At 36.5% G+C, this 144,179-nt stretch overlaps 1 protein-coding gene and 3 pseudogenes across 1 annotated transcript; 3 read left to right on the forward strand and 1 right to left on the reverse strand.

The window, feature by feature from the left end:
- Positions 1–21,731: 21,731 nt before the first annotated feature.
- LOC124080343 (thyroid receptor-interacting protein 11-like) lies at positions 21,732–25,075 on the forward strand (annotated as a pseudogene).
- Positions 25,076–46,397: 21,322 nt separating this feature from the next.
- LOC124080324 (uncharacterized) lies at positions 46,398–59,739 on the forward strand. Its single transcript, XM_046426222.2, has 4 exons — positions 46,398–46,404; positions 56,028–56,234; positions 56,523–57,223; positions 59,597–59,739. The coding sequence occupies exons 1-4, from the start codon at positions 46,398–46,400 to the stop codon at positions 59,621–59,623; spliced, it is 942 nt and encodes a 313-aa protein (XP_046282178.1). The 3' UTR covers positions 59,624–59,739.
- On the forward strand, positions 59,626–60,200 carry LOC124080337 (large ribosomal subunit protein eL19-like; annotated as a pseudogene).
- A 5,854-nt stretch (positions 60,201–66,054) lies between these two features.
- Positions 66,055–107,140, reverse strand: LOC124080329 (SH3 and PX domain-containing protein 2A-like; annotated as a pseudogene).
- Positions 107,141–144,179: the final 37,039 nt, after the last annotated feature.

The raw sequence follows: 144,179 nt of genomic DNA on the forward strand, positions 1-144,179 counted from the left end.
GGTAAGATGTGCCCCTCCCAGGAAAGAGGCCAGTGTGGCTGGAATGTGTCTGAAGGGGACAATAAAGGAGGGCAGAAGATAATGGGGAGCATGTAGCAGCCTAGGAAACCTGGGCCACTGGTTGATTCCAAAGGCAGCAGGGTGCATGGAACCTGTCATGAGCTAGAAGTACTGCCTGGTGGGCAGGCAGAGGGACCAGAGAGGCAGCTCCAAGCATGAGTGGAGCCGGGAGGCCAGTCGGAGGCTATGGTCACCTTCCTAAGGGGACAAGGAGGTGGCTGCATGTGTGCTGGAGGCGGACAGGGTGCAGCAATGGGGTTCTGGGCATATTTTGGAGGTTAGAGCTTCCAGGAGTTGCTGTTGGCCTAGAGACACCAGATGGCCATGCAGAGGCTACAGGGCAATTCCTAGATTTTTATTCCCAGCCACTGGGATGAAGGTGGAACCCTTTGCTAGTAGAGGAGGGACTGACACGAAGATTCTCTCTGTCCACATGATGAGCATGACTCTAAGAACCTCTGAACTCTGGAATCACCAAAAGCTGGGTACACCCTTCCCAGAGCAGTTTCCAATCCAAATGCCACAGGCAGAGTTAACTTCACTCCATGCATTACCAGTGACAACTCTGAGCTGGGACACCATCAGAATGGAGACACCAGCCATGGATTCAGAGCAGAAAGCCTAATCCACTGGCAGTGGAATAAGAGTAAATTCCTGGTGCAAACATAAGTGACCTCCATCCCCGTGAACAGCAGCTCACTTGAGCCGCACTTGCTGGTCTGCCTCTAAGGAAGCACTATGACCTCTCTGTGTGAACACAGGGATGACCACCCAACAGAAGCTGTGGCTGGGCACAGGAGACCCTCCCAAGGCTGTTCCTTGTCACAGGCAAGGGGAAGGTGGGCTCTTGGGTCAGTTCAGCCCCTATCTGACTAGGGGTCATAAGCAAGTTCTCCCTGAACCAAGGTAAAGCGATCTCACAGGCCTCAATTTTCTTCAGAGATTACCATAACTAGATGATCTCCAAAGTCTCATTCCAATCAAATGCAGTCTGGAATGTTCTATATTGAAACACAGCTGGCCAAAACTGGAATACAATCTCCAGAGTCCACAAGAGCCATATGTGCATATGTGTGACATGGGACAGGCTGGGGACCAGACAGCAGTCAAGCCTATGCACATATTGTCACCCACTTAGAAGATGGACACAGAGGCTCAAAGACAACCAGACACTTGCCTAAGTCATAGCCAGGAAGTGGGATCAGGAACTGGGACCCACATCAGCTAGACTCCTGCTCCTCCTGCCTCACCTTCCCCATCTGCTCCCACCACTGTGCTTTCAGAAAATAAACACCATCTTTATTGGGATTTTTTAAATGTATAAACATCTTTTGAAAGGTATTACATGTTCTTGCTTTAAAAAAAAATAAGTCCCATCTTGGTAATACTGTATTTCTCAAGCTGGGTTTTGAGGAATGTGCGTTCACACCACAGTGGTTCTCCCAGGATAATCCCCCACCTCACGTCCTTATCTTATTGAGAGTTGCAAAGCCCCTTTGTCCAGGTACACAAACACCCACAGGTGCTGGGGATCAGGGAGTGGTCATCTTTTGGGGCCATCACTCTGCTCACCAGTGGACATGTGGTTTTGCCCTTGGTGAGGTGTAGTTATTCCAGATGATTCCTTAGGTAGACAACCCGTCCCTGGACAATGGTGGTCAGGATGAAGAAGGAGCACCAACTGGGCTTCCAAGTGCCAGGTGACCATTCAGCACTGGCACACCTGACCCATTATATCCTCTCTGGGTTGTGCAAGGCAGGAACCTTCGGGGTCCATACTACAGATGAGACACATGGCCTGATATCAGAGATGTTTTGGTGCAGCAGCTGGATTCTCATTTGGGCTATGAGGAAGCAGAATCTGTCTCACCCATGCTGGATCAAGAGGACAGCCCACCTGGACATAGCTGTCCACTGGTCACAACAGTGGGGTCCAGATGGAAGGACTCAGCCAGAGACCCCGAGTGGGACACTGTGGTGCACTCTCCCAGATCCTAACAGAGATGCCTTGGCATGAGGGTGGAAGAGGCAAGAAAATCTGCACCTGGGCAAATAAGGAAGCTCAACAGAGGCAGGTCGACTGGGCTCAGGGCAGTCATGGTGGAAAGAAAAGAAAGTAGATGGATATCCATAAAAATCCACATTTCTAGTTTCCTTCAGAGAAAGAAAAATCCAAACAGCTGCCACAGGGAGAACAGGATCTTCCAAGGCAGCTGCTGTCCCGCGTGGATGGCGAGGGCTTCAACCACGCAGCCCAGGCCACCAACTCCTGGTGCCCCATCAGCCACTCAGCCACGCCTGGCTCCTGTGTGCTTTTAAGTCACAACTGTGTAACACAAAATATTTCATTCTAAACAGTAATGCAAAGCAGTATAGATTGCTCCAAAGGTGCCCAAAAGTTACCATGGCAACATTCTCTACGAAATAAGTGTGAGGCATCAAGAAATTCACTATTTCTGGTTTATTTCATTTAAAAGAAAAACAAAGTCCATACCAACACTCATTTATAAATCTGAGCAACCACATTATTCACAAGAGCCACCATATTGGATAGTGCAGATGCTACACTACAATTAAATGGCACATCTTACAGAGTGGACACAGCTGTCATGGTATTAGTGATGTTAGTAACAGTAACAAAGTAATGGCTCCAATCACTAACCTGTTTTTACCATAAAATCATCTGCCTAATCACGGCGAGGTGTTTTAAAACCAGTATATTTTGGTGGTTGATGGTTTTTGAAATACAGGATCTCATATTAGATTTCTTGCCTCCTCTTAAGTAGAAATGAATGGGGCACTTGACATCTCTTTAAATCCTAGCATGTAGAGCAGGAACTCACAGCTACAAGGTGTAATGTCCATGCCCATCTCTTTGTCCAGCCAGCGTTCTCTGCATAGCGTTGACTTAGATGAGCTATTTGGAACAGGGGTCATACTGGGCATGCGGGGATTTTGATTTATCCATATGTTGCTTAAAATTTTTATAATGAGCACCAATCATTAGAAATAAAAATAGTAAAGACTTTTGAGGGGAAAAGTCCACTGGGCGTCCATCTAGCCATGGGGTCTGCAGTGGTGTGGAGAAGGGAAGTGGTGCCTTTTCTACCTGCCAGGTGCCAGGTGCTAGCTGGGCCAGGTGAGTGACAGAAGGCAGCCTTTTGCTCACTCTCAGGGAGACTAGGCAAAGCCAGTCTGCCTGAGGTGTTCTGGAGCCCTCTAGGAGAGGGGAGAAGGGCACACCTGTGGCCACAACATGGTCTTTCAGCGCCGTCTAGTGGTTACATTAGAAATAGTCACCCATAATTCCCTCCTGGGAAAAGAAAAATCAAGCAGAAAAAAAAAAATCTTCTTGAATACTGAAATTTAGAAATTTGTTCTCTGGGCTCTGTCATAAGCCAGGCAAGCATGAGGCATGAGGGCACTTGCTGTGTGCTTCGAAGCTGGTAGACCAGGGAAAGGGCAGGGCCATCATAGATGTAGATATCAATCAAATTATAGGAACAAAATAAATGAATGTTTGCACAATATAGGAAGATTTCTAAACCTCAATGTGGAAAGCAAGAAGGCAAAGGTAGTTACGAATGCATGTTTTGTATGTATATGGAGGTGTATGTGTGTGTGTACATGTACACACATACACCAGCACACATTACTCTTGTACTTTGGTGGTGTTAAAATAAATCTTTGAAATAATCAAATTCATATAGACAGGAAGTAGAACGGTGGTTACTGGGATGAGGTACAGGGATAATTGGTAATATATTGAATGAGGACAGGGTGAATTCATGAATAGAAAAGTCCTGGGGATGGTCAAATGATTGTGATGGCTGTATCATAATGGGATTCTCTTTGGTGCCATAGAACAATACTCCTTTTTAAAAAGTTAACATGTTAATTGTCTCATATCATGAACATGTACAACTACAGTTGTGTTAACTTTTTTTTAAAGCGCCATCTATATTCTTTTCTTAATTTTTTTTTTTTTGGTTGTGGATAGATCTTTATTTTATGCATTTATAAATGGTGCTGAGAATGGAACACAGGGCCTCGGACATGCAAAGCAAATGTGCTATGGCTGAGCTACAGTTCCAGCCCATGCGGTAACTTTTTTAAAAGTGTGTCTGAGATATAATTCTATAGGAATATGTATACAGATATGTAAAAGTATTTTTAAGAAACAAAACACTAGAGAGACTGGGGTTGTAGCTCAATGGTAGAGTGCTCAGCTGGCATAGAAGAGGCCTTGGGTTTGATCTTCAGCACCACATAAAAATAAATCAATAAACTAAAAACATTGTGTACAAATACACCCCCCCCCCAAAATCCTAGTAAAATATATTTTATATATACATGTAAAATGATTACAGTGGACAACTTCAGGGTCAAAGTAAAAAATTAGCCACAGTAACAATGGATGACTTATTTAAATTGAAATTCTTGAGCTAAATGTAGGCATGCACTTTAAATTTTGGCATATTTTCTAAAACTTCTCTGCAGAAGAGGTATGACAATTTTGTATTGCAGTTATCAGAGCTTGAGAATTGAATTTTCCAACACTGTTAACATTAGATTTTCTCACTCTCTTTATTCTTTGTATTTGATAGGCAAACACATGTACTTTATATTTCCTTTGGATTACTCTAATATGATTTGGATTACTTAATTTTTGGTATGTCATCTTTTATAAACAGCCGATACTGGGTTTTCCTATTTTTGTAGGCTGTTTGTTTCTCCTTATTGATTTGTAGGAGCATGGTATGTGATTAAGCTCTCGTAAGTGATGCAGACACCCACAGGAACATCACCAAAATACTGTTTTCTAGCAACTGATTTGCCTCTTACAGAGAGCCCTTTGCCAGCTTGAGAATTCTGGTTCTTCTTCTCAATATGCAATTGAATTCAAGAATTTTACAAGGCTCCAGCGGGTGTCTGCCCATGGACAGAAGTGGTCCTGGGCAGAGCCTGGACTCAGGCTGGGTTCCATGGTGACAGGATGCACCCAGGCCTATACTGGGCCCCGGCTCCATTGCAGGTTGGCAAGACATATCTGGGCCAAGCCTGAGCTCTGGCAGTGGTTGGTCTGTAAGGGGACAGACCTGTGGCTATCTTGTGCCTGAGCTTCCACCACAGGATATCCTGGCAGATATGGATGGATCCTAACCTCCCAAGGTTGTCTGCTGATGACTGATGGTATTCCTGGGCCAAGCTTAAGTACCTACAGACTTCAGTAGGTGGCTGGTAACCTGGGGCTCGGCTCTTGGGCAGAGCTTCAGTTGCAGCAGGGGTCAGCAGGTGGCAGCATGGAACAGGGTGTACCCTGGGCATGGTTGCCAGGCAGTTTGGTGAGGCAATCATGAGCCAAACAGAAGCTACAGTGGCAATCTGGTGGGGGCAGGATGAACTCTGACCTACCCTGGGCCCAGACTCCCATGCACTTCTGACCAAGTGAATCTGGGCGGAGTCTTAGCTCCTGCTGGCATAGGTGGTGGCGGAAAGGACTAAGGTCTACCCTAGGTAAGGACTCCTGCACAGGTGGAATAGGCTGATAAGGGCAGAGCCTGAGCTCCAGTGGAGGTCAGCCAGTGGTAGGATGGAACAAGGATTACCCTGAGAATGAGCTCCCATGCAGTTCAGCAGGGCAGATAAGGCCTGGGTCTGACCTCCACAGGGGTCTGCAGGTGGCAAGATGTGACCCAAAGGCAGACCTCCTCCAGCTACACCCCATTGGACTTCAGTTACCAGTCAAGTGATACAAGCAGGTGAGGAGTTCACAGATTAGGTGAGGGCTATTGACACCCAATGAACTTCTACTATCCAAAGACTCAAAGAAATATTGACAAGAAGAGAAAACAGCCTCCTCCACCCAACACTACACAGCATGGTTGCAAAATATCCAACAAAACCACCAAAGACTATAAAAATGTATCCAAAGAGTTGGGACTAGATTAATAGAGTACAAAACAGCCTCCTTTGTCATTACCTGCCATTGCTGCTCAGTCAGATGAGAACAAGTAAGATATTCCTGCACCATCTCTTCCTCATTTTATCAAAGAAACATCAAAAGGTACAAAAGCTAAATAGAGGAAAGAGAGAAAAGGCAGTACCAAGGACCAGCTCTCTTTTGTCATTGCCTATTTGTTGCTGAGTGCACATGTAATTGGATTTCCAAGCTGACAACTAGTATTAGACAACCTAATTTTATATACAGCCAAAGAGCCTGCCTCAGAAAGGTACTACAGAACAAACACTGGTAGCACCAGACCTAGTGGCTGAATGAAGGTGAAGGGCAGGTGGGTGGGCCCCTTGCTTTCTTGGGAGGGCAGCAGGGAGTTCCTGAACATGGGTGACAGAGGGAAAGAGCAAGAGAGCAAGGGAGCTTCCTGTTGTGAACACTCTGCACCAGACAGGCCCCACTTTGGGGAGAGCAGCTGAGGTGGCAGAGATTGCTGCTGCTGCTGCTGCTGCTGCTGCTGCTGCTGCTACTGCTGCCCTGCATCAGGTGCAGTTCAGAAATTGTTTGGGCCCAAATGTCCAACAATCCCTTCCATTGACCTGCAGAGGCAGAAATATCTAGCCAGTCGGGCTGAATTTGACTTCCCTGCTGAACAACTAGTGTTAGGCCACCTAATTTGACATAGAGCCAGAAATCATGCCTCAGAAAGGTACTAAAAGGTACTAAATCCCGGTGATTTCACGCCCTGGAATAATTGGGAGCATCCTTTCTCCTTCAAGAAGAGGCAGAGTAACACCCCACACTCAGTGGACAGCTAACCCTGGATACGATGTGTGGTACCAGAAAAAATAAAAGAAAAGAAGAACAACAAGAAGGCTCACTGAACCATGATCCCTCCAGGTGATCTGATCCGATTTTCTGCAACCCATATAAGGGATCATGCCAAGGACATGAGTTTGCAGACATTCACTTTCCTCAAACATCTCAACATGCACTCCACTCAAAATCCTCTCAGGTTGGTTTGTATTCTTCTCTAGAAAATGCCTGAGTGTTTTAACCATGCTCCTAAGAAATGACTGCAGAGCAGGGGAGTGTTCGGCATTCAGAGTGGAAGCGTCCCGCATCCATCCATATCCAAGTCAGAGGCCTGGAGATTCTAGGCTCTGGCAGGAGAGTGCACTTGTTTGTGTCCCCTGTGGGTCTCCCTGGGCCTTGTGTGCCAAGGGACCCGCTTGGTGGCTGCTATGCCATCCTGGCGGCTGTACAGATATCTGCTGGTGTCATGGACAGGCAGACTGACAGCATCATGACGTCACCGTGGGCCAGCCAGCAGAGGAGCTTTCCCTCCTGGTGGCATCCCAGGAAGATCCAAGCCCAGCAGCAGCTCTGTGGTCATGTCAGGAGGGGAGACCTTTGGACTGAATCCCATGAGGGCATGTTCTTTTCAACACATGCGGCCCCAACTTCTTCAGCCCCTGGAAGTGGAGCGTGGTGCTGCTGGTGGCCTGTCCAATGTGCCCTCTAGGCACTCCTGCTCCTTCCAGGGCCCTGGACCCAGCAGCTGCCACTTGCCTGCCAGCACCAACCTGCAGTACCACTAGGCGGCGCCATCCGCGGTTGGTGGTACCAGACAGGCAGAGCGCCCAGCAATCCCTTATCCCAGATCCAGCACTGGAGGCTCTGCAGGTGCAGTGAACCTGGGAGGGCTTGAGGGCTTGTGTGCATATGGACGATGTTAAGATCACCACAGCTGCCTTTCAGTCCTGCTTCTCCTGGTCATGGCTCTTCTGAGAGTTGGGCAAGTCAGCGAACTTGCCTAGGTTCCTTGCATCTCCAGGGAGCAGCCCCTGTGGACATCTAAAAAGCAGCTCACAGCTCAGCCTGTTATGGGAACTTTAAGCTGGACAATGTCCCAGGAACTCAGGCGGGCTGCTCCTCCATTCCTAGAAAGCCAATCAAGGAGATTTCTGTGGTCAGGGCAGAAGGAAATCTAGGGCATGTGGGTCGTCCCATTGCCTTCTAGTGAGGGCAGCTGTGAGGGAGTCACTCAACATGGGTGACAGAGGGAAGGAGCAAGAGAGCAAGGGAGCTTCTAGATCAGTGCCCCCTCTGCACCAGCCATGCTCCACATTGGCAGCAGCTGCTGCTCCTTCTGCTGCTACTGATGCCACCTCTATTCACCAGGTCTAGTCCAGAAATCTCTGGGCCCAGTAGTCCAACAGTCCCTTCCATTGACCTGCTGGTGCAGAACTATCTAGCCGGTCAGGCTGAATCTGATGGTTCCTCCTCTTGGCCTGACTCTAGGCTCTCAGACAGAAAACCCTCTGCAACAATGCCTGGGGTTCTTGGGCAAACTCTGGAGGAAGAGATTTCACTGGAGTATCACAGCCCCTGCCACAAAGGTGGTCCAAAAAAGGCCTGTTGGATGAGTGAAACCAGTGCCTGATAGTGTCCTGATTATCAGGTTCAACCAGTGCTTTCTGTCAATTTCACACATCAGCTTTGATATAGGAGTGGAAATGTAGAATTTTGTAAAGATGGATATTAAATAACGGGAAGAGCTCAGAATTTTTCTGTGGAACACTAAATCCGGACAAGAGTTGGGAATGAGAGGATATTTTACAGATACTGAAAAAAATTGTAGTTGGTATTTGTTAGCCTCTGAGAAATACCAGTAGCATCACCAGGTTCAAGATACAATAAGCAAGAAGTACAGGCAGAAGATTCTGAGGCAAAAATCAGAATGGACAAGAATTCAACTTCCATAGAACATAAGGCTCTTTCAGGTTTGGAGCCATTTCTTGTTGATTGCAGTGGATAGCAGATGATACAATTGCTAATTTTGTTTTTCTGGCAGAAGACATAAGAGAGAAGACTTTCCTGGCATAACAGAACCTTCACCCAATTTTAAAATAAGAAATCGTCCATTCTATGAGTCAGGTGTCCATTGCTTTAATGAGATACCCGAGATAACTGATGTATAAAGACAAAATATTCATTTTTCTTAGGATTCTGGATGTTCTAATGTAAGAACTAAGAACCCCTTGTTTTTCTCCTCTGGAACAGGAAGCACAGCATGATGTAAGCACATGGCAGAACAAGCTGCTCACCTCATAAGTTAGGAAGCACAATGGCACAGGACAGGCCTACAATCTAACCTTAAAACATCTATGGAAAATCTGTGAGCATTATACAGTAAACCTGGGATGGTAAATTCTTTAAATTTCAGTAGATGTCTCATTGGTCATCCATTCCCAACCTATCCTCCTCTGGATATAAAATATGTTCCCTTTTAAGTATGTAGAGTGTATGTTTTTGTCAGTATAAGAATTGTAATATTCAGATAAATGTACTGCTGTTTAGAGCCAATGTGATTATGTACTTACCCACACATGTGCATACATGTAACACACTTCTTCCTAAATCAAAACTCCCAAGTTTCTAAGAAGGCAAATGGAGCTCAAGCTTCAAGTTGTTCCATGAACAGAAGAGGGGCACTTGTATATTGTTAAACTTTATTCATTGATAAAGGGAAGAGAAAGTTAATCTGACATCTTCACATGTGTAGCCCTGCAGAAAGTTTAGATGAGAGGTGGGAATGTAAGTTAGTATAAACATTATAAAAAAATTTTATGAATGTTCCCCAAAAAACTAAAAATAGATCTACCACATGATAGAGAAATCCCACTTCTGGTTACACACTCATAGGGAATAAAATTTATATGAAGAAATATCTGCTTTTGTTGATTGTGACCTTATTCACAACATCCAAGACATGACAATAATCTGTGTCTATCAATAGATGAACAGAAAAATAAAATGTGATATATATCTATAATGAAACATTATTCAACCATAAAAGCTGGAAATAGTGACATCATGACAATGTGGATAAATGCCTAGGGCATTATGTTAAGTGACATAAGCCAGACATAGAAAAATAAATATGACTATATCTCATTTATGGAATCTAAAGCAACCCAACTCAAATAAGCAGAGAATGGAATGGTGATTACAGAGACTAGAGGACAGAGATGTGGAGGTATGAAGGTCAAAGTGTTCAGAATCTCAGACAGGAGGGATATAGAGTTTTTATATAACTCTATTATGTAGCATGATAAAAATAGTAAATAATTTTGAGATAAACAATATTAAGAGTAAGTTTCCAATGTTTCATCAAAATAATAAGTATTTGAGGTAATGTATATGTGAGGTAATTTATATTCCTTATTGTGTTCATAAGCCATATTGTAGCCCATAAATATGTACAATGTAAATTTTCAATTTATAATACTTTTTTTGTATTAAGTATTTATCCCTGGGACATTTACCACTGAACCACATTCTCAGTCTTTTTTTTTTAATTTTATTTTGAGACAGGATCTTGCTAAGTTGCTTAGGGCCTTGCTAAGTAGATGAGGTTGGCTTTCAACTTATTATCCTCCTACCTCAGCCTCCTGAGCTGTTGGGATTACAAGTGTACACCACTGTGCCATTACAATAAATTTGAAAACAGAAAAGAGTGGTGAGATGGGCAAGATGTGGGGCTATCTGAATTCCCTGAGCTCACAGGAGAAGGGGCTGCTGCTGTAAGCTGAGGGAGACAAGGAGCTCATTTCAAAATCAAGTCTTTGAGAAGAAAAGTTTGGAGGGTCACTAGGCTGGTCTGAATGACAGATGGATGCAAGGTGGAAAGAGGAACATCTCCCTTCCTCTGGTTTAGATGAGTTTGAAATTAAGCACAGGGAGAAGGTCTGAGAACACACTAGTCTGATTTTACTGTAAAATTCAGGAATACTGGTTGTTAGCTGAAGGAAGGTGTAACATAGTGTCAACCCTCATCTGGGGATGTAGCAGCTTGTCTTTGATGGAGTTTGGCACAGTGAGATTGGCTGAATTTGTATTAATGTGACTTTTAAATAAATAATAATTTTACTTCTTTTAGAGAAGATTGAAATTTATTGTCTAGAATATGGGTTTTAAAACCATGTGGACTGCCAGGCATGGTAGCACTTGACAGAAATCCCAGCAATGTGGGAGTCTGAGGCAAGATGATGGTAGGTTTGAGGTCAGCCTCAACAACTTGGTTTGAACCTGTATTGTAATAAATAAAATTAAAAAAAAGTAAATAAGCAAATGGTGGGGAGGGAAGTTCAGTGGTAAAGTTCTCCCAGGTGCTGCTGGGTCAGATTAGACACAGAGAATAAAAGTTGCTTTCCTGACTTCAGAAAGCTCAGTCACAGTCCTGTTGTGGGGATTGGGGCTTAACTAGAGAGAATTTCAATGTGTCACCATGGGCAGATGAACTAACAGTAGCTACTCATAAAATTTAACTTGGAGCAATGAGAGCAGGGTGTGTGTGGAGCTTCCTTTGAGTCACAGACTTTCCAGGGCAGAATTCCAAAGGAGCTTCTCCATTTCCAGCAGGCAGGGGCCAATTGAAGTGTGTGTTACTATGGAAAGGTTTTTCTTCCCAAATGATGTCACTTGTTCCCACCTGACTTAGGGTGAGGAAGAGCCCAGGTGAGAAAAAGACCTTAGAATATCCTCCTTCAGATAATTTCAGTTCAATAATCACCAAAATGGACAGAGAAGAATTTATTTCCCTGAAACATAACTTATAAAAGTAGGTTTTTCTATATATTCTACCAAAAATGTTTACAATATTAAGCTTACCAAAACTATTTAAAATATTTTGAGTTTCTGATGTGGCATCAGAAACTATTAATTATAAAACTGAACATGCAGATGACACCATGGTTAATAGGTTGGATTCAACAAAGGGCTTCTCCACACTTCTGGCATTTGGGGCAATTTAACCTTTCCAAGACTTACTGAATTCTAGTACCCATTCATTTAGGACAACAATAAGATTTGCCTTTTTCTGATTAGTATACAAGGAAAAATCATGTAAATCCTTTAGCACGGAGCTCAGTATTAAGTCATGCTTTTTCTCAAACCCCAGATTGATTGCCAGCTTGGGATTTCTTTCATGGGGAAGGTGAAAACATTGGATAATGGTTGCTCTGGTAAAGGATTTCTTAGGTAAAGGACAGTTTCCAGCTTGGTGAATAAATGCACTGTCATGGGGTATCACTTCCAGACAGGTCTTTTGACAATGAAGTTTGTCATATCATATACTCCCCACCTGTCACACTGGAAAATTTTTCTTTTTGGGTCTATGCTCAGCTGAACAGTCTCTTTTTCTTCACCCTCTTTCTCTTTTGTTAACAGAAAAGGCAATTCTTTGCTTCCTGTTTGCTTTTCTGAAAACTCCAAGGTAAATTTTCATCCCTCATGCTAACCTAGTAGCAGATACTTTCTGTTGTGACTTCATGTTGTTTCCCCATTTTTAAATAATCACCTTGTCTTGATTTTTTTTTATCAAATAATATTAAAATAGATATTTCTCTAAGACTCTTCAAATTCTTTTTTTGTAATGAGAGAGTATATTGAAGAACAAGTTTTCTGTGTGGAACATTTTTGTCATTGTTAATGGTTGTGGGGATGCTGGAGCTCTGGCCTACTTTTTTTTCTTTTATTGTTAGATATAAATTTTAATTCTTACAACTTTGGGGATTTTTTTGAGCTGTTTCCTATCTACTCTCCAGTTCATTTATAAGAAAGGCTTGTTTGGTCAACCACTGAGTGAGCAACAGTGAAGGGGCTGAGTGTCAAGGTTTTCTTGTTTCTCTTAAATTGTTGGGTAAATAATATATTTTCATGAAGGCTTCCATTGTTAATTCACTCTGATGTCTTCCATAGTCAAGATGCTCTGGTGACATATCTCAGAATCTTCCTGGCACGGTTGATCATTAGTTTTAATCATTATTCTGTGCAATAAGACTAGGGTTCTTTCCTGATAATAATACTGGGATGGGATGCTAAGAAACAAACAAGCATGTACACAATACTGTAGATGAAGGGAAGTCAATTTAGTGTGAAGCAGACACTGAAAATCGAACCCTTCTTCAGACAGTAATCTGGTCACACCCTCCTCAACTGCCTGAACCAGAACATCAATGTGGATCTTATCTCTTACACTGGGGGTTCTCAACCTCTGAATTACTGCTTCCACTCTGTAGGGTGCTTCCAGGTTTTGAACAATGGCTATTTTTCATTCTAACTTCTACTTTTACACACACATGTCTTTTCTGGAATGGAATCTAAATAATGAGACCACATCACTTGTTGAGTTGGACACTGGGATCAATACCATATCCACAGAGACTTTTCTTTGTGTTAAATTTCTCCTGATTGTAACTAAAGAAGGATTCAACCATCAAATCAAAGGTCATAAATGTCAAATTATGAGGTGCTTTGGGTAAGAGTTGACACAAAATTTTTCTTGATGAATTGTCATAGGGAAAAGATGCATAATTCTGATTTTTGTTTGACTATAGGCAACTTAGTGGACCTCTGCTACTCCTTTAAAATTGATTATAAGATGAAATACTTTATGACTATTTATTAAGAACTTGACAATGCTAATTAAAGTTGACTTCTATCCAAGATGTTACCAAGATACAAAATCTCCACTGTGCAAATCTACATGCAGAATGTTGACTTGCCTAAAATGAATTATAGAACATTCATTTTAAAATGGCTGATCAATGCATCTTCATAGACATCATTTTAAATTGCTGTTATTCTTAATTTCTCATATTTAATATTCAAATGTGTGCAATTTAACTTCAACATAATCAATTTTGTTGAGAATTGTTTAGTTAATCCCAGAATGCATGGTAATGCACAATTGCTTCAATGGGAGTATATATAATAACTATTCTGAATAGATTTGAAGCCATATGACATATCCTTTAGACTTTGAATGTAATTGTCCCACCTAACTTATTTGGTAAGTTTTCATTATATAGTCTGCTTGAGAAAATATGCTATTGAAGGCAATTTTCAGTATCAGAACAATTTGAATAATATAGTTTTAAATTTTATATGAGATTTATAAAAGCACATTATGTAGAATGAATATTTAATATTCAGAAAAGCAGGAAGATTTAATAAGCCTCATGATTTTAAGATTAGAAATGACATTAAAATCTGACCTTTCTGTTGGAGTCAGAAATACCTGAGTCCTGGAGACATCATATGATTGACAGGGTTAGTGATGAAGGATCATGGATCCTGGCTGTTGGATGCAAATGCTGCTCAGCAGAGCCAGAGGTGGTAGAGTACACCTGCTTGCACACCACTCCTCTTTGTTCTCAGTCCTTCTAAATAACCATCATTAGTGCTCATAATTACTGGTTGGTTATGTATAGATTTGTCTTCTCCCTGGAAGCAAGTAGCATTGTCAGCAGTTGGAGATAGACTGTCAGAGGCTGGAATCTGCTGTCAGAGTCCAAATCCTGAGGCTTGAACCCCAGCAATGCAAGGGAAGGCCCCTTTTGAACCATTTCTCTGGATCTTCTTTCCTGTCCCTTCCTCTTTTCCTCTGGATTATCACAGCACCTCCTGCAGGCCCCAGGTAGGCTAGGGTGAGAGCAGATCCTGGAGAACCCAAAGGGAAAGGGCATGTGAGTAAGAGACCAAGAAGGGAAAGAAAGAGGGGAAATGTGATTTACAAGTGAGTTCAACAATAAATCATAATTGAAAGCATACATATATATATATGGATTTTATTCAGAGAAAGACAAAAAAAGAGAAAGACAAAAGAGATCAACACACTCAGAGCTCTATCTACTTGGGGAGTAGTTTGGTTAGCAATACAAACATTTCTGTAATTTTGTTAACGTGTAAAGACTTTTCACCTACCCTTCATTGAATGTTCCCTGTGGTTTGTGATTACCCAGTTCATTTAGCAGACAAAGCATAGACAGATTCCTTCCCATCATATAGCAACAACTGAAGAGGGGAAGGCCAGTGTGCATTGTGGGCAGTGCCAAACAAGGAAACCATATGAGGTCCAAACACTAAGTTAATCTTTATTACTCGTGTGTGCAGGCAAAACACAAATACATATGTTTTCTCCTTTACTACTTTTGAGCATTTCTTAACTGCCTAGGATTCATCAAAGCTTAGAGTTTGAACCAGATTTTGTGGTCACTTGTTTTAATATCTTACATGCACAAAAGCACTCTTGCTTTTGACATGACTTTTTTCAGAGTATTTCAATTTTCAGAATGCCAATATAGGTGCAATTGTTTCAGGCCTTATTTATTTTTCTCAATTTAGGAAACTTGCTATGGTTTTCCCCAGGATGCAAAAAATTCTACCCCCAGAAAACCCATAATGATGCACTTTGGTGGGGGGGGGGGAACCAGCACAGGAAAGAAAGTATGGTTTTGTAAGTAAGTACTTAAGGAATGGATAAGTCAGTTGGAGTCCTTTATCTTAATGGAGCCATGAAGCAAAGGGTATTCTTTGTCCTCAGAGCTCAGGTTTTCATCATAATAGATCCCAACAAAGTTCATTTTGTCCTCCATTTTTTTTTTTTTTTTTTTTTGAGTACCTGAAGATAATTTCAATTTAGAGGCTAGGTTGTTAGCTGTTTCCATGTTTCTGCTATGTTGGAAATCCTCTTGGGTGATGTTTGCTTGATTGATTGTCCTTATCTTTAATTGTTTAAAAAAATAAGGATGGCTGATTTTTCTCATGAACATGAGGCCTAACATGGTACAGCAAGGCTGTCTTTATTCTCTCTGTGTGGATGTATCAGACAGTGGCTGGGGCCAGATCTTCTTAAAGTCTCCTTTGCTCCCAAGTCTCATCCTGGACTAAGAAGGATCAGAGTGACTGGAAGCTTGGTGTCTTTTTTCTCTCTCTGGTCTCCCTATGTGACCTCTTCACAATGTGAACTCAGAGAAGGGGATTTTTGCAGGGCTGAAAATGGAGAAAGCCCAAAGAAGCTGGCAGAACCTCAGCCTTCTCAAACCAACATCAGACATCACTCAGAATTGCTTCCACACCAGAGCAGTCACACAGGCCATCCAGGGCCCCAAGATGGGACAGAGACCATGTATCAATGAGAGGGATGTTAAATATGGGGATGGACTATGAAACCATCAGGAGTCAGATCTCCAGCCACAAAACATGTACATTTTTCCTGCTTGAAAATGATATTCACCTTCCCAAGCCTCCAGAGCCTCACTGTCATCTGAGTGATTTATGGATGCAGATGAGGTTTCTTGGTAAGGTTCTTCCTCATTTGAAGACCTGGGGACAAAGGTCTTGCCCCTCCCTTGCCCACTTACAACCATAGGGCAGAAATAGGACAACCCCCACAGAGTCTCTTACAGGAAAGGATTGAAGTGGGGAAACCATGACTGTCCCTGGTCTGCATCACCTCAAAACCCATCAAATGATTGTGCAGCCCACACAGTAGATCCAGGCCACTGCCTAGAAATGTTTCTTCATGGTTTCTGGTTTAGTCATCTGGAGCTCTGAGTAATCCTTCTTTGTCCCATGGAGAATGATGGGTTTTTGACTGAGTATTTTCTCAGTCTGATTGCCCTGTGTAACTACCAGAAATTAGTGGCTTAAAACATCACCAGTTTATTGTGTCCATGGTTTCCAAGTCCAGGCCCAGCATAACTGTGTTTCCTGCTTTGGACCTCCTTGGGATGCAGTGAAGGTGTTGGTCAGTATAAGGATCTCAACCCCGATCAAGATCATTTTGCAAGTCCATTGGCTGCTAATAATTTATTGCTGTGTTCTCCTGCCACATCTGCACTGCTGGAGGCTGCCTGTAGGTCTTTCTCCATGGAAAAAGGATAGTTTACAGTCCCTGACTTACACCACCACCTAGAGAGCAATTTTAAGAAGCCCACCTGATTGCATAAGGCCCACCTGGCCAATCTTCCCACATTAAGGTCAGTCGATTGAGGACCATAATCACATCTGTGAAATACCTTCAAAGGGGCAGCAACATTACTGTTGAATCATAGAGCTGGAGGTAGGTGCAAGTTCTCTAGGGGCTGAGGATCTGAGAGCATCTTAGAATTTTTCCCCTCACATAACAACTAGCAGTTTGGGATCCAAAAATCATTGTTCCCTTGTGTATTATTTTTGCTCACTTTAACTCAAAGAGTGCTGTTTTTATATAGAAATTACATTAAAGATTGATGTCCCACAAGTTCTAAGTGTATTCCGCATAGCAGGTACCCAACCACAAATGTCTCTGAGATGATTCTCCCTACTCTGGGTTCCTGACTGATCATGGTAGGAGGGCCAGATCCTTTAAACTTCTTAGAAGACTATTTTTTAAAATACTTTTTTAGTTGTTGATGGACATTTATTTCATTCATTTATTTATGTGTGGTGCTGAGAATTGAACCCAGTGTCTCACACATGTGAGGCAAGTGCTCTACCACTGAGCCACAACCCTATCCCTAGAGGACTTAATTTTAACAGATAGAATCTGAGAGGCCCAAACTTTAGAACTTTATCAGTTCTCTTTCTCTGAAAGAATCAGTGAGGCACCTACTCCTGTTTTTATAAGGTCTTAATGAATGATCTTACATTGACCTTCAATTTAAGGTTCTTTCTTCATTTTGGCTTTGGTTGCCATTTGCATGTATTAAGAATTGTTCATAAGTTTGAGCCCTTGCTTTTCCTACTTGAATCATTTAATTTCTTCTTTCTTTCTTCCTTTTTTTGCTTAATGCTCTGGGTAGGGTTTCAAGGACATTTGTTGAATAGAAGTGGTGAGAGAGGGCATCCCTGATTTATTCCATTTTTTAGAAGGAATGGTTTCAATTTTCTCCTATTTAGGATGATACTAGCCTTAGGTTTAACATATATAGCTTTTATAATGTTGAAGTATTTTCCTACAATAAGTGTTTTTTCCTACAATAAGTATACTTCCTACAACAAGTATTTTTCCTAGTGTCTTGGATACTATGTTTTGTCAAATGCTTATTCTACATTTACTGAGATATTATTAGAACCCAAAATCTCCACCAGAAATGTTATAAAACTAATAAATTCAGAAAATTATCAGGATATAAAAATAACACCATAAATCAATTGCATCCATATACACCAATTATGAATCAACTGAAAGAGAAATTAGGACAACTATACCATTCACAATAGCTTCAAAAAAGAAACAAACAAACAAACAAACTTGGAAATCAATCAAACAACAACAGTAAAAGACCTCACAAATGAAAAGTACAAAACATTAATAAAGAAGTTGAAAAAAATCTTAGAAGTTAGAAAGATCTCCTATCTTCTTGGGTAGCAGAATTAATATTGTCAAAATGACCATACTACAGAAAGCACTATACAGGTTCAATACCATCCCAATCAAAATCCCAATGATGTTCCACAAAAATAAAAAATGCAGACATGAAATTCATATAGAAAAATAAGAGACCCAGAATAGTCAAAGCAATCCTTAGCAACAAAAATGAAGCTGGTGGCATTACTATTCCAAAACTTAAAGTATACTACAGAGCAATACTAACAAAAAGAGCATGATATTGGCACAAAAATAGACCTGTAGACCAATGATAAATAACAGAGAATAACCCAAATAATTACAGTAATCTTACATTAGAGAAAGGCACCAAAACATACATTGGAGAAAAGATAGCCTCTTCAACAAACAGTGCTGGGAAAACTGGAAATCCATATGGAACAAAATGAAATTAAACCACTATCTCTCACCATGCACAGAACTCAACTCAAAGTGTATCAAGGACTTAGGAATTAAACCAGAGACCTTGTGCCTAATGGAAGAAAAAGTAGGCCAAAATCTCCATCATGTAGGATTAGGCCCCAACTTCCTGAATAAGAATACTATACCACAATATTTTTTAAAGTATCAGTAAATGAGATGGATTCAACTCAAAAAGTTTCTTCTCAGCAAAAATAACAATTACTGAGGTGAATACAGAGCCTACAAAATGAGCACAACTCTTTACCACAAGCACATCAGATAGAGCACTAATCTCTAGGGTATATAAAGCACTCAAAAACCTTAACACCAAAAAATCAAATAACCCAAACAATAAGTGGGCCAAGAAACTAAACAGACACTTCTCAGAAGAGGATATATAATCAATCAACAATATATATATATATATATATATATATATATATATATATATATATATATATATATTCACACACACAAATATATAACATCTCTAGCAATTAGAGAAATGCAAATCAAAATTAAGATACCATTTCACTGCAATCAGAATGGCAGCTATCAAGAATACAAACAACAATAAGTGTTGGAAAAGATATGGGGGGAAAGTCAAACTCTTACTTTGCTGGTGGGACTGCAAATTGGTGCAGCAAATATGGAAAGCAATATGGAGACTCCTTGGAAAACTTGGAATGGAACAACCATTTGACCCAGGTATCCCACTCCTCAGTCTATACCCAAAGGGCTTAAAATCAGCATACTAAAGAAACACAACCACATTAATGTTGATAGTAGCTCAATTAACAATAACTAAACTGTGGAACCAATACAGACACTCTTGGATAGATGAATGGGTGAAGACACAGTGGTGTATACGCACAATGAAATATTACTCAGCATTAAAAGAGAATAAAATTATGGCAATTGCAGGTAAATGGATGGAGTTGGACAATATCATGCTAAGCAAAGTAAGCCAATTCTGAAAAATCCAAAGGTCTTATGTGCTCTCTGATAAGTGGATGCTGATCCATGAAGGGGGTTGGGGGGTGAGAATGGAGGTACTTTGATTGGGCAAAGGGGGAGGAAGAGAAAGGAAGAAGAGATGCAGTTAGGAAAGATGGTGGAATGGGATGTACATCATTACCCTAGGTACATGTATGACTGCACACGTAGTGCAACTCCACATAAAGTGCAACCGGAAAACATAAAGTTGTGCTCCACTCATGTACAATGAATCAAAAAGCTTTCTTCTGTCATGTATAACTGAATAGAATTAATAAAAAATCAACTAAGAAAACACTTCTTTTCTTTATAAATTACCCAGCCTGTGGTCTTCTGTTGTAGCAATAAAAACCAGAGAAGGACAGGGCTCCTGAGGGAAGCAGAGATCAGAAGCTCAGGGTTGAGCACCAGAGCCAGACACTCTATCTCCCATGGAGAGCTTGCTTCTCTCCAGCTCCACAAAGAGAACAAACAGAGGCAATTCCTCCTGATGGCTGTTGGAAAGGAGGTCACTGGGAGGAACTACTGCTGGTACACTGTCCTCTGGCTAACAGGTTCATTATCTCCCATCTAGTTCCTTTCATTCCTTTGTTATTAATAATCATATCTTACTTTTCAAACCCAAACCTAGCACAAAATGTTATTCCAATAGAAGCTGTATTTAAGATGCAATATGAAGAAATCCATGGCCTGACTCACTAGAGCAGTTGAGGAGGATCCAGGCTGTCCTGCCCAGGCTTCAGGTACTCCCCAGGGGGACCAAGGTAAGGCCAGACCCCCAGCAAGGAAAGGTATGTTTGGAAAAATAATTACTTATTGCCCCTATGTTTCAACTCTGGATGAAGCAGCTCTATATACCAGGACAGTGCCATGCCACTAGACACCAGAGTACACACTATATGCTGCCTGTAATCACAGGATGCAATCAAAAAGACAGTACAGAGCAGAGAGCATCAGCACTCCACAGGCTTTCCTAAATTAGCAGGTAAAGCAGACAGCCTGATATTTCAGAAAAAAAATATAGAAGGAAAGCAACATTTCCTGTATATATCTGCTTTAAAATTATAGCTTAAAAGCCACACTTCAAGAGTAAGTAAATAAATAAGATTAGGACTTATTTATAAGAAAAAAATTAGAAGTCCCACTCTCATACATAATTCTGGGTCATATAAGTCCTAATCTTATAAATAAGTCTATATTACAGCAAGAACATCTCATTATACAATTCACAAAAGTACGTTAGATTTAGAAGGCATGCATGTGGAAAAGGAGTCTCTGATCTTCAGTATCGCTCTCCTCAGCCCAAAAGTAATGAGCCCTTCCCCTGGTAATTGGTGATGGCTTGATTTGGGAACCTGAATTCACCTTCTTGCCTTCAGTGTGATTAATAGTATACAATACATTTAATAATTTATGTATAATCTATATATAATGGCTGATACTATCAGTGTAAAGTCATTCTTTCTAAAAAAATCATCTTGTTTGGTGTTGGGGAGTAAACCTAGGACTGCATACCTGGTAGGCGAATGCTATACCACGGAGATGAATGCCTAACCCATTAAGAAAGCATCAGTTTTTTGGTTGGGGCTGGGGCTCAGTGGTAGGACACTTACCTCACATACGAGAGGCATTAGCTAAGAAGTCAGTAAGATGTTACAAAAGGGTAGTAGGAGAGGATACCCTTGATTGTTCCTGATCTTAATGGGAAAGTTTCAAGTTTATTATCATTAAGAATGAGGTAGGTAGGGGTGATATGGCCACCAGCGCCCAGGTGGCAGGAGCAGACCGCAAGCTGGGACAAGTTGCCAACACTGAGGGAGAACTCACCCAAGCCCGAGGGCAGAAAGTTGAGGGAAGGAGCTAAGGCCCAGGGGGTGACTGGGCCACTAGTGGGGAGTCACTGGTACAAGCCCAGGCCAGTCCTCTGTGTTTCCAGGCAGAACACAATGGTTGGCAGAGCCCACCCTTCATGGAATTCTGAGTGCTTGGGTCATAATTGACTCCTTGGTGTTCCAGGAGGTTCAGAGCAGAGGTGGGTAGAGACTGAGGTGGTTTTCAGAGCAGCTCTGATGGCACACTGAAATTGTGACAATATTGTCCTGGTTTAGAGGCCTAGGCTCTGGCTTGGGCCACTCATTGGGTCAGGAGGGGGGCAGCTTGGCTTCCCTCATCAGCTGTATCTCCAAAGTCACTGACGATGAGGTTCTTGATGATTTAGAGGATGTAGAAGCAGGTTTACCTAATTATTGGAGAAAGAACCTTGAAGATACCAAATGGATGATCAGATATGACAATGAAAGACTTAAAAACTATTGTACTGAGCTGGAAGAAAGGTATGCAGCATCAGAGCTACAGATCCAACATCAATCTGCAAATTACGGGAATGAACTGGAAAAGAAAGTAGAAATCAGGCCACTTAAAGCAAGACAGTTTGCACTAGAAGATGAGCGTCCACACTGCAGTCAGTAGATTCAGGAGCGGGTGGTGTACCAGCAACACTGCCTCATCTTCATTCGGTAATGAGATCAGTCATTTTTCAGCTTTTCCCAGTGATGACATGGACTTCAGTGACATCATTTCATCCCAACAAGAAATCAACAGACTGTCAATTGAAGCTTCAAGACTTGAATCTCAAGTTAGCCATTGGAGGGATATAGCTCAGGCAAAGGGAACACATGACTTTGATCAAAGTGAAATCTGCAAACTACAAAATACTATTAAGGTACTTGAACAAAACCAAAGTCAAGACCTTGATCATCATCAAGAGGAAATGTCAGTTTTGCAGAATGCACATCAAAAGAAACTGGCAGAGATAAGTTGCCAGTATCGGGAGAAATTAAATGACTATGTGGAATGGATTGAAAAACTTGAAAATCAGTTTAAGGTGACTCAGGAGTTACAGTAACTGATGAGTCTAAAATCAGTGAAATGGAAAAAAAAAACTATTCAGGTTCTACAAACTGAAAAAGTAGAGTCTGCGACAAAAATGGGAGAACATAAGGATCAAATAAAAGACATAATTTAAAAAATTATCTTTGGCAGAAAATGACAGAGATGCCTGGAAGAGGGAAAAAGAGCAGCTTGGTTTGGAAATGTGACAAATAATTGAGCAGTGTGAAAACTTGAAGCTGGAATGTAGTCAATTGCAGCCTTCTGTGATGGAACAGAAAGATGAGGAATTTAAGAATTTGCAGAAAACCATTGAATAAATAAAAGCCCAGTTGCAAGGAGACACACACAGTACTCCAGCAGACAATTCTGATAGTTTTCAAGAAACAAAATTTAAAAGCCTTCCTATAGGAAATGGAAGTGAAGAACACAACCTGTGTAACTATGAAACTGAAAAATAAATGAAAGGAATCCAAGAACGAGAACTTGATATTCAACTTCTAAATGAAAAGAATATATCTTTAACCAAACAGACTGATCAGCTGTCCAAAGATGAAGTTGGCAAACTCACTCAAGTTATCCAGCAGAAAGATATGGAGATACAAGCTCCTCAGGCTAAAATTTATTCAGGAAAACTTGATATGAGTACACCCCAGCTCTTGTCTGCATCATAACTTACCTCCCAGTCCTCAGAAGACAAAGAGCTGAGACAATTGCTGCAAGAAAAAGATGCCACCATTAGGATGCTCCAGGAAAGTAACCACAGGTTGTCTGATGCAACTGCTGCCACCTCCAAGAGAAAAAAGAAAGAACATGAACAATCAGATTCCAAAATTAAACAGCTCAAGGAAAAACAAGATCTGTTACGAAATTTACTGAGAGAAAAAAACCTCTTTATCCAAGCCAAAAGTGATCAGTTACTTTCTTCAAATGCAAAGTTCAGTAACAAAGTGAATGAAAATGAGTTGTTGAGGCAAGCAATAACTAACCTCAAGGAGAGAATATTAATTTTATAAATGGACATTTCTCAACTAAAAGGGGAAACTTAAAAAAATAATAGAAACATCCAAAGAAAAGGAAATGGAGAACAAGCATTACAAGAGATGAACATGAAGTTCTCTGTGATGCTGCAAGAACAACAGTTGGAGTACCATTCAATGAAGGGGCAACTTTTACAAGAAAAAGAACAGGGCAAGCCTGGGGAATTAAATTGGCTTTTAAATGCAGTTGAATCCACACAGGAGAAGACCATTCTATGTCAGCAGGAGACAGACCAACTCACCTTGTCCCTAAAGAACCAACAGATGGAAAAGAGTACCCTCCAGCAAGAGGTTCAACACCTACATGACAAAGAATTACTCTTAAATCAAGAGGTACAAAGACTGGGGAGCCATCTTTAGAATCAGAAGATTCTTACACCCGGGAAATTTAGGCTGCAGAGAAGAGAGAGATGAACCTGAGAGAAAAATACACACTATTGGAGGAAAAGCTACTTTCCTCTTCTAATGCAACTCATCAAGCCAGTGTGCAGGCAGAGTCCCTGCAGAAACAGGTGCATTTACTCTCCCAAGAGAGGGATGAGAATGCACTGCAGCTTTTTCTCTACCAAGAACAAGTAAAGCAGTATGCCATGTCATTAACTAACCTGCCAATGGTTCTAGAGCACTGCCAACAAGAAGAAAAACCTATGTATTTGGCTGAATTAGAAAAGGAAAGACAATATATAACCAAATGGAAGGAAAAGGCAGAAAATCTAGAGAGGTATTATTATTACAGGAACATTTGGATGAAGTCAACGGTGTGTTGGATTCAGCAACCAGACTTACACAACAGTTACATCTAAAGGAAGAACAGATTGAAGGACTTAAAAAGCACAATGAACTCCAACAAGAAATGTTGAATAATGCACAAAAGAAAATGATGAACGTGGAAAATGGCACAGAAGAAAAAGTGGACAAAGCTCTAATGAGAAACCTGTTCATTGGGCATTTCCATACATCGAAAAGTAAGTGTCATGAAGAGTTACAGTTATTGCGAAGCATCCTGGACATTCAAAAGGAGAAAATGGAGGAGTTGTTGAATGGAGATGATGGTGACGTTACTAAGTGGATGACGGGTTGGCTTGGAGAAGGATAAAAAATGTCCCCAGCACATCTTTGAGACCAAATGAGTAATCTCTGCTTAATAGTTCTTTTCTAGAACTTTTTTTTAAATATCTGGAAACAAAATCTCCTTTATCTGTTCCACCACCAAAACTTTCTACTCATGCCATGAGATGTCTAGACTCCAGAGGAAGGAGAAAGGAAGGTGAGAATGTACCAAGAAGTTTGAAAGATGCAGAATTCAGAGCTGGTAAAAGAGTGGCTGTGAATCTGTTCTTGGCACCACATTCTGCAGCAGTGCCACTGATTAGCCTAGCTGGAGTTGGACCTGGTGGACCTGGGAATCCCCATTTGAATCCCATCACAGACTTCATGCCCACTTTTACACCATTGCCAGTGTCCCCTGACAACAGCGCCAGGGTTGTACCAAAGGACTTTTTAAAGCAATAGGTGATTCTCAAGCCAGAGATGATTTAGCAGTTTAAAGAAGCCATAAACAATTTGAACTATTTACAGAGTGGCCTTTTTGAAAAGAACTTGTGTATTTGCAAAGAAAAAGAAAAAGAAAAAAGTTGATATATAGAGCTACCAGGTGTTTTGACTCCCCTCCTCCCCCTTTTTTTTTTTTTTTTTGCTGTAGCACTTATTAAAATTTTATTTGTGTTTGTTTGCTGTAGCTTTTTTATATAAAATTTTGTTCCTGTGCTATCAGGTAATCAACAGCAAAAATAACTATAGCTTCAACCTTTTTATAATTATATTTGTTAAATTTAATTATATTAATATAAAAAAAATGATTCATTTATATTACTGAAAAGAAGAAAAATCCAACCCATATGAAAAAGATATATACCTCAGAATTTGGGCTATATGCAAACAAAATATGATGTAGTAAAGGTGTGAATTCTTTAGTTTATAAAAAAAACACTGTATAACTACTAAAAGAAAATTACAGTGGGAGGGCTTGAACATGAAGTTTAGTGCATAAATTCTAAGATTCTTTTAATTCAAATGCTATGACACCTATCCATTTTACTTATCTTCATTCTATTAAAAAAGTCACTTGACATTCATTTCCTTTCCTAGATGTTAAATATGTCCAGAAGGAAGATGACTTTTGTCAGTGAAACCAAAAGTATAATCACATGCATCCTTTTTAATTTGTAAGAATGTGTCATTAAATGTCTGGAGTGTTTACATACTTTTTTGGGACCTACAGTAATGCTTATAAACACATTTTTTTTAAAAAAACATTTGATCAAAAAAAAGTGGGGAAGGTAAAATAATACAAAGTTTTGAAAGATGAAAAAGTTAAAAATGGAGTAGTTAAAATCTTTTTTTATTTTTATAAATTAAGATAAAAGATAAACCAAAATTTTCTAGCTTATGTCAGGTGATATCAAAGAACTGAAAAAGCAGATTATACAGCAAATGCTTCTCTGACACTTGAAGTTTCTAAAACCATTGAGAATATTTTATTAAAATTAATTAAAATTTAATATAAATTAAATTATTTAAAATAAGTCAAATTATAAATTTATGAATTAATTTCATTAATTTAAATTATTTTATTAATTTTACTGATTATTTAATTTTATTAATTTTATCTCTAAATTTAATAAATTAATTTACATTAAATTTTGATTTATATTTAAAATTTTATTGGATTTTTAAAAAATTAGTTTAGTAAAGTTAATTTATTTATTTATTTATTTATTTTTGAAACTGTAAAAATAAGGTTTATTGAACAGATTAGAAAGATGACAAGAGACTTTACAGCCATCAAAACACACAAGGGAAATTTACTGAGTAATAAATGCTAGGAAACGTGAAACTTATATTTACCCGCAGGACAATCAGCTACATATATATAATTGACTGCAGTTCAAACTTTGAATAAGAAAATATTTTTTGTAAAAAAAGAACTTATCAAGAATCAATTTCATCAATATCAACCAAATAATTTTTCAAATAAACAGTTCTAAATTGGCAGGCACACATTTCCCAAAAAATTGGAAGTGGTTTTTTTTTTTTTTTTTTTTTTTAATTTTTTATTGTTGGTTGTTCAAAACATTACAAATTTCTTGATATATAATATTTCACACTTTGATTCAAGTGGGTTATGAACTCCCATTTTTACCCCATATAGAGATTGCAGAATTACATCAGTTACACATCCATTGATTTACATATTGCCATACTAGTGTCTGTTGTGTTCTGCTGCCTTTCCTATCCTCTACTATCCCCCCTCCCCTCCCCTCCCCTCCCCTCTTCTCTCTCTATCCCCTCTACTGTCATTCATTTCTCCCCCTTGTATTATTTTTCCCTTTACCCTCACTTCCTCTTGTATGTAATTTTGTATAACCCTGAGGGTCTCCTTCCATTTCCATGCAATTTCCCTTCTCTCTCCCTTTCCCTCCCACATCTCATCCCTGTTTAATGTTAATCTTCTTCTCCTGCTCTTCATCCCTACTCTGTTCTTGGTTACTCTCCTTATATCAAAGAAGACATTTGGCATTTGTTTTTTAGGGATTGGCTAGCTTCACTTAGCATGACCTGCTCTAATGCCATCCATTTCCCTGCAAATTCTATGATTTTGTAATTTTTTAATGCCGAGTAATACTCCATTGTGTATAAATGCCACATTTTTTTTATCCATTTGTCTATTGAAGGGTATCTAGATTGGTTCCACAGTCTTGCTATTGTGAATTGTGCTGCTATGAACATCGATGTAGCAGTGTCCCTGTAGCATGCTCTTTTTAGGTATTTAGGGAATAGACCAAGAAGGGGAATAGCTGGGTCAAATGGTGGATCCATTCCCAGCTTTCCAAGAAATCTCCATACGGCTTTCCAAATTGGCCGCACCAATTTGCAGTCCCACCAGCAATGTACAAGTGTACCCTTTTCCCCATATCCTCACCAGCACTTGTTGTTGTTTGACTTCATAATGGCTGCCAATCTTGCTGGAGTGAGATGGTATCTTAGGGTGGTTTTGATTTGCATTTCTCTGACAGCTGGAGATGGTGAGCATTTTTTCATGTACTTGTTGATTGACTGTATGTCCTCCTCTGAGAAGTGTCTCTTCAGGTCCTTGGCCCATTTGTTGATTGGGTGGCTTGTTTTCTTATTGTCTAATTTTTTTGAGTTCTTTGTATACTCTGGATATTAGGGCTCTATCTGAAGTGTGAGGAGTAAAGATTTGTTCCCAGGGTGTAGGCTCCCTATTTACCTCTCTTATTGTTTCTTTTGCTGAGAAAAAACTTTTTAGTTTGAGTAAGTCCCATTTGTTGATTCTAGTTATTAACTTTTGTGCTATGGGTGTCCTATTGAGGAATTTGGAGCCCGACCCCACCATATGTAGATCGTAGCCAACTTTTTTTTCTATCAGATGGCGTGTCTCTGATTTGATATCAAGCTCTTTGATCCATTTTGAATTAACTTTTGTGCATGACTAGAGAAAGGGATTCAGTTTCATTTTGTTGCATATGGATTTCCAGTTTTCCCAGCACCATTTATTGAAGATGCTATCCTTCCTCCATTGCATGCTTTTAGCCCCTTTATCAAATATAAGATAGTTGTAGTTTTGTGGATTGGTTTCTGTGTCCTCTATTCTGTACCATTGGTTCACCTGCCTGTTTTGGTACCAGTACCATGCTGTTTTTGTTACTATTGCTCTGTAGTATAGTTTGAAGTCTGGTATCACTATACCGCCTGATTCACACTTCCTGCTTAGCATTGTTTTAGCTATTCTGGGTCTTTTATTTTTCCATATGAATTTCATGATTGCTTTCTCTATTTCTACAAGAAATGCCATTGGGATTTTGATTGGCATTGCATTAAACCTATAGAGAACTTTTGGTAATATCGCCATTTTGATGATGTTAGTTCTGCCTATCCATGAACAGGGTATATTTTTCCATCTTCTAAGATCTTCTTCTATTTCTCTCTTTAGGGTTCTGTAGTTTTCATTGTATAAGTCTTTCACCTCTTTTGTTAGGTTGATTCCCAAGTATTTTATTTTTTTTTTTTGAGGGTATTGTGAATGGAGTGGTTGTCCTCATTTCCATTTTAGAGGATTTGTCGCTGATATACAGGAATGCCTTTGATTTATGCATGTTGATTTTATATCCTGCCACTTTGCTGAATTCATTTATTAGCTCTAATAGTTTCTTTGTAGACCCTTTGGGGTCTGCTAGGTATAGAATCATGTCAACTGGAAATAGTGATAATTTAAGTTCTTCTTTTCCTATTTTTATGCCTTTAATTTCTTTCGTCTGTCTAATTGCTCTGGCCAGTGTTTCAAGAATTATGTTGAACAGAAGTGGAGAGAGAGGGCATCCCTGTCTTGTTCCAGATTTTAGAGGGAATGCCTTCAATTTTTCTCCATTCAGAATGATGCTAGCCTGAGGCTTAGCATAAATTGCTTTTACAATATTGAGGTATGTTCCTGTTATCCCTAGTTTTTCTAGAGTTTTGAACATAAAGGGATGCTGTACTTTGTTGAATGTTTTTTCCGCATCTATCGAGATGATCATATGGTTCTTATTTTTAAGTCTGTTGATGTGGTGAATACCATTTATTGATTTCCATATATTGAACCAGCCTTGCATCCCAGGGATGAATCCTACTTGATCATGGTGCACAATTTTTTTGATATGTTTTTGTATCCGATTCGCCAGAATTTTATTGAGGATTTTTGCATCTAGGTTCATTAGAGATATTGGTCTGTAGTTTTCTTTCTTTGAAGTGTCTTTGTCTGGTTTAGGTATCAGGGCGATGTTGGCCTCATAGAATGAATTTGGAAGTTCTCCCTCTTTTTCTATTTCCTGAAGTAGCTTGAAAAGTATTGGTATTAGTTCCTCTTTAAAGGTTTTGTAAAACTCTGCTGTATACCCATCCGGTCCTGGGCTTTTCATAGTTGGTAGTCTTTTGATGGTTTCTTCTATTTCCTCGATTGATATTGGTCTGTTTAGGTTGTCTATATCCTCCTGACTCAATCTGGGCAGATCATATGACTTAAGAAATTTACCTATGCCTTCACCATCTTCTAATTTATTGGAGTGTAAGGATTCAAAATAATTTTTGATTATCTTCTGTATTTCTGAAGTGTCCATTGTGATATTGCCTTTTTCATCCCGTATGCTAGTAATTTGAGTTCTCTCTCTTCTTCTCTTTGCTAGCATGGCTAAGGGTCTGTTGATTTTGTTTATTTTTTCAAAGAACCAACTTTTAGTTTTGTCAATTTTTTCAATTGTTTCTTTTGTTTCGATTTCATTAATTTCAGCTCTGATTTTAATTATTTCTTGCCTTCTACTTCTTTTGCTGTTGTTTTGCTCTTCTTTTTCTAGGATTTTGAGTTACACTTTTTTCTCAGCAGCACATGGATCCTTCTCAAAAATAGATCATATATTATGTCACAGGGAAACTCTTAGACAATATAAAGGAGTAGAGATAATACCATGCATCTTATCTGATCATAATGGAATGAAACTGAAAATCAACGATAAAAGAAGGAATGAAAAAGCATGCATCACTTGGAGAATGAACAATAGGTTACTTAATGATCAATGGGTTATAGAAGACATCAAGGAGGAAATTAAAAAATTCTTAGAGATAAACGAAAACACAGACACAACATATTGGAATCTATGGGACACATTGAAAGCAGTTCTAAGAGGAAAATTCATTGCTTGGAGTTCATTCCTTAAAAAAAGAAAAAACCAACAAATAAATTATCTCAGACTTGTATCTCTTAACAACATAAAAATAATACTTCAAAATGTATGAAAATAACTTTTACAGAAAATTTCAACCTGGGGAAGAAGTACATCACAAGAAACTTGAACATGAGACATAATACCACAGTGGTCCTTGACAAACATTGCTCAGAGAGGTTGATTGCCCACCAGGAGCTCTGTTACAAAGGAACTTTTCATGTACACTACAATCTGCTGGAAAAGGTCAGTGGAAAAGTCAAACCCTTAAAGATCTGGAGTTTTATATCTTAAGTATTCTTTGAAATGTTAATCACTAAACTGGAGTTAATATACTGAAGATTATATATAAATAACTGGGAAGGAACAAAAAAATATATTAAAGTGGGGACTGGGGTTATGGCTTAGCAGTAGAGCACTTGCCTAGCATGTGCAGAGCACTGGGTTTGATCCTCAGCACTACATAAAATAAAATAAAGGTAGTGTGTCCAACTAAAACAATTTTTTTAAAAAAGTATCAAAGTGGGAAGAGATGGATGTGAGTTCCTGTCTCCATTTACTAGGTATCTTGCTTTGAATAATACAAAACAACATTTTTTCAATGAAATTTTCTCATTTTAAAAGTGAGGGTACACTATACAAATACAAGGAAATGTTGAAGGTGCAGTCTCTGAGAAGTGGACCCGTAACAACTCACTATATCTACTAATGTCTTAGACTGTACTTCTCAGCTTTCAGAACCATGACAAATATATTTCTGTTATTTATAAGTCTCCCACTCCATGTTATCTTGTAATAGCCTCAATCACTTAAGACAAGTTGTCTGATTCCTCTGGACTATACGACTGTGAAGAGGTACTTCTAGGTTTGAAGAATGATTATATTTTGTATGATTATATTATATATTATATATAAAGTATATTCTATTTGATTTTAATTAATCTGAAATTACAATGTATTTTCTCTATCCATATGCACTGCACTATTGACATTTAAATCCTACTTTTAGGCAGTGCTACTTTGTTTTCTAATTTTTAATTTACGTGTTGCCCACTGGGTATAAATCTTATACATAATTTTAATCCCCTCTCCCAATTGATGACATCAATACAATTTGTTCATGTGGTATTTGAGTTATTTGCTATCAATCCTTTACTTTTCAACTTGCTCAACCAATCAACTTTAATAGTGTTACTCACCTCCAAATAATATTTCTGATTTTCTAAACTTTGAATTTTCATTTGCATTTAATGGTTTTGATTCCCTGTCCTATTACAGACATTTTATGTACTGATATATTTTTAAAAATTTCTTACATTTTGACTTATTTCCCATTTAACATATACATAATAGGTTCTTCATACTGGGATTTTTAATTTTTTTTTTTTTTAATGAGCGGTATTTACCGTGGGATTCAAGACCATATTTGAAATTTGAGAAACAACTATATTTGAAATTTGAGAAACAACTATTTATGCTTGTAATTTAGATGTTGGTATGTTGTTTCTCTCAATAGTTTTTTGACACAAAGGCAAATCAGATGTTGAATAGCATGAGGAAAGTAACTGGAAAAATGATAAAAGCTAATTATGATACTAGGTAGCTGCTTTCCTCCTTCTCCATTACTATTCAAGTTGGTCATAAAAGTTAAACAAAATATTATGCAGGAGGCTGAGGCAGGAGAATCACAGGTTCAAAGCAATCCTTATGCAATTTAGTGATACTTTGATTCAAAAAAAAATGTAAAAGGGGATGTCACTCACTAGCTAAATGTCCCTAAGTTCAATCCCTTGTAACAAAGAGAAAAGAGGAAAGTCCCAAATAACCTATTGATATACTCCAAGGAACAATACAAAAATAATTGACAAATATCAGAGTAGAAACTAATGATAAAAACTAGAAAAAAATAAATAATGTAAATGAAATTGAAATTATTTTGTAAAAATTGACAAAGTTTTGGCAAAATCTACAAAAGAAAGGCCATAAATAAATGAAATTATAAGGGAAAAGGGAGACTTTACAACCAATACTACAGACATAAAAAAGAACCAGAAGATACTTCTATGAATATTATACACAAACTGACTTGAACACCAAGAACAAATTGATAAATGCCCTAACACATATAATCTAACAGAATTGAGTTTATAAATAAATAAAATCATGAGTAGGCCAATAATTAGTGAGGAAATTGCTTCAGTAATAGATATTGTCCCATAAAAAAAGCCCAAGGTATTACTGCCATTGCTCACCTCTACTAAATACTCTGGGAAGAAATAATTTTAATGATTGCAAACTCTTTCAATAACTGAAGAAAAGAACAGATTTCAAAACTCATTTGAAGAAGCTAGAATTACCCTGATACCAAAGACAATGACAAAACCAGAAATAAAAATTAAAGTTCAATATCCCTCCCAAACACAGACAAAAATTTTTAACAAGATATTATCAAACCAAATTAGACACCATATTGATAGAATCATTCTTCATGATCATGAGGGATTTTTTCCCCAGGAATATGAGAAGGGATCAACATATGCAAATCAAAAAATGTAATATATCAGGTTAAAATAATGACTGGCAAATCTGTGCAATCACATCTCGATAAACACAGAAATAGCATTAAACAACATTTAATATCATTTCTTTAGAAAAGTTGATATAATAAGTGTAAAGAAAAGCGTCTCCACATGATAAAAGCCATATATGAAAAATCCATAGCAAATATCAAATTTTAAGTTGGGAGGGATTGAATTTTTCTAAGGTTAGAAACAAAATAAAATATATCCATTCTCACCACTTCTATTTAATTACAATAAATCTGAGTCAAGTAACAATTCAAGAGAAAGAAATAAAGGAGACCTACATCAAAAAGGAAGGAAGAAGACAAATTGTCCCTTGGTGGAAAACATCATCTTGTATAGACAAAACACAAACTTTACCAACAAAACAGATAGAAATATTAAATGAACTCAGTAAAGCTGTAATATATAATAATTGATAGCATTTCTACATCCTAAAAAATATCATAAAAAATCAAAAAACAACCCAACTTAGAATACCAAAATAATAGTAATAGTCATTAGCAATAAAATTAATCAAGGTGGTGAAATGTCTGTGCACTGAAAAGTTTGAAACATTTAGAAAGTAATTATAAGAAGATACAAAAATGGAAAACATCTTGTGGGCAAGAATTATAAGAATTGGTAATATTTATAAAGAGCTACACTTCATAAAGTGCTCTAAAGAGTCAATGCGGGGGCTGGGGTTGTGGCTCAGTGGTTAGAGTGCTTGCCTAGCACCTGTAAGGCACTGAGAAAATTTCTTTGCACCACACACTCAAAAATAAACAAATTAAAGTTATTGTATTCATCTACAATTAAAAATACTTAAAAAAAGAGTCAATGCAATTTCTGCCAAAAGTCAAATGACAATTTTTAGAAAAACAGAAAATTCAATCTTAAAATGTATATGAAACGTGACCACAAGTAACCTAACTGTCTTGAACAAAAAGAACAAGGCTGTAGGCATCATACTGCCTGACTTCAAAATGAACTGCAGTGATATAGTAACCAGAACAGCATAGTATTTGCCTAAAAACAGATACAAACACAAATGGAACAGAAAGCCCAGGAATACATCCAGTTATTTACTGTCATTTGATTTTCAGTAAAAGTACCAAAAATACAATGGGGAAAGAACAGTCTCTTCAATAAATGGTGTTGGGATAATTAGATAGCAACATAGAGACGAATGAATTTAGGCCTTGTCTATCAAAATATACCAAAAGATTTCACGATAGTTTAGAAATTTAAATAAAGTATATGAAACTACTGAAAGATAACACAGTGGAAATTTTCCACGATGTTGATTTTGGCAATAACTTTTTTAAAAGAGAGAGAGAGAGAGAGAGAGAGAGAGAATTTTTTAATATTTATTTTTTAGTTTTCGGCGGACACAACATCTTTGTTTGTATGTGGTGCTGAGGATTGAACCCAGGCCACACACATGCCAGGCGAGTGCGTTACCACTTGAGCCACATCCCCAGCCCCTGGCAATAACTTTTTGACAAGACCTAGAACTATGATACTACTAGAAGAAAACATAGGGGAAACACTTCAGGATATTGAAGTGCATGGAAGCAGATGTAAAAGTAGTTAAATGAGATTATATAAAACTAAAAAGCTTCTGCTCTGGCATGAAAATAACTAACAGAGTGAAGAGAAACCCAATAGAATAGAAGAAAATGTCTGAAGCAAATATGTCTGATAAGGTGCTAATAAATAAAATACATAAGAAAATCTAACAACTCAATTTTATTAAAACAAATTATTTAAAATAGGGCAAATAATTTGAACAGATGCTTCTCCAAAGAAGGAATAAAAATGTAAAATTTTCTGTGAAAAAAATGATCAATATCCCTAATCACAAAAGTAATGACAATAAAAACTACAAGACATCTACTTATCCAATTAAAAACATTGTTATAAAAAAGATAAAAGATAACAATTTTCAGAGAGGAAATAGAAAAAAGTGAACTCTTACATGCTATTTTTTGGGACATAAGTACAGCCATATGAAAAACACTATGGAGACTCCTTGTAAAATTAATAATAAAGAATCTATATGATCATATATGATCCAGCGATACTCCATGGAATGAATGAATCAATCTACTTACCTATCTATCTACCTAGAGCTCATGTATTTTAAAGAGATAATGTGTATTTCCATATTTACTGCAGCATAATGCAAAATACTCAAAACTGGGACAAAATTAAATTATCCACCAATTGAAAAATGAATTAAGAAAACGTGGTACATATACAGAAGATATTTCTACTTGACTTTTTAAATTTTATACAAGTCTTGTCATTTGTGACAACCTGGATGGATCAGGAAGCCATTTCTGATGTGAAGCAAGGCTTGCACAGAAAGACATATTTATAATCTTATTTACATGTGAAAACTAAAAAAATGAATTTAGAAGAAGAAAACAGAATGGTAGTTCCCAAGGCCTGGGAATACAGAGTGGAAAAATTAGCTAGTTGTTGGTGAAAGGACACAATTTCTAATTATATAGGAGGAATAATTTGAAGAGGTAGGTATATTCTACAACATGGTAACTAAATAAAATGTATTAAAGTCTTAGAAATTGCTATCAGCAGATTTTCCTGAAAACTGGGCTTTGTTAACTCCATGGTTCATGTGCCTCTTTTATACAATTAATTTATTCATTGTGTTACAGACCGTCTTCTTTACCAGATTATAAACCCCATATGATAGTGATAATTTTAATTTCCCCCCACTTTTGTATTCACAAGACTAGAACAGTATATGACACAGAACAGGTACTCCTAAATGTTAGGTGGAATGAAGAATGAAGGTAGAAATCAATGAAAAGTCTGTCTAGGAAGAGAAAGAACCCAATGGGAGAAGAGATTAGCATAATTCAGGATTTTGTATCCGAATATCATACAGAAACTCATTTTACTTTTTAAAAGTTCTTTGATTATTTCATTTCACCTTCTGAGCCTTATCTTTCACTTTTGTAAAAATAAGGGAATTGCGCTGATTTGTAAGCTCTCTTTTAGTACTATATATCATTTCTCAATTCTTTGTTCTACCACCTTGCAGTTATTATTCTGCATTTGGTGAAATGATTCTCCACTGGAAAAAATGGTTTTAAAACACTCAAATATTTTTAGGGAATTGCAGTAAAATTTGAAGATATTTATGTAATTAAGTGTATCTAAAACAGCAGCATTAAATGCCTAGAACTTGTGGAGTCTTCCGCAATTGGTAGTGAATTGCTAATGTTACTGCCTGAACACGAGTCAAGTACCTTCAAGCAGTGTTTGATGCTAATTTCAAAATGAAGATTCAATACAGTGGTAGATCCCATCCATAAAAATAGATTTGCAGTAAGGTTTTCCTAAAAGATAGGGAAGAAATAAGAGGAAGAATGTAAGCTTGCTTCCATTTCGATAACTCATTTCATTTCCTGAAGGAGAGAATTAAAGAGGAAGAGTTAATTTCATACACTGATTTATACTCAGGCAGGAAGACTCAACTCTTATTGACAGGAAGAGAAAAAAATTGTCAGACCAACTTATTTTTCCTTTCTTCCAGAATAATGGAGTTTTCAGAAACATGCTAGCATTTTGTTGTCTTTGTTTGCATATGAAATACTTTGGAAAAGACCTAGGCATAGGGAAAATGCAGGAAATTTTCAGTATGAGATTTACTGCAATATGACATTAGTGCTGACCACAAATTAAGCACTGTATTGAAGTGACACAATATCCTATTGATTCAGAAGATGGGTAAAAATAATATGTTACATTAGGAGATGAAGTCTAATTAAAACCATCATTCACGAATTTCATTCAGACATTTAGTTCTAAATAATGTCAACTAGTAAAAGTTTTTCTTAATGGGCTAGGTTAACATTTCTATGATAAATTCAATGATTTTTGTGACTTGATTTATATAGTAATGATTAGTTTAAAAACTCTCAAGTATAAAGTTGAGCTACTCTCTTATTTATGTAATATTCTTATATCTAATGAATGGAGAGATCAATACCTTCCTTTTGGGCTCCATAAATCTGTTGATAAAAATCAAGGTACTGGCATAAATTGAGACTATATAAAGAGTATTAGGACTAGATATACTGTTCATAAGCGAAACATAAAGATAGACATTTTATAAATCTATCCCAGACTCTTATTGATATTCCTATATTGCCCACAATCACCTCTCAAACAATAGTAGCTTTTGAGTTTGTTTTGTTTTAAACAATGTTACTTTTTTCTTTGTTTTCAGTGCTAGGAATCAAACTCTGGACTCAGGCAAGTTAAGTAGGAACACCTTACATGGGCAACATCCCCAGCCTCAATTTAAATAAAACATTGTGACTAAAGAATAGCATTATATATGATGGGATTATTCACTAAGCAGAGAAAAAGTAATGCTTAACAAATACCTGATGAATGGTAATTTAGTGTATATATATATATATATATATATATATATATATATATATATATATTGTCCCTCATTCATTCATCCACTCAGTCATTAACATGCCATTTTTACTGTCTATTTTTTTTTTTTTTGCTAACTTTTGTTTAGTACTCCAATTAAATGTGTACTATTCTGTTTAATTCTGTCTTCTCCATCTCTCAACCATACTTCTCAACCCATGTACATTAATTCATACTTAAGTGGTATTTAAATTTAAGATAAAACTTACCTCTGACACCAAAAATGTTTTAACTACCTTTTGGCTAGATACAGCATTTCCATTTAGGCTTTTTTTATTATTTTAAGTTTGCAATCATTCTAAAAATATACATTTTACTTTTTAAAGTATATTTTTAAAAATCTATAAAATGTGTCTTAGAACCCAATAACTCTAGGATTGCTTATTTTTCTACTTTTTCTATTGGTTTTCCAATAATGATTTATATCCTACATGTCTTGGTTCTGTGTTTTGTGTGTGTACATGTCTGTTTGAGTGTGCAAGTGAATGCAGGAGCTTGTGAGTGCTAAGTATAGGAATTATTGCACACACAGCTAGTTCACAATTTCCCTTAAAAACATATATATTTTATTATGTCATTGTGACTTGGAGTTCTGGATTTGAAAATACAACACTCAAATTTCAAAGGATGAAAAGATTACAATCTTAATTACAGCTTCTGTAAGGGCCTATCAATTTCTGATTGCCCACTTTCTTTAGCTTATAGCCATTTGGGTCTCAACCAACAGCTTAGCAATGATTTTTTAAACTTTATCTGCCGAAAGTAAAGTGCTTTCTCTGTTTTTAAATACCTTTCTCCAGAGTCAACATGTGTCCCTAAGTGAAAAGCAACTCCATGGTGGCTCACCTCCCTAAGCCTTCCTGCAACCTTGATATTTTTCTTAAAATACTTTTATAAGAGCAGGGGTTGTGGCTCAGTGGTAGAGTGCTTGCCTTGCACCTGTGAGGCACTAGGTTTGATTCTCAGCACCACATATAAATGAATAAATAAAAGTAATGGCCCATCAACAACTAAAAATATATTTTAAAATTTTGTTTGTTCTCTCCCTTCAAAAATCTAGTTTTCACATTTTTACTACTTTTAGTTTCTTTTTTTCTCAGTTAAAATTTTGTTCTTGGTATAAAGTACGTTCTAGAACTCTCCTTTCTCTTTAATGAATGAATGGAAGAGTTTGTGTGTATACTATATAGGTAAATTTTCAAAGATTTAGAGAAAAATTGAAAAGGCAGAACAAAATTTTACTCCAACAGTGAGAAACATGACTGCAATCTTCTTTCATCTATTTGACTTTCAAATTCCAATATACCTGCATAATCTTTTGATTTATTTTTAAATTGTGTTAGCTTAACAATATAGCATTATCCTTTTTACTACTATATTCATCTTAAATAGCAGATTGTTAGCATTCACAAACAAATGTAAAAATCATAAATTTTTATTTTAACACTTAATTTTAAAACATTCTTCATTCCTGACACATTTGCTTCACTGTATGTCAATTAGCAAAATACAGAAAGGCAAATTTAATGTCAGCATGATTGGACATCAGGAGAAAAATTTTGCTCGAATAAGATTTGAAATGTTTACATCTACAGACAATTCACACTGTATTAAAAAGCATAGTCATAAATATTAATACTGTATTTACAGAATTCAAAATTAAAAAGTTATAAAATATTTTCCATGATACTGTAGGACAAAATAAAACCTCCTACATTAAGGATATTTCGGTATCGGCAGGCATTTAATTAAAATCATTTATCGTCTTTTGAGCAATGGGAAGAAAATCTGTATTATGAAATCACTAACCCAAAGAATGCTCAAGTAAATATAATAAGATAAAAAAAAAACTAGTATGTGAGATAGAAGGCACATTACCTGATGAAGAGAACAATTCCATAAGTCTTAAAATCCTAAATTTGCATGTTCTCCCAAAAAGTTTTAAAGTATGTGAACCCATTAAATGATAGACTTATAAGCAACATATTTAAACCCAATGACAAAGATGGAGATTCCATTAGTGCTAGTTCAACAATTAGTAAAAAATTTACACAAAAAATTCAACATTTCATAGATGATCTTTATGAAATCATCAGAGAACTAGTACTAATTGACATTTACAGAACAAAATCCCACCACCAAGAAAAAGGGCACTTCTCAAATGCACAAAGAATATTTAACAATCCATGCACAGGTAAAACAAACATTAAAATGTGTCATTATTGATATCATACAAAGTATGTGTTTAGTAATAATGGGGCTGGGGTAAACAGTTGAATGGTACAGGACTCACATTGCATACTTAAAGCACTGCATCCATTCCTGGGCAACATGTATACACACTGAAACACATTCACACACACACACACACACAAAAAAAAAAAAATAATAATAAAGACAGAAAATGTATAACATACCTAATATTTGGCAATCAAAGAGCATAAATCTCAGTAATCCATGAATCAAAGATACAAATAAAAATTTTTAAAAACTTAAGACTATATTGAAGATGTAAGTAAACTCTACAGAGTGCATTTATATAAGGTTGACAGGAACATGTGTAGCATTAAAGGTTTCTATTAAAAATAAGATAGTTTTAAAATAATTAACCTGAGTATTCACATTAAAAAATAAAATTTTCAATCCATGGCACAATATAACAAATATGAAACTCGGAATCAGTAAAACAGATAAAAGAAAATGAGTAAATAAAATTAAATACGAACCTGAATATTAAAAGAAAACGTAAAATTGATAAATTCTAAATCATACTGATTTAAGAGGGGAGTAAAACTTTTCAATTATCAGGAATTAAAGAAGAGGCACCTTGAATGACCCATACATATTATCAGGAAAATGGTATGATACAATGTAACTCTTGATCTTAAAATTTAACAATTTATGTAAAACAGACAATTCCTGGAAACAGATTTTCTATTAGTCATTTAAAATGAAAAGGAAACTTGAACTAGAAACCCTTCTTCTTCAGTCTCCTAATAACTGGGATTACAGGTATGTACCAGCATGTATTGCCTGTGTCTAATTTTTAAACCAATTTCTTATATTGAATAAATAATGTGTGAAATAATGTATGTAAAGAAAATGTAATCTCATTTGTATTAATGTATATGAATAAGTACACATACCTTCCTAAAAATGGTCCCTGTGGTGAAAGAAGATTTTCCTGCTTGTAGTGGCTGGTAGGTTCCTCTTAAGTGGCAAGCCTCTGCAGCTAAGCAGCTCTTGATAGCAGGCTCTGCTCACCCAACTTCCAGTATACGGCAAAAGCTCACCACAAACCTTCTTTTGCAGGTTTCAAGGGTTCCCAATCCCAAGGAAGAAGTCCAACCTTCAAGAAACCACAGCACCTTGCACTGGTGCGTGCAGCTAGTGGTATATATACCTCTTGGGTCAATCCCATTGGTTCAATTTTATGCTAATAAGGGTTCGGAAAAAGTATCCACACTATTGGTCCAAATTTATAAAAGGTCTCTGCCAGTAAGCCCCCAGCGGAAACCAGAGGTGAGGGTGGAGCACCTGAGCTAACCAATAGTGTGTGTCCATTCCCAAACCATCATTAGCACAGAAGCCTTCACCTCCAGCGCACCGTCAGGAACATAGCAGCAGCCACAGAAGCAGGAGCCAAGGTCTACCTTGCCTTGCTGCTACCACCGGAGCCTTAGAAGCCGCCACAGCCATCAACGCTGGAGCTGCCACCAAGCCCAATGCCCCCAGTGGAGCACTGCTGCTGCAGGAGTCACTAAGGCCCATGCCCTAGGAGCCACCACAGGAACGGGAGACACCATGGCTACCAACGACAATCTGGGATCCCAGCTAACGCTGTCACAGGAGCTACCAACACCGCTGCTGTGGGAGCTGTCTCTGCTTCAGGAGTCCCTGTCACCCCCTCCAAGGCCAATGCAGTAGGACTGTTGTGGGGGTAATGTTGAAATTCCTCCTTTCTTTGGCTACATATTATTCCTCAGAAGTCTAATTATTGATATTTGAACACTTCTTTTCTACTGGGAGTTGGCATCTTTACTCTCTTCGAATTCCCAATAGAAAGGAAGTGTCCAGCTGGTCCCCAGATGGACAGTTCCTACTTAGATGTTCCCCTTGGGCCAATCAGCTGGGGATGAGTCAGGAGAGAGTGGATAGCAATGTGGTCCTGTTGTCTACACCACACTGTCTACAGCCTGGTGTTTGGAGACCTAAATAATAGAGGGGTCTCATTCTTGCATGTCAGCTGTGAATTTGCTCCTCACTCTGCTTCTTAAATCTCTGTTTCAAGTTCTTCCTTTATCTGCTCCCCTTGGTGGTAGATCTCCTACTGACTTGTCTATTGGGTTTCAAGTGATCCTTTCAGGTCTGATGTGTTCCGTGACATGCTCTCTCCCATCCCCATTCTTGAGTCTCATTTAACCATATCCATTTGGCATCTTTTCCCTACTACTTCTACTGCTATTTTTGCTGCTACTTGTGATAGCTACCAATTTGGAGATTTTATAAAATGATAGACCCTGCTCTATTCTTTTTTCTGCATTATCCCATTTAGTCTTTGTAAAATCTTATATGGTGCTAATATCATTATTTTCTTTTTATAGATAATAATATGAAGTTTATTATAATGAGAGCAACACACAACCCAAGGTATCAGTGTGTCCTAAGTGAGCTTGGCTCTGCAGGTCAATTTTCCCAAGTATTCTGTTACATTTATAAATGACTGAACACTGTTAATGCTTTATGATGATTGACTCTTCTGCTCAGGAGGAACCACCTTTTGTGGTCCCTGTGTGATATCTCTCTAATTATATTTTTTATGTTTTTTATTGGTACATCATACTTATACATAATGGTTGGTTATCTTGTTTCATATTTGTACATGCCAATCATATAACAGCATAATTTGACCAATATCATTCACTACAATTTCCCCTTTCCCTTTCCGCCTCTCTCCCATGTCCCTTTCATCTGCTCTACTGGTCTCTCTTCATTTTCATGAAATCCACCTTCTACCCTTTTTCCTTTTTCTCCCTAGCTTCCACTTATAAGAGAAATATATGATGCTTGTCTATCTTTGAGTTTGGCTTATTTTTCTTAAGATAATGTTCTTGAATTTCATTCATTTCCCTGCAGTGTCATAATTCTATCTTCTTTGTGCCAAAATAAACCTGCACTGTGTACATATGCACATTTTCTTTATCCATGTATTAATTGATGCACATCTCTACAGTCTTCATAATGTGGCTCTTACGAATTGTGAGGCTAAAATTATGGTTATGTATGTGTCATTATACTATGAAAACTCTAATTCTTTAGGATGAAGGCTGAGGAGTGGGAAAGCTTGAGCAAATGGAGGTTCCATTACTACTCTTTTGAGGAACCTCTATACTAATTTCTATAGTGTTCATACTAATTTACAATGCCACAAATAGAGTAGAAGTGTTTGTTTTTCTCCACACCCTCTCCAGTGTCTATTATTGTTCATATTCTTTACAGCTGCCCCTCCAGCTAGAGATTAACTCTTAGTGTAGATATAATTTACATTTCCCTAGTTGCTAAATATTTTGAACATTTTTTTTTTCATTTTTTTGGTCATTTGTATTTTTTTCCTTTCAAAAAGTATTTGTTTAGATCATTTGCCCGTTTATTGATTGGGTAATTTTTGGTATTAATTTTTTGAGTTTTTTTACATATTCTGGATGTTAATTCTTCATCAGAAGAGTAATTAGCAAAGATTTTCTCAAATTCTATAGATTCTTTCTTCTCGTCCTTAATTGTTTTCTTTGCTGTGCAGTTAAACAGTTTAATTTGATTAAATTGTTTGTTTCTCCAATTTATTAATTCTTGGTATTTTTACTGAGCTTTAAGTGTCCTATTGAGAAAATTTTTGCCTTCACCTATATCTTGGAGTGTTGACCCTACATTTCCTTCTAGGAATTGCACAGTTTCTGGTCTAATCCCTAGATCTTTAATCCATTTTGTGTTGACTTCTGCTTAGGGTAAGAGATAAGTATCTAGTCTCATCATCCTACTTATGGATAATCAGTTTTCCCATCAACATTTGTTAAAAGTTTTATCTCTTTTCCAGTATAGGTTTTTGGGCATCTTTGTCAAGGATCAGATGACTATAGATGTGTGGGTTTGTTTCCTTGTCTTCTATATGTCTGTCTGTTTTTTTATGACAGTGACATGCAATTGCTGTTACTATCACTCTGCAGTATAAATTGAAGTCGTCAGGTATTATGATACCTCCAGCATTACTTGCTTATTTGTTTGTTTGTTTTTTATTTAGAATTCCTCTGGCTGTTCTGGTCTTTTACTCTTCCAGATGAATTTTAAGACTATTGTATCTCATTCTATGAAGAATGTCATTGACATTTTGTTGGGTATTTCACTGTATCTATATATTGATGTTGGTAGTATGGCCATTTTAACAGTTTTAATTCTTCCTGTCCATGAACATGGGAGGCTTTTCATAGTCTTCTGTCTTTTGTAACTTCTTCAGTTTTATATAGTCTTCATTGTAGAGGTTTTTGCCTCTTTTATTGTTTTTATTCCTTTTTTGTTTATTTTTGTTTTAGGTGATGTGAATGGGATTCTTTTCCTGTTTTTTTTTTTTTTTTCTCAGCAGAGTCATTATTGGTATATAGGAAAGCTCTTGATTTTCATATGTTGATTTTATAATCTGCTACTTTGCTAAATTTGTTTATTATATCTAGCAATCTTCTGGTGGAGCCTTTTGGATCTTCTAAGTATAGGATATATCATCTGTAAAAAGTGATGACTTGATGTTGTTTTTAATATTTTTATCCCTTTTATTTTTTCCTTGCCTAATTCTTGGCTAGAATCTCTAGTACTATACTGAATAGGAGTGGTGAGAGGGACATTCTCTGTTGTTTCAGAATTTAAAGTAAATACTTTAAAGTAAATACCCATTTACTATGATGTTGGTTTTGGCTTTCTCATAGATAGCCTTTATTATGTTGAGACAAGTTTCTTTAATTCCTAATTTCCTCAGTGTTTCTATCATGAATGACTGGTGGAGTTTTTCAATGACTTCCTCTTCATCTACTGAGATGATTAAGGGTTTTTTCCCCCCTCAATTCAGGGGTGAATTCCATTTATTGATTCATGTATGTTAAACCATTCTTGAAACCTAGAAATAAAACCAACTTGTTCATGATATACAATCTTCTTAATACATTATTGAATATGATTTGCTAATAATTCATTAAAGATTTTTGCATCTGAGTTTATCAGGATTACTGGTCTGTAGTTTTCTTTCCTTGATTTTGATTTGTTTAGATTTTCTAGCACAATGGGCAAGAAAAATAGAACACATGTATTTAGTGTTTTCTTAGTTGGAAGCACAAATAAAGCTATTATATACTTATTCTGTTGGCACTTACTATTTTTCAACCTTCAGTTCCATCTAAAATATGGCTATGTATGAGAAATGTCTTTGAGAATCAGTTGATGCACTCTGATGCACAGACATATACCTACCTCTTATTCTAAAGCAATAAGAACAGAAAATGGTACAAAGTAGTATCAGTGTTGAGGACTTCACCAACCTGCCCTCTGAGAACTTTACTCTGCATTTGAACTAGTTCCTGAATTTCAACAAAGAGACATTTGGAACTGTATACTTTTAATTATCAATCAGGTGTGACTAAGTAATAGTTCTTTCTTCTCACTTTTTAAAAATTAGTTTTCTCACTAGAGAATGAGGTTAATAATCTCCATCCTACTTTTTCACTTAGCTGTATTGTGAGGATAATAAACACTAAAGCACTGTATAACATTGTAAAACCCAAGTAAGTGCTATTGTAACAAGAATTTAGAGGTTGCCTTTGTTAAAAGTACTCTTTCCTTGGGATTACAAATGTCCAATGGGTTAAAATGAGATAACAATATTGACATATCTGTCTCTTTCGCTCTGAGTCACCTTGCATTCCAGGAACATTATGTCTAATCCTAAATGTCTTGTGATGAGAGGAAATTACCCCTCAGTCAACAGCAGCTTTATTTCAGGAAAGACCCTGTCTGACTGAGATAATGATCAACCAGACCACTCTGATCAAAATGGCTTGAGTATGCATATTTCTGGTCCCCTTATCTATATAATCTGGAAGTCTGGGATATGTCAGTATCCTGAAGACAGGGCAGAGATGCTTCATCTCGCTTGTCTTCCCAATCTGGTCATATTGATTAAAATTCCTTTATTTGGCTAAGGTTATGGCTCAGCAGTAGACCACTCACCTAGCACATGCAAGTCCCTGGCTTCAATCCTCAGCACCACATAAAAATAAATAAACAAAATATATGTGTACAACTAAAAATAAATATTGAAAATTTCTTTATTTTTTATCATCATTCTTCTTTCTATTTTTGGTTTTTTTGGGGGGGAACTTGGCCAGAACTTGTTTCTTGGTACCTCCCAAGTAGGGCCCCTGGTTTTCAACTCCGATAACACTATTATTATGTCATTTTACTATTCCAATCCATAGTGTAGGCTACTAAATGAGTTAGGAATAAAGAAATATTTTTTCTGCATTTAAAATTGATGCAGCTTGACTTTTATCCCTAAAGAATCTATTTTCCTCCCAAAAGAAATAGAAAAAATACCTAGAAACATTCTCCCTTCATTATTCTGACATCTCTGTCAAGAACAAGAAATCTGGATTTCTTCCCTGCTATGTTGTTTTTATCCTATCTTCATTTCCAAAGCTGAATAGGATGCCTCTCTTGATAGATTCTACCTCCTACACATATTCCCCTATATACAAAATAATTTGATTTTAAAATATGCCATTTCCTCTGACAGAAACAAATCTGGCCCATGGGAAATGTGTGGAAAAGTTCTGGAATAGGTGAAGGATGACCCCTAGTCTTACTAATAGATAGGGATTCATCTTTCTTGTGCCCAAGAAATAAATCAGGTCATCATATTTCTCTGTTCTCCATTAACCTGAGTTTGTTTGAAGAGTAATCATAGGTTATGACATGACAGGTAAGTCATCTACTTCATTTAAAAGCTGGATTTCAATTCTAGCACCATTAATCCATATCCATGTAGCTTTATGTAAATAGTTCTGACTTTTGGGGCCGAATTTTCCTTATCCACCTAAAAATATAATGTTAGTTCATGCTTAGTGAAATAAGCCAGAATCAGAGAGTCAGAGGTTGAATGTTTTCCTTCATGTGTGGAAGCTAGAAAGAAATTAGGAATTAAAAATAAAAGAAGATCTCATAAAAATAGAAGGGAGAATGATGGGGTAAAGGAAATGAATCTAGGGAAGGGAGGAGGAATGGGAAGGGGAAAGAACTGCAGATTGAAATTGACCAAGTTGTGCTAAGTGCATGTATGAATAAATCACTATCAATTCTGCTTTTTTATATATAATGCCTCAATTATAAAAACAGTAAATGAATAGAAGGAAGATCAATAGAATTGAGAAAGGTGATCCAGAGAGTGAAGGTGGGAGGGAAAAAAGAGGTACTGGGGATTTAAATGGAAAAAATGTTATATGTATTTATAAAATGTTGAACTCCACTTCTATGTATAACTAATAAAAACATTGAAATGACGTTAATGGTAATAAAATTTATTTCACAGAGTGGTTGTGAATGATAAATTAGGTTTAGCACTTGGTACAATGCCTGGTGCATAGCACATCCTCATGAGTTGTAGCTGTTGTCATTTCATCACTGCCATTTTATTAGGGGTAGTGGGAAACACAATGTTGACCTGAAATGGTGAAAATCTTTGTCTCTTCAGGACACCCAGGTGGCTCCCATCATGTATTCAGCTCCTTAGGACCTTTGCCCTGCTCTAGTTTTCCCCAGGACTCTGCACTGAAATGGAACTACAAAGCCAGAAGGAATTTCTCTAGCAGCTTCTGAGTGTTAGAGCCTATTCTGTGACAAGCTGTCCTCATTGAGTCAGGATGAGCCCAAGGTATTGAGATTTCTTTAGATTGGAGCCTGGATCACAAAAGCCCCTAACTCATAAAGTTGTCCTTACAGAGTGAGCAGCCTGGCTGATATCTGGCAAGAGAGAGACAATGAGAAATTCTAATTTTCTTCAAGCCTTGAGTCATTTATAGTTGATAAACTATAAGGACATCTTCATCCTACACCATGCTAAATTAATAAAATATCTTTTTAACTAAAACTGTCATGCCTGAAACATCTTTTGATTCTAAAGGCTTTCTTTGTGGACCAAGTACTATGTTACTATTAGTTAAAGAAGCCAGATCTTAACATTTTAAGCCATGCAAATGAGCTTTGTATGAGAAAAATGGGCAGCTGACAAAGCTGATGGCTTCTTGCTTGAACCTACAGCCTCCATCTATATGCAGACTTAATCTCTTTCATTCAGTATAGAAAAGGAAAGCTAGAGTTTAATTACCTGTTGTTAGTCATTTACTTGAAAGAGTTCTTAAAACATCTGGGTGATATAAAGATATGACTGTTTCAGTAGGCACTTAGCCAGTAAAATGGAGACAAGATTTGTGTGAATGCTGTTTGATAGTGATATTCTTCTGTTCACCTTCTACCATGTGTGTTAAATTCTCTTTCATCTTGCAGTTCTTCGTTCCTCTCCTTCCTTCCTCTCTTCTCAATCCAAGATTTATAATGTTTGCTTTTTGTGTTTTTTTTAGAAGAGATAATGCTATTTGCTGTTCAGGAATGATGGATTTGTTTTTTTCATGGGATCATACATTGAAATGATGTATTTTAATTTATGTCTGAATATACATAGGAAGACTTTCTGGCAGTCTTTCCTTTAATTCCCAGGCAAAGAAAAGCCACCTCCATGATCTTTCCCATCATTTTCCAACCAATTAGCTGCTACTTCCATTTGCTTTCTAGGCACTGTTTTCTTTTAACATGATGGAAAGCTAATGTCATTGTGCCAAATAGAGGTGGTTTGTACAATGCTGTTTCTCTAAATTGAAACACTTAAAGGCAGAGATGATTGTGAATTTCTGTTTCCTCGGTATGCAGCTAGGTTCTAATCCAATGCCCAAAAGACTATTCGTTCAGGAAACACCAAGTGAGTCATGCATGCCTACTTAGGACTAGGATGAAGAGGGTCATGTGAAGATGCTAATGTTTTGATAGGTGTAGTGCTAGAATGGAACTACACACAGCTACCCAGAGGAAGGAGATCTGACTAGACTGAACAGTGTGTGTGTGTGTGTGTGTGTGTGTGTGTGTGGTGGGGGGCAGCTGGGGGGTAAGGGCATTGCAGCTACAGCTGTGCTCCCAGCTACAGTGGTATTTTCCAAGAGTACAGCATGTACCCAGTGGTATAGATCAGATGGAAGGGGAAATTGTGTTACCAACTTCAGATCAGAAGATCATCCCACAGGAAACTCAATGTCTCAGAGCTGAGTGCTGGGGAGAAAGAAAGACTTTATTGAGTGGTGGAAGAAAGAAGAGGGAGCTTAGCTTACCAGTCAGCAGGAGGTTGATGAGTTACAGATACAGGACAGGAGTGATGAGAGAGATGGATAGGATAATGAAGGAAAGGAGAGGAATAATCAAGTCTTCTCTGGGAATTGGCAGAGAGCTTGCAGGAATTCCTATGCCACCTTTTTTCAGTCCTTCATGGTTTGTTTTTTTGTGTTCATCATGGCTGGTAGTTGAGGGAGGAGTGAGAGAGAGACAGACACAGAACCCTGTGCAGTCTGGGTCATGTTAACTATATTAATTTTAGGCAAAACATTTCCAAAATGATCCATGTGTCTAGATGCGGAACTTGGTAGAGTCTGGCAAAAGGTTAAGGTAACAAAGGAGACAGACACAGAATAAAGACTGAGATTTTCAGACTTTTCATCCTATTGCAGTTACTGATTAGATATCTGTAGGCCCAGGTGAAGACTCAGTGGTGTAATCAGGAAAAGTGGCCTTTAGGTCCCTGAAGAGTAGCCCAGGTAATCATTATCATAACCCACTCATCAAGGTGTGAGCTAGGCAAAGCCAGTAAAGACCAATAATGCATGTGACCAGCCATGTGACCCCCCAAATTAGTGCCTTTTAAATCAACTAATAGCAATTGAAGCTATAGTGTTTATTTAGGGTTTTAATTTAGAAAAAAGTTTTATACATTAGAAACATTTTAGGGGATAATTTTGAGTCAGAAATGACAATATTTGTTACCTAAGAGGGCACAGATTTATCCAACTTGTGATCTGTTTTTCTAATAGATGTTCATCCCACAAGAAGAATATTAGTAAAAGTAGTTTAGGTTCATTCACAACTACTGTCCATGAAAAAAAAAATTATTTGGTGCCAAATTAGGCAAGAATCAGGCAGCAAGCCAATCATATCTTAATTACAATATCATATTAAAACAAGGCAATTTATTGCAATCAGTGCTAACACAACTTATTTATAAACTGTTATTATATGCATTAGTGTCCTACAATATATTTTATTCCAGGCTGGGACTATAAGTGTTTCGTTATATTCTAAAGTGAAAGGCCATTAACCTACAATTTTTCATGCCATCTTGCCCCTACATGGGATTCTTTTCTATTCAGAACAGAATTTTTAAGCTCTTTTAGGTTATTTATCTGTTACTATTTAGTTTCTCTGTGGATCTTAATAGGCTACAATCACAGATTGTTCAACCCGTGTGACCTGTATTGTGGGCAACTGGCCTTTTAAAAAAATATCTGGAATGGGTCCTGAATGGGGTCAGGCCTCTTTATTTGTCTCTCCTTCCTGGGTGTTAGTGATTATAGAAGCCAATATGTATTTCCTAGTTCTGAACCCTTGCAGGTCTTGGCAACTCTACAAAGAATACTTAGAACATAGTGAAACAAGTTGTGGGACAGCTCCACCAGCAAGATGACCTCCTATTTTCAAAGCCAGCACATGGCTTAGTGTTGGGAGGTCTTGTTCTGCAAGCTGAGTGTGGATAGTGTTTAAGCCTAAGCCTAGAGTTCTGAAGGAACAATCTCCATGTTGGCAGTTTCTCCCAGAGAAAGCTCATTAATTGATGCAGTGAACATAGAGACTGAGTGGAGGGCAGTTGTCACTGGATAAACTTGTGCTTAAATACCTGGATGAATCAACTCTAATCTGCCTCCACTGCTCAGAGAGTGACAGAATCTTCATATGAAGAAGAGGAAACTATTTATAGTTTCTGCTATCAATGTGCCAGAAACTGCTGAGTTGAGCATGTTTAATTATGTTTCTCAATATAGTTTCCTGACTCTTCCAAACTAGGTATTAATACCAAGCTCATTTTATATACAAAGAAACTGAGGCTCCATTCCCTCTATATTGCATCATGCTGTAGTTGTCTTTTTTACATTATGCAACATTTACCAAGGGTGAGTTGTCCTTTCTGAAGATTAATTCTATAAATTTTCTTTTCTGGTACTTAGGCCTGTACTCACTATATTACTACAGTCTTTTACACAGGAGGCAGTAGAAGGAAGGGGGATGTTTGTGGAATGATCGTGACATGATTGTGGACCCTTCTTGTATGTGTGCATGAATTTGGGGCCAGAGAATAAGGTAGGTTGTGTCCTGGCAGTGCAGACCATGGCCCACCCAGCAAGAATATGGCCCTTGATGGAAGCTTCTACACCCTGGGTCAGAGCTGATTGATATTTTGCATACTAGTCTAGTTTAAAAAATAGGATAGCAAATGTGGCCACATGCATGTTGATTATTTGTCTCTGAAAGAAAAGAAATATTTTAAGGGCAGTTCACATTTCTAAATATAGATGTTTTTTTCTTTGTTTTCTTAAGAAGCCTTCATAAAAGGAGGACAGGTTTCCCAACAACTGATAGTTTTTGTATTGGTGTGCATTTTGGAATCAAACAGTACACTTCCACCAAATCACTTCTCTAATCCCCCTGCTGCTATACCAAGTCTCTTGGTGGAGTTTGTGCCAATCTCTAGTGCCTGCTTTATGGGGCCTGGGCTAGGGGTTCTTTTGTCACCTGGTGGTGGGAGAGCCCCAGGAAGGCAGGCTGGCTCCCTCCCTGAGGGTCACTCCCTGGGCTTGCCTTTGGGATGGAAGGACAGTGAGCATATCGTCCACCATTCTGGTGGTCAGCTTTCCCAAATGCCAAGGCTGTGTGGAGGACAGGGAACACCAAGGAGATGTCCTCTAGGATCCTGGACACCAACATTTAGCCATAAGAATTCATTTTGAAAAAAAATAATTCATTTCAAAATTTTTAAAAAGTAATTTCCAATTAGTGAGAGCATGGCTTCCATTCTCTTCAAGATAATAAAATATAAATAAATAAATAAATGTTAAAAATAAAAATAAAAATTAGTCACACTCACCTGGTGTTGAAACTCTATTCTACTGCTTATTAGGTGCAGATCCTGGGAAAGATTTTAAAAATTCTCTTTTGATCAAACTCATCATCTGAAAAATGGGAATAACACTAACTGTTGCACAGAGTTGTGGATAATGGCTACTGAGAACTCTTACATCATTGGGGCTGTGATTAAATGAGATGATGAGATGATATAAAAAGAAGATATTATCACTGTGCTAAGTTTAAAGGAAGCATCAAAGGATAGCTTCTATATTATTAGGACTTTGATAAGAAATATCTACTGTTGATGTCTTTCTCCTTATACCTTAAAATCAATGAAGACACAATTGAACTTTTAAAATGTAGGTCCATCTTCATACATATAAAAATATACCTGTGAGATCAGTTATATCCAAACATTTTACTATTTCCATCCACATTCTCTCTCTTGCCTCCTTTATATACCAAATAATCTCCAAATACTTTCACAGCAACAAAAATTATTTTTTTTCACACAAGGGATTGAACCCCAGGGGCGCTTAAACACTTAGACATAACCCTAGTGTGCTATCTCTCTCTCTCTCTCTCTCTCTCTCTCTCTCTCTCTCTCTCTCTTATTTTTATTTTGAGACAAAGTCTCACTAAGTTACTTAGGAGGCTGAAGCTGGCCTCAAACATCTGATCCTCCTGCCTCAGCCTCCTGAAGCACTGGGATTTCAAGTGTGTGCTGCTGCATCCAGATTCATGTTTCTATATGCTTAAAATGTGCACTAACTCAGGTACAATAACTCACCTGTCCTTCACACCTGTCCTGTGTTGAAGGTGCTAGTCTCATTTCACAGTTGGGGAAACACTCTCAAAAAGGGTGGGTAATCTGCCAAGGTGGCACAGTCTGTTAGTAGAAAAGTTGAAATGGAAACAGCCCTTCTCATTCTTTCCCACCACACAAGTCTCTGACAAAGAAGAAAATGCATGGTTGAATCTCCCTTCAACTTCTATTTTTCCCTTCCTGGTATGCAATATCTTAAGCTTCTGCAGAGAGCTCTCCAAGGCCTCAGAGAGTAGAGAAGCAACCCAATTGACATTGCCACCAGTACAGGAAGCATGGTGAACTCCCCCTCCTGTTCAGTCATGGTTATATCCCCTTTATTTAAGCAGGGAAATCAGGCAGCTGGAATGAAGCATTTTCTATAGGGGAAAACTGAGTCACTTGCATTTTGGGGATTTCCACTCTAACCTCCCTCTATGCTGATAGATGGCAAATAGCTCCCAGGCTTTGGTGGCTCATCTGCATATTGGCAGCTTGTCTGCAGTTCCATTCAGTTCCAGGAGTCATACTCTTTTATTTCCTTCCTGTTTCAGAAATTACCATTAGACTTTATGAGCATCCAAAGTGAGGAAAAGATTATGTGGGTTTCCTCTTTCAATTCTGAAGATGGGACTTTTGAACTGGAGTCTATGGCCAGTGTATCTGGTGCTGTCTTTGTTAAAGGTGAAATAGCACCTTCAAAATGACACAGATTTTATTCACTTGTTTGAGAAAAAGCAAGGGAAAGGAAAAGGGGAGAAGAAGGGTGAAAAGAGGGGAAATGCTAGAAAAGATAAAGGCTGACAGGAGTGAAAGGTTAGAACCCTGACAGCATAAAGTGCAGTATTAAAAGTTCTTCTCATCTCTTAGATATGTGTTAGAATTACGTGTTAGGTTTTTAAGAAATACTGAGTATGGGCCTCACCCCACACTTACCGAGTTAGAGTCTTGGGATTAGCACCCAGGTTGAATTTGTAAAGTCTCTCAGGTGTTCAAAATGAGAGTCAAGTTGAAAAACAACTGAGTTCAATCCTATAGAGTCCTCCACCTCAGAGTTTCAGACTCAAATAGATAATCTTAATGCAAACACATCTGCATGAGGACATGTAGTAAGAGAAGGTTCTAGACCAAACACAATAGCCATAGATAACATCAAGTATGACATGAGAAACAAATGCAAAGATGAAAAAATAAACATAAATTGTCAGGGATGAGAAAAGGCATCTTGGTTTTATTACATCTGGTTGATAGGAGAATAGATTCTGCTGTTCATTTTTTAAAGTTGTAAAACAGGTAATGTTTTAACTCTTTCATTATTGTGATGTATTTAAAACCATATAAAATTATACAAAGAAATTATCTAGAAGGCATGCAATTTATTTTAAAGCTATACAACATTTCATTCTTATCCCAGAGTTGTGAATAACAAAGTCCTACATAAGACTGCATATGTTGTCCAGGAAAAATGGAAGTATAAGTAATATGCTCTGAACATGTATGAGCGTATATTCACAGTCATATTTAAATGAATTCCAAGTGGTCACATATCAAGTGAAAAGAAGTCAAAGATTTACGGTCTGGTAAGGAGAGGTTCTCTGAGGAGTACTCTGTGGAATGCATTTCTCTTAACAGTAGCTCTGGTGGACTCAATTCAATTCTAAGCATATTTCTTTAATCCTGGCCTCTCACTGGGTCAGAACCATTATTGTAGGAGACCCTGGGACAATGATTATTGAAAGGTCTGTGACAAACTTTCTCTGGAAATTTTTTTTTTTTTTTTTAAATCTTTTGATCATGCTCAGAAACCCTGATTCACCTTGGTTGAAAAGTCCCAGGACTACCACTATTTCAGCATAGGGGACAAACTGAGTGCAGCTGGTGGTCTTCAAATTGTAAATATGCCAAAAACTCTGTTGAGGGATTTGGGGGTTTTTGTTTGTTTGTTTGTTTTTTAAATCGGCTGCTTAGGAAAGTGCTTAATCAGCTTTGAATATTCTTTGTATCACTTCAGGAAGATTCATCTGGGTAATTTAAGGACATGGTCTGGAAGAGAATTTTCAGAATTGGTAGGATAAACATTTTGAAATCAGATGGTCGAAAGGATCCTGTGGTTAGCCTTCACCTGAGACAATTCTCAACAGGTGGCCCAGTGACAATGATTCAAGGCAGCTCTTAGGTGCTGCCTGTTAACTTAGGATCATTTTGGTATTTGCCAGCAGCTTACCAGATTCTTTTGTTGTTTGTAGTTTGGGTGTTTACATTTACAATTATATTTCATAGTGATATTTATTTGATCTCTTTCTTCCAAGGTTTTTACATCCTTTCTGGTCTATTTTTGATTTATTTTTAGATTTTAATTTTTTGGTGCAAGCGATCAAACCCGTGGCATTGGTTTCAATGTGTCAGGTGATATTTCTAGTGCAGGGTTAAATAGTAAACAGCAGAGACAGCCACATTCTTGTTGTGTTGATCTATATCCGGGCATCACTGTGTTGTTTACCCAATGAAAATGATGAAGGTTGAAGAATGATGAAGGTTGCCATACCTCTCAGTCCCCAGATCAAGTGACAGTATCAGGTTTTATGTGACAAGACCACTCAGGCATTCCTGGAATAAACTGCAGAATTGACAGTACCATGGAAGCTCAACAAATGTCAGCTACCATTATTTTCTCTTTAGGTTTATACAAATAATATGATTCTTTTATATTTCACACAATGAGGTTGGGGGGACCAAAGGCCTTGGGGCAAAGAAAAGAGCACGAGCCTGGCTGGGCCTAAAAAAAATGCTGCAGTACCTTTTATGAAGTAAATAAATGAATAAACTAATTTCTAGACTGAAAAATCACCACAGTAAACACACCTTATCTCTCTCTGTATTTGTAAATTTTGAGATATATGCCCTGTAAGAAGCATTTTCAAATGTTCTTACACATTTGAAACTGAGTATTTAAGTGACAAAGCTACATGACTAGAGGAGATTTCAACCCTCAGAGAGTCTCACTACCCACTACACTCAGTCTACCAGCCACAAAGACTTTGAAGGGTAGGGGACCCAGGGGAACTCAACCCTGCTGCCCCTTCCTGTGGGTCAGCTCTCTCTGCCATTTGCAGTAGGTCACCTTCCAGACCAGTGATTTGTACAGGAGAGACAGCAGCTCCTTTTCTTGTTCACTAGACTCAGAAACTGAGACATGTCTTTTTTTTTTCTTTTTTTTTTCTTTCTCTCTCTCTCTTTTTTTTTTTTTTTTCTGTTATTGTTGTTAGCAATCAAGAGCTTGAAAAACAAATGGGATTTCTATAATCTCAGCTCTTGAATGGATGAGGGGGCAAGAAACAAACCATACCTCCTCAACTCAGTATTACCCTACCAAGGAAGGATGGTGTAACTTTGATTTTCTTAAATTCTGCCAACAGTTTTGAAGTTGTCCAAACCCAAGCCACCCCTGGGGTCAGCCTGGGCTTGGCAGGGGCTGCTCACAGACACCGCTTGCACAGCTTTTCCGCGATCGCCTTCTCTTTCTGCAGTCTTCTCCCTCCAGACGGATTATCAAAGTACACCGCAATACCGAGAATATCTGCTCGAATGTCCAATAACACATTCCATTTCTCAGAACGATCTTATTATTCGAAAGTACCTTCAGCCTCGAGCTGCCCGCCGCTGGAGTTACCTTAGAGCTCGAATCCTCTTAATCAGAAGCGACCAATTAGACATCGATTGGCAAAGCTCTGCCCGCATTGTTCAAGAGCCATAAACTTTTATGTCTGCACCTGAGGAGGGATCCTGATGCCCGCGCGCCGCCCCACAGCCTGTGGCTACAGGGTCCCTAGCCCCGCTGCTCCAGGGCCTGCGCCGGGCGGGAGGCTGAAGCCCACAAAGCTAGCCTGAGGGTGGAGAAGCCACCGGAGCCCTCGAGCTACGCGGCGCCTCCCTACCTTGCATGTTTTGCGGCGTCTGCCCCGTTCCCCACGCGATCGAGCCAGTCCCAGGGCTTCCGTATCCACTTTGGGCAGCATGACAAGGCGGCCGAGGGCGGGAATGGGGAGTCGATATCGGTGCGGAAGCCCAGCACCTGGACACGGGCAGCACAGATTCAACTCCGCGGAAAGAGGGAAGGGGCTACCAGGATGCCCGTTCACCCACCCGCTCGCCTGAGCGTGCCTCCGCCTCCTCCCGAGCTGCCCGGCAGGACCTCGGAGCCCTGTCCTATCTCGCAGCCCCGGAGCCGCCCCCGAGCTGCGAGGAGGTCAGGTTTACCAGACGAAGAGAAGACTGCGTCCGGGTGCCCCGGCTCCGCTCGGCCAGGGAGCAGCTGCCAGGTGCAAGGATCCGCGAAGCGCCGAGCTCCCAGCGGGCAGCTAGGCGGCCGCCTGGCTGCCACTGTCGCCGCCACGGAGCCGCTGCCTCTGCCTCTGCTCCCGGACGGCTCCAGCGACTCCTTTCCCTCCCTCCGCCCGCCCTCTGGCTCAGGATCGGCAGGGGTCTCTCTCTCTCTCTTTCTCTCGCCTCACTTCTCTCCTGCCTCCTCTCGGCTCTCCTCGCCTCTCCGCCCCTCCCCCCTATCTCTTTCTGCCTCCCCCTGGCTCCCTATCACAAGTGCGGAGTTAAGTTCCAACCTCCCTCTCCTGCCTCGTGGACTTCTCTCGCGTATCGGAGAGCAGCCCCTTCCAGCCCCAAGGGTGATGGTGCTGGGAAGGAAAGGGGACAGGCGAGGAGACGGGAGGTAAGTAGGGCCCGGGTGGCGGGGGTGGGGGGTGGGAGATTGGATTGGGATGAGGGGTGAAGACAGTGAATGGGGACGCGGGTTCCGGACTCAGGTCGGACACTAACCGCCAGCCAATGAGGATGCTCCAGTCCCTTAGCCTGTCCCAACCTCTTCACCCCGCCTTAACCCACTCCACTCCACCCTGGCCGGGGAGGGGGTATGTAAATGCTGCTGGGTCTCAGAGCTAGTGATTCTGCAATCTTTGTAATGTTTTGAAGGACCAATAAAAATAGATAGATAGATAGATAGATAGATAGATAGATAGATAGATAGATAGAAAGAAACTGAGACTTGTCTACAGGCTGAGGATTATAAATAGGGTGAGAAGCCAGAGACCCCACAAAGGCATGATTTCTCAACTCACTCCAGGGTATACAGGTGTGTGGGGAATGGAGGAGAGACTAGGCAACAAGAGAGGAATGGCAGCAAAAAAAAAAAAAAAAAAAAAAAAAATGACATTCCCACTGAGGTCTGCCAGTGAAGGAAATGAAGATATTAGTTTACCAGGAAACTCTGTTATATTCTTGAGCCTGGTTATCTTACCATGTTTAAAGGAAGGTGAAAGTATTTTTTATTTAGAAACTGTTATAATAAGTTATACTTAAATTAAATTTATAATTATATGCATGATGGGGTATAAAGTGATGTTAATGATTTTACAAATAATTAAATCAAGATAATTAACATATGTCACCTTGTGTGAAAGTATTTCAAAGTGTATAAATACTCACCCCTATTATTTAATAGTGAGATAGCAGTTAAGAGCCTTTCCTTGATAATCTAACAACTCTATGTATGAGCTCCATCTCTGTCAGTTATGGGTTGTGTGATCTTGGGCCAGTATATTAATTAAGCCTTCATTTTCATATTTGTAAAGCAGCAATAATACACCACCCTCCTTCTTAAGGTGCTTGTGTAGATGAAATGAGAAAATGTACATGGAAGTACCATGGAAGCTCAACAAATGTCAGCTACCATTATTTTCTCTTTAGGTTTCTATAAATAATATGATTCTTTTTATACTTCACACAATGGGGGGGGGGGATCCACGGCCTTGGGGCAAAGAAAACAGCTATTTATATCCCTGTAGTTTTTAATGATGTTGAGAACTATAATACAACTTCCTATAAAATACATTTTGGCTCAAAGCCAAGGGAGGTGTGATTCATTATGTTGAAAAGTGTATGCCTCTTGGCCTTGAATAAAGTCTAAGTGACCACAAATTCAGATGAGACATGAGTCCTTAAAATAGATTGTTTACAAAAATTACACATTAAAATATATATATATATATATATATATATATATATATATATATATATATATATTCAGCTATAAAATGATCATGCAAAGCAATATTCAGTACTAGTGAATATAATATGCATATACTAATATAGACATTTAGGCTTTTTTCATATTGTATTCTATTTTAAACACATTAGTCAAAATCTAGAAGAGGAAAATTCCAAACATAAAAAGGACACTTATTGGAATAGCAAGTGAAATATTTAGCTTACATTATGACACATTCATGAAGCCCATGGGTCAGCACACTTTTTTTTTTTTTTTTTTTTTTTTTTTTTGGTAACAGGATAGTAAATCCTTTAGAATTTTCAGACTGGTAGTTCTCTGTCCCAACTACTCAACTCTGGTGTTGTAGCAAGAAAGCGATTACAGACAACTTATAAATTAGTGTGATTGTGTTACCATACAATATTGTTTATATTGGCTTGTGATGCTAAGGCTGGAAGACCTCATGATTCTCAAAGCCAGCTTCAGCAAAAGCAAGGTGCTAAGCAACTCACTGAGACACTGTCTCTAAATAAAATACAAAATAGGGCTGCGGATGTGGCTCAGTGCCCCTAAGTTTAATCCCCAGTATCCCCTATTGGAACAAACAAACAAACAAACAAAAATAAGTGGCAGGCCAGATATGGCCTGTGAGTTTTGTGTTACCTTTATTAAATATATATGTGTGTGTGTGTGTATATATATATATATATATATATATATATATATATAGAGAGAGAGAGAGAGAGAGAGGGTGAGGGAGAGAGGGAGGGAGAGTGTGTGTCACGCATTGTATTCAGGATGTTTTGGTAAAATGTGAAAGATGAAAAACTAAAATGATTCACTGAACTCTTCATAAACAAGTTTAAGTAAATATGATCTCTGTACTATGTAACCATTTGTACACTGTTAACAAATGAAGATGATTCTGTGAATATATGGGTATGTTATATACATGTAATATGTTACAAGTATTTAATGTTTAAATCTTATACATATTATGAAAAGCTTCAAACTATATTGGGCTCTTTCCTTTCACAGCTACAGCTGCAGCCAGAAGGAAGCTGAGGCTTCAGAAGAGGCTTGCCTCCAGTGTCCTCTGCTGTGGCTAAAAGAAGATCTGGTTGGATCCCAGTGAGACCAATGTAATCTCGAAGGCCAACTATCAGATCTGGATCAGATCTGGAAGCTGATCAAAAATGGCTGATCATCCACAAAACAGTGACTATCCATTATGGGGCTGCATGTCAGAAAATTACCTTGGCTCCCCAGAGGCACAGACATGTGGGCATAGGTAAGCAGAAGAGTACAGCTAATGCTCCAATGCAGGAGAAGTTCACCTTCATGCAGAGGATGCAGATTCTGTGTAGGCTGCTCAGAGATACCGTGAATCTAACATTTACCACCATATATATCACAGCCTCTACCTGAAGGTAAAGGGCAATGTGTACAAAAACAAGTGGATCCTCATGGAGGATATCCACAAGCTGAAGGCAGGTAAGGCTGACAAGAAGCTTCTGGCTGACCAGGCTGAGACCTGCAGGTATAAGAACAAGGGAGCACACAAGCACTAGGAGGAGCGCTCCAGGCCAAGGAGGTGGACATCATACAGACTCTGTCCAAGGAGGAAGAGACCAAGAAATAAAGCTCCCCTCTTGTGTTTGTATATAGTGGCCTTGGTGATAACACAAATACTCCTTGGACTATAAACGAACTTTATCTGTTAAAAAAATAAAAACTATATTGTACCAAATTTTTAGAAGTGAGAAGTTTTCTAAATCATCCTTTTTACAATAAAAGAAATACAATTAATCTGGTCTTTGATTTGTGAGGTTTAAAGAAGTCATGTTACTTGTGTTAAAACCAGTAATAGTTCATCACTCTCCAAATATTTCTGCTCTGTTGCACATACTTTGATTTTTTTTTAATCTTCAACACCGTTCTGAATTTCGTTCACCATTACATAAAATGTTCAAATTTTCAGCATTGAATTTTATTGGAAATGTATAATTGTCTCGTTGAAACTCATGTCCTGAAAGACTATGGACATATTTAAAAAGCCAAATAATGAAATGTAACTAAAAATAATATTCAGAAAGAACTTTAAGTGCATCCCGATGATGGTCACTGGTAAAAACTGGCAAAAACAAAAATCTTAGTACAAGAATATGTAAATATAGTTGGAAACCTTTGGCTGATATGGAAAATATTAGAAAATGAAGCTGTCAATTGTCATTTGGAAAACAAAAGCTATGCTTAATAGAGGACAACTTTTTTTTTAAGTCAAGCTCTTTTTTACAACCATATAATTTATATGGTAAAGATTTTATTTTAACCATTGTGGTTAGAAATACTATATCTATACTTAAGCACTTAGCTCCAGTCTAGAAAATGAAGTAGCTTCTGGCTAATTCTATCAGTTTGACAACTGTATTTTGTTGAAGATGAACTAAAAGAGACTGGTTTCTCATTATGGGAATGAAAAATCAATGGAACTTTAAATCATCACACTGTCTTTATAAGTTCCAAAACACAAAATGTAGTGATGTGCATAATAAGCTCAAGAGGCTTAGAGAACACCACGTCCTGTTTGGGCCACAATATTTTCTGCACTCAGAAAGCAGTTCAAGAATTTGAAGCTGAGCAAGATCTAGAGATGTATTGAATTCTTTTTTTTCAAGAGGACTTTGGTTCAAGGGCAAGAACTTAATGTTTCTTGACAAAAGAGACAAGTGCCTTTCTTTCCTTCTTTCTCTCTCTCTCTCTCTCTCTCTCTCTCTCTCTCTCTCTCTCTCTTTCTCTCTCTCTCTCTCTCTTTCTTTCTTTCTTTCCTTTGGTACTAGTAACTGAACCCAGGGGTGATTTACCACAGAGCTACATCCCCAAACCTTTTTATTTTGAGTTCTCCCTAAATTGCCATGCTGCTCTTGAACTTGAGATTCCCCTACTTCACTGGGATTACAAATGTTTGTCACTGTACCTGGTGTGTGTCAATTTTTTTTTTTTTTTTTACAAACCAAACTTGAATGGCATTTAATTAAATATCCAATTTTGATTTCATACATGCATAACCTTGTAGATCAACAAATAGTTTGTTGGAGTTTGTTGAGTGAGATGAAAAGTGCTTCGGACATTACCTGACCTAATAAATTCTCAGTGCACTTTATCATTACCTTGTTAATATCAACATTTCTTATTGTGTACCATATATCTTGGGATAGTGGAACAGTGAACCTTGATACTTGTCTGACAGTTTTGCCACTAGCTATGTTCACAGCCCACAATCCTCTTCCCTGCCACCTGGTCCTTCTCCAACATCCTTGGGCAGTGGTTTGCAGATAGGTGCACACCAGCATCACTTGCAGGTTCATCATCTCATCTGACCTCCTTCTTCACCTGGGGCTGCTGATCTCTCTTCCTTGTTTCCCATGCAGTGCTCCTGTGATTTGCTGTCCTGGTCCCTTTTCCACATTGATAGAAGGGAGCTGAGCCATGGTGGTTGGATGGTAAACACCAGAGCATTTATACAGTCCTGCAGAACTTCTAGCACCATGAAGAGTGCAGGCTCTGCAGCCAGCTGCCTGGATGCTTGTTCAGCTCCTGCTCTAGTTCTGCCCTGGGCAAGTCCATTGCTCTAGACCTACCTGCCTTCCTCTGTCAAGACAGACTCCTATATGGATCTATATTGTCATGTGGTGTTGATGATCTATAAGGAACGGGCTTAGAATTACCTGGCATATAATAAGCAGTCAAAATTAAAAATTTTAACTTATCTTTTTTTAATATTCCTCATTATGAGCCCTAGATCTTGTGACAGTAAAATAAATGGAAGCTAGCTGGGTTCAAATTCTGACTGAACAATTCATTGGGAGTACAATTTGGAGCACATTATTAAACTAAATCAGCCTGTTAGGCTATAGGATTAATAATACCTACTTAATAACACATAGTTGTTGTAAAAATAAATAAGATAAATGGAATTAAGCACTTTGTATTATGGCCAGCATGGAATAAATAGGAATTACTAAACTTCAGTGCAGTGGTTTATAGACCTTATGATTACTGATACCAGATTGCAGATCAAAGTTATCATACAGGGCCCTATTTTCATATATCAATTGGAATTTAGCTCTACTAGTATCTAGAACTGAGTAGCAACAAATAGTTTTTTTTTTAAAATAACCATAAATTACTTTTTTATTTTAATAAATATTTATTAAAAATTTAATAAAAATATTATTAAAATTTAATAAAATAAGAATTTTTATTAATTATTAAAAATTTATTAAAAATAAGAAATGTTCTTTGTATACTCTGGATATTAGGGCTCTATCTGAAGTGTGAGGAGTAAAGATTTGTTCCCAGGATGTAGGCTCCCTATTTACCTCTCTTATTGTTTCTTTTGCTGAGAAAAAAACTTTTTAGTTTGAGAAATTAGACAATAAGATAACAAATAACCCAATCAACAAATGGGCCAAGGACCTGAACAGACACTTCTCAGAGGAGGACATACAATCAATCAACAAGTACATGAAAAAATGCTCACCATCTCTAGCAGTCAGAGAAATGCAAATCAAAACCACCCTAAGATACCATCTCACTCCAGCAAGATTGGCAGCCATTATGAAGTCAAACAACAACAAGTGCTGGCGAGGATGTGGGGAAAAGGGTACACTTGTACATTGCTGGTGGGACTGCAAATTGGTGCGGCCAATTTGGAAAGCCGTATGGAGATTCCTGGGAAAGCTGGGAATGGAACCACCATTTGACCCAGCTATTGCCCTTCTCGGACTATTCCCTGAAGACCTTAAAAGAGCGTACTACAGGGATACTGCCACATCGATGTCCGTAACAGCACAATTCATAATAGCAAGACTGTGGAACCAACCTAGATGCCCTTCAATAGACGAATGGATAAAAAAAATGTGGCATTTGTACACAATGCAGTATTACTCTGCATTTAAAAATGACAAAATCATAGAATTTGCAGGGAAATGGATGGCATTAGAGCAGATTATGCTAAGTGAAGCTAGCCAATCCCTAAAAAACAAATGCCAAATGTCTTCTTTGTATAAGGAGAGTAACCAAGAACAGAGTAGGGACGAAGAGCAGGAGAAGAAGATTAACATTAAACAGGGATGAGAGGTGGGAGGGAAAGGGAGAGAGAAGGGAAATTGCATGGAAATGGAAGGAGACCCTCAGGGTTATACAAAATTACATACAAGAGGAAGTGAGGGTAAAGGGAAAAATAATACAAGGGGGAGAAATGAATGACAGTAGAGGGGGTAGAGAGAGAAGAGGGGAGGGGAGGGGGGATAGTAGAGGATAGGAAAGGCAGCAGAATACAACAGACACTAGTATGGCAATATGTAAATCAATGGATGTGTAACTGATGTGATTCTGCAATCTGTATTTGGGGTAAAAATGGGAGTTCATAACCCACTTGAATCAAAGTGTGAAATATGATATATCAAGAACTGTGTAATGTTTTGAACAACCAACAAAAAAAAGTAAAAAATAAAAGCATATGTGAAAACTCAAAAATATAAAAATAAAAATAAAAATAAGAAATGTATATACTGCATCTTTAAGTAATGAACTTTGCTCTCTGGGTTTCTTTCCATTCCACCTTAAAGTGCATTAATTAAAAAATAATGAACCACTTCTTTATCATTATTGTTCAAAAAAGTAAAAATAATATTAACATGAAGACACTAATCCACTACCATGAGTACTGCAATCTGGCAGATTAACTTAACATCCTGCTCTATTTAATACTGTCCAGCAGAAGAAAATATCTAATTTTGATTTTAAACACACTCACAAACAAAAAAAGGAAACAAAACAATCTCACCATGGACCTGTGACAAAGGTTTGCTACAGCTGCCAGGATCAGGGTGTGGTGAGGGACAAGGGTGCTGGGATCCCAGGAAAGGCCTCTGGGATCCTGGAGGGTCAGGTGAGTGGGTGAAGGCCTGCTAGGGAGGAGCAGGTGAGGGCAGGGCCTCCCTCCAATTTAGGAAACAACAGCCCTTGGTCTTGTGATTCTGGCAGCTTATTCAGTGGCTGTGAAGCCTCATCTGTCTGAAATCAAAGGCATATGCAGAAATCTACTCCCAACATAGGGTGAGTCCTTGGAGAAGCTGGCTGGGATTCTTTCTGGAGAGTTTCTCTGAGATATCAACAATGGAAAAACAACCCAAAATTGACAGAAGACCTGCAGGAAATGTCACTCTCTTGCTTCTCCCTTTACTGGGGCACTGCCTCTGGGAAGGCCAGACTGGTTCCAAGCACAGGGGTCCTCCCTCTTTGAGAGCATCCATGGCATTGCCAGTAGTCCAGAGGAGTGGCTGGTGGTATCTGCTTCAGGATGCCCAGCTGGGGTCCCCTCCACCCAGGGTGGGGGCCACGGCTACTTCTCCACAGTTCTCTGTAAGGCTTTCAGCCCTGCCCCAGTGGGAGAACATACACAGAATGGCAACCACCCAGCAGCCTGCATGCTGCCTTACCTCCTAAGGTCTGGCTCCTAACAACAACCTCTTCCCTCCTGGGAGGGTTTTTGCCCTACCAAGGTTGGGCAGGAACCAGAAGGACAGTTTCTCTGTCTTGCCAAGACTGGGACATGGGCTTACTCAACCCCAAATCCCTTTTGGCAAGTGCCATGAGGGCAAAGTCCACACAGTGGAAACCAAACAAAATGATGTGCTTATGGAGGGGGAGAATGGGAAGCCAAATACAAAACAAAACACCCCTACACAGAGAACAACAGAAAAGCCCACCCAACACTCCTTCTGTTCCCATGTGAGGCTGACCCCCCAGGGAGCCCAAGCAACCCCTAAAATATAACCCAAACCAAAAGCCTGAATTGTAAACCCCAAACCATCAAACCCTTCCTGAAAAATGCAAAGGAACTGCTTACTCAGAAATATCCCAAATAGTCTGTGATGATGATGGAGAGCATGATGGCTTCCCCCACCCTCTAAACTGGAGAATTGTATTTTCCATGCAGTACCCCAAGGAGAGCAAACTCTCTTCTCAATGCCAGGGCAATGACAGCTAAGAAGGTAGTTCTTGCTGGCACCTGGGAACTGTGTTTTCTTTAACTCCCAGGTACAGACAGTGGCCTGGCCCAGGGAGAGATGTGAGCTCATGAGACAACTCCAAGTCCCAGGGCCTGTGGGGTCTTCATATGCACCCAGCCATGGTGGGTGGTGGCAATTCCTGGAAAAGTGCATGATCCACAAACATGGATAAGGACAATACAAGGGCTACCTCTGGTGGCAACATGGTAGCCACCAAAACAGCCAAACATGCAGGATGCTGGAGGCCCCCCTATGACCACATCTCTTCCAGATTTGCAGCAAAGGCACAATTGGGGTTTCCAAGATGGCCTGTCCCAAATGACATGTAGTCCATCAATGAAGAAACCAAGGTGCACCATAGGTCCCAGCTTTCTCATGTCTGGGTTCCAGGTCATTCCCTTCCCTATTCAATGTATCCTACCTTCCAGGCAATAGCTGGGAGATGGGCCGTCTTTCAGATCCCACATCTGTAGGGTTTAATGTTTTCCTTCCCCTCTGGTTGACGGTGTTGAGCACCTGCACCCATCTCTTGATCTTCTCCAGGCTGTCTGACTTGCCCTCATTCTGCCTGCTCTTTAACACATCCTGATCTTTTCCAGGGGTGTTAGGCTGCTCATTCTCATCATGCACCAAGTAGTGGGAAGGGGCCCAGCCCTCTAGCTCCCCAAACCTCACATACCACTAGCCACTCTCCTGATTTTCCAGCACCTGCACCTCCACTCCAGCAGGGAAACTGATCTCCGAGTCCTGGATCTTCTGGGAGATGCTACATGTCACATAGGAGGTGGCTAGCCCTTCCTACTCCTTCTTAGGGGTACATGGGAGAGCAGTGGCTGGGAGGGTAATGATGTCGGCTGAGCCTCTCCTGGTCCCCCTTCATTGGGCCCTTCAGAGGCTATGTGTGGGGTAAGCTCTGAATCCTCATTCCTAGGGTGCTTAGGGCCCTTCCTCCTGGAGCTGGCCTGTGGGTCTCAGTTGGCATCCTAAAGCACTGATGTCCATCTTCTCTTGACTCTGTGACTCTGCAAGTTCAGGAAGGGCTTAGGCTGGACAAATGGCTTGGCCTGGACACAGGAGGTGATCCCAGCCCTCATATCAGTGTCCTTCCCCTGGCCCTGACATTGGGAGTGCCATGAATGCCTGCATCCTAGGCAAAGCATGGCTTCAGGCCACCACAGTTCTTTGACAAGGAGGAAGAGGAGGAGGATGAGGAGCAGGTGCTGTTGATGGTGATGGATGAGGAAAAGGAGGCCAAGGAGTGGTTCTTCTCCAGTTTGGCCTGGCATTCTTCTCTGTCTTGAGCTTTAGGAGCGATGATGACTTGGGGGAGCCTGACTTGGGGGAGTTTTTCTTGGCAAGGGACAATGAGAAGCCCCCTGTGGAGTCACTGTCCCCAGAGGAGCCTCTGGTCAACAGGGTGTCCTCTCCATATGGCCAGAAGCCCTCATTCTCATAGCTGGTCTCCTCTTCTAGGGCCACGTCTTCTGAAAGCTCACCCACCTTGAAGTGGGCCCACCGCAGGGAGGAGGCATGTGAGGGTCTACGGGGCTGGGCAGGCTTATGGTCTCCTGAGCCTCTGTCCTCTGTGTGCTCCTCACTCAGCTCTGGTTCAGAGTCAAAGCCAAAGGTGGGGATGTCATACTCAGGCTCCTCTTACTTGAGCTTCAGAAGGGAATCCTGGCTCTTGTTGGCACACACAGGTGCCTCCTTGTTCTCCTTGGGCTTGCTGAGGGGTACTGGCAGCAGGACCTTGGACTGTGTCAATGTGCTCCTGTGGCTGCTCAGGTTGTGCTGCAGTCTGGATAGGCACAAAATAACCGAGCTGCCACACAGCCTTGTAGGTTCAAAACAGGAACTCCTTTATTCTACGCACTCCCGAGAATGCCATGCACACGGCCTTCTCCCGGGACACACCACCCCAACCAGACAACCCTCCTCCGGAAATCCCTCCTCCCACACTTCCCCAACCAATGGGAACTCTCTGGGAATCCTGGCGAGAACTCCAAAGTAGCAGGCTAAGAACTCCAAAGTAGCAGGCCAAGGCTGACAGCAGGGGGTCTAATATACAATTGAATACACAGTTTAACATAACCATTATCATCTCAATGGCTTGCTGGAATCACCTCTCAACCACTCCATACTGGCAAAAATGCCATGCATCATTCACACTCGGCTATGGCTCTCAGCATCTCCCCCCTTCTGTTTAATTAAACACCAAGCATGTGGCTTAGGGACCGTGCCTGTTAGGCTGTCCAATACTACATATGGTCCTTACCCGTCATCTGATGAGCTGACCTCAAGGCGTCAGCCTCCTGTCTTAGGTTGGTACCACTGCAATTGGATCTTACCCATCACTGACTACCAGTCCAGCACACAGCCATACTTGTGGATAGGCCTATGCACCAGTGGGGGGGGGTGAGGTTCTTTGCCTCACCTCTGTTGGCCCCCAAATTTGGCCTTTGCACCAGTGGGGGGTGAGGTTCTTTGCCTCACCTCTGTTGGCCCCCAAATTTGGCCTTGGTGCCAGTGTGGGGGGGTGAGGATCTTTGCCTCACCTGTGTTGGCCCCCAAATTTTAGACCATCACTAGCAGAAGGGAGGAGGATACAGAAATGCCATGACACCAAGCCAACTGTCAGCTCCTTTGGAAAAATTGTACCACTGGTGACACCATCAGGAAAGATACTCCAGCACTACCACAATTCGCTGCACCAACAGATAGTTCACAATGTATACAAGTGATACATAGTCCAGGCAAATTCTGCAAGCAGTTCAAAGCAGAGGAACCTATCAATATGTCCATTTCCTCCCAAAGTAAATCGACTCCTTGATTGAGCATTACTTGTTGAGTTATTATTCATTGATGCATCAATTTATACAGTTTACTGTGATAGCTATCGAAGAAGCTGTAGTTTGGTTTTATCTTTGTCTTCACCGGCACTGGGATGAAGATAGGAATTGTGGCAATGATGGCTAAAAAAAATTATGTAACATTCCAACAGGTACTAAGAAAACAATTTTCTAAACAATTTACATTATCCTGAACAGAATTATTAAATATAATGAAAAGGAAAGGTGAAAGTAAACAAACAGTTCTGTTAACCTCCTTATTTGTTCACATATTAAAACAATCCTCAACAGCTGTTTACCCAATTTAAATTAAACCATTTAAATCATGTGAATAATAAAAATATTTGGATCCATTTTTTCATGAGCGCTCCTCATACATGATATATGGACATACACACATACAGACATACAACACAAAACACAAGTGTGCACACATAACATACAACACATAAGACAATAGTAAAGGCCTTGTAGATTTACACAGGTGAAATCTCCATTGCAATGTTTAAAACCTCCATAGTCAAAAAATAAAACTGATCAGAAAAACATTAACCTAGGTCTGTATGAGCTCAAAAAATAAATAGAACTTTATGATGTGGGAAAGGGCAATAATAAAATAGATATTGAAAAAGACATCCTGGTTACCACCTGGGTTTGACTCTTTTTTGGATATCCCATCCTTATTCCTGTAAATTGCATAATGGGACTGAAGTTATTCCCACAAGCAAGCCCCAAGGTTTTTTTACAGTTGAAATAGGCTTTAATGGTGTTCATTATTCATTAGCCTCCCGGTGTGGGAGAACCACTGTTGCAGATGTAAGAATAGCCAAGCTAAAGCTCTGGATATCAGCTGTTATGGATTTGAGCCAAATCATCTTCTTTTTGGTCTGTAGAAATTTCTTTGGTTAGTCTCTCTGGAATCCAAATCAGCTGCTGTTCTCCCTGTGGAAACACACAAACACAACCCCGACTCCAGACAATCACTGGGTCAGGACCTTTCTATTGTCCTGTTAGAATATCCTTCCAAAGTAACTTAGGCTTATGTACATTTTTTGGACACATATGCCTTTCTGCAGCACTAAGCCCCGATGAATCCAAATTTAAAAAGTTTAGAGTAAAAAGGGTTATTTTAAGTTTATCTTTGGGGGATATATACCCCTTTCCAATTCCCTCTTTTTGCTTTAATAAGTACATTTTAATTGTTTGATGAGCTCTTTCAACTATGCCTTGTCCCTGTGGATTGTATGAGATTCCTGTTATATGAGTAATGCCGAATGATGAGCAAAATTATTTAAAAGAGGTAGATGTATAACCAGGACCATTGTCTGTTTTTAAATGTTTTGGAATGCCCACAGTGGCAAAATTTTGTAAACAATGAGCTATAATATATTCAGTTTTTTCTCCAGTATGAAGGGAGCCCATCAAAAATTTAGAAGAAGTATCAACTGTAACATGCAAATATTTTAATTTTCCAAATTCTGGCAAGTGTATGACATCCATCTGCCAAATATGGTTAGGTATCAGTCCTCTAGGATTGACTCCAAGATTAACTTGTGGTAAGAAGGTCACACAATTTTGACATTGTTTTATTATTTGTCTAGCTTGTTCCTTAGTTATTTTAAAATGTTTTTGTAAAGTATTAGCATTGACATGGAGCTTTTTATGAAAATTTATGGCTTATTCTATTGTAGAGAAAATGTGTATGTCATGTGTAGTTTTATCTGCTAAATCATTGCCCAAACCAAGGGCTCCAGGCAATCCTGTATGTGCCCTGATATGTCCTATAAAGAATGGATCTTTTCTGTCCCAGATTAGACTTTGTATAGTGGAAAACAAAGAGAAAACAGTAGAGTAAGGGAAATCCTACCAGCATCTTCAAGGGATACTATAGCATTAACTATATACTGACTATCAGAAAATAAATTAAATACAGAAACTTTAAACATCACAAAAGCTTGTAATACTGCATTAAGCTCTACCTTTTGAGCTGATTGTTTGGGTACTAAAAATGAAAAATTTGTTCAGGGGTAACTACTGCTGCTGTACCATTATTTGACCCATCAGTGAATATATTTGGAGCATTCATGATAGGTGTTTTTATTGTCATTTTTGGAAAAACTACAGGATACGAAGACCAAAAAACAACAAAGGATTAGATGGTAAGTGATTATCAAATGAAACATTAGATTTACACATGATTATTGCCCAAGTATTTAACTCATTAGCTAACCCATCAATTTGATCCATAGTAAATGGAGTAATAATTTTATTGGGAGAAATTCCAAACACTCCCTTTGCTGCTTTTATTCCTTTGAGTATTAATTGTCCTATGGCCTCAGGATACCTAGTAAGAATAGTGTTAGGAGAATAAAATAAATGTATCCACAATAATGGACCTTCTTGCCAAAATACTCCTGTAGCAATATTTTTTGTTGGTATTATAATAAATAATAAAGGCAAACTTATATCAATTCTATCCAAATGCATATTTTCCATATATGTTTCAATAATTTTTAATGCCTTTCTTGCTTTAGGAGTTAACATGCGGGGTGAATTTGGATCTGATGGACCTTTTAGGATATCAAATAAAGGTCCCAACTCTCCTGTTGGTATGCCTAGATAAGGCCTTATCCAATTTATGTCTCCTAATAACTTTTTAAAGTTGTTAAGTGATTTGAGTTGATCTACTCGTATTTGAATTTTTGGTGGATGGACCATGGTTGAGGATAATAGAACTCCTAAATAATTAATTGGAAAATTTAATTGTACTTTATCTATTGCTATCTCTAGATTATAATTTTTTAATAAATTTGTAAGTGTGGCATAACATTCTAGCAATGTGTTTTTATCTTTATGTGCTAATAATACATCATCCATATAGTGAAATATTTGTAGTTCAGGATTTTGATTTCTAAGTGGCTGGATTGCTTTGTTAACCTAAATTTGACACATAGTTGGGCTGTTAGCCATCCCTTGAGAGAGTACTTTCCATTCATATCTCTGATTAGGACCCTCATGATTCAGTGCAGGGATAGTAAATGCAAAACGTGGACTATCCTCAGGATGAATTGGAATTGAAAAAAAAAAAAAACAATCTTTAATATCTATAGCTAAAACATACCAGGTTTTTGGCAAAGCAGACAATTAGAGAATCCCCAATTGAGCATGTCCCATAATAACCATCTCATTATTAACGCCTCTTAAATCTGGCAATAATCTCCATTTACCAGATTTCTTTTTGATGACAAAAATGGGAGTATTATGGGGAGATATGGAAGATTGTATATGTCCCTCCACTAATTGTTGTTTGACCAGGTCATGGGCTACTTGAATCTTTTCTTTAGTCAGGGGCCACTGAAGAACCCATTCTGGTCTTTCTGATTTCCAAGTAATTTTTATTGTCTCAGTGACCCCTTCTGAAAACCCAATCCATGTCTATTTATTCCTTGATCTATTTGAATTGGTACTGATATACCTTGTTATTGTTCTCCTAATCTTTTTTCTTTCCTAAAACCTTGTCTAGCCCTAGTAGTGGCCACATTTGGATTGATGTTATTTGTTAATGTCAAACCTAATGATCTAGGACATCTCGTCCCCATAAATTTATAGGAAGATGATCCAATACATATGGCTGTATAGTTCCTTCACATCCTTCAGGATCCTTCCAATCTAATACCATCGTACTTCTATGGGGATTAGTTGCCACTCCTAGGCCTCTAAGCATTTGAGTGGCTTGTTGTAATGGCCAATGTTTTGGCCATTCTTGAGGAGATATGATGCTAAGGTCTGCACCTGTATCCAGTAGCCCATTAAATTCATGTCCTTGAATATTTAGTTTTAGCATGGGGTGAAAATCTAAATTTAAAGACAGCAGAGCCCAATCTACACCTGTGGAGCCTAATCCCCTGGAACCTCTTTGTACAGTATGGCTAGAAAATTTATCAAGCAGGCTGGGTATTATTAATAACTGTGCTATTCTATCTCCTGGTGAAATTACTGATATACCTCTTGGAGAACTAGCTATAATTTTTATTTCACCTTCATAATCAGGATCAATTACCCCAGGACTTATCATAAGTCCTTTTACAGTGGAAGAACTGCGTCCCAATAATAAGCCTACTGTTCTTTGGGGAAGAGGTCTTTTTACTCGTGTGGGAATGATTTGAACTCCCATCTCTGGAGTTAGTACTGCTCTGGTGGAGGTGCAGATGTCCAACACTGAGCTCCCTCTGGTTTGTCTGATGAGGGATCTAATGGATAATGTGTCCTGGGAACTAACCTGATGGGGTTGCTGGGTTCCTCCATTGCCCTGTATATTTGTGGTTGTGGGCCCCAGAGCATTGGGCCCCCCTGTCCGTTTTTTGGCAATGGAGCCAGATGCTTTTCTCCATGATATTGTGGGGAAACACCTGGTACTTGTCTGTTTTTTGATAATGGAGTACCCTCTATGGTGGTTTGAGAACGGCATTCATTAGCCCAATGTCTCCCTTTAAGGCATCATGGGCAAATACCCGGTATTCTACTCCTTTGATACCTAGCTTGTTAAACCCTCCTCCTATGGGGCAACTCCTTTTAAAATGTCCTGTTTGTTCACAATTGTAGCATGTTTTTGGCCTGGCATCTAAAGCCTGTTGTACCTCAGTGCCAGGACTTGCCCTTGTTCATTAATGTCTCTACATAATTTAATATATGTGTTTAAATCTTCATGTTTCCATGGTCTAATGGCCTCCTTGCACCATCAATTTGCTTGCTCAAAGGCTAGCTGTTTAATTAATGGCATTGCTTGCTCTGTATCCCCAAAATCTCTGGTAGCTGTTTGAATAAGCCTATCTACAAATTCAGCGTAAGGTTCATTAGCTCCTTGTATTACCTTAGATAATTGACCTTGTAAATCTCCATGTCCTTGTAAAGTCTTCCATGCCCTAACTGCATCTGCAGCAATTTGTGAGTATATAGCAGGATCATATGCAATTTGTAGCAGCTGACCCTCATAACGTCCTTTTCCTAACAACATATCTAGATTTCTCTGAGGATATCCAGCTGCTGCACTTCGCCTATCTGTCTCCATGAAAAATTCCTCATTGGCAACCTTCCGTAACAGGTATTGTCCTCCATTTAGCACAGCTTTACACATACTAGCTCAATCTGCTGGTATCATGTTCAAGTTGGTAATGGATTCGACCAAGCTTATGGTGAAGGGTGCTTGAGGACCATAGGTTGTTACAGCTTCCTTTAACTGCTTCACTATTTTGAAATCTAAAACATGGTGAATTCACTGCCCTCCTGCCTGTTCAAATACAGGGCATGCTAATCTTTGAGGTCCTGTCTCAGAATCCCATCTATCAACTACAGGGGTTGAGGGCCCCATAGGCAGAGCTGTTGGTTGGACACTTACACCCTCTGGTGATAGAAAGGTGTTAGTAGCAGCCTCTTGTTGTAACTTTTCCCCTGATGGCTTTTTCTGCTCTAAACTTTCTTCCCCTTTCTGACTATCTCAAGAGGCCTCCTCTTTTTCCTGATCTAATATGTCTTCTAACATAATCTGAACTGAAATCTTTGGACTAGGCAAACAAAATCATATCATCATCCACAATGGCAATGTGCCAACTGGCATAGTGCCTGTGTTTTTCTTTTCCCTGTCCCTTAAATCTTCACCATGATGGTCCCATTGTGATATATTCAACAACTCCTCCTTAAAAAGCCATGGGCTACATTTTTGTATTTTATCAACGTATGCCCTGACTCTTTTTGGTTTTTCTGGGGTGCCTCCTTCCTCTAACAATTTACTTAACATTCTTTCGGTTTGTTTTTTGCTAATCTCTGACCCCATATTTCTGCTACAAGGATAATGCAACTCAAACAGATAACTCAAAACAAAACCAAAGCAAAACGAAACAAAAATGGAACAAAAAACCGTTGTATCAATTTTCCTTTTTTTTTGAAATGTATATTCGTGGTCTGTCTCTATCTCTTCCTCAGGGCTGAACAACTTCAAACCTTGAGCTAACCATTTTTCCCAGTTTGCCTGAGAAAGTTCTAGGGATAGGCAGCTTGAAACAAAAACAAAACAAATCAAACAAGAACACATTGTTTTTGAAATGGTCACCCATTCTCTTGTCTTCCCTCAGGGGTGAGCAATTTACCTTATCACTTACCCTCAGGTGTTCCCCGCACGGGCCACCAAATGCTGCAGTCTGGCTGGGCACAAAATAACCAAGCCGCCACACAGCCTTGTAGGTTCAAACAGCAACCTTTATTCCCGAACTCTCACCAGCACTCTACACACACTTCCCGGGAACACTCCCGAACGCCACGCGGCTCCTCCAGAAACCATCAACCAGAAAATCCCTCCTCTGGAAATCCCTCCTCCCACACTTCCCCAACCAATGGGAACTCTCCGGGGATCCTGGTGAGAACTCCAAAGTGGCAGGCTGAGAACTCCAAAGGCCAAGGTGGACAGCAGGGGTCGAATATACAATTGAATACACAGCTTAATATAACCATTATCATCACAATGGCTTGCTGAGGTCACCTCTCAACCACTCTGTTCTGGCAAAAATGCCATGCATCATTACGACTCAGCTATGGCTCTCAGCAAAGTTGCTTTTAAAAAGTACAGCATATGTTTTGGTCTTCCTTTTCTTGGGTTTTGAGATGAAGTGTGAGCTCATTTATTTGTTGTTTTTTTCTTTTCTTTTTTTTTTTTTGAGGAATGAACTCCAGTCAATGAATTTCCCTCTTAAAACTGCTTTCATTGTGTCCCATAGATTCTGATATGTTATGTCTGTATTTTCATTTATCTCTAAGAATTTTTTGATTTCCTCCTTTATGTCATCTGTAACCCATTGATCATTCAGTAACATATTGTTCATTTTCCAGGTGATGCAGGATTTTTCCTTCCTGCTTTTATCATTGATTTCCAGTTTTATTGCATTATGATCAGTTAAGATGCATGATATTATCTCCACACCTTTATATTTACTAAAAGTTGCCCTATGGCATAATATATGGTCTATCTTTGAGAAGGATCCATGTGCTGCTGAGAAGAAAGTATACCCACTTGATGATGGTTGATATAATCTATATATGTCAGTTAAGTTGAGGTTATTGATTGTGTTATCGAGTTCTATAGTTTCTTTATTCAGCCTTTGTTTGGAGGATCTATCCAATGGTGAGAGCGGTGTTTTGAGGTCACCCATAATTATTGTGTTGTGGTCTATTTGATTCTTGAACTTGAGGAGAGTTCGTTTTATGAATGTTGCAGCACCATTATTTGGTGCATACATATTGATAATTGTTATGCCTTGTTGGTGAATGGTTCCTTTTAACAATATATAGTGTCCTTCTTTATCCCTTTTGATTAACTTAGGTTTGAAGTTGATTTTATTCGATATGAGTATGGCCACTCCTCCTTGCTTCAGAGGACCATATGAGTGGTATGATTCTTCCTAACCTTTCACCTTCAGCCTGTGTATGTCTTTTCTTGTCAGATGAGTCTCCTGCAGGCAGCATATTGTTGGGTCTGTTTTTTAATCCAAGTTACTAGCCTATGTCCCTTCTTTGGTGAGTTTAAGCCATTAACGTTTACGGTTACTATTGAAATATGGTTTGTACTTCCAGTCATGTTTATTTATTTATTTTAATTTGGCTTGTTTTTCCTCTTTGGTTATTTCCCCCCCCCCCTTTACTGGGCTACCTTCCACTGTTAGTTTTGGGTGCTGTTTTTCATTTCTTCATCTTGTAGTGTTTTGCTCAAAATGCTTTGCAGTGCTGGTTTTCTGGCTGCAAATTCTTTTAACTTTTGTTTATCGTAAAATATTTTAATTTCATTGTCAAACCTGAAGCTTAATTTTGCTGGATACAATATTCTTGGTTGGAATCCATTATTTTTCAGTATTTGAAATACGTTGTTCCAGGATCTTCTTGCTTTCAATGTCTGTGATGAAACATCAGCTGTTAACCTAATTGTTATACCCCTCAATGTAATCTGCCTCCTTTCTCTTGTAGCTTTTAATATTCTCTCCTTGTTCTGTATGTTGGATATCTTCATAATAATGTGTCTTGGAGTTGTTCTATTACGGTTTTGTATGTTTGGGGCTATGTAGGCTTCCAGAATTTGGCAGTCCATTCCATCTCTCATTTCTGGAAAGTTTTCTAAGATTATTTCATTCAATATGTTGCTCATTCTTTTGGTTTGGACCTCTATACCCTCTTCTATCTCAAGGGCTCTTAAGTTTGTTTTTTTTATGACATCCCATATCTCTTGGATGTTTCACTCGTGGTTTCTTACCAGCCTTTCTGTGTTGACTATAGTCTTTTTGAGTTGATAAACTTTGTCTTCATTATCTGATGTTCTGACTTCTATTTGATCTAGTCTCTTTGTAATATTCTCATTTGAGTTTTTGATTTGGTTTATGGTATCCTGCATTTCTAGGATTACTGTTTGATTTTTTTATTAAAAAAAAATCCCTATCTCCTGGTAGAGTTCATATTTTGCTCCTTGAATCTGCTTATGTAATTCATTTTCAAAATATTCTTTCATTGTTTGGACTTGCCATCTAATGACTTATTTAAGATTCCATTCTATCTGAGTCAGGTATGCCTTGCAGAAGGCATGAAATAATTAAAATCAGAGTGGAAATCAATGAAATTGAAACAAAAGAAACCATGGGAAAAATTGACAAAACTAAAAGTTGGTTCTTCAAAAAAATAAATAAGATCGACAGACCCTTACCCATGCTAATGAAGAGAAGAAGAGAGAGAACTCAAATTACTAGCATACGGGATGAAAAAGGCAATATCACAACAGACACTAGAGAAATACAGAAGATAATAAGAAATTATGTTGAAACCATATATTCCAATATAATAGAAGATAATGAAGATATCGATAAATTTCTTAAGTCATATGAATTGCCCAGATTGAGTCAGGAAGATACACACAATTTAAACAGACCAATAAAAAAGGAGGAAATAGAAGAAGCCATCAAAATACTTCCAACCAAGAAAAGCCCAGGACAGAATGGGTATACAGCAGAGTTTTACAAAACCTTTAAAGAAGAACCAATACCAATACTTTTCAAGCTATTCCAGGAAATAGAGAAAGAGGGAGAACTTCCAAATTCATTCTACGAGGCCAACATCACCCTGATACCTAAACCAGACAAAGACACTTCAAAGAAAGAAAACTACAGACCAATATCTCTAATGAACCTAGATGCAAAAATCCTCAATAAAATTCTGGTGAATCGGATACAAAAACATATCAAAAAAATTGTACACCATGATCAAATAGGATTCATCCCTGGGATGCAAGACTGGTTCAATATACAGAAATCAATAAATGTTATTCACCACATCAATAGACTTAAAGACAAGAACCATATGATCATCTCAATAGATGCAGAAAAAGCATTCAACAAAGTACAGCATCCCTTTATGTTCAAAACATTAGAAAAACTAGGGATAACAGGAACATACCTCAATATTGTAAAAGCTATCTATACTAAGCCTCAGGCTAGCATCATTCTAAATGGAGAAAAACTGAAGGCATTCCCTCTAAAATCTGGAACAAGACACGGATGCCCTCTCTCACCACTTCTATTCAATATAATTCTCTAAATACTGGCCAGAGCAATTAGACAGACGAAAGAAATTAAAGGCATAAAAATAGGAAAAGAAGAACTTAAATTATCACTATTTACAGAAGACATGATTCTATACCTAGCAGACCCAAAAGGGTCTACAAAAAAACTACTAGAGCAATAAATGAATTCAGCAAAGTGGCAGGATATAAAATCAACACGCATAAATCAAAGGCATTCCTGTATATCAGTGACAAATCTTCTGAAATTGAAATGAGGACAACCAGCCCATTCACAATATCCTCAAAAAAAATAAAATACTTGGGAATCAACCTAACAAAATAGGTGAAAGATTTATACAATGAAAACTACAGAACCCTAAAAGAGAGAAATAGAAGAAGATCTTAGAAGATGGAAAAATATACCCTGTTCATGAATAGGCAGAACTAACATCATCAAAATCGTGATATTGCCCAAATTTCTCTATAGGTTTCATGCAATGCCAATCAAAATCCCAATGGCATTTCTTGTAGAAATAGATAAAGCAATCATGAAATTCATATGGAAAAATAAAAGACCCAGAATAGCAAAAGCAATTCTAAGCAGGAAGTGTGAATCAGGAGGTATAGCGATACCAGATTTCAAACTGTACTACAGAGCAATAGTAACAAAAACAGCATGGTACTGGTACCAAAACAGGAGGGTGGACCAATGGTACAGAATAGAGGACACAGAAACCAATCCACAAAACTACAACTATCTTATATTTGATAAAGGGGCTAAAAGCAAGCAATGGAGGAAGGATAGCATCTTCAACAAATGGTGCTGGGAAAACTGGAAATCCATATGCAACAAAATGAAACTGAATCCCTTTCTCTCGTCATGCACAAAAGTTAATTCAAAATGGATCAAGGAGCTTGATATCAAATCAGAGACACGGCATCTGATAGAAGAAAAAGTTGGCTACGATCTACATACTGTGGGGTCGGGCTCCAAATTCCTCAATAGGACACCCATAGCACAAGAGTTAATAACTAGAATCAACAAATGGGAATTACTCAAACTAAAAAGTTTTTTCTCAGCAAAAGAAACAATAAGAGAGGTAAATAGGGAGCCTACATCCTGGGAACAAATCTTTACTCCTCACACTTCAGATAGAGCCCTAATATCCAGAGTATACAAAGAACTCAAAAAATTAGACAATAAGATAACAAACAACCCAATCAACAAATCGGCCAAGGGCCTGAACAGACACTTCTCAGAGGAGGACATACAATCAGTCAACAAGTACATGAAAAAATGCTCACCATCTCTAGCAGTCAGAGAAATGCAAATCAAAACCACCCTAAGATACCATCTCACTCCAGTAAGATTGGCAGCCATTATGAAGTCAAACAACAACAAGTGCTGGCGAGGATGTGGGGAAAAGGGTACACTTGTACATTGCTGGTGGGACTGCAAATTGGTGCGGCCAATTTGGAAAGCCGTATGGAGATTCCTGGGAAAGCTGGGAATGGAACCACCATTTGACCCAGCTATTGCCCTTCTCGGACTATTCCCTGAAGACCTTAAAAGAGTGTACTACAGGGATACTGCCACATCGATGTTCATAGCAGCACAATTCACAATAGCTAGACTGTGGAGCCAACCCAGATGACCTTCAATAGATGAATGGGCAAAAAAAAAAATGTGGCATTTATACACAATGGAGTACTACACAGCACTAAAAAATGACAAAATCATGGAATATGCAGGGAAATGGATGGCACTAGAGCAGATTATGCTTAGTGAAGCTAGCCAATCCCTAAAAAACAAATGCCAAATGTCTTCTTTGATATAATGAGAGCAACTAAGAACAGAGCAGGGAGGAATAGCAGGAGGAAAAGATTAACATTAAACAGATACATGAGGTGGGAGGGAAAGGGAGAGAAAAGGGAAATTGCATAATGGAAGGAGACCCTCATTTATACAAAATTACATATAAGAGGTTGTGAGGGGAATGGGAAAAAAACAAGGAGAGAAATGAATTACAGTAGATGGGGTAGAGAGAGAAGATGGGAAGGGAGGGGGGGGATAGCAGAGGACAGGAAAGGTAGCAGAATACAACAGTTACTAACATGGCATTATGTAAAAATGTGGATGTGTAACCGATGTGATTCTGCAATCTGTATTTGGGGTAAAAATGGGAGTTCATAACCCTCTTGAATCTAATGTATGAAATATGATATGTCAAGAGCTTTGTAATGTTTTGAACAACCAATAAAAAAATAAATAAGAATAAATAAATAAAATAATCACTTCCCTAAAGCCTATTTTTATATATGGTTCCAGGGAGAATTAGGGCTTTAACATGTGCCTGGGTGAGGGGCAATGTTCAGTCCATGACAAAGCCATCAGAGCATGCCTTCCTGAGTGGTACTGGAGAATCATTAGAATATTGCAGAATATTTTCTCCATATAATGCTTATCTGTCATACAAGGACCAAACCCTAAGTCCTGCAAACAGATCAATATAACATGCATAGTTTCCCCACTGCATGTGTGCCCTTAAATTACATTTGAGAAATCAATTCAGAAAATTACCTGCACCCATTGTGGTCCCAACTACATTTCCATCAGAGTGAAGGAACACTGATTCTGCAATGTCTTTCTGCCATAAAACACCCAGATGCTAGATCAGTTACAATCATAAACATTTAAATGCATTGCTGAGTCCACAAAAAAGGTGCTAAAGATCCCCAAAGGCCTCTGTACCAAAGCTAGCTTAGAAACCCATGGAAAAGCAGAAGTGGCTTCTTCTGTGATTTATTCTAGTGTGCAAGGATTCTTCTGTCCTATGCAAATGTGAAAATACAACATTCAGAAGACCCAACTTTCTAGTCAAACAATCATGTAGTGTAACATATGTCCTACTTTGAAAAATATCTTTGAGCTGTCTGCATATTTATGAAATCTAAATATTTAACTGATGGAATAAATCTTTTGCTTTATCTGGGGCTCATTATTCTGCATATTTTGTCTATTCTATTATTTGTATTGTCAAATAGTTCTATTTTTTCAGTCTCTTCCAATCACATTGGAAATATAAGTGTTACAAGGAAACCTCAAACTTCCAGGTTTCTTTATGCAACTAGTATTTTAAAATGGATACTGACTTCAAATTACCTCATTTACTCCTTCTGTACAAATCATATAATCAAAGAATGTAGTAGATGGGCAATGCTCATTGACTGAAACCAGATGAACCCCCTCCATAATTGTGCACAGGAAAAAAATAAAGTTGCATTCAAGAAAGTTAGCATTTTCAGCCGGTCATGCTTTGAATGGAAATATAACAGTGCTAAGATAGTACAAAACACAGACACCATAACCATTAAAATCAAAGCAAACCAGGATTTATTTGCATTTTTTAACGGGCATGCAGAAGGAGGTAGGTGATATTACAATGTTTACACCAAACCGCATGAGCTGAATGGGTGAAAAGAAACAGTTGGATTATCCATGTGTCAGCATTCTAATCCTATCAGGCTTGTCAGCACTGTAATTTCCAACAAATCACATAGTTTAAAATAGGGGAGAGGAGAGACTGAGTATTTGTTTTGTTCTGATGAGCCATACGATTCAGAGCAAAGTAAAGCCCAAGAAATAGAATACTTCAGAAAATGAAGGAGTTTTGAAAATTATAGTGGTTTACTTCACAGCTGTATACATTTACTTTTTCTGCAAAGCAGGTACACAGTAAGCTATAATTCCTGGAGCCCAAATTCCTGAAGCAGTACTTTTCCATTCTTTGCTCATTCACTGAAACCAAGCAGCTTCCAAGTTTGCCTGATTCTACTAAATAATTTTATAAACAAGATAATTTTGGGTAACTCATATCTTTTTTTTATTAAATGCTTGCAAAAGTAGGTATATGTTTCATGAATTAGAGGGCAAGTTTTATCATTGTATGTGTGCCTTTCCATATTAAGATATTATTTAAGGAAAAAATAAAATGCATGGAATATAGGTTTAAATTTCAACGTGAATGGCAGAATAAATATTCTGAAATCCCTTTCTGGATAAATTACAACCATAAACTTTTAAATGCTTCTCTGAGTTTACAAGAAGGTAATGGAGAGCCCTATGGGTCTCCATACCCCAAAAGAGTAAGCTGATACCAGAGTGGTAAATAAATATGGAAATAAAGATGGAAACTGGGACTTTCTTGGATGCAAATGATTCTGGGTAGGAATTAGAAGCTTCAAGGAAAATGGAGCACTGGAACCTGGGCCTGGTAGAAAGGAGAATATAAATCTGAGAATGCTTGGGCTGGACTGTAGCTCAGTAGTAGAGTGAGGCCCTGGGTAGATCCCCAGCACCACAAAAAAGAAAAATGAAAAAGTCTGACATTGCATAAATATAAGACACTTGAGGTACCATAACCTCCATAAATGTTTTAGGCTGAGAACTTTTCTCCTGGGAATAAATGGAATCCACATAGAAAACAGTTCATCTATGTAGATTTCTTGTAAGGAAAAAAAAATGACATTCAATTTTCTTCTGAGAATTGGTAGGTCCTTTCTCATATGGTGTGGGGTTTGAGTTTATCAGGGGGATCTCACTCATAAATATTAACTAAAGAGATTCGAGGTGGTCAACACCTCAGGGTTCCTTCAGAGGAGGAAAGAAATATCCTTTTTAATGAATAGAATTCTCAATCTCAGATGCCAGGGATCGAAAAAATCAAGTTTGAACAGATATTTGATGAATTAAGACCAATCAGACTTATTAAACTAAAGACTTTATCAGACATAAAATCTAAAATGTCTTCATAAGATGAAGGGATTGACATTTCAAACCCAATGTAAACATTAAAGTGCAAATTAGATACAACTAAAGGGAGAATTAGTGAGCCAGAAAACAATTTTGAAAAAATTATGCAGACATTATTACAGAAATCTAAATATAAGAAAACAGAATTTAAAAATTGCCTACACTGGATCTAATTTAGATTAAACTAACAAATTCTCAAAATTTTTGGTGTTAGAATTCACTTATTCTTTTATAGTTTACAGAAGAGGGTCCCATAAGATCCATTCTGTTCATGTGTGTGTGTGTGTTTAATCTACTAAGAGTATATTTTAAAAATAAATTGAAATTTTAAGTTGTTACAAGTAAAAATGAAATTATGTAAAAATGTCATGTACTGAAGGGTTGAAATTCAACAAAATTAGTGATTTTTAACTGCTTCATCAAGTGCATCATCAAGTAAAACTACCCTTATTATCTTACTACTTGTTTATGGTAGTGAAAATCTGACTGTTTTCAGATGTCTTTAAGATTGTTCATGGCTTCCTGTTGAATTAAACTCTAATGATCTTGAGATTTTTATCTTCATTTTGGGTTATCTGACTGACTTGAAGTTTACTTTTAAAAAATAGTAATAAAGTTATAAAATTTTCTTATGTTTAATACTTTATTGATCTACATTTTCTTTCCTATGTACATTCCACTTGTCTGTTTTTTTTTTACAGTGTTCTACTTTAAATAGCATATTGCTGAACCAAGTGTTTTTTTTTTTTTTTTTCAAATAAAGCAACCTATGAAGTAATTTTTCTATTTATCATAACTATTTATTCTTTTTTAACTATGTGCTTGGTGTACTTTAGTTTATGCAAAAAAAAAATGATTCCTACTGGTTTAAGTCTTCCATCTTAGTATATGTTCTCTTCCCCATTTTCTTTTGTTCTGTTCCTACTTTGCTGACTTATTTTAGAAGAATCAAATATTTTAGTCCCATTTATTTATTCCACCATCATGTTAGAGTGATAACCTCTCTGTGTCTTTATGTCTGTTTGTATTTTTTAAAAAACTAACAGTATGCATATTGAAATAAAATTTCAACAAGTCTCACAACAATAATAAAAATGATATTAAATAAGATAGACAAGATAAAAAAATAGATATTTTTATCTATTTCTCCTTACATACAAAATGAGAATGATTTCTCAATTAATTAACACATTTCTGGTATATAATATATATTTCTTTATTTGCATATGTGTACATATAATGAGATATACATTTTTGAAATTAAAAATAAATAGAAATAATTTAATTATTAAAGGGCTTTCTTCAATCCTCTAGGTTACTTGAACTTTCTCTTATTTTCAGCTTTTTAAATTATGTGTTTATATGCAATTCTTATAATCTCTTTTTATTTTTCAAAATCTTGCTTTTAGTACCAACAACTAAAAGTTAGTTAAAACTGCTTGTAAAATATGAATGCATCAGCACCAGCAACACATAGTGAATATCTCTCTTGGGTAATAAAGAACTTAGAGGATTTTTTACTGTGCTATATTTTAACTGACCAGTATCCTATGTATCATCTTGCAGAGGTTTCAGAATAATACAAGCCACTCAAATACAGTTATGCATTTGTCAATAGTGTTTGCATTTTGAGAAATGGATTGTTGATTTCATTACTGTAAATGATGGCTGTGACCACTGTTACTAGATGATAGAATCTTATTGGACCACCATCCAAAATGCAGTCTGTTTTTGACCAACTGTGTGACACATGACTGTATCTAAAAAATGCTTTTGTGTGATGCAATTAACATTAAAATTAATTTTTCAAGCAATATCCCATGTTTAAAATGAAAACTTGCTTTGTATTAATAAAATATTAATTATTGGATTCCTTTAATTAGCAATCTTTCCTCATCATATTCCCTTATTATATATATTTTATGAATTATTAAAGAAAAAAATAAAAGAAACTATGCAAAAGTCCAACCATTGTGCCAAATGAATCATATCTGAATTGTAAGTATAACATAAGAAAACTCTTCATACTTTAATTTTTCCTTTTAAAAATCTTACTATAATTATTAATTATAAAAATCATTATGATAGGAAGATCAATTGTTTTAAATTTTATCATCCTTTTAAAGTCATGTATTTTAGCATTCACTGTAGTATTATCATTGGTGCTACACATTTTCTTACGCATAATGAAATATTTATCTTTCTCATGTGTGTATCCTAGTTTGTTTAATTATTACTCAGCACATAAATTCAGATAAAGCTCTAATTTATCAATTGAAAATAAGATACACTTTCTAGTTACAAAAAAATGGCAGTAACACATTAATACAAAATAAAACTATGGAATTTATAACAATAAAATAAATATTTTGTCCTTTAAATAATATGGACCATATTCAAAAATATACCTTCAATTTATAGGAACTGAAATATTTAGAATGATGAGAGTTAGAACAAATGAACATAGTACAAAATACCCTCATATATTTGTAACTATATTTTGGAAGTGTCATCTTCATGAAAAGTAAGATTCATATGGAAAAGTATATATAATGTATATGTTAACCAAAAAACTAAAAGTGATCAGTACACTGAGATACTGAAAACATATAAAAAAAAGTGACCAGATAGATAAACTCTTACAATGACTACTGTCAGTTTTACATATTTCAGGCATTTAAATTGAATTTTCACAGCATAGACTAGTGATACATGAAATAAAAGGAGAGTTTTCAGTAATATCATAATGCTCCATAAAGACAACAAGATGGCATTTCTGGAGAAAGCCTTCATTATCAACATCAAACATATTATTAATCTTCTTTACCATATTTCTCATATTTAGTGATTTAAAAGAGAACTCTTGCCTATTTTTTTGTCCCATTGAGTGGAATTGCTCTAATTTTCCATCTTCTTTGAAACACTCAGATTATATAAGTGATAATTTAAAAAGAAAATTCATTTTTATTTTGCTTAGTTAAACTAACTTCCAATTATTCCACTGTTGACATTTGATTATTTATATTGCAAATCAGAAGTATGGTCTTAGATTTTGTTCTCTAATATCTAGAAAGGAAAGTAGGAAAGGTTTGCAATGCAGCTTTCCTATCCCATTTAGTATTATCTGGAGTCTTTGATCTGTACTTTTTATTATGTAATATGATCCTGAACTTAAACAAATGGTCCTTTTGGTGAGAAGCTTTTCCATAATTGGAGACCATTCCGTAGGAGTACCATTTCTGTAGCAGTACCTCTTCTCACAACCAAGGTGCTCCATCCTCAGGTAGACAAGGGGTTCACAGAGCTGCTCAAGAAAATGGCTTGCTTTATATTCACCTCACTTGTAACTGGGAAAGGGGGGAACTTTTAGCAATGCAACATTTGCAGATTTCACTAACACTTGATTAATAGATGCTCCTCATGGGAATCAGAGAGCAGGGACTGCCAAACAGAGGTGTTGAGTGCCATACAAAACAGCAAACAGTGTGCCTGCTGAATGCCCAAATTATATTCTTTCAGCTCTATCAGCACATTTTTAAAAATTACAGAAATTATGTCCAATTCATTCTAATGTCCATCCTATTCCCATTCCCAGTCCCTTCTCTTCATTCTCCTTGTCTAATCCAACGAACTTCTATACTTCACCTCCTTACCCTACCAGACAGTAGAGTGAACTGGATAATCTTTCCTATGCTCATATATGAATACATGACTAATGTAACTCCACATAATGTACAACCACAAGAATGGGATCCAAATTGGAATGGGTTGCCCTCCATGTATGTATAATGTCAGGATCCAGAAATATATTGCCATGTTTTTAATGTTATGCATGCAACATATTTCTCAATTCCCATGTATGAATTTTTCATGCATCTGCATTTGGTGTTCTTGATTTCAAACAGTCTTTTACAAGGAGAAATTGCTGCCTATCTTCTTGACAGAAAAACCAGCTCCTTAACTAAAAGTTGGTGGAAAAACAAAAACCATCTCTTGTCTTTACACAAAATGTGGAGGCCTAAGTTTTCAGAAAAGTCCAGTCAGCAGTTAGGTTTCCTGAACTGCTTTGTAAAACCCCAAGGAGTGCTTGAGAAGAGGGTGAATTTGAGGGGCCATTGAACACAGAGCATTTTTCCAATTACAGAAACATCTGCACTATATAGCTTTATGCTGATCTGTTGTGAGCATTTTACAGAGTGTTTAATAGTTCTTCAAATTCCTCATTCTGCAATCCAAAAATGGGCTGGGGGTGTTGCTGGCATTCTGCAACTTATAGGGGGCTTCACTTGGGTTAACTTGATACCCCACCCCCAGTGTAGTATATTTGACCTGGTAGAGTCTCCAATGCCACCCATAGACACACTAATTAATGGCCTAAGTGTATAAGCTTCTGCAAGAAAAAAAAAAAAAAACTTTTTTTTTTCCTTTGCTTAGTGAGAAACGATTGTTGGAAAAAGCAATGACTCAGCTCTTTAGTGGTGAAACTATTTACATGGGCATGAAAGGTTGCTACAGGCTTATAAAAATCTTGCTGCAGATATATATTTTTTCTTTCCTTATGAAACTGTGGTTCAGGTAAAGCCATGCATTTTCAAACATCCTTTTGAATATCCATTGCTTAAAATAAACATACTTTGCTGCCAGAGGACCTGAACAATAATTACCTTAATTATTTGTTTACCCTTGGAGAAATGTAGTATCCACAACTGCAATATGAGAATTGTTGGGCTTTTAAACACTCCTTTTCTGTGTAGTTAATAATCAGGAGAGGATGAATATAAAGTTGATCTGTATTTATGCGGTGGTTTTAACAACCACACTTTTAAAGTGCAACTCCAGCATTTTTCAAATTCTGCCAACTGCAGTTTCAGAATTTTCTTTGGAGTAAAACATTAATGAGGTACCAGAGTTGACTTTTCTAAAGATGAAACTCCATTTGGAACCTTCTTCAGTATTACTTCTGCTGTTACTGAACATTTTTCAGAATGGCACCTTAGCAGTGAAATGCATTGCCAGAGATTGATAAAGGCTGCTTCTTGTTACAATCAATCACAGACATACATTAAGCTTTTTTGTATTTTGTTGAGCATAGCAAATATGGACCTTTGTGCCTAATGTTCTTGATTCTCACATTAAGGAAAATACTCCAGTCCTTAAGTTGGTGTTTTCTTATTTTAATTCTGACTCTGCTAATTTTTCTGTAACTTCACTTAAATTAGATGTTTTCCCCCTCAACGATATTTAAATTCCCTGAAAGTAGCTGAATTGAATAACCTATCGTGAAGGATTATTTTTAAAATCACAGAAAAATAGAAGAAAGGGATTAAATCTGTCATTCTACAAGCCACCACTGTTAAAGCCATGAAACACAAAATATGTTAACAACAAAAAATGTCTGGAACTTCAATGTACATTTCTCCTAAGAGTTACTAACTATTACTTGTAGAATCAGGTTGATTGTGAACACTATGTTCCCATCGGTTCTACCAGGAAAGCTGCCATGTGTCTAAGAATAGAAACTCCTTTTAGTCTCAGTTCCTCAACTTAAAAAAAAAAAAAAATCTGCCCAATTTTTTTAAGGAAATGTCATGAAACTAACTCTTTTAACACTGAATAGGATTCTGCTTATGTACAAAGGTATTCTGAAGGCACATTGGGTTTCAGGGAGCATTATTAACCCTTACAGAACATTTTAGTGAATGTGTTTAAGTAATAGTTCCCATGTTGGCCTCTTAATTATGGATGGGACCTTCTGAAGTTTCCTCAGATCACAATAAAGCATCAATATTAGAAGTTAACTGACACCTAGTATACTCATTTTGATAAATGTTATTTATTACTAGGGAACATTAAACCTTTGAAAGTTTAAGTGATTGGTGTTTTGTATAAACTTTTTTTGGTGCTGGGGATTGAACCCAGGGCTTTGTGCATGCAAGGCAAGCACTCTACTAACTGAGCTATATCCCCAGCTGCTTGTATAAACTTTCAAATGTGTATATTCTATAAATTATTTTTAAAAAATTTCCAATGTTTTCTTTTTCTGACTCATCTTTCTCCCCACAGCATAGAAAGACATTAAAAAAGAAGTAAAAAGTTATCACTAAAACCAATGGGAATCAAAGACAGAGGCAGTTTTGTGGTAGTAGAATTCCTTGACTTTTACCCATCATTTAATGTGAAACAACATTTTATTTTTCAGTTTCTTAGTTTTCATTTTTTGTTTATTTTGTTTTGTATTTTTTCCCCTATGCAATTAAAACTACATGTTTTTTTCCACATAAAGGGTTTATTTTAAATGTTTAAGGATAGGATAGAATTACATAATAATTATAAAAATTACTTAGAGAATTAACAGATTTATATTGTGTATGCTTCTAAATGCAGCGAATAGGGAACTGTCTACACATTGTATAAAATAATATTAAAATTAAAAATGGTTCTTAAAGCTCAACATACAACTGAATATATTGAGGTTGAATCTGTGTTCTTCCTAGTGACTGTAAATTTGTAGAAAACATCTTGTATAAAATAATTATTTTAAATAATATTTGCTAATGAGCTTTCCCTCATTTTTGTTCATTTATAGATGGAGTTCAATCTTGTAAAAGAGAAAATATTTGTTATTGTCATATAGCAAAATGAGGACACTCAGAAGTTAGTTTAGGAAATGTAGCATCTGCATTGAAATTAAACTCAAATGTTTGTCTCTTCTTGGAAGCATTGTCAATCAATGAGGTTTTGTTTCATTTTGGAAATGACTAGGTAGAAGCAACTAATGGCAAGCCATGCACAGTACTGCTCATGGACTTGGTAAGAATTCAGTCATATGTAGTGGTAATGATGAATGACAGAAGGCACTATCACTCAAGATATGTTTAAAGGACTTCTTGAGATCCATGGGCCAAATCAGCAACAATGAATAATTGATAGCAATACCCCACCTGGAGGCAGGCCTTAATGTCCACATAGTTCATTAGGCCCTGGGGTCAATCACAGAAATGATCTACTTTTCTTACAATAGTTTTAAAAATACGTGGTTTGTTAAATTGCTGCAGCTATTTGAATGCCATTTGTTTTGAAATGCCTTACTGGGTCACTCTTCCTGATGTAGATCTATAATTGATTGAAACTCTTTAGTTCCATTAACTACTAAATTATCCCAGGGCTACCTTATTAGACTCTCTTTTTATAGACACCACAGGAAGCTAGGTGTGGTTTCAGAAAAGTCTTTTTAGAGTCAAGTTAAGTCACATTTCCTCACCATTAACCCTGAAAGATGAATATTGAGTAAACTTGAGGATTTTTCTATTCAGACAATTCCTAATCTGATTGGTATCCTTAGCTCATGGATGGATATGGTTAAAATCAGTCTCCACTTATAGGATTATCTCTGAGGAGATCCTGGTTTGGACTAAAGCAATACAGATTTTGTTATATTCTTAACAATGAAGCCTTTTTTTTTTTGGGGGGGGGTTACAATATTTGATTTTATTATACCATAAATGTTGGATCACCATGTTAGTGATTTCAAGGGACACACACTTTCTATAAAGCGATGCTACAGTCTCATCATTAGTTATGTGACAATTGACCAAGCAGAAGACAATGACAAAGCAGATGCTTTAATGATGAAATATGTTGAGAAATAATTCAGAAAAAAGTTGCATGATTATTGGCACATGAGTAACTAGAATGTATTTTAAAACTGTTTCATTTTATAAGTGCTATTTTGAGGGACGAAAGAGCTCCTCAAAAAAAAAGGAGAGAAAATGCAGTCATTCATAAGAGCAGAAACAGCACAAAGAAAAGTTGGATTTGAGGAGCTTAAATTTATGCTTTGATTAATGAAACTTTCATTCTACAGTGCTAAAATATTACACGACTGCATGTGCCTTTAAACAGTACATTTAGGGATATAAATGAACTTGAAAACACAAATCAGGTCACTACATACAAATTATTTGCTGGAGATTCACAAGTAGCAAAGCCCTTCAATTCGCAGGAAATGTGGGATCAGCTCTACCTATTTGTTTGCTTCCAGGACAACTTGACATTCTTTCAGATTTGATCTAACTGGGTTAACCAAGGGGACTAGAAATATTGCTGACATGCACAGAACACTTGCAAGTCTGGCTTGCTTTTATGAACTCAGTATCAACTGGACTAAAGAAGCAGGGACTTCAGAATCATTTTGTGAGTTGTCAATTCTGAAGTTATTATCTCTGGACTGCAAGGAATCATACAAATGAAAATCTGAAGCTGGATGGCAAAAGAGAAAAGAGTGTGTTTCTTGAAAATACTGTATGGATTTTTGAATAGGTCCTAGGAACACAAAACTAGAAAAATAAATTTCTTTTTATATGCAATATGTTTCATTAAAGCCCTAGGGTCAAATGATAGGCTCTTGATGAATAGATACTCTGAGACAACTCAGAGGTCCCTTGGCTTTAAAATGCCTGGATACTGTACTTAACCTCTGAACTTTCCAAAAGTATACTGCACACAAGTTGCTCCCTTGAAAATTCCCATTTTGAAAATAAAATCTAGAATTACAAAGCAAATTAGGACCTGGTGCCTGTATCCAAAGCATACACATGTGGTCTTTGAAGAGGGAATGCACCTGGGAAAGGAATGCGAACAAGAAGTGGGGGTGAAGAGTAGTAGGGTTGGATTTGAAAATGTTTTTCTTTCAGTTTGGAAGATGTGTCCTTTTACACTGAGGTGTGTCACAATGACTCCTTGTTTTCTGAATTTTTCCTGTTTTTATTTTCTAAACTCAAATTTATATTTCAGAAATACTTTTTTAATTTAGAACTCTGTTTTGCTAAATCAAAATTTGTCTCCAAGAAAATAGATGTTAAGTGAGTTTGTCATACAAAGAGGCTCAATCTGTTAAGCAAAATGATGTTTATGTGGGGTGTTAGAATTTCAATATGGGGAGCATAGGTTCTAGTAAAAACCAGAATAGGCCCCATTAGGGAGGAGTTTAGAGTGGTCTTTTAAGTGTAAAGATGGCAAAAAAGAGTTATTTTACATGGGTTTCATGGGTTGTTTGTCAAGAATTATGATTAGAGGATAAATTTCCTTCTATAGCTCATTGATCCAGCACTGACCAGTTCAGACCATGTTATTGTTCTAGGAAAGTTTTATTTGACTTAATTCAGTTTAATCCATAGGTTATTCTTTCTCAACAAATAACTTTCTTTTTTTATCTGTTTACAAGTTCATAGAGTGATTATGCCAGCACAAGATGGAGCCAGGGTAACAAAATGGAACCATTGATGTCAACTCTCAAAAGTTTTAGGGTTTGTCAGAAACCCTATATTCCTTAGTTTATTTGTGTTTTGAGCAAAGGAATGACTCAAGGTGAGGGTAAAATATTTAGAAGTAGACATTATAGGACTTGGGTAATGGCCAGTGCACAGGTGGTGAGACAAATTCACCAAGACAAAGAGAAGCAGTTAAGAGTTTGTTGGAGGAAGATATGTGGCACCCTCACAGCAGGGAGAGAACAAATACGTCTGCCAGAGATCTCCAAGGGGATCTTGGCTTATATGTACTTCTAAGTTCTTTGTTCACCTTTGGCAGGCATTTTGCTAGGAGTGTTTTGTGCTAAAGAAGGGGTGATTGACATATTCCTGTGTCTTGCCCATAATGCTTATTGTGTATGCACCAAAGAGTCCTTCTGCATTTTACATTAGGGGTGTGAGATACAAGTAATCTTTAGGGCTTCTTAAGTAGGACATTCTCCCTTCCCCTATGGGGAAGTTTGCTCTTCTGATAATTACAAAGGGCAGGATGAAAGGGAAGTCCTTAGCTTCACATCAGCTCTGCTAATAGAGGTGGGTTGGGGCCTGGGACAATCTATCCTCAATCTATCCCTTCAGTAGAGAGCAAAACAACAACAACAACAACAAAAAAAAAAAAAAAAAAAAAAACTGTCATCTTATTCTTTTATAGGCAAAGAAACAGAAGTTTAAGTATTTATTCCAATTCATTTAATTGAAGAATTTATAGAAATAGAATTTAAGTCCCTCCTAATTCCTGTTTATTTCCACTACTAACAAGTTTACTTGTGACATATGTACCACCTTGTTATTGTTTAACTGAAAACAAAAATTTGTAGTAAAGTCATTATTGGTGAATTATTCTAAAGTGGCACAAATTTCACCACTTTTATTCAAATCTTAATTAAATCATGAATTTAACTTTTTAAAACATTACAAAATTCTGTAAGTGAAATCATGGCATGATATTGCAAAATAGGGTTACTGTAATGACTATATGTATCTATAAAGTACTGCATAGTTCTTTTTTTGAGGTGCTGGGGATCAGGAGGACTTGAGCATGCTAGACAAGTTCTCTACTCCCAGACCCAAGCACATATTTTAAAAAGTTAAAATAAAAGACTGTATATGCACCATAAAGAAGTAATAAAAGTTTGAGGATATATCTTTAACCTGACTTAAATATCATACAATGTATACATGTATTGAAATACCACATGGCATTCCATAAATTAGTACAATACATATTTTTAAAAATTTTTTATGTATTAAACATAAATATTTTTTTATTTAAAAAATAGGAATAATTTTTTTAACAACTCAATTTCCAATAGTCCCAGATTATGCACTTATTTTGCAACTCAAATTTGGGGACAGAGAACCAATGATAAAATTTTCTATTTCAAAATATTCATGCATTAGATGAGGGAAAAGGTATATCAAAGGTTTACAAAACCAAAACGAAAGAGAATGGACCTTAAAACTGCTCACTGAACACTGAGAGATAGTTAAGATGGTGACTATAGTGTATTGTTCACTTCACAGTTTAAAACACACACACTTATTTAAAAAAAATCAAAAACCTCAAAGGAAAGAAATCAAGTTTTTTATTGTGGGAAAGGATAGAAAGCCAAGATTTTGATTTTTATTGTTTTGTTAAAAAAAAAAAAAAAAGAGGAAGCCAAGCTGCCAGTTGGAAAGAAAGTAGAGAAACCAGAATAAATAGCATAGTGATCATTTATATATTTGTTAAAATTAAAAAAAGAATTACAATTGAATGTTAATGAGTCAGCACAACACATGGGTTAAAATCTGGAAGACAGCTCAGACTGTGCTTTTGAATTGCATATAACCTAAAGGATTGTGTTACCTTGGAGATGTTAATAATATAGTAGCCTAGAATCCTCACATTTAACATGAGAGTGATCTTACTATTTACCTACAATTTAAGTATCAATAGTACTATATAAAAGTGTTACTCATCCCAAGCGCTCAAAAAATTAAAATATCTAATGCACACTGAAGCACTTCAAATCTATTACCTAGTAAACAGCATACAATATATATATTAAATTTAAAAGCTTCTCTAAACAAAAAACATGACCAGTTACCTTCCTTACAGTATGCAATCTGTGTTGTGAAATTACAGTGACCAAAATAATGCTTTGCTTTGATTGCAACATTTTGCATTCTTCCATGATCGTTTTATTTTAACCATCTAAAATCTCTCTCCTAGCACAAACTTCAACTGAGAGTTCCAATATTTTTGCATATATTTTTTCTTTCAATTGTAATATTAAACAGTGCTTTGCATTGGACAAAAAGAAAAACGAAATGGGAAATTCATACTTTTTTTTTTATCAGTAACACTGGACAGAGAAGAAACAATTACTTTTCTATTGTTAAGGATGAATGCCAGAATCACAGTGATGATTACATGATTCATTGCTTAGTTGCATTCACATTTTCTTTCTCTGCTTTAGAATGAAAAATTGACAAGTGGTTTAGGTCTGATATTGTGTATACAAGAATCCATTAAAATGAATGGCAAGCAACATGAATAAAAATATTGCAAGATAGATTTAAGATGACTTCACTGTTAAGAGTTTGGCTATGTATTTGAAACAATGTATTACAGATGTGTCTTCAGCAATTTGTGGAAATCAGGTTACAATCATTAGAGAAGTTTATCTTGATCAATTGTATAATCAATATTAGTACAAGGAAGATACAATACCAAAAAAAGGAGAAATAATTCCCCAAGAAGTGAATAGGAAATAACCCTCACACAATAGGGAATAAATGCTGGGGAAAAATTCAATAAAATCCTTGAGATGAAGGCCAACCCAAATAAATATACACATACATGCATACATATACACATATTTTTGGAAAAAGCTTATCATTAAAATCTTAAAATGAAATGTGTTTTTATTCTAGCATTCCTAATTGATGTTAAAAATTTGATCGGCAACTATTCCAAATTGAAATTTTACAACTCTGTCTGATCTATGTCTAAATATAGAGATCCCAAAATATTATAGGCCACTGCATTCATCATCTGGGACCCCTACTTATGAACCGAACCAAACCAACCAAAAACACTAGCAATGAAGACAACCACCACAAAAAGCCACCTTTAGGGGCTAGGGATATAGCACAATTGGTAGAGTGTTTGCCTTGCATGCACAAGGCCCTGGGTTCAATCCCTAGGACCACACACACACACACCCCAAAAATAAATAAAAATAAAAAGCCACCTTAAGTAAGGCTAGCTTTAAAATTCCTTAGGAAAGATATTTTTCGATCCAGCTGTCAAAAGATTCTATGAAAACCCAATATCTCTCTGAACTAAATTCTATTCCTCCACATGTTCATTATTTGTACATGGGGAAACATGCAAGAAAAACTGTGTACATTTTCAAAACCATTAAAGAAGTTTGAGGAAAACAGTTTAAAAGACAAGTTCTTAATAAAATTTTATTGGCTGAAGTTATGAATGAGAACTTGATATCATAATATAACACTATTGACATTCTCATTTTAATATTTAAAGAGGTAGAGGTAGCTTTGAAATCTACTGGAAGTCTAATTATTCCTTCAACATCTTGAATTTATTTTTTTTTCCTTTTTAACAGATTTCAAAAGGGTACTGACTAATTAACTATGGAATACACAAATCATGTTCCGGTATATAAATCTGAAGCAATTCTGGTTAATTTCTCAGAATAACTTACTTTCTAAGAAGGTGAGAACAATAGTCCACACAATGAAGTTACATTTTTAAAGCAATTATAAAAAAAAAATTCTTCAAAATATTTTAAAATTATGATGAAAGAATTCCTTTACTTTTAGAATTTCAGTTTTATTTCTTAATTGACACACAATAACTACATATTTATGAGAAAAGATATTATTCAGTACATTTTTATAACATGTAATCAAAAAGTTTCATTAATATTTTATCTTGTTACACATTTATCATTTTTTGGTGTCTGGAGACTTCAAAATTCTACTTTATCATAAAATATATAATAAGTTGAGTAAACTACAATCACCCTACAATGTTATAGTGTATTACTCCTCCTTTCTAACAGTATTTTGTTGTCTGTTATTCAACCTCTATTTCCCCTACCCTTCTCCCCTCAATTTTCTTAGTTCTCAGAAAATATAAGGATAATAAAAATTAAAATGAGATTGGTAATCATACTTATAAATATTTTAAATATTATTTTCAACCAAACAGACTTTAATTAAGAATTATTGATAGTCATTAATCATCTAAATGTACCCAACTATGTTGATTACATGTCAAATGTTTAAATAATTATGTAAGCCCAACTACCCTTCAATTTTTGTATTTTTAAGCTTCATTAACTATAAAGTTTATGATTAAATCTATCTTTCTGTGAATTTGTTTTATTTTGTTTCTTTGGTACTGGGGATTGTACCTAGGAGAACTTTTCCATTGAACCATATCCCCAGTCTTTTTTATTTTTATTTTGAGACAGAGTCTAGTTAAGTTGCTGAGGCTGACCTGGAACTTGTTATCCTCCTGCCTCAGTGAGCCTCCTGAGTTGCTGGTATTATAGGTTTACTGCACTGCACTGGGCTTGAAATTCTTTTACAAACCATATTTGTATTATCCACAATAGAATAAACCAAATGTTGACTATACTTATTAGCTGTGGTAAACCAATTACTCTATAACAAATAGTTTCCAAATATTTAAAAGGTCCAAACATAAAGAAATTATTTTACTCTATAATGGTAGCTGGAAAAGTCCATGGAGAGCAACATCTCTGTGCAGTCTCTGGGATCTGGGTTAACAGATATTCCATCATCTGTCATATGTGATTTCTGAAGTCAACCTCTATTTCACCTTGCCATAGAAGGTAAAGAACATGATAAGCCTACAGGGACACTTTAAGGACTAGGCTCAAATAGCCCTTCTCACCCTCTATCACATTATTTTGGCACATTATTTTGGTTTGCTCTCAATTGATTATATGACTACATATCTTCAATGCTGACTCAAAAATAAATGTTCCTACGAGGAAGTGGATCCAAAATTTGGAAAGCAATTAATAGTATCTACTATACTATATAACACCATCCTATGGGGCCATGAAATCTTAAGGCAAAAATATTCCTAAAGTTGCAGACCACTTGGTTGGAAAAATAATAGCTTTTTTAAAAAATCCATTACAAATACATAAAATGGATCATTATTTATAAAGCCAAGTGGAATGAATTTGAGAAACACATAAAGAGACTAGCTTCTGTCATAATACATAATTGAGAACAAATGTCCTTTAATGACATCTGGGAAGGTGAACTTTGGGTCTTACTCCATAAAGGAGTTACTAATATTATGAAAACTTCAAACAAAACAAGGACATCATCATAGGCTTCAACAGTTAAGGTCAAATGGAAAACAACAAGCCAGGTGCAATGGCTCCTGTCTATAATCAGCCACTCTAGAGCGAAGGCAGGAGATTCACAACCTCAAAATCAAACTGGGCAACTTAGTGAAATAAAATAACCTGTGTTAGCAGGTCTCAAATATTGTACCTTTAATTGTCCATACCCTTTACATACCCTACACATCAGAAACATTTTTTTCCCTATGAAATACCTTAAACTTCCTTCACAACAGTCAAGTATTAATTTCCCTATAACAAACAGAATCCAAAAGGAGTTCTAGTCTTCTTTTTATATCCTATGATCTTCATCATCTAAGCTATGTTTTTACCTGATTCATTCATCCTTCATCTGTAAATAATAGGTTTATTTTCCCCATGTTCCTTCATTTCAGTTACTAAAAAGCAGCGATTCAAATCTAAGGCATAATGGATCCGCTCACCTTTTTTTTTTTTTTTTTTTTTTTTGGTGGTTGTTGTTGTTCTTCAAGGTGTTTCCCTTATTGAACACTTCATATATGCTGACTGGTCTACAGATAAGTCAGAAACCTACTAACAGTAATACTGAGAGATGAAGTGTTGAACTGGGGGAAGGCTGGGAATCATACATACAAACCAACTTCTCCTCCCAAGGAGCTATGTATTAAAAAAAAATGGTATATCCATTGATCAACAGATGAACTGAGCATACACTTTTGAGTCTCAGCAGTTCAAGAGCAACTGTTACAAAAATACGCTTTCTGATAAAACATTTCTATATGCAAATGACAAAGAAGATCAAAATAATCACCATAAGAAAAAAGCAAATCTGGTTTCTATATGAAAACCCAAAATATTTTCCTTCCTACGTCAGATGCCATTTATCAGTCAGGGCCTTATGACTGGCTGTATAACTGGTTATAAATCTGGGATTCCCACACCTCTGTCTGGATTCTATTAACTTGATATACTCAGGGAAACAGTTCACATACATTTACTATTTCATTACAGTAGATATTATAGGGAATCCCAATGAAGAGGAAGATGAAGAGATACAGAGGATGAGTCTGGAAAGATCTGGTTAAGAAGTCTCTGTGCCTGTGGAATTGGGTTTACTGTCCCTCCCAGCAGATGTGTTTGCCAATCCAGAAGCTCTGGCTTCCACAGTTCGAGGATTTTCATGGAGGCTTCATCATGGAATTACAATGGATCATTAACTCAAACTTGAGCCTTTCTCCACTTCCTGGAAGATGGAGGGGGTGGAGGGGCTAAATCACAGCATTGTGTCTCTGATAACCAGCCCCCATTCAGAAGCCCTCAAGAGTCAGCTCATTGGGAAAAAGATATTCCTATTACAAAGAAAATTCCAATGAATTAGAGCTGTGCACTCTGAACCAAAGACGAATGTCGCGACCCCTCACCGGCAAGGGAAAACACGACACAGGATTCTTCTTTCAGCAGTTTATTCAGGCCTTGATTCAAGTATCATCTTCTAGTGACCCCCCGCCGAGCGCCCAAGCACAGCCTAATAAAGCCTCCCGCATAGCAATCCCAAGCTGCCACGTGGATCTCTCTCATAGGGTGGGAAGGGATTGCACATCAACTCTCCAAAAAAGGAGTCGTTTATCACAGGCCACAGTGGAAGCCGGTGCCATCTTCTAATGGTGGCCACGGTCTATAAGAATGGCTTACCACAGTTCCCCCTTCTATTTTATATAACAATGCAGGCGAAAGTAGAGGTCCTATCCCACTGTGCAGAAGTGGCTGCAGTGTATGGTTCAGTCCTAAGGAGGGCCCTTCCCTAAACCTGGTCCCATATCAGCTGACGCCTTTTTTCGTAGGGCGGGGCATGGACGTCAAACCCGCATGCAATAGGACATGCTTTCCTTGAGGTCCGTTGAGGGATCACTCAAGTGCAGTGCCTTGCCTCGCATCCTGCATCGTGACGGCGGTGAGAAGTAGGATAACACAAGTAGCCTGGTAGTAATGACAAAATTTAAGTTGGCAACACCATCCCCAAGCCCTAGAGGAAGGTATAGATTCTATAGCAGAGAAGAAGTACCAGTCCTGAAACCCATCTGCGTGCAATGGTAACAAGACCTGCAGAGTGCAAGGGCTATTCAGCACTGGGAGAGAATAAGGAAGAGGACATGCCAATCCCAGTGCAATGTGAAACTAACTTGGGGTGCAATGGCCATGCCCAGAAATCACTGTTTAAGATGTGCAAGACAGATTTGTGGAGAAATGCCATTTTCTAAGGCCGCAAGAGCCTGTACGATCATAGCCTTCTCTTGCGCATGGCGAGTTTTGAGGCGACAGAGAAGCCACAAACAAAGCACAACACCGAAGCAACACATTGCCCCAAAAATGCCCACTCCCACCCATTCCTTAAAAAAGGAAAAGGCAGAGGATAGCCAACTGGTGAATTGACCCAAAGTCACTGGTTCGACACGGGTACTATTCAAAACAGCAATCTGAGTTAGTTGAGACTGGATCAAGTTTTCTGCTTCCATGGACCAGGTTCCGGATAGATATTCCCCGATGATGCGGGAGGCATTCCTGGAATCATTAAATCTGACAGAGGTTATACATAAATGTGCACGTTGATCAACACAACCTAAATGTACTAGAACAGACAATTCCTCAACTTGAGCTTGAAGCAGATCTATCCTTTGATTAGCAGCCAGAATCCCAGATAAAATGTGTTGATTAATTCTACTTTGAGATTCAAGTATGGTGGATGTTTGTTGAATAACCTGATTAATAGTGGCAGCAGTTTGTACCTGGCTGGCCATGGCTACTCCAGCTGTAACTGCTGCAGCAGCAGATACCGCCACAGCTGTCACTATAGCTGCCATAATTCCAAAATCTCTACGGGCTCTAATCAGTTCAACAATAGGAAAAGACTCTGGATCTGCAGTAACCGGGATCGGGACAAAAGTTGGAGTTTTCATAACCACTGCCATAGGCCAGGATCCATTCCAACACTCAGACAAGTAACAGGTAATATTAGAGCAATTAAGCATCCCCTGTGATGTAACATTAGCCAAAATAAACAGGAACGGAGATTGGAGACAGACTGCTGCAGAGGGTAATGTAGCATTAGATAATTGTGAATTATTTGCAGTAATTTTAAGCCTCCTACCTCGCTCCGAGTCTTGGGTACTACCAGAAACATTAAACAGCCAACTTTGGACTCCTCGTAATTGAGCCAAAGTGGAAATATCAGCTGTGGCTCCCTTTTCATTGGAAATCAACCATTGAAACCAGGACCAACCCGCTCCTATAGAGGAATTATTGTTGGAAGAATTATACAAGTATTTTTTAAGAGAGGGGGAAAGGGAGAAACCTTTAGCGACCTGATGTTTCTCCCAAGAATGATCTTGGCAAGGCGTGAATGTTGGGGGGAAGCCACACTCAGGAGTGCAATAAGGAGAAGCCTTAAAATGAGTGGCATTAGAGGTCTGATTAGAAGGAGACAATGGAATCAACACCTGGGAAGTAATGGCCAAAGTGGTTATATTAAACTCAGATGTATTTGTCGGGACTCTTTTTGTCAGGCGTTCTGGAACCCACACCGGCTCCGTCCAGTCCCGGCCCCCGGCGGCACTCCGCTTTCTCCGCAGAGTGAGCCCGCTCCGCAGCAGTGCAGGCAGGTCCTTCAGCCGCGGCCGCAGCGACGCCGGCGGCTGCTCGTGCTCCAGCTCGCGGGGGCTGGGACTGCGGCGCAGAGCGCTGTCCGCCGCTGCCACCCTGCAAGGTACCTTGCTCATGAGCGAAATCCAGATCCTTTCCTAATTTGTCCCAGCTGGGAACCGTAAGACTCCCTGAAAAGGCAAACCAAGGAGCCGCTGTATCAGCTTCCCTCAAAAACCTTTGCAAAGTGCTCTGCTTTACCTTAAGTCCTTTTGAACGTAGCAACCCATCCAGGGCCAACAAAATTGTGCTTGAAGAAGCAACGCCCATAATGTTTTTAGAACTATAAAGAAAGTGAAAGTACAAAAGTCCCCGCTCTCTTCCTTTTACAGGGGAGCGTTCCATTCTATGAATTCCCCGCTCTCTTCCTTTTACAGGGGAGCGTTCTGTTCTATGAATTCCCTGCTCTCTTCCTGAGCACCCAGCTATTTGCTTGCGGATTCCCACTTTACCTGGGAACTTACCGGTGCACCACCCTGGCTGCTGAAAGTTCTGGATCCTGGGTTCGAGGAATATAATTCCCCGTCCGGGCCACCAATTGTCGCGACCCCTCGCCGGCAAGGGAAAACACGACACAGGATTCTTCTTTCAGCAGTTTATTCAGGCCTTGATTCAAGTATCATCTTCTAGTGACCCCCCGCCGAGCGCCCAAGCACAGCCTAATAAAGCCTCCCGCATAGCAATCCCAAGCTGCCACGTGGATCTCTCTCATAGGGTGGGAAGGGATTGCACGCCAACTCTCCAAAAAAGGAGTTGTTTATCACAGGCCACAGTGGAAGCCGGCGCCATCTTCTAATGGTGGCCACGGTCTATAAGAATGGCTTACCACAGACGAATATGAGAACAAAAGGTGCACATTATACTCCTACCATTTAGAAAACTACAAGGGATTTAGGAGCTCTGTGCCAGGAACTGGGGAGAAAACCAAAATATATATCTTATTATAAATTTCAATATCACCATGTCCTTAGTTTATTTCTTAGTATTACTTTGAGTTTGAATCAGAATTGGTGTGTGAGGATATACTGGAAGGAAGAAAGGACAGACACGTACTTGATAACTGAACCCTAAATCACACAAGAGAAAGCAGAGTTTTATGGCTATTTCCTGCTTCAATTTTAAATGGTTTTGTTATTTATATAACTAGTATATGCATTAATTTTAAGCATTTCCAAGCAGAGAGATTGATCATATCCTGCTAAATTAAGACTAGGTCTCAACTGGAGTTTTCCAGGGTTATATGGGTTTGGAAGGAATGTATTCTGCCTGACAATTTCCTAGATGTTTTCAGTAACTATCTGCACGTATAGAAAGACTCAAAGTCAGGAAGGAGAGAGGACTAAAGAAAAAATAAGAGAGAGGGGAAGGAAGGAAGAAAGAAAGGAGAAAAGGAAGGATAGGAGAGAGAGAGAAGAAATAATTTTTTTAAAAAAAAATCTGTTTCAATAGGGGATAAATTATGTTCAAACCAATATTTGAGAGTAATTCCTATATTTGTAGAAGTTGAAAAACTACGTTTTAAAGGAGATATTATATCCTTGTGAAAGAAAATGAAATCAGGGTGAGGCCTTCTAAAGTAGAGTCAGGAGATAGTTAGAGGATTGCCTACACCCCTGGAGAAGGTCAAGCCACAGCCTTGGATAAACAACTCAAGTCAGTATACACCAGCCTCCAGCATCTCTCAGCTGGGAGTAGCCTAATTAACTAACCAATCACAATAAGCTTGCCCTCTAGAATTTCTGCCCAGCTAATGAACTGCCTCTGAAAACTGCTTTTTATTGAAATCCCCTGTGCTTGTCTAACAGGATACTATTCAGGACTATTTAGATTCAGTGTCTCTGAATTGCAATTCTTTGTTTCCCAGATAAATGCTATTTCCTCTGACCTTTGGGTCAAGTTCATTGGTTAACATGTTTTTCACTTGGAAATACAAAAGTGATAAAATAAAAAGGAAATATTTTGTTAATATTTCCCATGACAGCCTTGATTTTTTTATAGTTAAATGGCAAAGTTTGAATGAAGATATTAAGAAATTCTTGTAAATAGTCAAGAGATGTTCTACTGAGGTCACTGTTTGTCAAATTGCAAATACAAGAGCAGGGAAATTAGTTCTGTGACCATCTTTTTCCTCTAGACAGAGGACTCAATGCTAAATGAAGGAGTTGCCTTTATATAGTCTTTAGAGTGCATACACTCCCGTCATACCCAGTGAGTAATTTCTGAAAATTGTAGAATCTATTTATACTGTTAATCAAAATGCTAGAAAGTAGCCACAAACATTCAATTTCTAGGAAGAAGGAATAACGTTGGTTTCCAAGGTTGGTATACTAAAAACCTTAGTAGGATTTCTCAATGACAAAAATTATCACAGGAAGCTGTCTGAAGAACTTAAGCACACAGACCAACCATCACTATCCAACCCCTGCAAATCACTGTGTGTACAGAAACTAGTAAGTCTGACTATCCCTTCATTTGTGTAATATTTAATGCTAAATGTTTGGGGAAGGTAAATGTGTTCATGTGGCCCTCAGGTGAAAGAGCAGAGATAGACTTACTCATGCTGTCAGCAGGCAGACCATTGAAACAAATGCTGTAAAACAAATATTTTTTATGACTCACCTCCACCTCTGACCTAGGACTGAGCTTCCTTTTCATCTATTTGTCCCTGGATTCTGAGGGAGTTGATCTGATTTCCCAAGGCTACCTGAGGCCGCTCATCTTATTCATTACATTAGTAATTAACTCTGATTTTGAACATATGGAAGGTGCATGTTCAAGCTGGCTCCCTGGATGATCTTACTGTATCTGGGTGACACTTCTTTCACATGCTGCCAAAGTTTTAAGAGAATGATTGAAGACAATAGGAAAACACATAGAGCAAACCATGCAATTCAAACTTTAATTTATATAGCATAGTTTGGAACATGATATCTAAAAACCCAGGGGCCTATTGTATTGATTTTTTTTTTTCAGAAATGAAGCACTACTCAGGCATTATCTCTTCATCATGGATCATTTCCTTCTTAAAAGGAAGAGGGCACTCGTCCTGCTTAAGTTCCTGCCAATGCAATATACCAAATGATCTGGAAGTGAGGAAGTTCTCAAATTCTTCATGCTAATGGTAGTTCAACAGAGGAGAGACTTGGCGAAAATATTCCTTAGTTTGAATGAGGCATAGCTATGTACCTAATCAATAATATTTTTTACACTGACCGAATTCAGATAGTATTAACAAAAAAAAGTATGCATGTAAAAGTAATTAGGTAAGAAGTTTTCATATACACTTATTCTTTCAAGATCTTATGTATAGGGCTAGTATTGTGGCTCAGCAGTAGAGCACTCACCTAACATGTGCAAGGCCCTGGGTTAGATCCTCAGCACCACATAAAAATAAATAAATAAAATAAAAATATTGTGTCCAATGACAACTTAAAGATAAATATAAAAAACCAAATAACTTATGTATAAAATATATCAGAAATATAAAATATAATCAGAATAAAAATAATTCAATTAAAAGCCATTGTTTCACTAAACATTACAATGCACTATTATTTGTGAGCAAAAAATCTCCTGTAGAAGAATAAATGTGGAAGATTTTATTCTCCCTAAAATGAGAACCTAACATAGGATTTTGTTTGTTTGTTTGAACTAACACCCTTAAACTATAGGTACCATGCGAAAATTTCTGGCTATATTAGTTATTCTTCCAATATGTCATTTTATTTCTCTCACTTGCAATGAAACATTTATGTTTAAACTTAAAGGACCTTATGAAATATAAAATTCAGGCCTTCACAGTAATTTATTACCCATTGATTGTAGATGATGAGACTATTTATGAAAATGTTTTCCATCAAGAAATTTGATATGATATCTAAAGATGGGACTCAGTCTTTCCTGCTCTATAAATAATGTTTTTCCTGTAGCAGAAATGAAACTTTGATGTAATCATAATTATTGGCATTGTCTCATTAAAACAATCTTTTCAGTAAAGCATGTTTTAGGGAAGAAAATCAGTTAACTGAATTTGATAGTAGGACTTACAGGGAGTGTTTTTTGGGCAAGCCTACCAAACACATTTTATGCTAGGAAAACATTTTAAAGCCCAGGATAAAAATATAAATGTGTGGAAATGAATAATAATACCAAATGATACGTTTCTCCTTCTACTGTTACAAACACACTGCCTCCTTTTTCAGCTAGGCCTTAATCATACTTGGCAATCATTGTGTGTCTCTAATCACTTTGAATTTTCTCTTTTCTTTTCTTGGCACAGTCACCTATGTTATGGAAAAAATAGATGTCAATAAACAAAGGCTTGAAATACTTGAGAGCTCATTATAACATTAAGTAGATTGATTTCCCTTATTTTTGCTGTTGTCCAATTTGGTGGAAGAGCTATATGCTTCTAGCCCAATTCAAATCTTTCTTTCACCTTAACACTTTCCTGCATCAGTCAGACTCTCTTGGCTGTATCTTTGCTTCTCTTGTGTCAGATTCCTCCTTCTCTAGAACATGGAACATATTCAAGTCTGTCATATTAACAATCTCATCAAATCTTCCATATTTAAAATCTTGCCCCTTCCCTTCAGTGCAGTCCAGCTCACTGCTGTAGGCACATGCCCAGGGCTGTACTCAAAATATGTATGTCTATAGAGTGAATGGAGGCATGATTGCAATTCCTATTGATCCTTTCCAGAACACCATGAGTTCCTCCTTTTTACCCAATTCTCTGAAGTACTTCTCACAAAACTGGTCAATGAAGTTCCAGATGAAGAAGCTGGTGGGTATATATTTTTACTAATGTCTTCTGACTCTGGAACATTCGATAGTGTTAGTGTCTGTTACACCTTCCTGAAATGGCCAAGTCTTCCAGGATGCTCTTATTGTTGCTGTTTTCTGTGGCTCCCTCTCCCTTTCTTCATTCCCTTTATTTATGATTTTTTTGCCATCACTCTTTCGGTGTTGCAATTGTGTTGTTGATTCTGTGAATTCTTCCTCTGTTTTCTAGTCACTTTTTGCTACTTTCTCAAATTAAAATCAATATCACCCATTTTCTCCATGTACACAGGTAATCCGTAAATGTAGATCATTAGTCTGTACAATTCTCCTGAGTTTCTAATATGAATTAACAATATTCTATGTGTTTCAACCCATTGGATGACTGGAATTCAAAATTCCTCTTCAAGGGCTGGGGTTGCTCAGTAGGAGAGGGCTTGCCTAGCATGCGTGAGGCACTGTGTTCAATCCCCAGAACCACATTAAAAAAACAACTAAACTAAATAAACAACATAAAGATATTATGTCCATTTACAACTAAAAATTTTTTTTTAAAAAGTTTCTTTTCAGTATGTATTTCTATGGACAGGACCTCACTCAGGTTTTTAGCTGCACCTTTCTTCACTATTTCTACAGGAACTTGAAAGTGAGTGCTCATTCCTCTGATCTTGGCCCTTCCCACCCCTCCCTGCAATCATTGATAATGTAATGCCATTTCACCTTCTGGATTTCTTCCTTCTAGTACTTTCTTAAAACTTCTATACTCTCCTTTTCAACCACACTGACATAGTACAGGTCTTAATCATTTCTTGTGTTGATTACAGCAATATTCTGTCTTACTTCTGTTTATTCATTTTCTGCTATAATCAAGGTAAGCTTTACAGAAATGCAAATCTATTCATCTCTCACTCAAAACTACTCATTAACATGAGCATAATATCTCTACAGATTTTGTTATGACAGGCTCCTGACCATCTATCCAGCACCACCTTGGATTCTCACCTTGCTAAACCATCTAGTTCAAGCACAATGTACCATTTGCAGTTCAGAAAAGCTCCCTGCTTTCTTACATTGGTGCCCGCACACATGGCTGCCTGTGCCTGGCATTCACTCTACCATCTTTGTTCTGTCAATCTTTGCTATCCTATAAGACTCAGATCAGATAATTCTAAAGTTTATTATTAAAGTTGAAGAACTCAGTCAGAAGATTTTGAATCCAACAACAAGTAAGAAAATATGAAGATACAATTCAAAGAAAAAATAATTGAAATTGATATATTTAACCCAAATAAAACAAATCAATGGAAAGAAATCCCAAATCCTAGAAGCAGGAAGATATATCTATTTTTATGTAAAGGCAATGTTGCAAAACAAGGGTGGGAAGAGGATATGCAAAAATTATTCATGAAAAAATATGTTCAGATATAGGGAAAAAAGTTTACTGGCCAATCTCATTACAGACCCCAACAAAAAATTGAGACAGAAAAATAAAAATAGAATCACAAAGTGGAAAATATTTACTTGAAATAAATGTGTGTGTGTGTGTGTGTGTGTGTGTGCATGTATGTGTATGTGTGTTTTGAGCAAGAGAAAGAGAAGTGGGAGAGTTTAACTTTTAAGATGTAGAACTGAAAGAAGAAATGAATTAGAGGAACATAGTCACTATAGTAAAAATCTTATTAGTGAAAATAATATTAACAGACTGAAGAGCACAAGGAACCCAAGAGAGACAGTCACTTTTAACATTTGCTAAACCCAGAGAGGCTAAAACCAACTCAGGATGCTACTCCATTAAGAAGGACTTTACTTTGTATAATTTTTATTACATTTTATCAAACACAATAATGACATGATCAGGTAATGTTAAAAAATTATAAACTTATTTCTCCTACTTGAAGATTAAAATTTTAAAAATGATCATATGTGTTATTTTTTTAAATACTCAAGGTCATCTCAATTCTGAACAAAGTGTTAGTTTTCAGTAACTAGAGGATTGGGGAAAATTTAGGAACAGCTCAATTTTCTTTATAGAATAACACTTATTCATCACAGACACAGAAAACTCTAATGCTTAAAAGACTTATTTAGACAAAATACAAAAAAGTATATCAGGCATTGGGTCAGATAAATATTCTAGTTAATGTAGATATTCCAGTAAAATTTATTATAAGATGATTTACAATACACTACAGGTCCTTAATTTTAGTGTATTCTGCCCTTGAATAACTCACATTATAGTAAGTTATACATTTATATTATTGGAAGGATTTTCATATACTAAATCCTATGTAACAGCTAAGACATGAATATTTTGTATTATTGCATGTTGGTACAGCTGCCAACTACAAAACAGACTTTTGCCATTAGATTAGATTACATAAATATTAGAATACTATATTATACTTAAAGACTATGTAAATATTAGTGAAATGTTGATATTTTATTAAAATGAAATAGAGTTGTAAATCAGCAGGTATGCTGAGAAAAGAGCATCTCTAGACTTAATAAACTGCACATTGAGCAGAAGGTAATTGACTCCACGTTTGATCACAAGAGCAAAGAACAAAATTAAAACTATTGATTAAAAATTAAGCCATAAACCATCTCAACTATGCCTAGAGGATGTAGATAATGAGGGTAATGAGGGATTAAGTGACACGTAGATCTCCAGAAATTTTACCCTGACTTTCATATATTTTAATTTATCATACAATTTAGAAATGCATCATATTTTAAGTCAAATTTTATTGATAAATAGCATCCAGAAAAGCTTACACATCATAAATGTACAGATGAATGAATTATTATATAATGAAAACAACTGATCAATTCATAGTCAAGTCAATAAACAGAATATTACCAGCAATCTTCAAATTTTCCTTTGTGTCTCATCACCTCTCCCCAGAGGTCACAGCTAGGAAACACTAGTTTGATCTGTTTAAAATTTTGCATATGTGGAATCACATAGTGTATATTTTCCTCTCTTATTCACTTCCTTCTTTCTTTCCACCTCTTCCTTCTTCTTTTTTCTTCTTTTTTGGTAGACTTCTTTCACTCAGTGTTATTTGGTGAGATGTACTGATATTATTGCGTGTTGCAGAAGTTTATTCGTTTTTAATGCCGAGGAGTATCACATTCTACAAATATACTACAATTTATTTATCTATTCTAATTAAGAAACATTGCCTCATTTATAGTTTGAGCAAGTTCAAATAATGCTTCTAACTGAAAGCAATGTTGTACTTGTCTCTTCTTATATATACATGTTTCCACTGGACATATATTTGGAATTCCAGGGTTACTACATATGATGTTCCATGCTTTAGTTTTCTAAAATAGTTTTAGAAATTTAAACCCAATACCCTTGCTTCCTATTTTTACCAACATTTAATTTTCAACACTTTTTCATTTTATCATTCTGGTGGGTGTGTAGAAGTAAGCACTCATCTGGTTTCCTCTGCATCCTGTAATTACTAATGGGTTTGACCACTTTTTCATATGCTTATTGTCCTTTTGCTTATATCCTCACTGATAAGGATTTATATAAAAATCTATTTATTTGTATCAGTATTCCTTTTCTATATGAATACAACTCTTTTGTCAGTGATACTTAAATCAACTCACATATTTCTATTATAGTTATTTTATTTCTAAATACAAAATCTTGTGAGTTATGTATGTTGAAATGCCTTCTTCAAATCTATGGCTGACCTTTCTCAGTTCCTGCTTTCCAGCTTATAAATGGCAGTGCTTTGTTTAAATGATCATGTTATCCACTGGTACACCATCATCCTCTGCTCAGGGTTTTCAACACATATTGCGTTTTTGATATTCAAAGGTTTTGTAGTATAATGAAGCTCATGTCATAAATTTTTCATGTTAACATATTTTGAAAAAGAAAAATTGACTTACTTTAGAGTCATGAATGAATTTGTTTTTCTAAATTTACATTTAGAATTTTTTGATCTATAAGTTTTAACCTTCAATTACTCTGGATTTAACTTTTCTGCTCATTATAAAGTTTAGTATTTTTAAATAAGTATATCCCATTTACATAGAACAATTATTGAAATGTTGTTCTTATATCTCTTGTTCTGCAATCCCATATTTATAATAAATTCACTTATGAACAGGTACTTCCTGTGTTAGAAAAACACCTTCCCCCCCCCCACCAACACCACAATAGGTCTCTAATTAAATTCAACACTGACACTGTCTGCCTAGAGATAGCATCAGATCCCTCATTGCTTCTTATCAACATGCTATAAATTGGGATCCCTAAAACCTGTTTCTCATATTTGATTAATTTGCTAGAGTGGCTCATAGAACTCAGAAAAGTACTTATATTTAACAGTTTTTTTTAAAGGATGTTACAAAAGTTATGGATGAAGAGATGCACAGGACAATTAACCTGGAAAGAGATACAGTTTCCATGACCTCACTTGGCATGACACCTCCAAGTGTTCAGCTATACCCAAGCTCTCCAACTCTGTCCATTTGGTGTTTTGGGGATGCATTATTACATCGGCATAACTAGTTAAATCACTGGCCATTGGTGATAAACTTACCTTCAGTATTTTTACCCTCCTTAAGAGGTTGGAGTGAGAGATTGAGAGTCCCAAATCCTCTAATCCTGCTTTGGTATTTCAAGTGACCTTCTTCCATTCTGAACCTAAATAGGAGAGGGTAGGCATCAGTCAACTCATTGGCAACGCAAAAGACACATCCTTTTGAACATTTTGGGTGTGCATGGCAGGAAATAGGATTGAAAAACAAATGTATATTTCATAATATCATGCCTAGATTAATCCAGTGCTCCTCACTACTCTCATTCTCCCTATGTCTTCTGTAAAATAGAGCTAAATGGAAATAATTTTATAATGACAAAGAGCAGTGTCATGGCAACTTCATAATATGCAGCATCAAACATAGCAATTTTCACATTGCTCTAGTTTTTCCTTCCTTTATCCAAAATGCCTATGTCCAGCCTTTTTCATCTCTTAATGTTTTCCATACCTCTTCATGTGTAGCAGACATTCTTGCCTTGTAATTATATAGATTAAAAAGCCATCAAATATGAACTCCTGGAGTTTTGTTTATAGTTAAATTGTAAAAAGCAGAAACAGAATATCTTCCCCACACTGATAATGTCAGAAAGCTGGATAATCTACAAAATAAGAACTCTTTGCTGAGCACATCAGATAGTAAAGTTCATAAGATAATCAGCTGGACTGTATTCCAAAGGATGACAAGCTCACTGAAGAAGAGTTAGAAAACATGAACTCTTTCACATTTGGCAGACCTTGAAGGGATATGGTAGCCAGCATTAAAACAGATAAAAAGAATAAAGCTTAATTTCTCATAAATTATTAAACAATTTGGCAGAAAGCATATCTGAAGAGAACAAAGACTTTTTGTTAGAAACTATGCATGCTAGAAGAAGACAGTGATATCTATAAAATATAAATCCAGAAATCTTTACCCAATGAAAAGGATTTTCAAAATTAAATTTGCAATGATACTATTTTAGACAAAAAAAATGAGAGAAATCATTATCATAGACCTGAACTAAAAGAACTATTAAAGAAAATTCTTCTGACAGAAAGAGTATGATACATAATGAATATCTGAATCAATACAATGAATTAAAGGTCACAAGAAGTAGACAGGTGTGGTGGCACATGACTGTAATCCCAGCAGCTCTGGAGACTGAGACAGGAGGATCCTGAGTTGGAAGCCAGCCTTAGCAAGTTAGCAAGGCCCTAAGCAACTCAATGAGACCCTGTCTCTAAATAAAATACAAATAACCATCTAGGGGTATGGTTTAATGTTTAAGGGCCCCTTGGTTTGTCCCTTGGTTCAATCCCTGGTACCAAAAACAAAACAAAATAAAACAATATGTGTGTGTGTGTGTGTGTGTGTGTATCAAGAAATAGAAAAATTAAGGGCTAATATAAAAAGGTAATTGATTATAGCAGAAAAAAATAATATTTTGAAAATGTATAACATTGAGAATAAAATGTGACAAAAATCATAAAGAATATTGAAATTAAAATATATGCCAATAAATTCTTATACTCCATATGAAATGGTATAATATTAGTTGGAGACACAATATGGTAAGTCAAAGATAAATATTGTAAGCACTATAGCAACAATGAATATTTTTTAAAAGATGAAACTAATAATTAAAAAAAATTTAAAAAGTCAAATAAAAGTGCTTAATCTCAAAGAAAGGCAAAGAAGTAGGGGAGAAAAAGACACATGATGTAAGTAGAAACTAGTGAGATGGTAGGTTTACCTCTATTAAAATCAGTAACTACATTAAGTATAAATGGATTTTAAAAACACATTGAACATAATCAGTATTGATAAAAATGTAAAGCCTAAGTACATGCTATCTATGAGAAACAGATTTTAATATGTAGATATGTAGAGGGAAAAAACTTAAAGTTTGGAAAAAATAATGCAAAGTTTAATAATAAGAAAGTTTTAATAGCAGTATTTATATAAAACAAAATTGATAGTGCATATATACTTTTTAAGAATAAAGGTGGGCATTACATAACAAGAAATGGGTCAGTTGTCAAGAGTGATTAATAAACCTTAAATATCTATAAGCCTAATAAAAAGCCTTTAAAAATACAGTTTAAAAAAACTGGAAGAAATGAAAATTTAATAGACAAATTCACAAATATAATTGGAGAACTTACCATCCTTCTCTTAATACAGCAAGTGTTTCGTCAGCTTTTTCATTGCTGTGACTCAAAGACCTAACAAAAGCAATACAGAGGAGGAAAAATTTATTTGGGCTCATAGTTTCAGAGTTCTCAGTTGATAAATGGCAAATTCATTGCTCTGGACCCAAAATGAAGCAGAACATCATGGTGGAAGGGCATGATGCAGGAAAGTAATTCAGGACATAATATCCAGGGAGCCAAGAAAGAAAGAGCTCTGCTTACCATGGACAAAATAGAAACCCCAGACATGACCCCAGTGATGTACCTCCTCCAGCCAACCACTCCCCATCTGCCTACAGTTACCACCAGATAATCCACATGAATGGATTAAACCCTTGATTAGTGTACAATTCAATCAAACCATTCCACTTCCAAACAATCCCTGCATTGTCTCACACATGAGCATTTAGAGAACACCTCACATCTAAACAATAGCAACAATAAGGAAAAATAAATAAAGAGAAATTAAAAACAACATTATAGACCAATTCAAATAAAAACAGAATGTAGATTCTTTCTAAGTATACAAGAACAATCCTCAAAAGAATCTATATATTGCTCCATAACAATCCTCAAAAGAATCTATATATTGCTCCATAAATTCCAATAAAATTGAAAGAAACTTAAGTATCAAACAAAGGGTAATCTCAAACTAAATGAAACTAAACTGGAAATAAGTAACAGAAAGATACCTGGAATGTTACAAATATTTGGAATTAGTACAAGTACACTTCTAAATAACCTACTGATAAAAAAAATCAGGGACGAAATTTTTAAAATGTTTTGAATTAAACTTAAGCAAGTGTAACGTATCAAAATATGTGGTATTCTTCTAAAGTACTGCTTAGCAAGACATTTTTTTAGTATGAAATACGTATAATAGTAAGGGGATAAATGATGTAGTATTTCATTTTAAGTAATTAGTTAAAGAAGACCAAATTAAAGTTAAATAATTGTTTAGGAAATAATAAGAAAATGATAATAAGAGCAAAGATCAATAACATTTTAATCAGAAAAAAAATAAACAATATCAACAAGTCAAAACCTGCTCCTTTAAAAAAGATCAATTATATTTTAAACCTTCAGTTCTATTGATCAAAATGAAAGAGTAAAAAGAAACACATTACCTTTCTCAGGAATGAATGAAAGAGAACACATCACTACAGAGAGAACACATAACTACAGATCTAACAGACATCAAATGACACCAAGAGAATATTACAAAAAAATAATTTTATGCTACTGAATTTGGTAAATTAGATGAAAATAACTTACATAAAAGATAAAAGAGAAGTAATCAAAGCCTACTTCAGAAGTAATAGATTATTTGAACAACACTGAATCTATTGAAACAAATTCTTTGTTCAAAACTTCTCCACACATTAAAGTTTAGGCCTCAAGTTTTCTATAATGTTCTTGAATGAATGCTGATCACATAATCTCTTTCAGAAAATAGAAGATATAGGAACAAATTCTCTCTATATATGACTTTCCAAGTTATTCTAAAAGGCCAGTGCTACTCAAACAAATCAGAAAAAAAAAGTTTATAGAAAAAAACTACAGACCAAAATCCCTTATCTACTTAGAAAAATTCTTATGAAAATATTAGCTAATTTAATCCAGAAATATAAAAAAGGATGATTCAGTATGATCAAGTAAGTTTTATTCCAGGAATACAGTGCTGAGTTAATATTCAAAAATCAATCTATGTGACCCATCTTATCAAAACAAATGTCAACACATTATTACAGGATTATTTCACAAATTACTAATAAGTACCAAATAAATTGCAGTAGCCATTCATGGTAAAACCCTTAGAAATATGAAATAATGGATAAAAGATATGTATTAATCATTAATGAATGAATGATTTCTCCCCAAGAGCAGGAAAAATGAAAGAATATCTCCTTTAAACCTTTCTGTCATATATTATATGAAGGTCCTAGACAAAGCTTGAAGGCAATACATAAAATCCTTCAACTTTTAACAGATTACAAGCTGATGGTAACATTTCTCCTACTATCCTTTTTTTGTTCTATCACAATGGAAAAAGCCTCATTCTTGCCTTATTAATTTTTGCAGAGATAATATTAAGTACAGTGCCTGATAGAAAGATAGACAGTATTGAATCAAAAACAAATAATTAACAAGGTGGTTTTTTTTCCCTTTTGTTAAATGTGGTATAGAAACAGCTATTTAATTTAAAACATGCTGCTGATTTACAAAGTTAATTTTATTGGTTTACCTGTGTGTTTCTAACTTCTTTTTCCTTTGATTTATTTCCTTTGTAACTGCTCAATTATCACTTGAGTTCTCAAAGTAATAAGCAAATAGTTTGTATTTCATTGTTAGGGCATTTCAAACAAGTTTCCTGGGAAAAGTTTTTCATGTTTAATTTTCTGCTAATATGAAAAGCATATGCTTTATGATTGTGTCCTTATGTGTCAGGTTTTTAAAAAACCTAAATAATTCATGTTGATTTTTATGAGTCTTCTCATCATAAGTTATGACCCTTCAATCATGAAAACTATTATCTCATTAAACTATTAAATATTCTTGATATAATCATGTCATAGACCAAGTAAGCCAAAGATTGGTTAAAAAACAAAACTGTTAGTAAAACTGGAAAATATTTACTTGAACAAAATAATAGTTCAGGACTCTCAGGTACATATCACTAAACTATATTACACACTTCTATTTTTAAATGATTCATTTTTAAATGTAGTTTTCAGCATTTAACCAATACATACCTTAATTAGAAGGAGATCTAGGAAATAAAATCAGAGACATAATTTCTTCTCTCCATATTACTTAACAAGTCTTGTTTAATTATTTTACTAGTGTTATTCTGAGAAAGTTCAGTTGAGGAGTAAATCATCAGAGGGATCAGAATACTTGATTCCTAGTTCAACTTCATTACTTATTTCCTGTAGGTCAGAGATTTTCATTTGAGTATTTTGTGTTTTCCACAGCATCTGTGCTGATAATCATCATTCCTAAACTTCAATATTACCTCTGTTTTAGAAAAGCATTTTCTATCACAATATTACATGAATATTAGGAAGACAGACAGCAACAATATCAGTCTTCTACAGATAACAATGTATCAGGGAAAGGGCCAAAGTATGATGGGCAACTTGAAAGCTCTCCCTCAATTTCTCCTAATAAAAGCAGAAATCAATAGAAGCCTATTGATCTAGGTGAGGAATTCATTAAATGAATTCCAGCATGTGAAAGAAACACTTTCTGAACTCTTATTCAATGCTCTAAGGGAACTGTTTAGGACTCAATTCTCAGTACCACTTGGAATTTACAAATCCCTGAGTTATTCCCTGCTGGAATGATAAATTCCCTCCCACCTTTAGTTTTCAACATTCAGAGGTCTATATAAATGACCCCATGATCCTAGTTTATATGACCAAGCTGTAACAATCAAGTTTACCTCCTAGGAATTTGGAATTGGATCTCAGAGAAGTGAGTCACTTGGAATCAAGGCACAAAGACATGGAAATAAGCTAAGTCATACTCAAGGTAGAGTCCTTGAAATTAATATCCACTAATTCTGATTGCAGTTTCTTATTACCTTGAGTACTTTATTCATTGAATCACATGGGGTATGCATTATGCATGTTTATAATAAATCCCTCTCATCTCTCCTTCTCCACAAGTTTTTACTTGAGAAAGATCAAATGCTTTTCTTTCCCTCATCACAATTCTTATAAATTAGACATTATGAATAATTGCCATATGAAGAAGCAAGCTCATCTGAGTAAGTTATCAAAAGTCTTCCAACTAAGAACAGGTGGAATCTAGACCAAAGATATAAGAATAGCAATATTTGGAACCATTATTTTTCCAAAGAAACGATCATTGATGATATGAAAATTGATTAAATGAATGAAACAAACGAACTCATTTTGGTCATACTCAACCAAAATAGAGTTAGAAGAAACACTCAGGTCATAAAGACTTCTCCAGGAACTATCTCCCAAACTCAAAAAATGAAATGTCCTGCTGTGACCTTGAGACAAGCTTTGCCTAATTGTTATGGTTTGGATTTGAGGTGTCCCCCAAAAGCCTAACTGTGAGACAATGCAAGAAGGTTCAGAGGAGAAATGATACCTTGTGAGCATCTTAACCCAATCGCCTGATAGGAATTAATTGAGTGGTAACTGAAGACGGGGTAGGTTGTGACTTGCTGAGAGCCACAGCTGAGTCTGAATGGTCCCTGGCATTTTGCCAATAGTATTGGTTGAGAGGCAGGCCATTAAGATGATGCTGGATTGATTCGGTTGTACATTAGACCTTTACTGTCCGCCTCGGCCTGCTACTTTGGAGTTCTCTCACTACTTTGGAGTTCTCCTGGGGATTCCCGGAGAGTTCCCATTGGTTGGGGAAGTGTGGGAGGAGGGATTTCCAGAGGAGGGATTTTCCGGTTGGTGTGTGGTTCCTGGAGGAGCAGTGTGGCGTTCGGGAGAATCCCGGGGAGCATGCTTAGAGTGTGCTTGTGGAGTTCAGAAATAAAGTTTGTTCCTGCTTCAGTGGCTCGTGATTTGTGCCTAGCCAGACTGCGGCAGTGACTGGAGGAGGTGGGCATTGTGGGCGTGACTTTGGGGATAGACCCCAAATAAATAAATAAATAAAATTTGTGTCTGGCCAATAGACTCTCTTTCTCTGCTTCTGGTCATCATATGAGTGGCTTCTCTCCACCAAACTCTTCCTCCATGATGTTATTCCCATCTCCAGCCCTCAGGAGGGGAGCCAGCTGTCTTGTCAATGCAGGGAGACATCTGAAACCATGATGATATCTCAAATAAACTTTTTTCCTTCTCTCCAGTTGTTTTCTTCAGGTCTTTTAGTCACAACAGTGAAGAAGCTGACTGAAACACCTAATAATGGCCACCACCTAACAATCAGGGCTGGCCAGCTCCAGAAAGCTGCCCGTAGCACCAATTAACTTCCTTTGAAAACAACCCACATAAGTTTTCTTCCTTTCCCAGAGAAATACCAATTCCCTCCTTTATTCTTCAGACTCTTGGAAATCACCCTGGTCTGTGTTTCTGTTCTGAACTGGAATCCTAATTCTCATATATTATTCCCAAATAAAACCTTTTTTTTACTTGGAGATTCATCACTCCATGTTTTTATTGGACATAGCAATGATATTTGTTGGTGATAAGAAGAAATTTTTATAAACAAAGATCTGTAAGGATGGGGTTGGTGATACAAAGGATTCACTTTTGCATCAGAAAACATACACGGATCTAAGTTTAAAACAGCTGAAATTTCTTTCAGCACCTTCCTGAAGATCTGATAGATTCTGTTGGTGCACTCCCTCTGTCTGATCGCCAAGAGCTTCCTCCCCAAGGGACAGACTTGACCTAGATGAGCACTTCTTCACCTTAACTTGGAGCAAAATTGTTGTGTTTGACAGAGAAGATGAGAAACCCACACTACTAACAATTTTTGACATAGGAGAACATAATTATAAGCAGGAATTTCTTTTAATCTGTCTTTGAAAGCCATTTCCTGTACAGATTCATACAGCTATGTTTTATCATTAATTCAATTACACTTCTAGAGTGGATTATGTTTTAATTTTAGAATTCTTTCAGCTTGGCTACAATTTTATGACTACCTTAAGCCTTTCTCAAGGGTATAATTTTTATAAAGCAGTCAAGTGCAAACATTAGGTTAGGCCAGAGGTCATTCACCTTCTCCTTTCCTTTCTGTAAGCACTATTTTTATAGAGCTTTCAGAGCTGAGGGGGAGTACATGAAACCATTTCTTTTTACTGCTGAAACTACTTATCCTATCAGACTCTTCATTAATTATGCCAATTACATTTGAGTGGTACTAGAAAGTGCAAAGGGTAAAATATGAATCAATGTATAATTTTAGTACTTGATTTTTGTCCAGAATTTTACATCATTGTGGGGTTCTTTCCTAAACAAGGCATTTACAAAAATTTTCTATAATATACTATTATTTTCTTTCTAACCATATATATTAAGTGCCTCAGAAGTGGTACTCATGCAAAGCTTAATAGAATCTTTTAGGTCCAAACATGTGTTAGTGATCAGAGTGTTAAAAACCAAAACAAATAGGCTTTATATGAAAAGCTCTATGTAAAATAATTTCTATGTAAATATTGAGCTTTATAACAAGTAAAAAGGACATCCACATACCCTTAATCCAGCTTCAAGAATAGAATGTTACAATGACTGGAAGCTCCCTTGGCATCTACAACAGGTGTGTTCCTCCATAAAGACCTAGAAGTACCTGTTATCCTGATTTTGAACTGTGTGCCCATGGTTCCTTGGCTGCTCTCTATAATTTATCCATTTTTATGTATGTTTCAACAAAATATTAGTTGATTTTTCATGTGTTTAGATTGTATAACTAAAGAATGACTCTACAGTTATCCCTGGGTATTTTTAAGGGATTGTTTCCCAGACTCCCAGTGGATATGAAAACACATAGATGCTTAAGCATCTCCTATAAACTGGTGTAGTGCAGGTTGGGTGTACCTTTTCTGAAATGCTTGAGACCAGAAGTGTTTCAGATTTTGCAATGTTTGTATATACATAATGAGACATATATGAATGGAATCCAAATCCAAACAACAAATTCATTTCTTTCATATATTTCCATGCACATTGTTTGAAATTTATTTTATACCCTATTTTTAGTAGTTTTTTATATGTTACAGAATCTAATGGTATGAATTTTCCATTTGTGGTGTCATGTCTGCATTCAAAATGTATCTAATTTTCAAGCATTTGAATTAAGATTATTGAATTAGAAATGATCAACCCATATTTATATATAACCTACACACATCTTATGGTATACTTCAAATCTTCTCTAGGTTACTTGTAATACCTAATGCAAGGTAATGTTATTGTTACACTATATCTTAAGAAATAACAGCAAGAAAAATATATCTTCATATCCATTACTGATAAAATTACTTAAGAATATTTTCAATCTATGGTTGGTAGAAATCACAAATACAAAAGTTAGACTTCTTTCTTAAAATAACATTTATTTATTTATCTTGATTCATGTCAATATATACACACATATATGTATATATAGAGAGAGATGGATGTATACACATACACATACAGTTGCTATTGTATCATTCATGTCAGTCTTGCTGGTGCAAAGCACCAGATTATAAGGTATTGAACTCTTTATCAAAATAATTGATAGACAATTGGGCCTTATGCCATTACAAACAACACTGAAGTCCTTCTGCTGTTACAAACAGCATTGCTGTGCACATTCTGTTTCCTGTTGCCAGTTGGAGGAGTTTATCTAGGGAAAGGATTTTCCACCTTCTTCATGTAATAATCTCCTGTTTAATTTGAACATAGATTTTCTTTTGTTAATAATTATATTTTTCTATACAGAAGGGTTTTACAAAGTATTTTCTATTATATTCTAATATACAAGGCAGTTTTATCATTTCATGTCTCATCTTAGTTTGAATACTCACCTAAGCAGTCTAAAAATACTAATAGGTTTTTTATTCATATCTCCTCAATAGCTATTTGGAAGTATCTATTTTTTTTCCTGCTTTCACTCATACTGACTTGGTTCTATAAGGCTACATAATTTTTATTGCAAACACATGTTTCATGAAACAATTTAATATATATATATACTTTAAGTCTAACATTTTTTTAGTACTGCAGGTGGAATATTGTAAAATTATCAAACCAGGGAATATTTAAATTTAATTTTCACTCTACATTATTTTTTGAGGGGAAAGAGGAGATGATATATGAATTCAAACTCAGACGTACTTGAGAGTCAATATTTCTCATAAATTATCAGGGGGACTTTATTTTCTCCTTTACCCAAGAGAATTTCTTTATTTCTATGCCACCTTTCTTTCAGGGTTCAATTTTTTCTTGCACCTCTAAGTGAGCCTTTAATAAGTGTTACTTTTGGTTGGTTATTCCAGGTTTATGAATGTGTTTTGAACTTGATATATTTTTAAACTTTAGTCATTGTCTCTTAATGGACTTGAAATTTTAAAGAATTAGGTGGATAGTACTGCTATAGGCAAAATATTTCATTTTTATTTTTTCTATATTATATATAAGTCTGAAATTATTGATAGCTAAAAGAGATTATTTCTATTATTTATTAGCCACTCAGAACTTTCAAAACATCTGTAGGGATACTATTTCAGAATCAGGAGAAATTATTTGACTGGTTGATTTCTGGTAGTTCCAGGGTGTAGAATTTTGTAAATTATTGAAATGATGACAAGCTGCAGGAAATTAAAAGATATAAACCTCAATAACTTTGATTCCTAAAAATCATCAACTAATACAAAATACGAGCATTTTTAATATATTAGGTTTTGAAAACGTGTTCACCTAATTATAATTCATTTTTCATGAATATATATTGCCTTTTCCTTCTAAGTATAAACTTTTTGTAAATTCAGATGAATAAGAGAAGAAAATTTTATTAATTTGGAGATATCAAAAACTTGATACTTATAAAAGCATTTAATTTTTTATATAGAACTTTTTTCTATAAAAAGTTATTTTTATAGAATTATGCCCTTTTTAATTGTCTTCAACTTGAATCCTGATCATTTCTTCTTCCAAAAAATGGTCAGCCTGCAGCAATTTCCTGCCTTGCTGTTGGGTGTGCAGAATATGAGGAGAGTAAGAGGTCCCATTACTCACTGAGAGCTGCCATGTCACCGTCAGATGTGATTTTGGGGTTAAGCTTTGCCTTCTCCTTAGTCCCTTTTGAAATAGTTACTCCTAACAGGAAATTGCTAACACCATCTATATATCAATTCACAAATTATCTTGGTCTCTTTATAAGTGAAATCAGAATAGTAGATGAGCAAAGTCCATCAAAATAGAATAGAGAGCAACAAAATGGAAAGAAATTATGGGAAGCTGAAAGTAACTTACTAAGTGTATTTACGAAGGATTCCTAGTCTTTCATTTGAAGTCTTTCCTTAAGGAAAATGCTCATGTCAAGTGGCTTTGTTTCAGATTCTCAAATAAATATAAGATTCCTACAAACAAGAAAATTAGTGAAGGTAAGGATACTACTGGTTGAATAATTACTGAGAAGTATGAAATTATAATTAGAAATTCCAGAGTATATGGGTATTTTTCAAGGTATGTTTTTTGTGGGTGTGTGTGTTGAGAAAAGAAAAAACAATTAGAAAAAAAACCCCACTCCATATTTAGGGATAGTGTCCAAGAAGCTGACTTCATAAAATGAAATTTAGATGAAGTTTTAAAACAACAGTGAAAACATTGAAGAAAAGACCTACAGCACAATTATAGAAAGTTTTGGAAATAAGACTGCGATGCTCAGATCTTTAAAGAAGACTTTTCCTCTAAGCTACAGATCATTGAAAAAGAGAAAAAAAAAAAAAGAAGTCTTTTCTGTTGTTATCAGCTCCTTTGCCTGAATTCAAGTTCATGTCAACAACTGTTTCTTTTATTACCACAACAAAGACTCTGTAACTATGATGTGTTTATTTATTTTTTAAAATTTTTGTTTCTTATGTAGCCATTCTATTGTAAATTGTCATGATGTTTTTCAAGAATACTATAATACATTTTTTCACTCAATAGCTATGTTGAATAGAACTGTATTAAAATGTTTTACTACCTTATTTATCTTATTTTTAGGAGAAAAGTTTGCATATGTATCAATCATTTCTTTTGCGTAGTATTTCCTGTTTCCAACTCACTTTGTATTTATTATTTATCTCACCTCTAGACCAAGTCTGTAAGTTAGGAAAGACCACTATTGGATTTCTAAACCATAGAACTAAAGAATTATTTATTCAATTATCAGACTTCACAGATAAGTACAACTCAAAGATTTGCTCATCGGTAGAAAGCTAGTCTATAGACACATTAACTTCATCTCATGTTTGAGTAAATAAAGACTTGAACTGATCCATAATGGGATAGGGAGTGGGAGCATGGGAGGAATAGACGAACTCTAGATAGGGCAGGGGGGTGGGAGGGAAAAGGAGGGGGCATGGGGTTTCTAATGATGGGGGAATGTGATGATCATTATAATCCAAAGTACAGGTATAAAGACATGAATTGGTGTAAAAATACTGTGTATATAACTAGAGATGTGAAAAATTGTGCTTTATATGTGTAATAAGATAAGAATTGTAATGCATTCTGCTGTCATAAATAAATAAATAATGATTTAAAGATTTTTTAAAAAGAAAAGAAAAAGTTACTAAGAACAAAGTTAGCATGGTATAGTGCAATGGGCATTCATAACCAAACCCTGTGCCATTATTATCCTACTTTTGTTTCCATTTTATCATACTGGTCTATGTCTGCTTTATCTTTTAGGTTGGAATAAAATTCTCATAAATCCTGTTTGACTTGTTTACAAAAAATATTGTAGGTTTTTAATGATATACTCTGTTTTGTTTTTAATTTAATATATTTTAAAAATTATCAAGTAAGAAGTTGGATTTTACTTGCTATTTTTACAAACTACTTGCTGACCTCAATTTTGGTTTGAGCATACTATAGGAAGGAGGGTTAGGTTAGGAATGTTTGAATTGAGAAATCCTAAATCCTGACCCTTGACTTCAACTGACCTTCATAAACACACAGGAAATTTCTTGGAGTATTTATTATCAAATGAACTAAATTACTTTCACAGAGAAGTGCCATCAAAATTGCATATGAAAATTTGAAAATGTATGAAAAACTAATTCTCGTTTTTGTGTTTGAATTTTTTTAAAGTAAAATGTTTTGCACTAAATAATTTCAAAAGCATGTATTTATTTTAGGAAAACTTATGCTAATAAATCAATGTTAATTAGCATAATTTAGTAATTTCTAATATCAACTCCTAATTACAATTAAACGAAAATACAGTTCATGCCATGTTTTGTATCCATATCTTTACCTCGTTGATGGCTTTGTGAAAAAAGAATAATTTCATTTAAAAACAATATTCCTTTACATATATGGAGAGATATCATGTAACTCAGGATAAAATACATATAAGAAAGAGCATGACAAGAAAATAAGTTAAATCACTAAAGAATTGTACTAAATAATTTGAGTTCTCTGAGCAAACTCATAAATTCTATTGGAAGACGACTGTATAAATGAGGTCACCAGGAGCCCACAGCTGAGATAATGTATGGTCAAGGTATGCTTGATTGTGTAACTTGGGAAGAAGGTATGGTTAGCATAGAAAAGTGCTGACATAACTTCTGTCTTAGTTTATTTGTATTGAGGGGCAAAACTATGCAGAGGGGGAAACCTTTTATCAAGGGCTAGTTATACTGCTTCATAACCAAGCATTTGCCTAACCTGCACAACCTAGATGTGGATGTAAGCATTTGCATGACAAATTAGCAAACTAAACATCACATGGGTTAGCAGAGAGAAACACCTAGAGGTGTTGAGCTCAGGCCTCAAATGGTGTCCTGGGTTGAGTCCCAGAGTTGGGTCCTTATACTATTGCCCTGACCAGTCACTGGCTGCTGGCTGCTCTTGGAAGAATTGTTGTGATCTTAGGCTATAAAGTGACTGTCCATAGATAAGTGTAATTCTTGAAGAGCACTAAAAGCTAAAATCTGTCAACTGGCAACTTTCTAAGTAACTGGGAAATTAAATCCTTCAGACATAAAATAATTTTGAGCATCATGAAACAACATTGCATGCATCTTCAAGATGCACTTGCTTCGAGTAAATTCTATATGTTACTCTCTATATATTTTGGGTGTGTGTGTTTTGAGAAAAGAAAAAAAGAAACACCACTCCATCTTTAGGGATCTTACTGGGTTAGCTTTTCTGGGAGAAACTGGTGAGGGGAATGTTAAGGGAACCAACAACAACTCCTTTTGCTGGACCTCTGCACAAGGCAGCAATGGATACTCATCTTTTCCTCTTCTGCTCTTCTTGAACTCCTCAACACCTAGGCTTACTGCTTCTGTTGGTCTAAACATTTTACCTGGTGAGGCGAATCCCTGAGAAGATTCCAATCCCAAAGAAATCCAAAGCTCTGATTATCATGGCTATCTCAAGTTTTAGGTTGGATATTTATTCACCATAAAAATCAGATAAATGAGTCATCTGGGATACCAAGTGAATCACTGTATCATGTTAGAATAGAAGCCTTACCCCATTATGATGAGGAGGATCATTTTCATCTTGGAAGATGGTTCTTTCTGTTTGTCTTTCTTTTGGCATGAGGAGCCAAACTTCCTGTTTGGAAACTGCAGCTTTACGTTTAGTTTTGATTTCTATTTTATTGATTCATCTCAATTATGAAGAATGATGTGTTTCACTGTGGCTTATTCACATTTGTAAAGATTTAATTTTAATGTCCTTGTTGTGAACTCCTCTGAGGAAGCATCCTCTCTCTAAGTTCAGAAGTTCTAAGGGTCCTGGATTGAACAGAAAGGAAACACAAAATCATAAAATAGATTACTGGGAGTATTAGTGTGCAGGGCAACTTTTTTTACTTTGGATTTTCTAAACTCAAGGATTTTACCTACTGGAGGAAACAGCACCATATTATGATCATTAATTCAATAAGCACATTTGGCCTAGAGGATAGTTCCCTCTGTGCATTAACTGCACCCTTAAAAGGCTATTTGATCACTTTACCAAGTTACCCATTTCTGGATGTTTCAATAAGTGTAAGGGATCCATACATCCCATCCTTTGAACACATTTCTCTTGTTGCAAAGTGTGTTCTTTGTTCTTATGTTATATAGGTTAATATCTGATGAATCACAGAACTCTTTAAGACCTTGAATATTGGCCTTATTCAGAAGCTGTAATCCCTATGAATGTAATTAGCTGTCTCAGGGTGGGAAAGGTGCAGTGCCTTCCATGCCAAGTACCTGGTTCTCTTCCATAAGCGATGGTATACTTTAAGGAGTTCAGGGTTAACATCTTGCTAACATATTGAACAATCAGCAGTAATAGATGGAATTGGTGAGAAGGAGATCTTCATATTAGGTCTGTGCATAGATTCCATCACTGCACTTCGACTCCTGTGCTAATGGACCACTTAGCAGCATAGTTGTAGTTAATAACAGAAGCTGGCACTTATCATCTTTAATTCCGTCTGGGTTGTGATGAGCATTCCTATAACAATAGTAATTCTACCTTGTTCCTTCTCCTATATGTCCAAGCCTCTCATGACTATTCTAACTAGAAGAAACTACTCTTTCTAAACAAAATAAATAACTAATGCACCACCCAAAACTCTGATGATAAGAGGATATCCCCTAGATAATATCTCTTCAAATTACCTGTAAGGAAATTTATGCTGAATCAACATCTCTGTGAACCATGTTTGATTTCTACCTTTGTTAGTTGGTGTACAGTACTGTCCTGTTGATGGCATGGGCTTTTCCCAGAATCATGGGAGTCTGAATTAAGATCCTCCCATTTAGGCATCTCAGAAATAACACAAAGCATCTCTTCCCACTACTGATAACCCTAATAAAAAGTCATGCAAGACCAGGGCAATTATACATTAGACTGGACCTTCCCTACTCTGGGTTCCAGCCAATGTTAATAGCAAAGGTGTCACCCCAAATGTGGGTCACATAAGTATTCCCAGGTGTGAACAACTATGTCCATTTCAGAACCCATCAGACATTTTGATGGCCTATCTTTGGGAAGGATGTCACATTAGGCAAGGCAGTTATCTTCAGATAAGGGTAAATCCAAGAAAAGGACTAATAACTAAGATCAGTTGCTGGATAACCTTCTGAATTGCTAGGGGGAAAAATACCTCAATCCTCAAATAGGAATCTAAGTAGTAGAGCAAAGCAATCATGACACCATGGCAAAGACTGTAAGTAATCTGTCACGGTCACAGTTGGAAACAAGGTTGAAAGTCTGGTTTTGCTTTGCTCCAAAGTCTACTAGATCATGATGAATGCTCTCTAAAATTCAGGTGGAGCTTTGTGTTAACCTGTCATTATGCATATACTGCTTCTAGTGCTACATATTGAGTGCTTATCAGAGATAAGTATAGAGCCTTCCAAAGTCATTCAGATAAGTACTATTAATTGTAAACATGAATCTGTAGATGGGATGAGCTAAGTTTGTAATTTTTGTGAATAGGACTTCCATTTGCTTTGCACATATTCAATGAATTCATTTTAACCACTAAAATGAACAAAGTTAAATCTGGTAAACATTACTCTACCTCATTTTTGGCATTTCAAAAATGAATTATAGCTAAGAATAATAGTGCTTGTGAAAGCACAGACAAGCAAATACAGTGATCTCCAAGGACAGACATTTTAAATAATTTAATTTTTTGAAATATGGGTAATAAAATGGTGACTTGTCTCATTCTTTTTCTTTATAAGAAAGATAATGATTTCCCTGTAGGAACTCATAATGTGGCAAAATGTCTAAAGAAAGTTGAATAATGGAAGGTGAAAGTATTATACTACTCTTTGTCTCATTTCTAGAAAAAAAACACATTGTGATAAATTATGCTTGATTCACAATTTATCAAGACATTCTGGAAAGAAATAGAATAATTATTCCATTAGTACCAAATATCTTATGAAGATAGATATCTGTCAGTTTAGCTTAATTTTATATCTTTTTTTACAAAACTCTTGCAGAAAAGGAAAGATTAAATTAATGTATGATTTATCCTAATACTTTGGTATTCAAGAATAATTAAAAATGAAAAATGGGATTTTGAGTAAGACTTTCAATATTTCCATCAGCCTACATACTCCTGTCAAGTAATAAGGGACAAAATTTGACATGCACATAATTTTTTCAATTAATTTACCATTTACAATGCAGTATAGGAGAATGCATTTTTAAAAACATTAATCTACCAAAAAAAATTAACATGCATACTGAGGTAATATTTTACATGTCAGTCAAATGACTATTAAACCTCTGAGTCATTTCATATGGAAAATGAACAAAATAAAATAATTTGAACACATGAATCAGAAAATAAAATGGAAAAAGGAAGCTTAGTATTCTTTCACTTTAATAAATATTCACTTTTGATGGAATTGTTTTTTTTTTTTTTACCCATAGTCAAAATACTTAGCACATTATCTTTAGTTTTTTGTTTGTTACTATGAAATAGTAGCAGTATATCATTATGCTTTCCCAATTTCAGGAAATCGTGTTACGTGGTCCCTTATGATGCTTCCTTCAAGTAAAGGAAGGAATTCAGCATTTGATAGCAGTAATGGAACAGATTGATAACTTTAGAAATGTGTAAATGAGAAAGATTAGTAGAGCTGTCATAGATGAGAGTTTGAAAAGTATTTTCTGTAACCAAAAGTAAACGTAAATTGTTACAAATTATCCAGTAGTTTTGTTAAAATGGAGTTGACACATATTGTTTCATATATTTGTTTATTGACTATATATCCTCTTCTGAAAAAAAAAATAAAATAGAGTTGACACGTTGAACAGAATTTAACTCTACTATTTAAAAAAATGTCAATTCTTAGTCATTAGCTAGTGGCGTCTTTTACCATCATCATGACACAAAAGCCAAACAATAAAATATATTTTCAACCTTGAAGTTCAAAGAAACATGGCGTTAATGAAAATTTAATATATCCCCCCAAAAGCTTTAATTTAATTATGTCATTATTTTAAAATAAAAGGAGCACCCATCTTTCCATAGAGTTTAGTAGAAAGGATAAAGGTTCCTCTAAAGCATACTTTCATAGAGTAATGTTTCTCTGAACATTCTCCTTTACTTTATTTCTTGTGTATCAAAAATAATCTTAAATTCAGAATTATTAGGGCCATATAGTGCTTCTTGCCCATGCTATTATTGAATATTATACCACACAGTATTATTGACTACCCATAAACAAAAACAAATATTAAAAAAAACCTTTATCTTTTAACAAATACACAATTCACATAAACATTTAATTTCTTATTGGTATGCAGCTTTCTCATCTTGTGATAAAATAGGCATCTGAATTATTTGGTTTCATTTTTCTCATAAATAATCACATTGCACTGAATTCACTTCTCATGGAACAGGGTAAATTATTTGGGAGCTACTTTCCAATACACTATAAAAATTTGACACTGGTAAAGATTTTCCACATTTACCCTTCCTATGGGAAACTGGCTGCCAAATGTCCTTTGGAAAATCTACAGAAGGAACAGTTAATTTCTATGTCTCCTAGTTTGAGAACAGGGAGAGAAGCCATAAAAGTATTCTTGGATTGCCTACTCACTCCCAAGTATTTTATGGTTGTTTGTTTCTTTGAATCCAAGCTGGAACACAGGAAAGTAAAGCAGCAACATCACTGTGTTGGAATTGCATTACTGACTAAAATCCCTGACAAGAACACCTTGTAGGAGGGAAAGGTTATTTTGGCTCATGATTTAGAGGGTTAGTTCATGATTGGCAGAGTCTATTGCTCCAGACCCAAGAAGAGGCAGCATATGATGATGAAAGGCCATGGTGAAAGGTAGTGGCTTCTCTCATGGAAGAAGAGAGACAGAGAGAGAGAGAGAGAGAGAGAGAGAGAGAGAGAGAGGAAGAGAGATGGGGGGAAGAGAGAGAGAGGGAGAGAAAGAGGAAGGGAGAGAGAGAGGAAGAGAGAGAGAGAGAGAGAGAGAGAGAGAGAGAGAGAGAGAGAGAGAGAGAAGAGAGAACTCCCAAGCAGGGGAAGAGACTTTTCAGGGAAGATGAACCCTTCAAGACACCACCATCCCTAGTGACCCACCTTCTCCGGTCACACCCCACCTGCCTGCAGTTACCATTCAGTGAGTTTAGTTAAATAGGATGGACTGATTGGGTTACAGTTCTCACAGTCTAATCCTTTCATCTCTGAGTATTACAGCGTTAACAGAGGGGCTTCTTGGGGATGACATATATCCAAACTGTAACAATCACATTCATGGAAAGACCAAAGTATTTTTCCTCTGTGTATTACTATAGATGTACAAAATGTATAATTATAAAAGGATGGAGCATGTCTAATGTTACCCTTGTTCATTTTCAAATGAGAAATAAAACTATTAATTCCAATGATATTGACAACAGAGATGAAATGAAAATAATTAGATGATAAACAAGAAATTATATGCATTATTTGGTATAATTATTCAGTTTTAATGTCATTATTTGGGGTAAAAGACATTGACTTACATTTAAGGGGTGAGTCAATTACTTAGTCTACCTGTACCATCTTGTGGGTTATTCTAAGCATTTGTTTTATTAATCTGTTGTGGCTCACCATCTAGTAACCTGGGCCAATTGTTTGTTATCTTTCATAATCTGATTTATTGAGCAGTTCTGTGTGGTTCTCAGTTGAGGTCTTTTATGCAGATTCAGACAGAGATTGGACTGGGGTAGAGTCATCTTAAAGCTTGACTCTGTCCAAGAAGGTTTCTTTGAACTGCTGGCAGTTGGTGCTGGCTATGATCTCAGAACTTCCCTGGGTCTGTCACATGGGCCTTGTGTTCCAAAAGGAAGTTTCCTGACTGTGACCATTCCAAGTGGTCTGTTATAGTTTGGATATGTAGTGCTCCCCAGAAGCTCATGTGTGAGACAGTACAAGAAATCTAGAGGTGAAATGACTGGGTTATGAGAGCCTTAACCTAATCAGTACATTAATTCCCTGGTAGAGATTTAACTCGGTGGTAACTGAAGGCAGGTAGGGTGTGGCTAGAGGAGGTGGGTCCTTGGGAGCATGCCTTTGGAATATTTATTTTGTCCTCGTTGCACAGAGCTCTTTCTCTGCTTCCTAGGGTGATATCTTGAGCTGCTTCCCTCCACCACCTTCTTCTGCCATGATATTCAGCCTCACCTTGAGCTCTGAGGAATGAAGCCAGCTGTCTATGGACTGAGACCTCTGAAACTGTAAGCCCCCAAATAAGATTTTTCCCCTCTAAAATTGTTCTTTTCAGGCCTTTTAGCTGACTAACATATGGTCCACAGAGATATGAGGATTTGGCTCCTTATGATCTAACTTCAGAAATCAAGGATTCAAGACAATAAGAACCAGACTTCATCTTATGTTGGATTAGTGGCAAAGTCACAGTACAAAAGAGCATATTCAGTGGCAGATATTCTTGCAGTGGCCTCTTGAATATATAATCTTACTTAAAATTTTTAAATTATGCATTGTGGTAACAAACCAGTTACAATATATTGAGAAATAAAATGTATAAGATCAGTTTTGCCAAATGAGACTATTCTTGTTGAGAGATGATCTATTATGATTATAATTATCATTCATAATTATTAATAATGTCAAGTTTCTGTGAAACATTTAACCCTCACGTGGGTGATATTGCAGAATGCATTACATGCTGATTGCTTCTGCCTTTTGATGAAATGAAAGACCAAAAATGCTTGAAATTCCTTTAAAAGTGACATTAAATATTATACCGTGCTAAAATTCTTGGTAATTCTGTTGAAACTTTCTTACATTGAAATTGCAACTTCCTCTCAAGGAGCATTCTCTTTACTACATTCAAAAACTCATATTTTTCTACTGAGGACTGACTGCTCTCTGATGTTAAAGGCAGCTCAGCTTATCCTGTAGTGTTGTAGATTCCCTTTCATTTGTGGAGAAGGTGGGCAAAGAAGAAGTAGACACAGGTGTAATGACTTCTTTGGCTAACAGCTTAATGTTATCTTCCCTGAAATATCCCTGCCCCTCAAGATGACCCTCTGCCAGCAATGACTTTACTGCCATGTTTTACAATATTAAGTGCCCCCATAGGGAAGAAGAGGGACAATAAAATGGTTAAGGCTGTAAAAAATAAGTGTACTGATGCTGAAACATGGTGCTTCCATATATCAGATTTCCTGCATATTGTCTAGTCTCATTCTAAGGTGGTGACAACCAGAGTAACAGAAGGTTTGCTGTCATATGTTAAAGACCACACTGTCTTGTTTTCCACAATCCTAGATTTTACACTAGCAATGATTTGCTTAATTTAAATCCAAATTACATGCAAAATGCAATTTATGTCAAAGAAGCTCAAAGTGATTATATTGTAAAATAATTCAACCACATCTCCCCAAGTAAACTGAAATATACATTAACCTTAGAGACAAGAAAATGATGTGTCTTATGTTTTAACTTCCAAAATTGGAAATTATTTCAGATTTTTTAAAAGGATATTAAGAATTTTCAGCTTATGTGACTGAATGGTCCACCTGAGACTGAAATGATATAAGCAAGACCTGGGTTCTCCTCATCTTTGATGTCTTCCACTTTATTTGCTCCACCCTCAGCAATCTTCCTCCTTGCAATTTGACTCATTAGAACGCACAGGAAGCACAGAGAAAAAAATCATGAAGACTAAATTCAAGGTTGCAAGACAAAATACAAAACATTCAGATACTACAAATGTCAAATGAAAAACATAAATTGTAACCTAAGTATATCCTTAATATTACATGGTATGTATCTAATCTAAAAAAAATTCCATTTTCATTGAAATTCACATTTAAAACAGAGTCCTGTGTTTTTATTTGCTAAATCTGGCAACCCTAACCAAAGCTGATGTTTTGAAACAGAGGATATTTTTTAGTGGTGTTGAAATATTTGATAAATTATATAAGGAAAAGTGCAATTCTGTTTCTTATACTATATACCTAAATAAATTCCACATGCATTAGCAAATAAAACTATAAGTAGGGCTGGGGGTGTGGCTCAAGAGGTAACACACTCATCTGGCATGCCCGGGATGTTGGGTTCGATCCTCAGCATCACATAAAAATAAAATAAAGATATTGTATCCGCCGAAAACTGAAAAACAAATATTAAAAAATTCTCTCTCTTCTCTCTCTCTCTCTCTTTAAAAAAACTATAAGTAGAAGAAAACAGAGAAATATAAACAACCTTGTAATGGGGAAGAGTTTTATAAAAACAAATCCAAAAGAAATAATGTGTTCATAAAAAAGTGAAAATGTCTATTGTTAGAAAACAAAAAATCAAGCCACATAGTGAGGAAAACAATTGTGCCAGGAGACATTAAAGAAGTTAACCATTTTATTAAGTAAATTGTCTCAATAAAAAATAGGTGAATATACCAATGGAAAAAAAAATGAAAAAACAAAAAAAATTGTATTAGTCACAGTTCTCCAAAGAGACAGAAACAATACGAAAGTGTTTATAGTAAATATTGCATATAACATTGCATATAATATTACATATGATAATTATATATAACATAATTTATAAATGTACATGTAAAATATACATGTAATATACTTGAAAAATATACATGTAATATACAAACACATTATATGTAATACATAGCTTATTACATATATTTGTTATATATATATATATATATATATATATATATATACATATATATAGTGACATCTATATTTATAACCATATTAAAATATGCTTGTGGACTTAAGATGGAGTCTTATCTCAATAAAACCATTATGAGTTGAACATAACACAGGTCAAGACTGCATCTACTGCATCTAACCTACCGAATATTACATCTTAACAACAACTGTTTCCCTTGTGAACTTCTGGCTGATTGCAAGCTGTGGCTGCTGCCACAGCCCAGCACCACAAGGAAGGACTGCACACATATTGGTATCCTCGGAAAAGTTCAAAATTCAAAATTTGAAGCGTGGTATCTATTGAATGCAAACAGCTTTTGCATCATGGTAAATACCAAAAATTGTAAGCTGAACCATTATAAATCAGGAACAGTAACTATATTTCTACATCTAGTGAGGAATAGAAATATTTATTTTAAGGAATTAGTTTATACGATTGTGGGGAATAGGGTAGAAATTCAGGGAAGAGTTGATAGTGCAGCATTGAATCTAATATTTGCAGACTGGAAACTTATGCAGGGTGTCTGTGCTGGAGTCGTGAAGCAGAATCACTTCTTCAGAAAACTACAGACTTCTCTCTAAAGGGTGTTTGATGGGATGGATGACATCCACTCACGGTATGGAGCTTAATCTGCTTTATCCAAATTCTATGATGTTAATGTTCATTACCTACAGAAAAAACATTCACAGTGACATCTAGGCTCATGTTTGATTATATAAGTGGACACCATACAGTACTAGTGGACACATAAAATTCAGCCTCACAGATACTAGTGGAAAAAAATTTAGAAATAAAGAATAAACTCAATTAGCAAGAAATTATTAAACCTCATGAATGATAAAATATAGAAATAAAAACTCAATATAGCAATTCAGACACTTCTTATGTTAATATTGCTCTATAGTGTCATATTCTGCGTTCTGTAATAAGAGATATTTTTGAAAGTTATAACTCACATGAAAACATAAAAATAACAATTTCAAGTTTCTTCATGTCAAACTTGTTAAAATCTACATTGCATGATTCAGCTTTAATTTTGTAGTAAATTCATATTATTTTATAACTTTTTAAAAAAGATTTATTTATTTTTTTAATTATTTCTTACATATATCACAATAGAGGAGTGCATTACATTCATAATTTTTTTGCATTGCAATTCTTAATACACCTTTATACCACAATTTATCAAATCTCTGTTTGTATATATGGTATGTTGACAACAAATTCACATCTTCATACATGAATTTTGTATAATGATGACCCTCTCCTTCCACTATTGTTGCTATTCCCATTCTCCTTCCCTTTCTCTCCTACCCCTATTCCCAATCTAGAGGATGGGGTTGGGAGGGAAAGCAAGGGAAGAAGATTATAACTTTTATATTATTCATATATTTTGCTTTAATTATATTCATAAGTGTGGGAGAATGAAGAGAGAAAGTTTCAGAAGGTATTGCAAAGTTGTTTTGACTAAGAAAACTTAAAAATGAGTCATATTCACTTTGTATTCACTAGGCATTATTTTCTATATCTGCTATAAATTTAATGAATGCTCCTTGAGGCTTCTTAAAAATCAGTATTGACAATAGTTTGTTTTATATATTGTAAAGGCAGGAAGCAGTTGGGACAATGTTATACCAACAATTAAATGTCAGTGAGCATTAACATTACAACATCAAAGCTGTAAGTCAAATAAAATTGATGTTTTGCATACTAAGAATGTGTATTTTCATCTTATTTGTGCTGTTAATATTTATCTTCAATATAACCAAGGATAAAGTGGTCCCTGTGGAAAAATATAGTATATTCACTTTTAATGTTCAATAAACTTTATTTATTAAAATTCTGAGCTTTATACATCTTGGTTCCCAAAAGTTTTATTATTTAGTCTCCATGTTGTTTTATTATAATACAAGGATAGGTGTTTCTAAACAAGGAAACTTCCATCATCATGATAGACATTTGAGTATGCATTTCACATTCCATTGCATCAAGGCAAGTTAGTTATATAAATCCCATGGCCAAATAGCACCAATTAATCTCAAGGCCAATGTTTTTAAAAGAAGGAAGGAAAAGAGGGATGGACAAAGTGTGGGAGACTAAGGAGGTTGAGCAGTCACTATATAAAATTTTCCTCTAGACACTTGTGCTAAGAGCCACAGCCGAGTCAGAATGACGCCTGGCATATTGCCAGAGGGAATGGTTGAAAGGTGAGGCCAGGGAACCACTGAGATGATGATTTGAGTTAAGCTGTATATAATTGCTGTGATGCTGGATTGATTGAGTTGTATATGGACCCTGCTCCAGGAATAGGGCAGTTCTGGGAATCTGCCTCGGTTGCCCGCGACTTTGGAATTGGGGGGTTCGGAGAGATTTGGGCACGGGGAGCCTGGTGGAAGGAGTGTGTTCCCGAGTAGTGTGTGTGCAGTGCCGGTGAGAGTTGGGGAATAAAGAGTTGCTGTTTGAACCTACAAGGCTTTGTGGCGGCTCGGTTATTTGTGCCCAGACAGACTGTGGCACACTTGCACTTTTACAATTTTTCTCTATGTATTTATGCTATTTTGAAAATTACATAACAATAATTTTTATTTGTTAAAAATTGCATCAGCAGATGCCTACAATCCAAGTGCCTCAGAAGGCTGAGGCAGAAGGATCACAAGTTCAAGGTCAGTCTCAGCAATTTAGTGAGACCCTGAACAACTTACTGAGACTCTGTCCAGAAAAGTAAAAAATAAAAAGGGCTGGGGATATGGGTCAGTGGTTAATACCCCTGGGTTCAATTCCCAATACAATAAATAAAAAAATAAACATGGTTTGGGTAGTCAAATAATTTTTTCTATCACATAACATGAGTGAATGAATTAAAATTTGATCAAGAGAGCAGAGGAAAATATTTTTAAAAATGCAAAGAAATGTAAAACTAAGAATATATTAGTAGTCTCAGATTTTTTTTTTGCTATAATATACATCAACATACAGAAAAGATGTATCAAAATAACAAAATGGAACTAGAGGGAGTTCACCAGTAGTCTTTGACCTTGACAGCACATTAGTGGAAACTTTTATGGACACAGATGCTTAGGGTTTCTTTGAGTATTCTGTGAATCTGAATCTCTGGGAGTTTAAGGCTGACATGGATAAATAACAAACGGGTAGGGAATCATAGTGCTAGAAACTGAGGAAGAAAAATGGCATCATTATAGAAAAAAGAAATACTTGTTTGAAAAAGAAAACAGAAGAATTATTTGTGGTAACTACAATGAGGGTAAAGGGAAAAGACAGTTAAATAGAGAAAATACAATGAAAGCAAAATGTTTTAGTATAAAACAGTAAAAAGGTTGAAACTAGAAAATAAACATACAGATAGTTAAAATAGCATAAAAAGGCATCAAATGTATCATTTTTAATGAATTAAGGAACAGATTTTCAGTAATCAATGAATGAGAATGAGATTATTGAGTAGGGGAAAAAATCAGAACCATACTTTATTTATTACATAAAAGAATGCACAGATAATAGTCAACCCTTTATGTCTTCAGGCTCTGTATCCACAGACATAATCAACAATGAATCAAAAACACTCAATGAAAAAAATATGTCTATTACTGAATACAATCTTTTTTCTTGCCATTATTCTCTAAGAAATATAGTATAATAATGATTTACATAGCATTTACATTGCATTTGGTATTATAAGTAACAGAGATGATTTAAAGTGGATCGGAGGATATGCATAGATCATATGCACATGCTAAGCCATTTTATATAAAGAAATTGACCATTCACATACTTCGGTATTGGCACAGGTTTCTTGACCCAATACCTCACTGATACCAAGGGATGGTTGTAAGTCCTTTACTTAAACAACTGAGAATATATGGTAAGCATTTGGTTATTTTTCTTTGAGTAAATACGTACACTAAAATTATTTTTAAAATAGACAATCAGACATACTTAGTGTTTAGAAAAAATAAATAAATGTTTGTATATCATATTAGCACCAATGCTTGCAGGTATGATAGAAACATTAATGATTTTAAATTTTAAGTGCATATTAATTTGTTGCAACTCTTTAGAGAATATTTAGCAACATATCTCACAATTTAAACTATATTTCTTTTAACCTACCAATTTATGTGCTAGAAACACACTAAAATGTATCTGAAAATGTACTCAAATGCATATCCAGTAATGTTTATTCCAAGAGGGTTTAATAGCAAAAAGAAAATCAGATTACTTTGGGAAAAGTAAGGGATCCAATCAAATCATGACACACATTGGATCCATCCAATCATGAGGCAGAACAAGCTAGGGTTCTGTATACTAATTAAAAGGAGCTTAATGCTTCACTATACTCTGTATAGAGCCAGCACTTTGCTTTCATGGATGGCCTCAGAGCCTCTGGGAGGTCAGAGTGGGCAGCAGTTAGTCACAAGGTTGAGTTTCTGACACAAATATGGTATGAATGTTGTGGTGATGGTGTTTGCAAATAAAGAGATTTTCTGGTGTTATGATTTGGATGTGAGGTGTCCCCCAGAATATCACGTGTGCGATAATGCAAGAAAGTTCAGAGAAGAAATGATTCTGTTCTAAGAGCCTCACCCCATAAGTGAATTAATCCTTTGATAGGGATTAACAGGAGGAGGTGAGTCATTGGGGGCATAGCTTTGGGGAATATATTTGTATGTGGAGAATGGAGACCTCTCTGTCTTCCTTCTGATCATCATGTGAGCTGTTTCCCTCTTCCACCATGATGTTCTACCTCATCTTGAGCCCCCAAGAATGGAGCCAGCCCTCTATGGACTAAGATCCCTGAAACTGTGAGCCCCCAAATAGCCCTTCCCTCCTCTGCAGTTGTTCTGGTCAGGTCTTTTAGTCACAGGGGCGAAATAGCTGACTAAAACATCTGGTATTTGAGCCTTGCAGTGTTTGTAGCAGGATGATGATTTTTTGTAAATAACAGTTCTTCCTGAGCATAGTTCTGAGTATTTTAACTCAAGACAGAGCCTCCCCCCTCCCTGCCCACATTTGATTCTCCAGTTCTTCCACTGACCCTAGAAGCTATCTAAAATCCTTTGAAAAATTTATATGTTGGCTTAAAGTAATCAAAGTGAATTCTGTGGTTTTCAACTAAGGCCCTTGTTTAACACAGAAGATAATCTTGGTTATGGAAATATGAATCCTTAGTACTTTAAATATTTTTATCTCAAACAGGACAGGGAATGACATTATGAAACATGCTTACAAAGAATGTTTTCCCAAACAAGAGAATCCTGATGTATAGCCCACCTCAAAGAATTAAAGTTTCATAAGTGTGAGAAGGTATACCAGAAATAGCATTATTACAAAATATAAGGACACTATATATAGTATATATATGGATTTTAAACTATCCTAATTCATATTATTGTCATATGATATTTAATAGTTCATGCAATACAAACCCATGAGTCATCCCTGCTTTCATTCTAACAAGGAGCATTTTATAACTGTGGATTATTTTGTTATATAGAAGCTTTCTAAAAACTCAGGTATGTTAAAGCTTTTTAATTTAATGTAATGTATTAGGGTGCAAAATGAATACTCATATTTCTATAAAAAGGTGACAAATTAGTCGGGACTTATAACTTTACAATAATATAGTCAAATAAAGTAAGAATTTCTTAGGTTCTAGACACTGCTTCAGTTTCTAGTATAATATTAAGGAATCAATATTTCATCATAACTGGATGAACTAACATCAATGATCCATAAATAGTTTAATCTGTAACTACTATGCTTCTTCAGTGAGTTACAGATCTATTTATTGACTTGCATTTTAGTGTCATTTAGGCAAAAGCCACATAAATGAATGGTTCAAAATATTATCTAAGACTTACCACTTAACTTTTGTAGTTTCAGCTGAATCAAAATGTAGAAATTGAATATTCTGAACACTTTTCCTATCAATAAAAAAATATAAACAAACAGCTGTCTAAATAATTATCTTGAAATATTAACTTCTCAATTTATTATTTGGAAAAAACAAATTTGAATACAGTATAAATGTTTGGCAAAACACAAAGATAATCTATCTAGGAAATATTTAAACTTCATTCTGATAGACTTCAAAGGACTATAATGAAAAATTTCTCTAATTTTTAGCTATTTTTTCTCTGACAAGGATAAAAGATGCTACACAAAATATCCCAGTATCTTTTAAATAGATTTTGAAATTAACACTTTTAAAAGAACATTAAGAAATCTGTTTATCAGTAGGAAATTATACCAAATTTAAACTTAAAAAAACTTTAATTTTATCAGCAGTAATTGTTATAAAATAATGATAGTTTACCTATGTCTATGTCAGTTTGGTATATGATGATTGGTCCTTCAACCAATAATGTCTTTAGGACATTTATATATATGAATCATTGGGCTAAATTGTGGGGTCATAAAATTCAATAAAATAAAACTCTTGGTCCAAAATATTTTCTTTCTAGCTAAAAAGACTTAAAGGAATTATACTCTCATTTACTGAAATAGAAATAAAATCTCTTTCTTTCAAGTATGAATAGGATATAATAGGGATGCAAAGTAGTGAGTGCTGAATTCTACCTGAGAGTAAAGGGTTGGGAATTAGAGGCCATCACCTTAAAGAAGAGTAAGGGTGAAACATTAAAAATCAAAAAAGAACACACATTAACAATTTACAATGAAATAATTGTTCAAATCTAAAAGCTGGAAAGTAATTGTTTAAAAAATAAGAGGAAGGTAAGTTTGGTTAATAAGTTGTTGACCATTGACACTATGACAGTCATCTGTCAAATTGTCTTATATATTTTGTCTCCTGCAATTCTCACAATAGCACTAAAAATAAGAATGCTATTATCTATTTTGCAAATGAAAAAACTGTGGTATGGGAAGATTACGTAACACCCAAGTTACATAGCTAACAAGAGGAAGGACTACATTTCAAACTCAACTTCACTCCTATGCTCCTTAAAATCACACCATATTGCATTTCCAAAAACACGTTAAGTACACACAAAAATGAATAAATTAGCCAATTAGAGAAGCAGAATGGAGGAATTTTTTTAAATTAGTTGCTCATGGAAAAACTAATAGTAAAATCAAGGAAAAATGGCACCATCTAATTCAAAAGGAAAAAAGAGAAACACAATAATCCAAAAGGAAACACAAAAAAAAGGTAAACCAAAAACAGCACTTTAAATTTTAAAGAATACTCTATAAAACACAATTATTACAGTAGAAATGATAAAGTGGGTGAATTTATGGGCAATATACATTAAAAATAACTCAAGAATATTTAGAACATTTGAATAAAACAATGCAAAGATGTGTCAAAGCATTACTTGAAAGCTTAAGGCTAAGCATTTTTATGGGAATAATGAATTTCAAAGTATCAAAAACAAAATTCCTCTTATACAAACTACTCCAAACTAGAAAACAAAATTCCTTTAATATAAACTACTCCAAAATATAATTTATTATTTAAAATGAGTGCAACTCTAATGAAGCATGCCAAGAACACACAACTTGGACAAAGAGGAAGGATCCATCTCAGGATAGTTAGTATGGCTCCAAATTATGAAATATCTTAATACAAACCATTTCAAGGGCACATCAAGTAAGAGTGATCTATACAGATAGCAAAAAGCTTTTGCTTAAGAAGAAAAGTAAGCAATATTAATTAGGATTAAAATTCTTCACAAACTAGTTATCAAAAGAAGTTTCTCAAAGTGATAAGAAACATTTAAACAAAATCAAATATGATCCTTAGTAGTGAAATAGAAAGCCAATCTCTTTAAAGTTTGGAACAAGATAAAAATCTTCACTATCATCACTATAATTTAAGATAATTCTAGTAAACAAAAATAAGTAAATAAGAATATTGAAAAAAAAAAAGGTGGTGAATGCCTGTGGTCCCAGTGACTGGGGAGGCCTAGATAGGAGAATCACAAGTTTAAGGGCAGCCTTAGAAATTTAGCAAGACCCTCAAGCAACTCAGCAAGACCCTTTCTCAAAATTAAAAAAAATAAAAATAAAACAGAAAAATAAAAGAAATGGTGGTATAAATCATTGATAAAACACCCCATGGCTCACATCCGAGTACCAAAAAAAAAAAATGAAATTATAAGTATTGGTCAATATTATCACAGCATCATAGCACATTGAAAGCATTGGAGATTGGAAGTAAGAAAACTACTATACAATAAAAAATTGAAGAAATGTAAGCTTTTAAAAACTAACTGCAGAAACTATCAATAATTCACCTTACCATGTGCAAATATTAGCTAAAGAAAAAAATAATAAAAAACATCAAGTAAAAAAGACAAAAAAATATAAAATTCTTTTCTTTTTTTTTTGTTTAAACATATATCTTAGGGGAAATTTGGTTGGAAGCAGTATTATTAGAGCTACAGAAATAGGTATAAAGGGCAGAAAGAAGTTCCTGATCTCAAGTAGGGTACATTGTAGGAGGTGTTTGGACAAGACATTTAATCTATATATAAATATTTAATCCAGTTTTAGGTAATGAATATTTCTCTGAAGAAATCAAAAGTTGGATGAAAAAATAAGGTGGAAGTAAATAGCAGTGCCTCATCTAGGGGTGGAGGAATATTCTAGAGTGCCAAGGAAGACTTCCTAAATAAAATCATTTGTGCAGAAAAAAACATTAGGTTTTATCTTAGTTTAAATTTAGATAAATATTTGGTATCCAAGTAATAACGTTAGCTATACCAATGAATATGAGTCTCAAATTCAATGGAAAGTTTGAGACGTGAGACACAAATCCAAACATTTTCAAAATCTAATAGTATTCAGCACCAGAGACTGGATAAACTTAAGACACACTTGAACATAATTTTAATAAGGAAACAGAAAAAAGGTAAAAAATAATTGAATTTATTATGAAATTAACAAAAGATTTGAGTAATTGTAGAATTAATTTATCTTCCAAAATTTAAAGGTATAACATGTATAGCTGATTAAAAAAAATGTCATTGAAAGCATAATGTTTAATGCCATTGTTTATAAAATACATTTCCTATTTATTTTTTATTTTTATTTTTCGTACCATGAATTGAACCTAGGGAAGCTCATCCTCAAAGGCACATCACCACTCTTTTTATATTTTATTTTGAGACAGTGTCTCACTAAGTTGTTTAGGGCCTTGCTAAATTGCTGAGACTAGCCTCAAAGTTGTGATCCTCCTGCTTCAGCCTCCTGAGTTGCTTGGATTACAGGCATGAGCTACCATGCCCACTTATTTATTTTTCTTTTAAAAACATCTTTTAGGAGCAATTGGAGTTAAAGTAATAGATATGAAGGGCAGAATTTCCTACTGTCAAATAATGTTCATTCTAGGATGAATTTGAAGGAAACAGTTAATATTTGTATGAATCTGATTCTAAATTTCACATGGAACAACAAATGGAAATAAACAGATAAAATAATGAGTAAATGGAATGAAGACAAATACCTCACATAACATTCTAAAACTAATAGTTGTAAAAACATATTTATTCTGTAAGAATGTACATAAGATTCTTAGAACAGAGTGGAAAGTTTAGAAAAGACACAAGCATATGTAGGCCACTTAGTCTAATCATTCTCTTGAAACTTCAAAAATACACAAATTAAATAATTTACTACTATTTTGACCTACCAAATTAACAAAGATTTAGAAAAACAAAGGCATTCAGCATCCGCAAGAGGTGGAGTGATTAGAACTCTCATTGGGTTGTAATGGGCATGTATTTCTTTCAATATTTATAAATTTGACAGTTGCTACCAATACTCTTAAATATATACATAGTTTTTTAATGCACAATTTATACTTCCTGGTATGTATTATGAAGAAAGAGTCCTATATGAACTAAAAAAAAAATTCTCTTTACAAAGATGTTGCTGAAGCAAACTGGTAAAAGGTTTACTTGGGTTTTCTAAGGATATATTTCAGTTACCCCAAATCAGACTCATCTGTTTGAATTTCAGAAATTTCTTAAGTTACATTAAGTGGATAAAATAGTATATATTTTATTCAATAAGCAAAATATATAACCTCAAATTCATAAGAAAAATGTCTGAATCTACATAAGCTTGATAATGCTAACTGCATACTTTTTAGGTTGATTAAGGAGGTTTCTTGTTTTCACTGATTTCCTACTATTTTACAATGGCTGTACAATAATTTCATAATACTGAAAATGTTTTAAAAATTATAAAACAAATGCTAACTGTAGGCAAGGAACCAGTTGGAGAAATGTCTTTGTGCCTTGACTCTGAAATAATCATCTATCACCTGAGTTTTGTGGAATTATTGGAAGAAACAAGAAAGTTAGGAAATATTTTGAGAGTAGATCACTTGATAAAGTGACAAGATTTCATTTGTTATTTTAGGATACTCAGGTGCCACTTACTGCTATTCTGACATAACAAATTAACAAAAATTTAGAAAAAGGAAGGCATTGGGAACAGGCAAGAGGTGGAGTGATTGCAACTCTCATTGGGTTGCAGTAGGTTTGTAATTTAAATCATTCATGTGGCACCACGAGAACATGAATTATGTGGGGTGATGGGAAGAAATTACACCACTTTCTTAAGTAAGCAGTTTATTCCCAGGAGGACCTGGCTCCAAATCACTCTTGGGCACTGTTTTAACCACACACATCAGTGAGACCACCCATTTGCTTACGGACTCAATAGCACAGCCTGGCAAGACCAGTTTATGAGTATTAGTAAAAGGTTAAGAAAGGTTCTGGTCTCCTTATTGAACCCCAGATACACAAAAGCACTCGTGTGTGTGATAATGGTTCTCTAGGCAAGAAATAGGACCTCAGAGGTAACCAGAGTCACGGCAGCGCACCCGCAGGCAGAGACCAAGCAAAAGGGAATAAACAGCAGTCAAAGCAGTTTAATAAGGAGACTGGTTTGCTGAGGTTAGACTTCATAAAACTCCATGGGAGAGCAGACAATTGTGAATCAGAGACATGGTCCACTTTTGGTTATTAAAACATTTGCAAA

The sequence above is a fragment of the Marmota monax genome, unplaced genomic scaffold, assembly GCF_021218885.2.
Source record: "Marmota monax isolate L192 unplaced genomic scaffold, Marmota_monax_Labrador192_F-V1.1 WCK01_AAM20220418_F8-fsc00719, whole genome shotgun sequence".
NCBI lineage: Eukaryota > Metazoa > Chordata > Mammalia > Rodentia > Sciuridae > Marmota > Marmota monax.

Excerpts from the sequence above, each read along its gene's own strand:
- LOC124080324 (XM_046426222.2), top strand. Across the intron at positions 56,235-56,522 it reads CGATTGGCAAAGCTCTGCCC|GCGGCCGAGGGCGGGAATGG; the intron begins GCATTGTTCAAG and ends CAGCATGACAAG. Across the intron at positions 57,224-59,596 it reads GACAGGCGAGGAGACGGGAG|CTACAGCTGCAGCCAGAAGG; the intron begins GTAAGTAGGGCC and ends TTCCTTTCACAG.